The sequence below is a fragment of the Microtus oregoni genome, unplaced genomic scaffold, assembly GCF_018167655.1.
Source record: "Microtus oregoni isolate MIOR12 unplaced genomic scaffold, Mior012 000062F_ref0000492, whole genome shotgun sequence".
NCBI classification, from domain to species: domain Eukaryota; kingdom Metazoa; phylum Chordata; class Mammalia; order Rodentia; family Cricetidae; genus Microtus; species Microtus oregoni.
In genome coordinates, this window is record NW_024543872.1 from 6,990,955 (window position 1) to 7,133,962 (window position 143,008).

Genomic DNA, 143,008 nt, shown 5'->3' on the forward strand with positions numbered 1-143,008 from the left:
GCCTTCAACTCCAGTACCTGGGAGGCGGACACAGGTGGATCTCTGAGTTAGAGGCTAACATGGTCTGCATCGTGAGTTCTAGGACAGTCAAGGCTACAAAGAGAGACTCTGTCTCAAATATATATATAAAATAAGAAGGAATCTAATTTCTTAGAGACATGTGGTGGAGATGAATGGAAACCAGTTTCTGTGTCAAAGTTTCTGTGACTCTCCTGTTACAAAGTCAGCTGAATCCATAGCTCACGAGGTCCCCCTGTGAAAATCAGGACACCGGACAGGAAAGTATTGTCCCTCAAAGCTGAAATGATAACACACACGTGTTATAAGAACCTGGGAAGCTTTGGACCAGCCACTCTGTCTCCGTCACCATCCAAAACAGAGCCTTGTCCAGTGTCTAATGAGGCTGCTGTTGCTGTCCACGAAGATGAACCAAAGGGACCTCCGCTTGCTCTCTGGCAGAAGGAAACCAATTATCCACATCCTCCAGTCCTCATTATCTCCAGTGTGTAACTCAAATTAGGGGCCCGCGTGCCCAGGAGGCCAATTATCAAGCCTAACCTAAGAGGTAATGGTTAGCACATTCTGTGGGCAAGGGATACACCAAGAGAAAGAGAAACTCAGAGAGACAGGGACACATAGGTACACATATACCATCTTAGTTACTGTTGTATTGCAGTCACCACAGTGTAAGCAAGGCAACTTATAAAAGAAAACATTTAACTGGATGTCTTACTTATGGTTTCAGAGGGTGAGACCATGGCCATCATGGCAGAGAGCATGGCAGCAGGCAGGCAGGCATGGTGCTGGAACAGTAGCTGGGGCAGGGGAAGAAGAGATAACTGGGAGTGGTGTGGAAACCTCAAAGTCCACCCCCAGTGACACACCTCCTCTAACAAGGCCTCACCTCCAACCCTTCCCAAATAGCCCCACCAACTAAAGACAAACAGCCAAATATGAGCTTATGAAGGGGCATTCTCATCCAAACCACCACATACAGATAGACATGCACATAGATACACAGAGAGAGAGACCAATACTGACACATAGACACACGTTATTCCGGCTTGCTTCTCATTCGAACCAACACATACACATTCATGCACATAGATACAGAGAGATCAAGAGAGACCAATACAGACATACAGACACACAGACACACATTATTCTAGTTTGCTTTCTGTTGCTGTGATAAAACATTGACCAAAAACAACTGAGGGAGGAAGGGTTTATTTGGCTCGCAGATTCCCATGGTCCATCACTGAGGGAAGCCAAGGCAGGAACTCAAGCAGAACAGGAGCCTGGAGGCAGAGACTGAAGCCGAGACCATGGAGGATGCTGCTCACAGGCTTTCCCTCCGTGGCTTGCTCAGCTTCCCCTCTTATATGACCTGCCCAAGGGTGACACTGCCTCCTACATCGATCATTAATTGGGAAAAAATGCCCCACAGCCTTGCTTACAGGCAGTTAGGTGGCGGCATCTTATCATCGAAGATTCCCTCTTCCAAAATGACTTTAGGTTGCTCAAGTTAACCAGAAAATTAACCGGCAAACATAAATACACAGAGATACAAACACATATTCAGACACATACAGAGACCAATACAGGCAGATGTGTAAACCCTGAGAGCCACAATAATAACCAACTTGGCAAGATGTGCCCATAGAGCCACAAATGTTAGGGGGGTATAAACGATTGCTTTCTTATTGACTTTAAGGCCCGCTCCATAAGAGGAAATACATGCCTGAAACCGTAGATCTGACCAAAAACCCATAGGGCTCACAGGTCCCCAGGGGTGAGTCTACTGTTACTATTTTGCTAAATGGGCATAATCTCAAACTGCCTCCTAAGTTCCTATCCCTATACCCATAGATCAGTGTAGCTCTCAGCCCACATCACAGCTGCTCTGTGCAGCGGTTGGTGGTTAACGCAGAAGCTTATAACTGGTCAAAGTGCAGAGACTACGTCTGGCATGCTCAATCATGAACGAGACATGGACAGATCCCCACCTCACTCTAAGGTTCAGGGATTGTTCTAGAAGAGAGGGCAGAAAGACTATAAGAGATGTAAGTTGTGGGGAGACTGGGCTCAAACAGTCAGTGTCTTTTGGACGTTATGGGAGTAAGAAAACTTACCCAGAAGGTTGTGGTAAGAGAGAAGCCCCAAGGGACATGGTGAGTTTACCCAATGGTCTGAGGTATCCTGGTCTTTCACTTGCTAGCTGGACTGAAATCCCTAGGCCTGCTGGTTAGGGATGTACAGCTCTCGGAGAGTTGTTTGGGGTCTGTTGTAAAAGCCAGGTTTGAGTTCAACTCTCTATATTACTCTGTGCCAGAGACCTTTCCAAGTGGGCCTATAAAGAACTGTGGATGAGGGTAGAGACCTCCAGCTTCTGGGTAAGAAACCTTTCTGTCAAGCAGGCAGTATAGAAGCCAGAAAATCTCTTGCCCAGGAAGCTGGGAGCTGGAGGCAGCTCTGAATAGTGTGTCATTCCCCATCTCCTGAACCTGACCAAGCCCTCTAAAAACCCCCAGAACCTCCCAGGTAGACAGCATGACTCATTTTTTGCCATGCTAAGGGCCACTTCCTAAGTGGGGGAGAAAGGGAATGTATGGGAATGAAGATGAGCTTTCTAATCCCTTCCCACGCCTTTCTGAAAGATTAGGAAGCAAGAAAATGTTCTGATAACCTTGTTATGCATCTTTTTTTTTTTGACAAGGTTTTGCTCTGTAGCTCAGGCTGGTCTGCAGCTCATGATCTTCCTACCTCAACCTCCCGAGTGCTGGAGTTACAGATGTGTGCCCACTGTGCCCAGGTTCTCTGGTGCTTTTGCTTCTAGGATCTCCTTTCTAACAAACTATGTCACGAGTCAGGTCTGGTCACAGTGACCTCACCATTGCATAAGCTCCACCTTAGACCTTCCTTCTCTATCTGGGTTCAGCAGTTCACACTGTTGGTGACCCAATTCTCTTTATAGCTACTGGGAAAACCTCCTTATTGAATGCATTAATTAAATAAAATCAACCTTGGGTCAGGAGGTTGAATTGACAGGAAGTGATCATAGAGCCTCAGAGGGTATCTGGGAGAGATAGACACACTGGAAGGAGTAGGGAGGGATCTGGAGTGGCATAGTGTTTTTTTTTTGTTGTTGTTGTTTGATGGAGCAGAAGGAGGCTCCCTTTGTAAGACACCGGCAAGGAGAGAAGGCTAGCTAGCTAGTTGCTGTTCAACCTCTCTGAGCTAGAAGGTTTTCACCCCAGCCTTTCTTTGGATCTCAAGTCTTGTTTATAAATAACAGTAGCGACAGGGTCAGAGTCTGCAGGAACAGAATTCCATGCCAGGCTGCAGCCTGAGAGGCCAAGGCACTACCAGAGAAGCAGGCCAGCAACTGCAGAGTTGCAATTGCTAGCTGACATAAAAGTAGATTAAGGCGAAGCCACTGGGCCGAAGTTAAAACAACCGGGTGTAGACAGTCCCTCACGGAGACTCTGTTCCCAAGTGAGTCAAGACTGTGTCCAGGTGACAGTTAAAACTACCACTACACCAGGCAAGAGCTCTGCCAACAGAGCCTCATCCCCAACCCCTTCTAGGATTTTTTTTTTTTTTTTTTTTTTTTTTGGTTTTTCGAGACAGGGTTTCTCTGTAGCTTTGGAGCCTGACCTGGAACTAGCTCTTGTAGACCAGGCTGGCCTTGAACTCACAGAGATCCGCCTGCCTCTGCCTCTCAACCGCTGGGATTAAATGTGTGTGCCACCCTCGCCCAGCTATCTATTTTTATTTTATGTGTATAGTCACTTTGCCCGGGTGTATGTCTGTGCACACAAGCATGCAGCACCCATGGAGGCCAGAAGAGAACATCAATCTCCTAGACCTGGAATTACACATGGTGTGAGCTGCCGTGTGGGTGCTGAGAATCGATTCTAGGTCCCCTGGAAGAGCAGTCAGGGTTGCTACCCACGCTACCTCTCCAACATGGCTTGACTTTCTCCAGCCAACCTCTTTGGACTAGTTTGGATGGCTGAAATGAGTCGCTACCCATTAGCTGGAAAAGTGAGCTTTTGGCTAAAAATTTGGCTAAAAAAGAAACTGATCATTGGAACTGAATATCAAAGATGAGTTAGCTATGTGGCCACACAGAGCCAGGGTGAGAGACAGCACACATGGCCAGGGCTATCTGACTGCAGAGGTATCAAAGAGCAGGTGATTGTAAGCATCACCCTCCTGGAGTGGGGGAGAATGGGGATTTCTGAGTCCAAGGCTAACTTGAGGCAGTGTACACACAGGGTCTGGGAAGCATGGCTTGGCTTAAGTGATTCAGGGCAACTCCTCTATATTCTTGGAGCCAAGTTTAGGGTTGCTGGGTCTCCTCCATGTGTTTGAGCCATCTTTGGGTCAGGATTGCCACCCTTCAGCCCACCTCGGTGCCCCCAGCTGCAGTAAGATGCAGGTTTCCTATTCGGTGGCTTAGAGAGCTGTAGGTGACTCTCTGAGCGTCTGTTTCCTTCCAATTCTTTTTTCAATTGCAAGCCATGTCTTTTAACAATAAGATGGGAACGACACTGCAGGGTTCCAGTTCTGAGCACGGGTAGGCTTGGGCCTCCCAGAGGGACCAGACATCACATAGACTGGAAAGAGGGAATTGTACATGGTGAGAGGGTACTACCCACAGCCGGAAACCAGGAAATGGGATTTCCCTGGTCTTCATCTGAGCTGGGCAACGGGTTTGCAGATTGTTGGGCACTGCCAGAAATAAGTGGTTATAAATTTGCACTTCACGCGAGGAAAGAATCTCTGGGGACCAGAGGGAGTATGGGGGAGGGTGTGCTGAGCGGGTGTGGTAGCGCATGCCTTTAATCCCAGCACTGGGAAGGTAAAGGTAGCTGTATCTGTGAGTTCGAGAACAACCTAGTCTACAGGTCTTTTTAGGAGAGCCAGGGTTACATAGAGATACTCTGTCTCCAAAACCTCAAAACAAAAACAAAAACAAAGAGAGAGAGAGAGAGAGAGAGAGAGAGAGAGAGAGAGAGAGAGAGAGAGAAATGGGACGGGAGAAAAACAGGGAAGCTTACGGTGGTGTTTTTATACCTCTATATGCTAGTCATTAACGTCTCAGACTTTCCTTGCAACCTGATCAAACCTGATTCTAAAATCTGGCCTGCCCCCTGATGCTTAGGCCTACTCTCTGCACTGCAGCTCTGCCTCCCGCAGCCGAGACTGCTGAGGGCACCTTGGTGACCAGAGCACACACCCTGCCTACCCGTCTGCCGAGCTGCTGGTGTGTTGTGGAGACCACTCTTCAGCCCTTGGAGACCTCCACTCCTGTCCTTAGGCAATTCTTTTTTTTCTTTTTTTTAAACAGGCTGTTCTTTCCTCGTGGCCTTCAGAAAGTAGGTCAAGGTAGCTAACCTGCTTTAGGGAGAAGTGCCAGGGTTCAAGGCATCCAGCCTGGTGTCAGGACTCTTGAATTCTATTTTCAGCTTCTGAGCTGACAGCTGCGTGGCAATTCTCCCAGTAAATTCTCCCCTCTGGGTCTTGCTGAGCCTGGCTTTAAGTCTCAGGGTTTTTCCCCACCCCTGAGGCTGTCTTTTTTTTTCTCTCTCCCCTTCACCTGGGAGGTAGGATTTTAAAGCTGTCCCCTGCTCACTGCTGGTGCCTGAAGCAAGGATGAGGATGAGAACAGCTGCTGATGGAGAGATCAGAGGCTTTGGGTGGATACAACTGAGCAATGGGGCCTAGCGAAGCTCACTGTCAGGGTGCTTGAAGACAGGCCTTGGGGATATTGCCTTGATACTGGTGTCCTGGGTGTGAAGAAAAGTTTCTGGACTATACTTGACAGCTGTAGCTTGCCTTCTGCTTCTAAGTCTTCCTTCTGTGGAACAAGAGAGACTCTGGTTCTTATGGAAACTAGCAGAGGGGATCATTGGAGCTGTCACCACAAAGAGCACTGTTAAAGGGAAACCACATGGAACAGGGTGCTGTTTTGGCTAAATAATTATCTTTTCTTAGGCCTGAGCAACCCAGTCATTTTTTTTAATTTTTATTGTATGTGCATTGGTGTTTTACCTGCATGTATATCTGAGTGAGGGTGTAAATGTGAGCTGCCATGTGGGTGCTGGGAGTTGACCCCAGGTTCATCTTGACGAGCAGTCAATGCTCTTAACCACCGAGTCATCTCTCCAGCCTTGCAAGCCGGTCTTGTTTGTTTGTTTTCAAGACAAGGTTTCTCTGTAGCTTTGGAACCTGGCCTGGAACTTGCTCTATAGACCAGGCTAGCCTTGAATTCACAGAGTTCCACTGTAGTGCCCAGGTCATGGAGGTCCCAAGAAGACCACCAGAGACACAGACTCACTGAAATACAAAAGCAAGGTTTAATCTTGTAGTACAAATTGCGATAGGGACTTTGTCTCCCACACTGATGCAACAGGAGTTGGAGGAGGTGCCCCATTGTTCTTAGACGGGGTTTGTAAAGGCAAAAAACCATAAATCTATTGTTACGGACATAAGGGGTATGGGTGACTCTCTGGCTCCAGTCTAGAGGATTTTTCACTCTGCTGATATCAACCTTCAGAATCTGGACTGCAATCTAGAGAACTTCCTACTTTACTGATATCTACTTTGGAGCCTAGCACAAAATAGAGTTGATTTTGTCTCTTCATTCCCCCTTTTTCTTGTTGATTGACCCAACCATGGGGCTCTTATATAGTTAGTTCGTAGATATCTTCTGTCCTGAGGGGTCTATGGTTCTGAGAGTGCTGCACTGTAAGTTGGATGGTCCCCCGTCTTTCCAACATAAATTGGACTAGCCTATTGAGTATGCATGATCCAAAAGTCAGCGGTATCAGCAAAATTACGAAGGGTCCCATCAGAGTGGAGATGAGAGCAGTCAACCGGGGGAACTATTAAGCCAGGAGTCAAACCATCCTCTGTTGGCTTCCCTTTCTCCCTTTCTCTTTGTAAGTCCCTCCCGCACTTGGCCATGGTATCCCTTAGAAGTTCCGAATGGTCTATATAGAAACAGCATTCTTCTTCCAGGGCTGCACGCACTGCTCACTGTTGTAAAAGGATTAGGTCCAGTCCCCTTCTATTTGTAAAACCATTTCAGCCAGTGAGGAGAGGGAGTCCTGCAAGTGGGAGATTGAGGTCTCTACACATTCTATGTCAACAACTACAGCTTCTCTCAGAGCAGAGTAATGTTCTCTTTGGGACAGAAGAGAGACAGTTTCTGTCCCCAACCCTGCGAGGCTTGTCCCCAGGAGGATACTGAGTGTGAGGATGCTCGTGGGCTCCCCTTTTTATTCTAGTTAGACCAGCATCCCTGTTCCATTCTATCTAGGAGACCTTGATAGTCACGGTAAAGGAGGTGGGGTACCAGTCTGATGAGGACACAGTATCCATTGGAGTCCTTTAGAACTGTAGTGTGTGCACAAGGAGCTAACCCCGAGGAGTGTGCCCACCAGGTGTCACTGTGGGGGATAGGTACTCTGCAGCCTTTGTGAGGGTATAAATTGAATTGCAAAGAAAAACCTTGGCAGCAGGAACTTTACCTATGTAAAGCCCCTGCCCTGTTACTTGTTCCAGGGTTAGAGAGTGTGGTGAATACAAGTAACATTCATCAGACTTAGCTGCTTCTCAAATCAGGCCCTGGACAGTAATTCCCTCATAATAAGGGGGAGCTGCGTCATAACAGAGCCAACAAGAGTTGATTAGATAAGTCTTAATCAGAAGCTCCAGGAGGGGATGTTATTCTGGCACTGAAGGTTTGGTAATACCTAAAACATCCAGGGCTGGTATTTTAGGTGGAAGTGTGGTTACAGCCTGTTGTTGGGGCATGGGTCTCTTTGTGGGTGGGGGAGTAGGATTTGGATCCAGTGCCTTATTGGGGTCTATTATTGCTGGTTTTATTGGCTCTATCTTAAGCCAAATTACGAGGATGGGCGGGACATGTCCCCCATATCTATAGTATATTACACTCCAGCATAGGCCTGATGACCATCATGTGTCCTGTTTTCCCTGGTCAGTGAAAGTATTTTCATCTGGTTTAGGTCACCTGTCCTGCAGGGCTTGTCAGGCTGAGGAAGAGGGGGGCCATACAAGCTTGGTCTTACATATGTAAAAGTGACTAAGTCTGGTCTGCTTACAGCCCGTCACCATTCCCCATTAGAGGTGACACAGTCCCAACTTTTGCAGAAGGAGGATTCCAGGCCTCCCCACTGCTTCTTATTCCTACTGTGACCTGGGCACACGTAAAAACCATACCTCCTGGCCTCCACCTGCCTCTATAGACATGGTTCAGGTCACGAAAGCAGAAATCTAGGTCAGACCACCAGGTGTTCAATGGGGCTACACAGGTAGTCTGTTACAGAGATTCATATGACTCTCCATCCTCGAGAACCCAAGTCACTTTAAAAGGTACATGGGGGTTGACTTCTTTAGCAGGAGCAGAGGAAACCAGCACCAACATCAGCAGGATCAGGAATGACGCTTGAGCCGGACCTTTAGGAGTTGGTGGGGTGTTTGGATGCCTCCCAGGTCTCATCACGAGAGTCCTCTTATAGGGTGAAGGGATCTGCTGGGCGGGCATGTGAATAATGGACCCAAGAGGTGGCACCATCCACCTTGAGGGCAGTTGGTATTGTCAGGACAACCATGTAGGGCCCCTTCCATCTCTGCTCCATCTGGGTGATGCCTCCGGGTGAAAACCCAGTCTCCCGGCCTGAATCTGTGAGGGGTTGGAACAGAGGCGGCTTCATAAATCACCCTAAGCTTAGGCCATATGGTTTTATGAACTGAATGGAGCCAGAGGATGGCATTGAACAAGTCCTGATCATCTAAGTCGGTAATCAGGTCAGTTTGTAAGCTAGGAATCATGGTGGGGGAGGGTGCCCATACATAATTTCAAAAGGAGTCAGGGCCATTTGATAGGGGTATTTCTGACTCTAAAAGAGACAAAGGGAAGGAGAGTTACCCAGACAGCGCCAATCTCCAAGGCCAATTTAATCAAGGCCTCTCTACCTGCCCTGAGCTCTGGGGTCTATATGCACAATGACGTTTCCAATGGGTCCCCAGCGCAGCGGCTGGTCCCTGACTTACCTGAGGGATTCAGGCAGGGCTGTTGTCTGACCCTGTCATGACTGGGAGTCCATATATAGGCAAGATTTCTTCAATCAGCTTCTTTGCCACCACTGTGGTTGTTTCATGTTTGGTGGGAAATGCTTCGGTCCATTCCGAAACAGTCTATAAACATTAAGAGATATTTATATCCAAAATTTCCAGGTTTGATTTCAGTAAAGTCTACTTCCCAGGACATACCTGGTCGAGTTCCCTGCTGGCGGGCCCCTGGGTTGGAGGGGGTGCTCACGGCCTCTGTCAGCTGGCATGACTGGCATTGTGTCACTATCTGTTCCATAATCTGACTACCATCTTGAATTTTGACCTGGGCCCTTTGTAACAGGTCCTGCATTCTACATATCCCCAGGTGTGAGGAGCGGTGTATTTTTTTTTAAGTATCTCGTATCCCACCCATCGGTAGTTTTCCGCCGTTCCTCTATTCGCTGGATCGTGGGGAGAGTGTGTATCCAGCTAGATCTTCAGGTGTGGACTCTGTGGCAGGCCCCTGGCTCCTGGGTCAGTTAAAGCCACCCTAGCCCTGGAGGCTGAAGCCACCTCTTCTGCTGTTTTATTGGCCAGGTTGTTTCCCAGTTGTATTGTTCCAGAGCCTTTTTGGCATCTGGGCAGTGTATTATTGCCAACTTTGTGGACCCCCACAATACTTGTAGGAGATCCAGAATCTCCTGTTTGTTTTTAATAGTTTTTCCTTCTGCCATTAGCAATCCCGTCTCCTGGTAGATAACCTGTGGATGTAGGCTGTGGCAAAGGCGTACCTGCTGTCTGTATAGAAGTTTAGTTTTTTGTCTTTTCCCATCTGTAATGCCTTTGTAAGGGCTACTAACTCTGCCTTTTGTGCCGAGGTCCTGCGGTAGGGGCTCAGCCCATATTGCCTCTGTAGTCATTGTCACTGTGGCCCTGCATACCTTCGTCCGTTCTGCTGCCATCTGTGAACCAGGTGACCTCCGCATCTGGGATAGGAATGTCGTTCAGGTTGGGTCTGATGCTGTAGGCCTGAACCAGTATCCCAGAGCAATCATGTAGCCAATTTCCATCCTCATGCTGGCCCTGCTGGCCTGTGAGGCAGGGAGAGGGTTCTAGCTGGGGTACTGCCCCTATTGCCCTTTGGTGGCTTTGTTGACCCTTGATTAGCCTCAGGTTGGGACTCAGGCATGGGGTGAGGGGCAGGAGCTGTGGTTGAGGGGTATAGGGAGGAGGGCAAAAGTTCAGACTCTTCAGCCCCAACTGCCAGGAAGATCCACCCTACTTATAGCGCAGTCATGTGTGTCAGTGTGCAAGGCCAGGCTTTGCACTGGTCAGGAATCCTCTTAGGTGGTGTTCTGAGCTCGAACCCCTACCCAGCCTCTTGCTCTGCATCCAATCTTCCAGCCATAGGGCAGAAGGAGCAGCATGGATGCTCCTGGAGGGACAATGGTGCTACACTCTGATAACGTCATTGTAGGAACTGCTGGGGACATGGCTCAGGTGGTCAAGCCCTTGCTGCACTAATGTGAGGACCAGAGATCGAATCCACTGCACCCTTGTAAATGCTGGGGCAGAATGGCAGCCTTGTAATCCCAGCTCCTGGGAAGAAGAGTCAGGCATCCCTGGAGCAAGATGGTTGTCTAATGAGCAAGTTCTGGGTTCAAGTGAGAGACCCTGCCTCAATGAACAAGATGGAGAGCAACAGAAAAAGAAACCTGACATCAGCCCCTTACCCTCGCATGCATGTGCATACATGGGTATATCCCCCCAGCAGACACAACCTGCATGCACAGCCTGCATATACATGCACACCAAGGGAAAAGCGTTGCGAGTAGAAAATTCACTTTCCTCTGCCAAGCTATGTCATCACACGGAACACAAGGCACTGGAGGTACTGCTTACCTCCCCTCGTGAACCAAGGGCTGACTGAGGGCTGGTGGCTCCTTCCACTGCCCACAGCAAGAAAGACTAAAGTGCAATATGTTGCTAGGCTGAGAAAAAAAAAATCACAATTTCAAGTACCGTTTCTACTGGAGGTGTATTACCGTCACAAAATGCAGCGTGTGGTCACCATAAGTCAAGGGGTAATCTGTACTGAGATCTATGTCAGGGCTGCCCCGACACAGACCCATTGGTAAAAGCAATTTCTTTCGCTTTACTTTCTGTTCAACCCATAATGCTCTTTGAGATTTCTGTAAGGAAAGAGGAACCCATTTAAGATAGAAATCCCAGGGCTGGAGAGATGGCTCAGTGGTTAAGAGCACTGCCTGCTCTTCCAAAGGTCCTGAGTTCAATTCCCAGCAACCACATGGTGGCTCACAACCATCTGCAATGAGATCTGGTGCCCTCTTCTGGCCTGAAGGCATACCTTCAGACAGAATACTGAGAATACTGTATACATAATAAATAAATAAAATCTTAAAAAAAAAGATAGAAATCCCAATTCTGATTTTCCTGCATCCCATAGTCCCCCCCCCCCCCGTAGCTGATTTCTGTTCATCCCCTCACAGTCACCCCTGCTCTGGAGGTTGGGACTCTTGAATTCAGCACTTTGGTTTTACACCGTATCTCTTTTGTTATTTCCCCTGAGAGTTTCTTTCTTTCTTTCTTTCTTCCTTTCTTTCTTTTTTCTTTTCTTTTTTTGGTTTTCGAGACAGGATTTCTCTGTAGCTTTTGGAGCCTGTCCTAGCTCTTGTAGCTCAGAGTGCTAGGATTAAATGTGTGCACCAACCACCACCATCCAGCCCACCAACTTACAAAAGGAGGCATTCAATTTGGGGCTCCCATTTCCAGAGGGCAGCAGAATCCACAGCCATCATGGTGAGGAGTTCGACAGCAGGCAAGCAGGCACAGCTCTAGATTAGAGTTTACACCAGAACCACCAGCTTGAGGCAGAGAGCAATCCAACTGGAAGAAGCCTCAAAGCCCACCCCAGTAACACACCTCCCCCAACAAGGCCACACCCCATAATCCTCCCCAAACAGTTCCACCAACTAGAGACCAGTATGCAAATATATGAGCCTATGGGAACCATTCTCATTTAATGTCCCTTAATGATGCACTCTGAAGTTTAATATGACACAAACCCTTTCCTCCCCAAGTGCTTTTTGGTCATCTTGTTATTCACAACAACAAACTGTCTTAGAGTTTCTATTGCTGTGATAAGTCACCATAACCACCACAACTCCTTTTTTTGGGGGGGGGGGACAGGGTTTCTCTGTGTAGACCTGGCTGTGGCTGTACTGGGACTCACTTTGTAGACCAGGCTAGCCTCAAACTCACAGAGATTCACCTGCTTCTGCCTCCCAAGTGCTGGGATTTAAAGGTGTGTGCCACCACCCAGTCTCACAGCAACTCTTATAAAGGAAAACATTTAACTGGCCAGGCTTACAATTTCAGAGGCGGCGCACGCCTTTAATCCCAGCACACGGGAGGCAGAGGCAGGCGGATCTCTGTGAGTTTGAGACCAGCCTGGTCTACAGAGCTAGTTCCAGGACAGGCTCCAAAGCCACAGAGAAACCCTGTCTCAAAAAACCAAAAAAAAAAAAAAACAAAAAAAAAAACAACAAACAAACCAAACAATTTCAGAGGTTTAACTCATTGTCACTATGGCAAAAAGCATAGTGGTGTGCAGGCAGACATGGTGCTGGAGAAGGAGCTCAGAGTTCTACATCTTGATCTGCAGGCAGAAGGAGAATGCCACACTAGGCCTAGCTTGAGTATTTGAGACCTCAAAGCCCACCTCCCACGGTGACATATTTCCTCCATCAAGGCCACACCTACTTCAATAAAGCCACACCTAATCGTGTCACTCCCTATGGGCCAAGCATTCAAACACATGAGTCTGTGGGGGACTATTCCTATTTAAACCAGTACAGAAACCAAAAGAGGATGGGGGATGTATGTGTGTTGGGGGGTGTCTGGGAGAATGAAAGCAGAGAAAAATGTGGGTTTGGGGTAGAGCGAACATTTGTCTCCTTATACAGGTTCTCTCTCTCTCTCTCTCTCTCTCTCTCTTTCTCTCAGGTTTTATCCTTGTCCTTCCAAAGAAGGATGGGAAACAAATATGTGGGTGCCCACTGTGTACTGTAGGTTCCCACAGGAAGCAAGACTCGAAGAGGGTAGTACTTTGACTCACAGCGTTTGGGTATGTAGGAAACAGAACACTAATTAACTTCTCAAGGTTAAATCAACTTTTAATAAAATGAAGGTCATTACATTATCTTTCAGGCCCTTCTCTAATTTTTATGATCGGGAAACAAACGAAAATCCTCCACCAAGGGGCAAGCAGAGAAATTAAGAAATAGCTACAGAAAGACCAGGGAACTAGAAGGCAGAAACGGCTTGGGGCGTTGGCCTGAGGTTTCTGCCCCTTTGTGTCTGCTTCTCATTCTGTCAGATCAGGTGAAAGACACCAAATTCAAATCGGCTCCTGGGCACCGCTGGAGAGGATGCTGGCTGCAAAGCTCACAAATCTCAAAAATCAAGCGGACTTCCTGCAACCCTTGGGGGTTGAGAGCGGGATGTATTTCCTGCATACCTGGCCCAGGTCGCAAGCACCTGGTCAGAGAGTCTAAGGACTGATTGCGCTAGAATTTGGGGACCCACGGAAGGAGAAGGATTATAACTCAATTTCTACTCCCTGAAGCCCGAGGCTTAGTCTGAGCAGCCTGGATAGAGTTGGAGGAGGGGGTGCACCTGCAGTTTCAAGAGCCCTGCTGACCTCGGAGGGGTCCTCAGGTTGGGGAACACGTCAGCGACCTGCATAAGGGTTGAGCCAGGAGCTGGAATTCAGGTGGATAATAATAGATATACTGGGTGACCGCGGCAACCAGAATCCTGGCTCCCGGGGGCGTCAGGTTGGCAAAAGGCGCGCCCCAGGCTGGGGGCGGGGGGCAGGAATGGGGGCGGGGTTCTTGAGGCAGCCCACCAGTGGCCAAGTGAAGAGGGCGTGGCGGGACACAGCTCCGCCCCCTGCGCGCTGCCTAGCCTGCGGACCAGAACAGGAGGCGGCGGCCAACCTCGGCGCTGAATGGGCGGGTGGCGTCCTGCTCTGTCCCGCCCGCCGCCGGCCCCTCGTCAGCTGCTCCCGGCGCGCCCGGGTCGCCGCTTGAGCCCGCCGGGCTGTGAATGAAAAGCAGGCGCGGCCGTGGACTACCTGCCAGCGACGCGACGACGCCGGCCTCCCGGGAGGCGCGCTCCCCGCGGAGATGTACGGTAAGGAGGACTCGGCGCCCCGACTCGGGCCCGCAAACTTCCAGGACGCGGACCTTTGTCCCCCGGAGTGGCCCCCGGCCAAAAGCGGGAGCGCCGACTTGGTGCCAGGCTGGCTGTTTCTGTCGCCCTGTGAGCGCGCGTCTGTGCCGAGAGGACAAAGATGCCTCGGGTCGGGGGACTATCTGGTCCCCTGAGGTCTTTCGGGTCGGCGCGTGCAGGCGCTAAAGGGCGGTGGTCTGTCGCCGGGTAGAGACTCGGATGGTGGAGAGACATCCAGCTTTGGAAAAAGCGAATGTCTCGTCAGCTGAGCCGACGACAAGGAGTGTTGGTGGAGGCGATCGTGTGACAGTATTTGCAGAATTAACAAAGAGGCTTGTGCTTAGGAGTTTGATGCGCGAAACTGGTCCAGGGTAGAGGGGAGCTGCTCGCTGCCGGCCTAATGCCCGGCTCCTTGGATGTGAGAGGTGGCACTGGCGGTGCAGGAGCTGGGGAGCAAGCTGTCGCTGGAGGCTCATCTCTCCGAGCTGGATGCACTTCGCCTCTACCTAACCCGGCTGTTGGTGGGATGCAGGCTTCCCAACTTCCAGATTGGCCTTGCAGAGGGCCGAAGGGAAGAGATGTAGCCATGTAGCTTTGAGGGTGTCTCTCAATCCCATAGCTACCGTCCCCACAGATGTGTGACAGTTCCAAGACTCTCAGGGTGCACGACTCTGCTGGTTCTGCTAGCAATGTGGATGAGGAAAGCTCTCTTTGGGTCCCACTTTGCAGCTCCTAAGAGTAGAAACACTGGCGATCTGGACCAGGCTAGGAATGGGCTGACTTGCAGAGCTTACCTGGGGTATGTGTGTGTGCGTGTATTCCTATGGACACGGTCAATTAGAGCCCAGGTTTCCAGTAGTTATTCTTGGGCCAACAAAAGAATTAGAGCCGTGTTCACTCCCTCTCCTACTGCAGGGTAAGGGCTCGGGCTGCACCTGAGGGGTGAGTGATCTAGAAGAGCATGTTCCCAATTTAACCCATCTCTAAGACTGCTGGCTGCCTCTGCAAACAGACCATGCATGAGTCACAAAGTTTGTTGGCACTGAGGAAGCTGAGAGCATGCTGGAAAGGCTCAGCAGTTGGTGGGCCCCCTATTTAGAAGACAAAGACTCAACTTTTGTATGCATCTCCTTCCCTGCCCAGTTGATTACACAGCCCCACTATGATCCCCATAGAGATACCAGCAGGTGCTCATAGCGAGTATTAATTCTCTTGGGTGGACCAAGTGGGGGAGGGGCAACTTGACCAGTGGGGATGCTGAAGGAAGGTGACTGGACTTGTACATTTGCCTGCTGGGAGGATGGAAGAGCCTTATACCTCTTTTATTCTGTCCCCCCCGCCCCCCCCCCCCCCCCCCCGCACACACTTCTTTTCTGCAGAGGGAGCAGCCTAAAGCTGCAGATCACTTGAGAGAAGCATGTGACTGCAGGGGCACCTGCAGCAGGGAAGGAGTTAGGACAGGCACATTAGTATGGGCCAGAATTAGCAGCCCTGGGTCACCACAGTACAGCTAGTAATGTGGTAACTTACTTCGGGTGTCTGAGAATTGGGGTGTGGGGATTCCAGGTCTGCTACTGTTGAAAGAGCTGGCTAGAACAGAAGGAGGATCTGGGGAGCCAGCCTTAACTGCGTGCTATTTTCAGCTGCACCATGAAATCTCAATTCTCTTTAATAATGTTTTTATTTCCCCAGATACAAACAGAGCAGGGACTTTACCCTGAATGATTCATAGAAAGATTGTGATGAAGGGCTCCTCTGGGTAGTTGCCTACAGCTCAGGGAAGTCACATTAGTGCTGGGTGGAAACTGCGCCTCCCCCCCCCCCCCCCCCCCCCCCCCCCGCAAAGCCTGGAATCTGGAGTTGTCTGGGAACCTGCGTTCCAGGGGAACCTCACCTGTCTGTCCGCGTTTTGGGGTGAAAGAAAGGGGCTGTAGAGCTCTTCCCTTCTCTCCTTAGAAGCCAGTGATATAAAGGGACATGAGTAGGGTCAGAACGAGAGTGTGTGTGTGTGTGTGTGTGTGTGCTTGCACACACGTGCATGCACACGCAAGCATTCCAGAGGCAAGTTTGAGGACAATCTGGGCTACGTTGTGAGTTCCAGGTTGGCAGGGATGCACAGGGAGAGACTATCTAGAAAAGAGAAAAACAAACGATGTGAGTGGTAATGGCACGTGGACTTCCTATGGATTGGTCTTCCCCCTAATTTCCTCAGTGGCTTGTCCAGGGTGACATGGGTCGAGTAAGGTAAGGTGACACCTGGCCTCTTGACTCAGTGCTGACCCTTGTCCCCCTTTCCCTAACGTCTCAGATGAATGCATATTATAAGATGCCTCTAGGCAGTTTACAAACTGATCGACAATAAGGAGGGGCAGAACCGGAAGCTGTAGAAGAGCTTTAGATACTTTGGTGACTCAGTCACTGTGTCTTGTCCTCAGGCTGTGTTCTCGCCCCTTGCCAGCTCCAGGCAGATCTCCATTTTCACCTTGACCTTGCTAACTACGGGCCACTAAACAGCTCCTGCTCGTCCTCTTCTTCCTTTTTGAGGCAAGGGTCACACTGGGTACCCCAAGTTAGCTTTGCCTCCCGAATGGTGGCATTACTCCTGTGGCGCTACATTCAGCCTTTCGAACTGTTTTCTTGCCCGTTTCCTGACCACTGTTCACGGTTACTTTCTAAAATCGCTCTCCAAAGGGACACCGATTTCTTCCTGTAGTCTTTTTTGTTGGTTTTCTCGAGACAGAGTTTCTGTGTGTAGCCCAGGCTGTCCTGGAACTCACTCTGTAGACAAGGCCGGTCTCAAACTCAGAGATCCGCCTGCCTCTGCCCTGACGGCTGGGATTAAAGGCGTGAGCCACCGCCGCCACCCGGCCTGGTCTTGATTATATTGTGAATGTGGATTGATAAGAGCCACGGGGGAGAAAAGTACTTTGTTCTGGGAAGGGGGGCAGGTCACCAGACAAGTTCCATGCCAAAGTGGATCCCATTTTCTTTTCTTTGGCATTATATAATGAAGCTTTAACCTATTCCTCTCACCTGGGCCAGAGCCTTGAGAGCATCTCATTCTCCTACTGAGGTAGATCGAGCCTCCCGAGGAGAGTGCCTCCAGAGACGGAGGGCAGTTGGCCACAGAGAGTAAAGAGAATAGAGAGGATTTCCCCACCACACTGTGGTCTGGGCACGCTGGTGCCACTGGAGCCAAAGCTGCTCTGACTAGTTCCTCTGTATCTTTGCCTCGTACCTCCCTCCCTGCTTTGTGAGGGAGAATGGCCACTATAGGGAGAGCAGTGGTGGTGTGGCTTTCAAAATGGTGCTCAGTACATCCCACATACACTGTACAGCTGCTGTAAATGGAGCAGAGAAACTGCAGGGCCAGGCTGACTCTCCCTGAGGTGCAAAGACTTGTCTTTGCAAAGATCTGTCTGCTTGTCTGTCTGTCTGTCTGTCTGTCTCTCTCTCTCTCTCTCTCTCTCTCTCTCTCTCACACACAGCACACTGACCCCACCCCCACCCCCGCATATCTTGAGCCTCCTGCAGCTCATGGTAGCAGGCATGGCTTCAACTGTGTACCCTCCCATTCATTACCTAGATCCCCATTCTTTAGTGTCCTTTGGAAGAGCCCCTGCGGGGAGAGCCTGTCTTCTGTCTCTTGCTGCTCACAGTTCAGTTATACATGCCGTTGTGCTGTTCTTTCATATCAATTAAAAACACGAAGTTAACATCACCTTACAGAAGATCTGGAAAAGAGAGAAAGCTGAAAATCATCCCTTCACTGCTGCTCCCTCAGGTCTATCTTTTGGCCTTAGGATTAGCTCAGTGGTTGAGTGTAAGGTTTGATCCCCAGTACCACAAAACAAACAGACAAACTCAAAAGGACAAACTGCTGAGCTGAGCAGTAGTGGCGGAGCACAGCTTTAATCCCAGCACACAGAGCCAAGCCTGGTCTACAGTGTGAGTTCCAGGACAGCCTGGGATTCGGAGAGAAACCCTGTCTCAAAAAACAAAATAAAATAACAAACTACTGAACAAAACCCACCCCCCCACCCCCCGTTTCTATGTTGTAGTGTACCTGAATGCTGTGACTTTGCCCAAATCCTTGGTCCTTTCCCTTTTTCCTTTCTGGATCTCTGCTGTGTTACTCTAGGCCACCAACAGTGAAAGTACATTGAGGACCCCCCCACCCCACTTTTGACCCCAGCTCTTCCCCTCAAGTAACCTTGAACTAGAGCTTTTCTTAGCTCACTCGAGGGTGCAGACACACACACACACACACACACACACACACACACACTCGTACTCTTAAAAAAGTACACCCACCTCACCATGAAAATTAATTTAAATGAGAGCTGCCCTCATCTTCTCCTTTCCTCAATTCTTCTCTGCTTCTTAATTTTATTGTTTGTATATATGTATCATATATGTGTATATGGTGGAGGGGACACCCATGCATGCTATGGCACATGTGTGACAGTCAGGGGTAGCCTCAGGTATTGGTTCTCAACTCCCACCCTGTCTTGTTTGCCCCTTCACTGTGTATGCCTGGCTAGCTGGCCTGTGAGCTTCCAGGTCTATCCTGTCCTTGACTCCCTTCTCACTGTGAGAATGCTGGGATTACAGCTGTGTGCTGCCATGCCTGGCTTTATGTAGGCTCTGGAGATGCGAACTCAGGTCTTCCTCTTTGGATGGAAAGGAACATTTTACCCTCTGAACCATTTTCCCTATACTCCTTTGGTTCTTAATTTAAGAAAAGAGGGTTGAGTGGTGGTAGAACATGCCTTTAATTGCAGCACTGAGGAGGCAGAGGCAGGCGGATCTCTGAGTTGGAAGTCAAGTCTGGTCTACAGAGTGAGTTCCAGCACAGACAGGGCTACACAGAAAAACCTTGGTTTGAAATACCGAAGGGAAAAAAAAGAGGAGAAAAGAAAACCCAAATGAACAAAAACTTATGCCTCATAGCTTAAGAACAATGCTTATTATGTTATTCCCCAGTTCAAACAATGGAAACGTAATTTTTAAAAATGACCTATGTTTTCCTTTACTACTACTAATGATCTTTCTAGAGAATCTGAAAATATAGCTAGTTATAGCAAACGCCTTGTTCTATGATTTGTTTACATGGTTGGAACTGCTCGTTTTACATAATTTCATGTTGTTTTTCCCAAATGGCACATATGCATCCTCCCCTAGCCCCAAATAAACGAAAACTTGCCAATTGTCACTTAAAATAGATATTTGAGAGGGGGTTCTTGTAGCTCAGTGGTCCAGGATGGCACTTGGCATGCCTGAGGCTCTGCATCCAGTCTTCCATTGCTTAGCTCCCTGTTCTACACTAAAATCTACAATAGCTGAGCTATGGTGGCCCACATCTTCAGTCCCAGCACTGGGGAGGCAGAGGCAGGTAGATCTCTGTGAGTTTGAGAGCTGCCTGGTCAACAGAGAGAGTTCCAGGACAGGCTCCAAAGCTACAGAGAAACCCTGTCTCAAAAAAGCAAAGCAAACAATAATAATAATAATAATAATAAATCTTAAAGAAATAAACAGTCCATTATCATTATCTGTAGTCACCCAATACCAGAGAACTGCCTTTTAAAGTTGTTTTGGTGTATTACTGCTGAATTTTTGTACATTGTGGTGGGGAGGGGACAAATGCCAGGGCATACTTGTGGAGGTCAGAGGACAACTCTGTGGAACTGTTTTTTTTCCTTCCACTTTTACATGGCTTCTGAGGATCAAACTCTGGTAGCCAGGTTTGCCCAAGCCCTTCCCATACTGAGTCTGTTTGGCAGTCCTAGCTGCTTTGTTTTTTTTTTTTAAACTAGGTGTTAACACCCTAGCAGCCTGGAACTCTATATAGACCAGGCTGACATGGAACTCCTCCTGCTGGGATTGAAGGCGAATACCACTTGGCCCCAGGCTGATTTCTAAAAGCTGTGGTACAGTACTGTGAATGAAGAAGCACCTGCTGGCCAAAGCCTTTTCTGAACTCTGGAACTTTCCCTTGGGCCATAGTCAAGGAATGACTGTAAGTGCATGAACATTTTAGGGACTTGCTACTATTGTCAAAACTGTAGCTTTCCTTCGGGCAGTGGTGGCGCACGCCTTTAATCCCAGCACTCCAGAGGCAGAGGCAGGCGGATCTCTGGGAGTTCGAGACCAGCCTGGTCTACAGAGCTAGTTCCAGGACAGGCTCCAAAGCCACAGAGAAACCCTGTCTCGAAAACAAAACAAAACAAAACAAAACAAAAACTGTAGCTTTCCGTTTTGTGTGGGTAACACTCCTTCTGGTAGTTAACCGAGTGCCTATCTTCTGGTACCCTCAAAGGCAATAAGTATGAGGGATTAGCGGTGTGGGTATGGCTCTGGTCAATGCTGGAGGAAAAGGCTCCAGTTAATACTCAGGGCTAAGGGTGTGGCTGATAGAACCATCACTTAGCATTCCTGAGGTTTGCTTTCCTTCTTATCTTTGTTAATCTGATCAAGGTGTTCATATCATTTTTAACTTACCTTCTGTGTGTCCTCCTCTATCACGATCCACCTTGATTTTTGAAACAAGAGCCTGAAATTCATTGGCTAGGCTGCCTGCCATTGAGCTCAAGGGATCCCCTTCCATCTCTGTCTCCTGAGAGATGGGATTATAGACATGTTCTACCATACCCAGCTTTTATGTGGGTGCTGGGAACCCTAATTCAGGTCCTCATGCTTACAAACTTCACCAACTGAGCCATCTCCCTCATCCCCTAATTTGTATTTTGTTACTGACATCTCCTGTGTTTCTAAGCACTTTATGTTTCAATACATTGTAAGACTTTGAGTATTTTATTTATTAAGGATATTAACCATTGGGTTCTTATTTGCTTGATACTGTATTCTGAAAATAGACAAAAACTATCATTTATTTGTGGTATACCAGCCATGTATGATATAATATCAAAGGGGACACAAAATAATGGGGCTTGTGTGTGGGGGGAGATTGTGACTTAAGGGACCAGTGACATGGCCCAGCAGGCGAAGGTGCATGCCACCATGCCTGAAAACTTGAATTCAATGCCCAAGACCTACGTGGTGGAAGCAGAGGACCAACTTCCTCTATTTGTCCCCTGACCTCACACACACTAAACAAATATATAGGTATAGTTTCATTTCTCGCATGTTTTACAAGGATGTGCTCAGTAAATGGCACAAAGTTTCTCTAACAAGGTGGGGCGGAGCACCGTCCTGCGGTCTGCCAGCGACGTCTTGAAGTGGCGGAGACTATGTGCTGCCTGACTCCCCTTGCCTAAATTCTACAGACTGGGATTAGTATTTCTGTTTCCAGAGTGAGAAAGCCGAGGCCTAGAAAGCGGAAGGAACTTGCCATGGCCACCTGTTTTGGATGAGGCTGAGATTTGAACTTGGGTTTTCCAACTCCAAATGCCATCACACTGACCCCAGAGCATGCGAACTTTCCAGAGGATAGGGCCTTCCCTTGTGGTGCTCACTGTACCGCACTCCCCCAGACCTGAACAAGGTTTCCCAGAGGGACACACTACCGTTCTGGGGTTCCAGGCCATCTACAGACACACTCTTCTGGATGGAGTCTGTTCTTACCGTTGTTTTGCTTTGTCAGGAAGAAAGGGCTAGAGGAAGAACCTTGGAGGACTGAAGAATATGTAAGAAAGACACAAAAACAGATGTGCAGTGGTGGAGAGGACAGGCAAGAGACGGCAGGTGCTTCACAGGCAGACAGAGCAGACTGGGGCTGTCACTTTCAAGACGGTCACTGTCAGGGGGTGTTAGGATGGCAGCGACCTTAGAGAGGACTCTGATCCTGGGTGCTGTGTGCCTGTAATTCCAGTCCAGGAGGCAGAGGCAGGAAGATCAAGAGTTCAAGGTCATCCTAGTCTATGGAGCAAGTGGGAAGTCAGCCTGATCTATATGATACCCTGATTTAAAAAAAAAAAAAAAAGAGTCTAGCAGCCAGTGTTTGGCCTGAACAGAGAATAAGAGGTGCTTCTGTTTGCCTGTGAACTAGAACTTGCCCTCCACCCTCAGGTCTAGGCAGACTTGGAGCAGGCGATGTGGAGCTGGCCTGTATCCTATGTGGATCTCATGCATAGACTGTGTACCTACATCCTAGATAGGCCTGGCTGAGACCGAGGAAGGGACAAACTGAATAACGTTGTCAAGTCACAGGACTCTAGACACTTAGTTCATGTTTCTGAATAAGTCTTGGGAGGTATGCAGGGCTGTCCCACTGCCAAGCTGATCCTGGGTACTGAGATTTCAGGCAGGCATGATGCTTGCCTGGCCCAGATTTCCTCATTTATACCCTGTGTGAAGGATTATCCCCAAATTACAAGAACACTAGTGCAGACCTTGCCTTAACATCTCTTAAAATGACATCATGCCATCATCCTACCTACTCACAACCAGCGCATGAAAGAAATTTCTAGAACAAAAGCATAGAAGAAGATGCTGGGAAAATCCAGAGCTCTACCACCAAGCCTTCTTCATGCCCCCGGGGTACTTTATCCTTTATTGTTACTTTGGCCATTTACACACCACAGTGAATGTCATTTATGTCCTTACACAACAGATCTGTGGGCCTCTTGCACATACAGCCTCTGTGGGGCAAGCAGGCTCAATCGTATTCAGTTTTGTGTGCTCAGGTGGAGAACTAGGGCAAGCGGTGAGAACTCACAGGTTTGCCCTGAACCTGAAAGCCGTCGTCTGTGTCATTCATGCCCACAAACATTCCTAGCTGCCCATCGGCCCATGCTTCCAGGGAATGCGTAGCGGTGGGGCTAGGGGGTCTTGCTGAGGTCAGACATAATCCTGAAATGATAGCCATTATGTGCCGTCCCCCTAATTGCGCTTTCCCACACTGGTGATGATTGCATAGAAGAACAGACCAGTGTATAATAATCTGGCTTCCTCTTCCACTTTGAGGTTTCGGTCTTAGGAGACAGCCCTTGGTTACTTGTGAGATGTGGTCAAGGAGGCCAGGCGTTTTCGAGTGTTCCTCCTGGGTTTGTAGAGACCAGCAACAATGCCACAATCTTTCTCTTCAAATAGGAGGGTCATCTAGTGGTGTAGGGGTGGGCAAATCTTTATCTTGATTTCTGTTCCCGTCACTTAGGTATTCTATCACAAAACGAAGATGGAGAGGCCCCTCGAGGCAAAGGCAGTAAATGTGATTCTTGGTGCCTGAAAGCACACGCTGGCCAGAATGTTCCTGATAAATGCCAGGCCTGTGCACCTTCAGTCTGGGAGCTGGGGAGCATGCACTGTGTGTAATAACCGGATCTCCTGTTGACGTTGAACTCCTGAGAGTGTCGGCCCTAGCTAGCAGGTCTGAGCCCGACAGCTGGTAAAGACAGGAAACCCATCTAACTGTCCGGAAGCTACTCCTTAGGACTGCTAGAAATGGCTCCTCCAGACAGTAGTCTTGGAGAACAGAGCTGAGTGTTCTAGAAAAGCGTGGGTGGTGCCGGCCACCGGCCACACTGTCCTTCTGCTTCATCAAGGACATTTCTGGATGCGTGGGGGCGGGGAGTTGGCCATCGGAGCCGATCCAGGCTCTGTTGCTGTGTGAATTTGGGCAGGATTCTCTTCCTCCCTCAGCTTTAGTTTTTTTCCATCTGTAAAGAGGAAGAGCTGGACTGGATGGTCTCAAAGGGTTTCCAAGCTTTTACAGCTTGCGAAGTGATTGGCAAAGCTGGTTTATCCCGACTCAGACTTCTGAGGCTTGTGTGCACCCAAAGCTGGGTAGGTAGTTGGGGTGGGTGGAGGGGTATAAATGAATGGTCTTAGTGGGAACCAGTCACTTTTTGTAGCCTGGCTTGGCATTGACTTTCTCACTGGCAAGTCAGGAATAATGACCCGTTGTACCCAGTGTCTGTTCTTGGCCCTGACCAATGGGATGGTCATGCTGACCTATGTGCTGGGCCTGGTTGTCTGGGGACAGTTTTCTTGTTTTACATAACATTCAAGTCTCATCCGAACTCCTGCTGGATGGGTGATCCTCTCTACATTTGTTCCCATGTTTAAGGATAATAAGATCCTGAAAGTTAGATGTCTTGTGATGTGCAGAGTCACCCATGGATGCTTGAAAACACCATTTCCAATTGGGCTACATCAAAATTCAAAACTTTGTGCCTCTAAGGACACTCCTAAGCATGAAACCGGAGAAGGTAACAGTGGGAGAAGATCCCGGCAGGTGATACATTAGATAAAGGATAAGCTGCAGGATTTATAAGGAATGTCAAAAGCTCAATAGACAAGAAAAACCTTGATTTTAAAACAGACAAGAGACTTGACTAGGGAGAGTGGGTACAGTGCTTGCCTAGCGTGTATGAGGGCCTATGTTCAATCCCTCATCGGAAGAAAAGACAGCTTCATCAACTAAACTTGTAGACTGAGGACCCAACAGAGATCCTGGGAAGACTTCCCGGAAGACTGCTCTACAGGCTAGGGAAGGAAGTGCCGCAGCTGAGAACCGAGGCAGGAGAATGGAGAGTTAAAGGCCATATACCAACTCAAAAAAACACGTGAGGGTGAGGGCATTTTTTTCCCATGTGTGAGTAGCCAACAAACACGAAACACAACTCAAAGCAGTTGTCATATGCTGCTCGTATCTCTTAGGGCAGGTGCTACCAAAAATGCAGGAAAGAACTGGGGGCATAATTAGCTCAGCTGGTAAAATTCTTACCTGATCCTCATATGAAAAGCCAGGCCCAGGACAAGAGGATCCCTGGGGTTTTCTAGGCCAATCTGCAAGCTCCAAGCCCTACATCTTAGAAAACAAGATCTGAAGGACCCCCAGATTGGGGTGCTGCTACTGGGAAAGGGGAGCTGTGTTTTTTGTTTTTTTTTAATTTTTTTGAGAGAAAGTAGAAACTGTGTAGCCCTGGTTGTCCTGGAACTTGTTCTGTAAACCGGGCTGGCCTCAAACTCACAGAGATCAGCTTGCCTCTGCCTCCCAAGGGCTGGGATTAAAGGCACATACTACCACTGCCCAGCCGGGAAGCCGTTCTTTTACAGCAATGAAGGGGAGCTATTTGGTCTTTTTCCACAGGCCGTTCGTGTGGAGTCCATACCTGGGTGGATGGGTGCACTCATCCCTGTCTTGCTAGGGAACAACAGGAATAACGTTGACAGTATAAGTTGTTTCTCATGAGAGTGGCTATTTCTGGAAGGTGTCATGGGTTACTGGGGGTTAGGCTTTAGGTGTTTGTATAAGACATCTTAGGTTGCTAGGGTCAGGCTCCAAATGGTCAGGGTCTCGTGGGTAAATATAGTTTTGAACTTTTGGCTCTACAAACAGACGAGTGGCTGATCAAAATGTGGTGTTTAGATATGATAGGACGTCACTCAGTTCTGGAAAAAAGAGGGATGGGTTATATCTCAGTGGTAGTGTATACATAAGACACTGGGATTCAATCCCCAGTTGCAGAAAGGAACAAATAAAAAGAAGAGACCCCCAACACAGTCTACATCATGGATTAACTCTATCTAAGGACATTGCTACAAAGGGAAGTAGACATTAACAAAGGGACTGATGTTTTTACTACTAAATCCTCATTGGACTACCAGCATTGTTCAATTTATAGGGACAGAAAATGAAAGAATCCAGGGCCTGGGGAGATGGTTAAGTTCTTGCCATGGAGACTTGAAGACCTGAGTTTGGATCTCAGAAACCACATACAAAAGCGAGTGTGGTGGTGTCCTCTAGTAACCCTAGTGCTGGGATGTGAAGCCTCGCAGATCCCTGGGGGTCCAAAGTGAGAAAACATGCTTCAGAAAACCAGGTGGATGGGATGAGGGAGAATGGAGAGGAGCTGCGTGGATAGAGAGCGTGGGGAGTGTTTAGTGAGTGTCAGTTTTGTCTTATTTTGTTTTTTTCTTCTTTCTTTCTTTTTTTTATCTTTTTCTTTTCTTTTCTTTTTCTTTTTTTTTTTTTTTTTTTTTTTTTTTTTGAGACAGGGTTTCTCTGTAGCTTTGGGGCCTGTCCTGGAACTAGCTCTTGTGGCCCAGGCTGGCCTCGAACTCACAGAGATCCGCCTGCCTCTGCCTCTGGAGTGCTGGGATTAAAGGCGTGTGCCACCATCACCTGGCGTTTGTTTTTTTCAAGCAACATTTCTCTGTATAACAGTCTTGGCTGTCCTGCACTCACTTGGTAGACCAGGTTGGTCTCAAACTCACTGATATCCACCTGCCTCCGCCTCCCAAGTACTGGGATTAAAGGCGTTAGCTACCACTGTCCAGCTGTTTTATTTTGTTTTTGTTTTTAACGAAAAGCAAAGATGGACGTGGAGATGGCTGTCCAGCAGCGTGAATAGACTTAATTCCACTGAAGTGCACTTTAAAATAATTAAGATGAGAAAGTTTTATATTACCTAATTTAAATTTTAAATTTTTCTCTGTGTGTCTGGGTGTTTTGCCTGCAGTATGTATGTCTGTGCACCATGTGTGTGCAGTGCCTGCAGAAACCAGAAGAGCACATCGGATCTTCTTGAACTGGAGTTATATATGATTGTGAGCCACCATGTGGGTACTGGAGTTGAGTTTGGGTCATATTGGAAGAGCAGCTAGTGCTCTCAACCGCTGGGCCATCTCTCCAGCCCCTCTCCCGTTTGAGGCAGGGTCACGCTTGTTGCTCACACTGACCTGCAACTCCTTGGCTCCATCTGTTGACCCCACCCAACCTCCCAAGTAGCAGCTGTAGTACCCAGCTTACATAAATTTTACTACCATCTTACAAAAGTTTTGTGAGCATGTGTGTGCACGTGATGTGTATGCGCGCAATGTGTGTGTGTGTGCATGTGGCGCCGTTTTCATATCTCCTCGCTCCCTCACCACTGGCCATGCTGATGGCTTAGCAACAATCACCTATTCTTTTGGGGTGTCTATAAATTGAGGCTCAGAAACAGACATCCTCATTCATATTCTTTGGATTTTCAGACAACTCCATCCCTAATTAAGAATGCTATCAAAGTGCCATTTTTAAAGACATGAAATTTTTACCTAAATCAGGTTAAGGGTGTGTCTGCTGCTGCAAGCAGACCGAGGGAAGATGGTCAGATCTGAGGCGTACGTTAGGGCTAGGGCAGACTGCTTTCACAGCAAACACACCCTTCACCTGGGGAGTGTCTCTAGGAACTGGCTGGTATCCTGGGCAGCAGAGCTGAGGTGGTGGGAGAGGCCCACATGGCTGCTGCTGGGGAAGGAGAGCCAGGCATTCTCCAGAGAAAAGCCATGCAAATTCGGATCTTAATTTCAACTGAGCCGCTGGTCCTTGAATTATGGGTTGATTTTTGATTGGACTACTTTGCAAGGGCAGCTCTGTTAGCCTGCTCTGAAGTGAGTGTGAGTAGCAAGCCTGGAGGAAGGGGGAGGGCAGGAGGAGGAGGAGAGGGAGTCGGGAGAGAAGATGAAACTAATGCTCCACCCAGGAACGGTGATAAATACCCAGGTCCTGGCCTTGACAGAAACACTCTGGAGCTCCAGCCATGGCAAAGAGGACCGTGGATGATGTTAATTTACTTTAAATTTTTTCATAGTTTGTATAACGAGCATTTTAATATCGGGGCATAAATATAATTAAAAGTATTCTTCATCACCAACAACCTTGTGGGTAGTTATCTGGAGTCTTCTAATTATGTTTAAGAAGTAATTATGTGAGGATTCATGCACGAAAATTCTATGTGGATAGGATTCATCCTCAGCTGGATGCAGGCATTGGTTGGGAAGGTGAGCTTTTTAGGGACTGGGAGATGTCCTGTCTTTTGGGTGGTTGGTTAATTCTTCAGACTCTGCATCTTTTGCATGTTAATGATATCACAGTAAATGAGTAGGAAAACCCAGGAAAAGCAGAAACCAGGCATACAGACAATCACAAGGCTGTTCTGTAGCCCAGGCAGTGGGAGTGCGGGGAATCAGGGTCTGTGCCAGCCTGCACCATGACTTTTACCCATAGCCCAAGATGACCCTTGGCACCCTAGTCAAAGGGCTCATTGAGAGCTGTCGGCCAGAGCCCATGATACAAGGCAGCTAGCAGCCTGAGCACCAAGCACAGGAAGCCGACCCTGGAAGTTCAGTTCGTTGGCAGCTGGGAGGCTGATGGTGCTGGCAGGGTAAGTGGGCAGAGGGCCCACAAACAGGGCTGACTTGGCGGACAGTCTGCCTTGGGAACAGAGAGACTGACATGGCTGACTTTCAGGGGACCAAAAATGACAAGGCCTGGCTCTAAGAGGCCTTTAGCACCGTCTCAGCCCAAAACAGACGTGACTGAGCAGATCCAGCTTGTGGGAAAGACTGGCTTTTCCATTTCCTCCTTGGGGCTTCAATGACAGGTTCAGTCCACAGTGATGTCATTCTTCTGAGGATGCACTTAATGGACTTGCCTAACATCTTAATAATGTGCTGACTGGTGACATCTCTGCACAGACACCTGTGTGTCCATGGCTAAGAGATGAATCTTTCTCTGATGACACACTGGAATAAGTAAATCTCAGTGTCTCCCTTTCAGCCATCAGGATAAGTATAAAGACCCCCAAGAGACCCATCACTTTGGGTTTGAATTCAGCTGCTTTGTTAACATCTGGGTGTCTTTGAAAATATCTGCTTGGTGTCTTATTTTCCCCGTCTGTTAAATGGGACAACAGACCCACCTCGGTGGCCTTGGGAGGGCTAAAGAAAAAGGCATTCAAACCGCTTAAAGAGTCCCTGACACAGTGCCGTGCTGGCGAGCGGTAAATGGTGTGGAGGTTACTTAGGAGAAGCTGCTACACATCTTCCCGTCAGTCAGTCCTTTATGATGACAAGGCCCCCTCCCCGGGGGTCTGGTGATCTGCTTGAGAGGGAGAAGACACCTCGCCTCATGGAGAGCTGTCGAAGGAGCTGTTTTTCCACTCTGCGTTTTGCTACTTGCAGCATCTGTTGAGAGACTTTGTGCCTCAGTCAGGTGTAAGAGAACGTTCATGCGTATCAGTGCTGCTCCATCGAAAGTGGGTCTTTGCTCTGCTTGGGCCTCTGCTTACTTGGCATTTTTAGTAGGGCTCAACCTAGTATTTTGCCCCCTCCCCACCCCAAAATTTCGATACTTCTCATTCAGTTTAGACCACCCTCGGCCCTGACTTTACGTTTTATCTGCGCTGGGCACAATGCCTGTTTTGTGTTCTGGTGATACACACATGATGCAACAGACTCTCCGATTAGATGGTTGGAAGCCTAAATAATTGATCTCAGATTCTTGGCCTGCCTGTAAGAGTCTGTGTCTCGAATCTGTTGGTCATCTGTACAGTCAGAGCGCTTGTTCTTGTCCTCAGTCAACTTGGCAGCACGACAACAAGGCTTCCTCGGGTTTCTACATCCGTTAGCAGAGTGAGTAGCCCTGCTTTTTCTAGGCTGCCTGTTGACCACAATAGGAAACTGGGTATATTTTAGGAAAGAAGAAAACAGAGATGTGTTGTACATTCCAAATCCTGACCCCTGGCTCCCAACTTTAAACCGAATCGCCGGTGACATTGCTGACGCTCTGGTGTTTGTCTGCACTCGATGTTGGTGCCACAGGCTCTCTGAGAGTGGAGTTATTTGTGGGGATGCTTTTTACGGCACAATTCGTGTGAGCTGGAAGGAACAAATAGAGCGTTGCAATGTCTCAAGGTGTTCAGATGAATGAATCCCCACGAGAAGCTCGGATCACCTCACAGAGAGCCAGACACACACGTATGGAATTCCTTACACCTGAGCTCCCATTTGTCGTCAGTCATGGGGCTTAGGAAGCTCACAGAACACTTCCATAGATGTAACCGATAGACTGCAGATCCTGGTAAATACTGTCTATGAAGTGAGGGCTTATTAGCCATCCAATCATTGAGTAAAACACCGGCTCTTCTGTGTAATTTGATCTACACAACTCCAAGAGAAGTTAGGGGTCACAAGGCTCTAAGTTGAAGCCAGAAGGTGTTGGGCCATGTCTCAAGTCCACCCTGGCCCAGGGCAGAGAGGTTCCCGACTGTCTGTGCAGTTGACTCTTGGAAGCAACTGCAGTCCCAGGGACTCGCAGCTGGCCAGGGTGTGCAGCTTGGAGAAGCATGCCCCTCCCTGGTCTGCAGAGCTGTCGTTACACCTGGAATTTGTATGACACTTGAGTGACCTCCCTGAGCCAGCAGCCATTGCAGTGAGTGACTCTCTGCCCTCCTTTCCTAGTCGTTCTTTTTTTCCAGTTTTTCAAGACAGGGTTTCTCTGTGAAACAGTCCTGGCTACCCTGGAACTCGCTTCGTAGACCAGGCTAACCTCGAACTCACAGATATCCACCTGTCTCTGCCTCCGAGTGCTGGGATTAAAGGTGTGCACACCACTTCCCGGCTCCTGTTTGTTCTTTACTTTCTCTGTCGGAAATCCCCATGTCACTCCCTGCTAAGAGCTCTCCAGGAGATGGCCAGTGGAGGCTCGACGGCCAGGCCCCATAGAGACTTCTCCTTCCCTATTCTCACTGTCTCTTCCTCTCTGGCCATTGTTCCTTCTTGAAATTCACTTTCCCAAGTGGCTCAGTGGTTAAGAGCTTGGACTACTTTTCCAGAGGACTCAAGTTCAATTCCCAGCTCCCACTTGAGTGGCTGATAGCTCAACTCCAGCTCCAGGGGACCTGACACCTCTGGTCTCTGCTGGTACTACACCCCCACACAGACATAGACACATAATTCAAAATCATAAAAATAAATATTTAAAAAATGATTTAGCCAGGCGGTGGTGGTGTACACGTTCAGTCCTAGCACTTGGAAGGCAGGGGCAAGCAGATCTTTGAGTTCAAGGTGCCAGCCTGGCCTACAAAGTGAGTCCTAGGAGAGGCAGGGCTACGCAAAGAAACCCTGTCTCCAAAAAACAAAGGAAAAAGAAGAAAAGGCCCCTCATGTCCTCACTGTGTGTTGGTGGGCTCTGCTTCTTGTGGTCCAGCTCATCCATGTCACACACTAGGAGAGCAGAACAATGCTCTCCCGTCTGCATCTCCCGCCCTGCTCTGCTCTAATGCCTCCCATCTGCACTGGGTGGCTGTCTTGTCAACCTGTCACAAGTAGGATCACCTGGGAGGAGGGAACCTTAACTGAGAAAATGCTCCCCTTCCCCTTTCGCTTGCTCATTACTGCTGCCCCTGTCCGTGGGAAAGTCTGACGTCTGCTGGTCTGCTGACACACCTGGCTCCGACATTGCCCTTCATTCTGGCTGCTTGTGCACATGCTGTCCCTCCACGGCTACAGAACTCTTTCCTGTTTCTTTTTACCGCCATCGGTATCTAAGGCACATGTGTGGGAACAGATAAAATAACTTCCGGGTCACAGATCAGCACCTTCAACCCAAAATTTCAGTAAGAGCTGAGCTGAGCTAAAGTACAGAAAAAATTATGAGACTTTCGGTTTAACTTTAAGAGACAATGAGAGATATTAAACTTTATACTTATTTTAATTTAGATGAATGATCTATAGAACATTTTCCCTTGGGGGCAGAACACAACTAAAAACTAAAGCCCCAAATCTGAGCTGTCCGAGGGAACGTACTAGAAAGACACAAGTGTTACCTGTCTTTGCCGTTCAATATAGTATCTGCTAGCTATGCATGGCTGGTTTTTGTTTATGGTTTTTTTTTGTAGTTTAAAACATAGTTTTAAAATTTAGTCTTTAATTGATACATGAAGGCGTAGCATTATACATATAAATGGGGCACCACACAATATTTCCATTGTACACTGTATAATGTTTAAATCTGGTTAAACTACTGGTTCAATTGTTTGTCATTTGTTTTATTAAATTGTGAGTATATGTGCCTGTGCCTGCTTGTCTGTATGAGCGCCATGTGCATGCAGTGCCCTCAAAAGCCAAAAGAGGGCTTCGAGCCCCCTGGAACTGGAGTTATTGGTTTTAAGTCACCCAGTGAGGGTACTGGGAACCAAACTTGGGACCTGCGCAAGAACAGCAAGTGTTCTTAATCACTGAGTCATCTCTCCACCCCCCAAGAACTTATTGTTTCTTTATGGAGAAACTGGGAAGCAGAAACAAAAATAATTTCACTGTGTAACCCTGTCTGACCTGAAACTCACTACATAGATGAGGCTGGCCTTGAACTCACAGAGACTGCCTGCCTCTGTCTCCTCCTCTGGCTTTTTAACATATATAAACACCTAATTGTCATTGCCCTATTGCAGTACCACACACTGCAACCTCTTCTGGTCTAGCTGTAGTTTAGTACCAACTGGTCTTCCAGTCTCGTCTCGTCTCTGGCTATTGAACACACAAATGAAACTGATATACTTAAGGGGCAGAGTCTTGATTTGTTTTCTGAGACAGGATTTTTCTGGTTAACAGCTCTGGCTGTCCTGGAACTAGCTCTGTAGACCAGGCTGGCCTTGAACTCATAGAGGTCCTGCTGCCTCTGCCTCCCAAGTGCTGAGATAAAAGGCGTGCGCCACCACTAAGCTTAGCAAGATCCCTTCTCCGTGTACCACCAGTTACTCAGGGGACTGAATTGAAGGGTGAAAAATTTGAGACCAGCCTGAGAAACTTAGCAAGATCCCATCTGATAAACAGATAATAGTGAAATAAAACTTAAAAATGCAAGTGACTGCTTTCGGCCGCGGTAGCCATCTTTCAGTAACTCGTCAAAATGACAAAGGGAAAGAGGAGGGGCACTCGCTATATGTTCTCTAGGCCCTTTAGGAAACATGGAGTTGTTCCTTTGGCCACGTACATGCGAATCTACAAGAAGGGCGATATTGTAGACATCCAGGGAATGGGCACTGTTCAAAAAGGAATGCCCCATAAATGTTACCATGGCAAAACTGGAAGAGTCTACAATGTCACCCAGCATGCTGTGGGCATCATTGTAAACAAGCAAGTTAAGGGCAAGATTCTTGCCAAGAGAATTAATGTGCAGATTGAACACATCAAGCACTCGAAGAGCAGAGACAGCTTCCTGAAGCGGGTGAAGGAGAACGACCAGAAGAAAAAGGAAGCCAAAGAGAAGGGCACCTGGGTTCAGCTGAAGCGCCAGCCTGCTCCACCCAGAGAAGCACACTTCGTGAGGACTAACGGGAAGGAGCCTGAGCTGCTGGAGCCCATTCCCTACGAATTCATGGCCTGATGTACAAAAAGAAATAAAAGATCTGGACTGTAAAGGTTTTTTTCTTAAAAAAAAAAAAAAAGCAAGTGACTACCGTACTGTGGGGTGCACTCTGAGACCCCTCCCCCTTCATCAGCCGGTCACCTAGCTCCAGCCAGTAGCCAACAGTACCTTGTGGTTTGGGTCCGTATGGATCTTTCAGCATTTATAGCTTGTTTTACACACACATATTTACACACATGCCACGTTTGTTGCACACCAGTGGTGTCTATTCTGCAGCTCTCTTTTGAATTACCAGGGTATTTACAGAGCTGTCAGAGGCAACACTCAGTTCAATGTCCTTTTATCGGCTGCCGCGAGGACATTCCCTGCTTTGGTAACCTAGTCCTCTCCTGAGGAGCATTGCTCTGTTTCCAAACAAAGCCACCAAGGCCACTCCTGACCTGTGGCAAGTGAGCTGAGATAGATATGGAGTCATGGAATGTCTAGGTTTCCATATTGTGTCTTGGGTTCTCTCATCCCAGTTTCCGACCCAGGCAGGGTCAGGACCCCTGTGAGGTCAGCCCTGAGAGTCTGAGACGCCACCAAAGCGCCAGCATGTATTTTATATTAGGAAGCTGGCAGCCGTGTCCTGCCCTGGTCATTTATCACTCCTCATGCTGAGAAGCTAAAGCCTAGATTCTATCAAAGGGACGGAGATGAGGTCTGAAAATACTGAGACATCAGCAACAAATCACGATGACACACAGGACACACAGACTGCAGCCAGCCCTCCTGAAAGCTGGGCTGAGCGCGGGCTCCAGGGAGATCAGAATGCTTATTATTACCTTGTTTTATGTTGGAGACAGTGTCTTCTCATGTAGCCCAGGATGGCTCAAACTCATGGCAATCCTCCTGCCTCAGCTGCCTGCATTCTCGGATAGTAGATGTGTACCACTTCGCCTGGCTGGCTAGGGTCTTGTTTTGAAGTTAGATTTCTCAGGTTAATTCACCATACTCATTTTGGGGCACAAGCATTTTTTTTTTTTAAAAAAAGTAGTTAAAGACTCACATATTGCAAACATCTGGGTGTTGAATAAAATAAGCATCCATCATGAGCTGTGTACCAGGATCACTCTCTAAGTGCTCTACAGAGACTCGGTGCGTGATGAGGAAGCCAGCATGATCACATTGAGATGGGATGTCATTTCCAGCTTCTAAGGGACACAGGGCACTCTCTCCAGTGTTTTCAATTCTACCAACCTGCCTTCCCTGTTTGCTGGAGGCTGAACTCAGGGCCTTTTCTGTCAGCACAGTGTTCCACCACTGAGCCACACTTCCAATATCTCCTGAACTAATTTCAAAGCACACTGAAATAGACTTATTAGGGATTCCAGGTCAAGTTTTGTTTTGTTGTTTGGGGATATTTTAAGACAGGGTTTCTCTGTGTAGCCCCGGAACTTGCTCTTTAGACCAGGCAGGCCTTGAACTCAGAGATCCACCCCACTTTGCCTCCCGAGTGCTGGGATTAAAGGTGTTGCCACCACTCCTGGTTACTGAGGGCTTTTGATGATCTTAAAAACTGAACCTGAAGGCTAGGTGTGGTGGCGCACACCTGTACTCCTAGTTTGTGGGATGCTGAGTTGCAAGTTCAAGACCAACTCAGATGTCACAACAAGTCCACAACCAGACTGGGCTACCTAGAAAAACTCTCTCTCTCAATGGTAACAGTTCAACACTGGAGGAGGTGCTGATGGCCGAGCTGGATGAGGAATATAAGGGTAACCTTGCCATTTGAAATGCAGGCTCCTGCAGCCAGGACTGGGAGACACCTGCGACCATCTATCCAATAAAAACCCGAGAAAAGGAAGGATGAAAGCGTGAGCAGGACAGGGACACAGAGGCATGGATGCGGCTTCTCTTTCTCGTGGATAGGCTCTAACGGTGTGCGCACGACATTGAGACGTAGGTTCAGGAGAGGCTTAGAGGGTAAAGCACTTGTCACGCAAGCCTGATGAGCTGCTTTTGGATCCCCAGAACCCACATAAAGAGCCAGCGTCGCTGTAGCATGCTTCTGTAGTCCCAGAGCCTGGGCAGTGAGATGGGAAGCAGAAATGGGCAGATCACCTGGAAGCGCTGAGGTCACATGAGCGGAAGTAAGCTGTGCAGTGACAAAAACAAGAGAGACTCTGACTCAAAATGAAGTGGATGACAAGAACCAAGCCCTGAGAGTTGTCTTGACCTCCACACATATTCTGTGGTATGCCTGCACCAGTACTCACACACATACCATATATGTGTGTGTATGTATGTATGTATATATGTATGTGTATGTATATGTATGTATAAACACACATATAAATACACATAAATGCATGCCCAATGTCTTAAAATTCATCATAGTCTGATACCCCAGCAATCAACCTTCTTCCCTTTTGGATATCCTCTGTCCTAATTTAATAATTAGATACAGTTAAGTGTGGTACTAGTTTAGCTATGAAGTGTCCTTTTCATGTATTAAAGGCTCAATCCCCAATTGCTATTGTTCTTTTGAGAGGTTCCGGAAACTGAGGAGGTTGGCTCTAGTTGGAGGAAGTTCCTCATCGTCCCAGGCCCCTTTATGCCTGTCCCTCTCTTGCTTCTGGGTGCCCTGAAGCATGGAGCCTCTGTCACATGCTCCTGCCACCATAATGTGCTGCTTCATCAATGTCCAGGATGCACACGCCCAGGACCGGGGACTGGCCCCTCTGAAACCGTGATCCACGATAAACCGCCCCTTTCCTAAGTAGTTCTTGTTAGGTCTCTTACCTTGAGACAGCCTGATACCCTCCCCTTATCCCACACACCACCCCATGTACCCTCCCCTTATCCCACACACCACCCCCACTGGATACGTGAAACAGTAGATGGTACTGAATCTTTTTGTTTGTTTTTGTTTGCTTTGCTTTTCAAGAGAGGGTTTCTCTGTGTAACAGTCCTGACTGTCCTGGAACTCACTCTGTAGACCAGGCTGGCGTTGAACTCACTGAAATCCACCTGCCTCTGTCTCCCAAGTCCTGGGATTAAAGGCGTGCACCACAACTGGTTTTTGTTTGTTTGTTTGTTTGTTTTGTTTTGAGGGTTTTTTTTTGTTTTGGTTTCTTTTTTTTGATGGTATGGAATCTTAAGTAGCAGTGTCTTATTTCTATAAAACATACCTTGGATACATTTAGTTTATAAATTAGGCACAGTGAGCAATTATTGACAACAATTAAATAGAACAACTATAATCACATACCATGTGAGTTGCCAGCATTGCTACCTTTGCACTTGAGATCCATTATCAAATAAAAAGGCTTAGTCAAGCACAGGCCTTGCAGTAGTCAATCAGGACGTCTGCTGTGTGGTTATCTGGAGGATAGCGTATACCATGTGGATTCGCTGGCAAAGAGGTTATCCACATCCTGGCCTGGGTGGAGGGAGACCCCCATGAGATTTCATTATGCCACTTGGAATAGCATGCTATTTAGAACTTCGGAGTTTTACGTACTTCTGCAGTTTTCCTTTTAATGTCTTCGCACCAAGATGGACCTTGGGTAACAAACCTCAGAAGCTGCAGACACCCAGGGACTGTTGTATATTTTTTTATTAAACATCCGAGCCCTAGGAATTTTTCCATGGTGTCTCCTTGTCTTCAAAATAATGCCAGTGAAGTTTGCACTTAAATTATTTATTCAAACACATTTCAGCCATCTGGCTGGGTTTCACTGGGAATGCCTTTGTTGGCAGACATCACAGTGAAAGTATGTCTTGTGCCTATGTTTGGGGGAACCAGCAAAATAGATTACCAATGTTGGAAGCCTCTCTCTATTGTTTTCCCTGAAGACTCTGTGGTAATTTTCTGAACCCAACTCGCCTTGTGTCTCATGCCTGTTTCTCAAACCTCGCGAGGCACTCTGTTGATATGAGAGTATTGATATTGTCGTTCTGGGCTGTCGAGATGGCTCAGTGAGGAAAGACACTTGGTGTGTGAGCTTGGTGACCTTGGTTCGATCCATGGGACTCACGTGGTGGAAGGAGAGGACTGACTCCCACGGTTGCTCTGTCCTCCACATGCTTGCCCCTGCTCCCATGCATGCTAGAAATGAATAAAATAAATTGAAAAAGTTTAAACACACTGGATTTTTAAAGATATATATTGTCATTCCCGCATGAGTGGGATGCGTTCTAATCCAGCTCTCAGGACCAGTGTGGCTTCCAAAGCATCCATGGAAATGGAGAGTCACCATTTTGGTTGGTAACCCCAACCCTTTGGCTTCTCTTTTTCTATGCTGTTAGGCAGGGTTTCGTCCTCGGCTCCCCATCGCTTTCTTCTAGGCCTCCCTCCTGGCTCCAGCTCCTTGTAACAGCTTCCCTTCTGATCACTCTACACTTGAATCCATAGTCAGGTTTCTCTTCTGAGAGCCGAGAAGTCACCCCCTGACACACACACACACACACACACACACACACACACACACACACACACACACACACACACCATACGCTGGACTTCTTCTCCTCATTAACCCAGCAAGCAAAGCACCCCCAGTCTGCAGTCCTCACCTGTTCCCGTGGGGACCTATCCTCTCCTGAATATACAGTTCAGATGCTTGAGCCTTACTTCTGCATGTACCTTTGGACTCTTGAAATTCATCCTCAGGGAATACTCTAGGAAAATGATGAGTGGCGGTAGCGAATGCCTTTAATCCCAGCACTGGGGAGGCAGCGACAATCGAATCTCTGTGAGTTCAAGACCAACCTGGAACAGCTAGTTCCAGGACAGTCAGGGTTACACAGAGAAACCCTGTCTCAAAAATATAAAATGAATAATAAATAAATAAACGGGAACAGCTGTACAGGCCTAGTCGTTCCAACATTATTTTTTCATGCTGTTGCGTGAAGATGTAAGTAAGCTAAATGTCAAAGAATTTGAAAAAAAATGCAGTAATTCTTGTGGGTCTCCCTGGAGTTTGAAACACCCATTCAAAATGCTACTTGACAAGGGGAGGAAATGCATATAAAATGGGAAGGAGCCCACTTAATTGTGGGAGTTACGCTGCGCACCTCCTGGGGACGAGGAAGCCTGCAGAGGGCTTGAATGAGGCGGCTGTGTCACATATAGCTCTAGCCTAGTTTGGTGAGTCCTCGTTACCTTTATCACATTAAACTTTAAAATTTATTAGGAAATATAGATTGCTAGGTAGCTGTAAAGAAACATACAGCGAAGTCCCATGTGCTCTTCACACAACATCCTCTAGTGTTGATATGATGGGATAATAGGGTTCTGTATAAGGAACTTGACATTGATCATTGGTTCCGTCCACAAAAGTGATTTCAGTTTCCTCACTTATTGATAACTTATTTACTGAGTGTGTGGGAGTCTGGGTGGGTGCAAGCATACTACATAAAAATTGCCGTGGAATCAGAGGACAACCTGTGGGAGCTGCTTCTTTCCTTCCACCATGTGGGTTCTGGGGAGTGAACGCGTCACCAGGCTTGGTGGCAAGTGCCTTTACCCACTGAGCCATTTCACTAGTCCTGTGGACAACTTTTTATTGTTGTTGTTTTGTTTTTTGAGACAGGGTTTCTCTGTGTAACAGTTCTGGCTGTCCTGGAACTCACAGAAATCCACCTGCCTCTGCCTCCCGAGTACTAGAATTAAAGATGTGTGCCACCACTGCCTGGCTGTGGACAACTTTTTAAAAAAGCATTCCATCTCAGAATTTGTCTTTTTTCTACTTGAACATACTCTCTCCATACCTGCATGACATATTCTTTCTCACATTAGATCTTCCTATGAACAATTGCTCTGAAGTTTGAGAGCTAGCTTGATCTCTTTCCTTGCTTATGGGATCTTGGGCCAATAAATTAATCCTTCTGTTAATCCCAGTATGGATCTCTGTGAGTTCAAGACCATCCTGGTTAAAACAAAACAAAACAAAAAAACAAACAGCCTGGTCTACAAGAGCTAGTTCCAGGACAGGCTCCAAAGCTACAGAGAAATCCTATCTCGGAAAAAAATAAAATAAAAATTAACCCTTCTGGTTTTCCATGTGAAGAGTGGCAATAAAACCTCATGAGAATTTGGGGTTTTAATGTAAAATGTCCAAGGTAGGCACATAGAGTAATACACCCTTAGGGGCTGAAGATACGGCTCAGCAGTCAGGAGTGCGTGTTCACTCTGCTCCTGCAGAGGACCTGAGTTCAGTTCCCAGTCAGGTGGCTCACAGCAGCCTGTCACTCCAGCTCTGAAAGACCCTGTGCCCTCTGCTGGCTTCTGTGGACACCTGTGCTCATATCCAGCTGCATGCCGGTGGGGACACAGACACAGAGGCATGTGCAGAATGAGAACTAAGTTCACCCAGGACGTGTGCTTCTCTGCCCTTCCCCACACTGACCACTGCTTTTTCTCACAGTACAGTGGAATTCTCTTAGTCATGTTCAAAATCACTCTTCCCCAACACTTTCCCACCCCAGCTCCAATCTCCTCAGCAACCCGGGCTATGCATGCATAATATTTAATGTGTATGAACTGACTTTAATGTGTTTCATACTCCTTTTGAATATATTCACATTTCTATTTTTTTAATCTAGCAACAATATGAGGTATTTGCAGTAGAGACCTCAGTCTCTTCAAGTCAGCATGTTGGAGAAGAGCCTGGGTTCACCACCATCTGGAATACAAGATTACCAACTTCAGAGACTATGTAGAGATTCACTGAAAGGGAGCAGAGTAGCCAGCGCAGATGAGCTCAAACCATGCTTGTCGCTACTGCTGATGGTGGTTGGCGCCCCTTCTGTTGTTTTCACTCGGAGCTTTGCCCTTGGGCATCAGGGAACATGAGCATCACCTGGGTTTAAGATGGGCTTTCTTTTGTTTGTTTGTTTGTTTATTTGTTTATGCATACATGCATACATACGTACATACAGTATCCTGCCTGTAGGCCAGAAGAAGGCACCAGATTTTATTACAGATGGTTGTGAGCCACCATGTGGTTGCTGGGAATTGAACTTAGGACCTCTGGAAGAGCAGTCAGTGCTCTTAACCTCTGAGCCATCTCTCCAGCCCAAGATGGGCTTTCTTAATGGCTGTTTGTGCTTCACACTCTTGCTGGCTCATTTTATGTCAACTTGATACAGGTTGAAATCATCTGAGAGAAGGGAAGGAATGCCAATTAAGAAATGGCATCCCTAAAATTGGGCTGTAGGCAAGCCTATAAGGCATTTTCTTAATTACTGATTGATGGGGCCATTGTGGGTGATGACAGCTCTGGGATGGTGGTCCTGAGTTATAGAAGAAAGCAGACTGAGAAAGCCACAAGGAACGAGCCAGTAAGCAGCACCCCTCTGATGTGGGGTTCCCCTCTGTATACTGTGAATCTGTTTTATTACCATTGGTTAATAAAGAAACTGTTTTGGCCAGTGGCTTAGCAGAGTAAAGCCAGGCAGGAAATCTGAACAGAGATATATAGAGAGAGTAGGTGGAGTCAGAGAGATGCCTTGTAGCTGCCAAAGGAGAAAGACACCAGAACGCCAGAACCTTATCTGGGGTAGGCCACAGCCTCGTGGCGATACACAAATTAATAGAAATGGGTTAATTTAAGATGTAAGAGTTGTTTAGAAATGTGCCTAAGATATTGGCCAAACAGTGTTGTAATTAATATGGTTTCTGTGTGATTATTTGTGTCTGAGCGGCCAGGCAACAAGCGAGCAGTCTCCGTTTACACCCTCCACGGCCTCCGCATCAGCTTCTGCCTCCAGGTTCCCACCTGTTTGAGTTTCTGCCCTGATTTTCTTCAATGACCATCAGTGATAGTGAAGTGTAAACCAAATAAACCCTTTCCTCCCCAACTTACTCTTTTGGTCCTGGTGTTTCATCACAGCAATAGAACCCTAACTAAGATACGAGCCAACCATAAACTATAGAGGGGCAGGTTCAGTGGCTGAGGGCACTCTGTTACTCATTCAGAAGACCTGAGCTGTTCCCAGCACCCACATGGTAACTCACAACCATCCTAAATCCAATTTCAAGGGATTCCGTGCCTTCTTGTGACATCCATAAGCACCAGGATCACTTGTGGAACACATACATACATGTGAGCAGAACACTCATACACATAGAATACATACATCTTTGCATATTAAAAAATAAGATAAAGATAGAAAGCTGTAGTGGCCAATTATTTTCTGCTATTTCAATTGCTTCTATTTTGAAACCTTTCTTATAAGTTGGGAAAGAAATTGTGTGTATGCGTGCGTGCATGTATATGCGTAGGTGGAGGCCAAAGGTTGCTGCTGGGTTTGTTGTCTGGTACAGGGTCTCTCACTGAACCTGGAACTCACCAGTTGACTAGGCTGGCTAGGCAGCAAGCCCCAGGGTTATGGCTGTTTCTGCCCCTTCTACTCTGGGTTACAGACACAGAGTACCACGCTCAGCTTTTGAGTCGTTACTGTGGATCCAAATCAGTACATGTGGAACACGCTAGTGACTGTGACCTCACCCCAACCGTAGAAATGTCAATAATGTTTACTTGAAACTGAGAATGTAACTAAGTTGGTAGAGTGCTGGCCTAGCATGCATGGAGCCCATGTCATACATCATCCATAGCCACTCATATCCAGCACTGCGTAAACCATCAGCCTTGCAGAGCTGCGCATGCCTGTAACCCAAGCTCTTGGGAAGTGGAGGTAGGACCAGAAATTCAAAGCCTTCCTCAGCTACTTGGGGAGTTCAAGGCCAGCTTGGGTTAGAGACTCCGCCTATGATGGCGATGATGATGATGATGATGATGATGATGATGATGATGATGATGATGATGATGGCAGAGGGATGACTCGGCCAGGGATTAAGCACACTTACTCTTCCAGAGGACCCAGGTTTGGTCCTCAGCATCCACATTGTGGTTCATAACCTTTTGTAATTCCAATTCCTGGGGATTCAATGCCCTCTTCTGGCCTCTGAAAGCACCAGATACAGCAATACACATATGTACATACAGGCAAAACACTCATACACATAAAATAATAAATCTAAAATGGGAAGTGGCAGGACACGCCTTTAATCCCAGCACTCGCGAAGCAGAGGCAGAGGGTCTCTGAGTTTAAGATCAGCCTGGTCTACAGAGCAAGTTCCAGGACAGCCAAGGCTACACAGAAACCCTGTATTGAAAAACAAACAACAACAACAACGACAACAAAATCTAAATAATAATAATAATAGTTGTCGTAGTACTATTTGGTGGTGGTGGTGACTGATAGTGACCGAGTGTTTGTCTTGCAGCAGAAACTATGCTAATGGCGTCACTTGTTTCGTGTTAGTCTCTGCTACAGCCCTGAGAAGCAGACATCTTCAGTCCAGTTTCACAGATGCATAGGCTAAGGCACTCAAAGGCTTAGATACCGTGCTTCAGTTTGTACAGCCATCAGAGCTGGGCCTGGGGTTCGGAAACCAGTCTATCAGGCCCCGTGGAAATGGTTGAGACAAACGTTTCCTACCGACTGTGGTCCCAAGAGTCAGGCAATCGGAAGAGATTCCATTTGGTTTTATTTGTTATCTGTTTGGAAAGTGGTGCTAAAACCCTCAGGGAAAGCTCACAGGTAGTAAGGAATTGAAATCCTGACATGAAATCAATCAGATACGTTTCTTTTAAGATTCCCATTCTCAATTAAGGTGGCAATCAGATTAACCGAGACTGGCCGGGAAGCGGTGAGCATCTTGGAGGCTCTGGCGCGTGAAAGGTCAGCCTGCTCCTGCCGGCGCCTGCCAGCATCTGCCTCCCTGGAGAGAATTCAGCTGCTGCAGAATCCTTTTTTCAGGGAGATCTGTCTAGAAACCGGTTCCTTCCCCAAATTCCTTTTCACCTGCATCTTCTCTTGTTCTCCATCCAGAATCTTCCCTGGGTGAGAGACAGGTGCTGGTGCCCACCCTTGTGCCTCCCAACCGTCCACCTGTCTTGCAGCCACATGGTGCCATCAGTGTCCTTATCGCCGACCGAGCAGACCCGGGCTCTGCCTGTGTGGCTCCCTGGCTTTAATTACCCAGGGCAAATGGTCGCCTCGCTCTGAGTAATGAGAAATCGGGAACAACAGGCAATGATTAAATAAATCGGCATCTGGTCAAAAGATGGAATAATAAGCAGTCATTTAAGTTTGAGCAAAAAATAATATCTAGCGAGAAAATCACAGTATTGCTGACACAAGAAGAAAGTAAGCTTTGGCAGTAGTAGCCCGTGGAACCCAAATATCATGTCTTTTTAAAATATGTGAAAACATGGAAACAAATCTAGAACAAAAGCCCCACCATGTCAGTCATTTATCTCCAGATAATGCGATCACAGGGTTTTCATTCTTCTTTATAAATGTGTCCCTAAGAGCATGATGTCTTTTTAGATTCGAAGCAAGGGAAAGGAAGAATATGGCTCAGGTAAGTTTGTTGCCCCCACCCCCCAATCAGTGGCTTGAGTTCTCATTGCATGCTGTCCCTCTAAGGACCCAGTTCAAGTCTTGCCTCGGTGGGTGTGTTTCTACATTCATTCAGCTCAGAGATATCTTCAGTCTGACGGACCCTTGGACTCACTGGAACCCATCAACAACTCTGTGGGGGTCTCACGTCTCCAACTAAAGGATGGGGCCCGTGGTGACTGCCTGTCTTTATATGTAACTTCCTTCTCCTGGCCACACGGCCCAGCAAGTGCTGTGCAGCTGCTGGAGTCTAATCAGTGTTCACGGAACATAAGCTGGGTCCTCATGGGACGTACCACATGGGGGTGACCCGCCTTTCTCTCTGAACTTTGTCCCATTTCCTCCAATTCATCTGAAAGGGCTGTCTGTGCCATTAGCCCTGGCTTAGACTTTATTGTGAATTGTTTTGCTGGTTTTTTTTTTTCTAAATTCCATTTATTTTGGTAGGGATGACCAAGTCTAGCCCTTGTTTTTATAGGAAGATTATAGAAGAAAATAAATACGGGCTATTTTGAGCATAAAGGTTGTGTGTGTGTGTGTGTGTGTGTGTGTGTGTGAATGGGGATAATGGAACTCATGTTTTTAGGACAGAAAACAAGAGCCAAGAGGAAAGGAAGGACTTCCCTGGGTCTCACGCGGATCAAAGGCAGGTGAAGTCACAGGCATGTCAGCCTTCCTCCCTGCATGCTGCGCTCGGGATACTGTACAGAGGTCAGGGTTGCAAGACACAAGACCTGGGCAACTTACAGTTGTTCTAGAGGAAGAAAAGATGAATCACTGAAATAACAGCCTGAACTGTGTGGCTGAGTGCAAAGTGTGCACGCGCACAGATTCCAGCTGGCGGAAGAGATGGTGGCAGAGGCGTTAGGGATATAAGCAACTAGGGAGGTCTGAGCCCTGAGTCAGGGTGTTTTGTGCTGCTGGTTACCCCCTCCCCGCCAGCTCGTACCCGGCATTTCTGTCACCTCATTTGCAGCATGCTCCCCCTGTTTCTGTCAGGACGTTCTATGATGCAGTCTGTTCTCTGCCATGGCCCCGCGCCTATGAGGCAGAGAGCACAAAAATTAGCTATAGTAGAGGATAGCTGAAGGGCAGGATGCCCTCCGCCTGGAGTGGGCTTCTCTGGTTCAGTGCTAAGTGCTGGGGTTGAGTGCAGAAATGGAGCCACCCTAACTCTTCTGCTGGGAAGCAAACTAAACCAGAGTTACCTTAATGCTACATCGGAAATGGATGGAAACAAGAAGGCCGACTGATGGGATAATGTCAAGCATCCAGGAGGTTTCTAGTCAAGTGACAATACAGAATGAGCTTTGCCGGGAGGGCGGTGGCTGAAGATGCATCTCAGTTATAGCAATGAGAGAGTTAGAGAGACTCCTGGTAAAAAGACATATGCTGTGAGATCCTGGGCAGGATAATCTCTCGGATCTTCCCTCTGTCTTACGGGGTCATGACAGGTTCTACGTGAAATACTTACAAAGTCCTTGACTAGTGCTTAGCCCAAGGCAAGTGGTAAACCCTGGGGTCTGTTGGATATTAGAGATAGGCATGAGGGAGCCAGAGGCGGCGAGCAAGAGGGCGAGGAATATAGACGGGATGGACCCTTGGGTCCTGGACTACAGCTCCTATGGGCTGAGAGGAGGGAGTCACCCAGGGAGGCCTAGATTTTGAAAAGTTTGTCATGTTTAGTTTTAGGGATTTCGTTTCCATCTTCCACTTGGCACAGGCAGTTCTGTCCAAAAGAACAGATTGGTCAAGAACCCAGGATGGGAGCAGGCGGAGCCCTGGAGAAAAAGCTGCAGCAGGAAGGAGCTGGCAAGGCTGACAATGCCGGCAGGCCAGATGAGGTTGCCAGCAGCTGGGGTTGTTTGCCATCTGATCCAGAACAGCCAGCATGGGCTGGTGCCCTCACCATGGCTGCCCATCAGTGCCTGAGGAGCATTTAAAACCCCTGTCCTTCCTCAGTGGAAAAGTGTCGTCTGAGGGGAGCACTTGAGCCACTCAGAGGCCAGAAGGTGGGGGAAGGCCAGGGTATGTGGTATGGGCAGGCAGGAGAACTCTCTGACCTCTGGCTACTCATCTCCAGCATGCCTGCTTCAAAGACCTGTCCTGTAGAAGATAGGATCCCAGAGCCCTGAGCTGTGATCTGGACCAGAGTGCTGGAGGCAGTGGCCACCCTGTGGGATTCAAAGCCACGATCCTTCCCAAAATCCTACAAGGCCAATGCAGGCATGTCTGGAACTATTGCTGAGTGCCTTAGAATAGGTTCCTGTTGGCTTCAATTTAACCCCACTGGCTTGTCCTGAGTCACAATCATTGCTTCATTCAGAAAGTATGTACCTAAACCTCCAACCACCTTCACCTGTCCTGGTCCTGGGCTAGAGCAGAGACTGCCCCTGCCTTTGACAAGCTAAATTGGTGCAAAAACTAAAGGGTAACAGGGCCAAGGGAACTTCCCCCAGTTAGGCTATTTGTGGGCACCCCTCCTTGAGAAATTAACGAAGCCTCCTTCCCCCAAAAAATAGTGAGAAGAATATTCTCTTAGAGGGGATCTTCCAACGCCAGTGTCCTGAGAGCAGTCCTTGCATCAGGGCTGATGAGTCCTAGGGAAGAAGGAGGAGAGGGGAACAGGGCAGTCTGACCATACTTAGCTTTCAAATTGTTGGGTATCCCTGCAGCCTTGTAACTGGACAGTCTGTTAAAGTCTGATAATCATTTGATTTTTGAGTATCCAGAGATACTGTGTGTATCTTCCTGTTATATATATATGTACAAATATATGTATACATATATAACAGGGAAGTTGGCCAGGCCACTTTTCTTCACTTCCCTTAAAATAGGTATAAAAAATTTAGGCAGGTGAGGTCTTAGTGACAAGAAGAGTATTTAGAAAGTTGCCTTTGGTTCCTGGGGATTGCATCTGCCTGGTACAGTCTCCAGAGAGTGAGAGATGACCATGGTGGAGGGCAGTTCTCTCCTTGAAATAAAATGGACAAGAATTAAAAGGTACAATATAGGCAAGTGGCTGCGAGCTAATCTCCACCCGCTTCCGTGTGCTAACATCAAGAATCAGTGCTGTCAGAAGCAAGATTAAAGAAACACTTGACAAGCCTATTGAATTCTCGTTCCAATGAGCTGTTTTCAGTTGCATCGTATTGCTTTGTTTGGTTGTGAGTTGGGTAGGACACTCAGGGAGAGGCTTGTGAGTTGCCCAGCACCTACTTTACCTGCTTTGGCTCCGAACTGCCCCCACCCCCACCCTCACCTTACCTCCAGGTTGCCTAGGAAGTGCAGATGCTATATAGCGTCTACTGTCCAATGGCTGAGATTCCAGGAAAAAACAAAAAAAACTCTAGCTATGTGATTATAATTGTTCAGTCTCTAAAAGCAAGCAGATAAGAAGCCCGTGCAGCCCAGCCCTGGGCTGAGTGTCCTGCCGACTCCTCTACTAGGACACAGCTTTATACTAACTGTGTGATGAACTACTTTTTTTTCCCTCGAGACAGGGTTTCTCTGTAGTTTTGGTGCCTACTCTGGAACTTGCTCTGTAGACCAGTCTGGCCTCGAACTCACAGAGCTCTGCCTGCTTCTGCCTCCCGAGTGCGGGGATTATGTGCTGGGCCACCACCGCCCGGCTTGGTAAACTACTTATAACTGACAAAACTACTGTTTTGTTTCTGAGCTTTTCCTCCCTCTTACACCAGGGTGTTCATTTCATATCTCTACCTTATTTTAAACCCTGTAAAGGTTGGAAAACAAACAAAACTCCAGCACCCAACAGGGTTCAGACACCTGTGAACCAGTTTTCTCATAAACACCCCAACACCCAAATGTCTAGGAGGGTCTACAGTGAGGGATTATTCCCTTTGCCTGTCGGGCTTTAAAACAAAACCAAACCAAAAACATGTACGTTCTAAAAAGACTGCTTCTCGGACACCAGCAGCTTGTGAATTGGTTAATTAGATCTCCGAGATGGGAATTTAGTGTTCAGGGGCTGTTCATAAGATCGATCGGAGACCAGTGTTAGCCACCCGAAGGCTCCAGCGTCTGGGTTTGGAGGACCCTAAGAAAGAGGCAGAGACATAACGAGGGAATGAAGGTGACATGCTTTCTGGAAGACTGGTGGGGATCACAGGCTCTGTGCGTCTTTTCTCCATCCCCACCCGCCCCCAGCAGTTCTTTCTCCCACCCCACCCATCTCCTGTGGTGTCCCCGTGTGTCACCGTGCAGCTTCAATGACTCCACACAGGCAGATGACCCCCGGACTTCAGTCCTAGCCTGTGCTCTGGGTTTCTTGTCTGTACACGCGAACCCCACAGTCTTTCCTTACCCTCTTCCTTCTAGGAGGTACTCTCTTCTTGCTGGGCTCAGCCCTCCCTTGTCCTGTCTTGACAAGTCACTCAGCTCTGTCTGACCTTGGTCCGCAGTCTTGGGTGGCCCATCCACACAGCTCCCTGGCAGACATCCCTGTGCCATCCTGAGTGTCTCAAAGCTGTTAGCTGTGCACAGCCGTCCTCAGCCTGGTCCTGCCTGGTCTTTGTGTCTTGTCTTTTCTTCTACGATGTTGAAAAAAAAAAAAAAGAAAGATGCAGTGTCTCTTAGGTCCCCTAAGTGGGAACATTACCATGTATCTATGAGGAATTGTGGATCTGGGTTGAATTACTTACTCAAGGTCATACAGTAAGTAACCAGAAGAACTGGGGCCCAGTTCAACCCAGGCCTCTCTGACTCTTGAGCCTAAATTACTTAGCCACCACGCTGTGCTGCTTTGCAGACTCCAAGAGACGCCAGTAACTGGAGCATCAGTATTGCCTAGCCATGGGTGGGAATGTGGCATCCCGGGCATCCCATGCTCATGTGCACTCTCCTGCCTTCGGTCCTATCTCTTCGCATCCTCCCTTGCACTAGAGCTTTGAGTTTTCCTAGCTTGCTAACTATGTAACCCACTCAGCCCCAGTACAGTGGTTATGTGCTTGGTCTCTGAAGTTAGATTTGGGGGGACTAAATCCTGGTTGGCCATGTATTACCGCAGTGCAGCTCCAGGCAGGTCATTTAACCTCTTCATGACTCAGTTTACTTATTTGTAAAGCAGGGATAAATATAAGGCACATTCACCCCATGGAGTTGTTCTAGAGATTTAACAAGTTGCCATATGTTCTAGATGGACACTTGGAGAAAGTGTCCAGAAAGCTGGGCCAGACAGACGACAGTATAGCCTACAGGCTTTAAACCCTGGGCTTTGAGACCCTGAGAGGAAATGTATCCCCTTAGGAGATGTCCCGTCATAAATAATCCTGGGTGCCAACAGGACATGGCCCTAAATGCTTTCGCCTAAGAAGGAGCAAAGAGGAGAAGCCAGAAGAGTCTGGGGTAGTGGGGGCTGAGGCCACAAGGCTTCCTTGTGGGACATGGGTGGGACTCACACACCGGTTCCCTGCCACCCTGCCCCTTACTGCCTTGTACTTCTTCAAGTTCACGTCCATCCCCACGAACCCAAATCATGAAGTCTGAAGCCCATACCATGGCTGTCTTCTCCTCCTGGCTGGATGCCAACCAGACTTCACAGCCAGAGCTCCCTCACTGCTTCTCCCACTGGCCCATGCGGGTTGCTTTGTGTGGCGGAGGAATTCCCGCTACAGCAATTCATTCTTCTCTCAGTGACCCCTAATCTTCCCAGCAAACATCTGCGTCTCAAGTAGAAGGCGTGTGCAAACACAGCTCGTCTGTAATTGGCAGGTGGCGGGGGCACTAATTTTCTTCACAGGACGGACTTTGCCAAGCCCCCATGGGCTCTTCTATGATACCTCTACCCCTCCACTTTCTACCTACCCCCAACTCTCGGCACAAAGGATCTGGGACACAGCAGACGATGGTCCTGCCTGGAAGAAAGCTAAAGAGGACAGTTTCTAGATGTTTCCATTTCCTTGATCCATTAAGTTGTTTTATTCTTGATTTCTGGACACCTTTTGCTTTCCCAGCATGAAAGATCCTGAACAGGGTCATCTGGGGCTTCTCGGTGGAATAAACTTCACTTTGTAAAGCCTGCCACATTGTTCTTAGTTTTTCCATTTGGCCAGGGGACCAGGGAAGGGCTGGGGCATGGAGAACAAGACCAGCTCTTCTGTGCACTTTCAAACACCACAGACAAAAGCCTTAGAAATTCCTGTCTGTCGGTAGTTAATAATCCTGTCCATTTATCATCATGTCACGACTATTCTGCAGAGGGAGTGGTACAGGAACGGACCCTGGAGGAGAATGAGGCTCAGGAAATAGAGATTTGGGAGCCAGTGAGGGCAGGAGGAGCAGTCACCCCCACGTGGCCTTCATCTTCCCAGGACACTCATGGGCTGCAGGGGTAGATTTTATAGTCTGATCCCAGAAATTCATGGTGTGTGTGTGTGTATGTGTGCGTGCATGTGTGTATATGTGTGTGTGTGTGTTGTACGTGCGTGCACATGCGTGCGTGTGTGTGTAAATGGTAGGGTGGTGGCATATGTGTGCGTGTGTGTGTAAATGGTGGTGGCATATGTGTAGGTGTGTGTAAATGGTAGGGTGGTGGCATATGTGTATGTGTGTGCGTGTGTGTGTAAATGGTGGTGGCATATGTGTAGGTGTGTGTGCGTGTGTGTGTAAATGGTGGTGGCATATGTGTATGTGTGTGTGCGCGTGTGTGTAAATGGTGGTGGCATATGTGTAGGTGTGTGTGCGTGTGTGTGTAAATGGTGGTGGCATATGTGTAGGTGTGTGTGCGTGTGTGTGTAAATGGTGGTGGCATATGTGTATGTGTGTGCGCGTGTGTGTGTAAATGGTGGTGGCATATGTGTAGGTGTGTGTGCGTGTGTGTGTAAATGGTGGTGGCATATGTGTAGGTGTGTGTGCGTGTGTGTGTAAATGGTGGTGGCATATGTGTATGTGTGTGCGCGTGTGTGTAAATGGTGGTGGCATATGTGTAGGTGTGTGTAAATGGTAGGGTGGTGGCATATGTGTAGGTGTGTGTGCGTGTGTGTGTAAATGGTGGTGGCATATGTGTAGGTGTGTGTGCGCGTGTGTGTAAATGGTGGTGGCATATGTGTAGGTGTGTGTGCGCGTGTGTGTAAATGGTGGTGGCATATGTGTAGGTGTGTATAAATGGTAGGGTGGTGGCATATGTGTATGTGTGTGCGCGTGTGTGTGTAAATGGTGGTGGCATATGTGTAGGTGTGTGTGCGTGTGTGTGTAAATGGTGGTGGCATATGTGTAGGTGTGTGTGCGTGTGTGTGTAAATGGTGGTGGCATATGTGTAGGTGTGTGTGCGTGTGTGTGTAAATGGTGGTGGCATATGTGTATGTGTGTGTGCGCGTGTGTGTAAATGGTGGTGGCATATGTGTAGGTGTGTGTGCGTGTGTGTGTAAATGGTGGTGGCATATGTGTAGGTGTGTGTGCGTGTGTGTGTAAATGGTGGTGGCATATGTGTATGTGTGTGCGCGTGTGTGTGTAAATGGTGGTGGCATATGTGTAGGTGTGTGTGCGTGTGTGTGTAAATGGTGGTGGCATATGTGTATGTGTGTGCGCGTGTGTGTGTAAATGGTGGTGGCATATGTGTAGGTGTGTGTGCGTGTGTGTGTAAATGGTGGTGGCATATGTGTAGGTGTGTGTGCGTGTGTGTGTAAATGGTGGTGGCATATGTGTATGTGTGTGCGCGTGTGTGTGTAAATGGTGGTGGCATATGTGTAGGTGTGTGTAAATGGTAGGGTGGTGGCATATGTGTAGGTGTGTGTGCGTGTGTGTGTAAATGGTGGTGGCATATGTGTAGGTGTGTGTGCGCGTGTGTGTAAATGGTGGTGGCATATGTGTAGGTGTGTGTGCGCGTGTGTGTAAATGGTGGTGGCATATGTGTAGGTGTGTATAAATGGTAGGGTGGTGGCATATGTGTATGTGTGTGCGCGTGTGTGTGTAAATGGTGGTGGCATATGTGTAGGTGTGTGTGCGTGTGTGTGTAAATGGTGGTGGCATATGTGTAGGTGTGTGTGCGTGTGTGTGTAAATGGTGGTGGCATATGTGTAGGTGTGTGTGCGCGTGTGTGTAAATGGTGGTGGCATATGTGTAGGTGTGTGTGCGCGTGTGTGTAAATGGTGGTGGCATATGTGTAGGTGTGTGTGCGTGTGTGTGTAAATGGTGGTGGCATATGTGTAGGTGTGTGTGCGTGTGTGTGTAAATGGTGGTGGCATATGTGTAGGTGTGTGTGCGCGTGTGTGTAAATGGTGGTGGCATATGTGTAGGTGTGTGTGCGCGTGTGTGTAAATGGTGGTGGCATATGTGTAGGTGTGTATAAATGGTAGGGTGGTGGCATGGCAGCACCCGGCTTTCACATATGTTCCCACCCACTCGTGAGGTCTCACCCTCCAAGTGTTCTTCTGAGCTCTGGTTTTCTACCCTAAACACCCCACTCTGCCCAGTCCCTAAACTGAAGACAAACAAAAGACCAATGTCTTGGCGTGTGGGAATCAGTGGGAGACCTCCGCTCTGGGAAGAACAAGGCCATTGGCCCTTCAGCCCTGGTTTCTTTACTCAGAGGTCCTGGGTTCCCGGTCTCTGCAGCCTCATGAGAAGGCTTCATTCCTAGGTTTGGTTTTGCTTTTGTTTCCCCATCCCAGGTGTGTGTGGCTGCTGCGGCGCCCTTCGTCCCAGGTACAAGAGGCTGGTGGACAATATCTTCCCGGAAGATCCTGAGGTGGGTCACAGGAAGGGCTGGGTGGGCTGTTAACTGGGGAAGGCCTTTGTCCCATGGAGAATGAGGACATCTGGCTCTTCTAAAGGCTGGCTGTGCAGAAGGCTGGTAGGGATGTGTCAGGCTGTTGCTGTATGGTTGGCACATCTTTCTCACTCCTGTCTCAATTGCTCACTCTCCTGATGGAAATGTTTTCCCGTCGTTTAGTGAAGACGTGCCCTGTCTCGCGTTTGCCTCGGGAGCCCGTGTCTCTCCCCGGCTCCCTCTGGCATCTGTCAGGTGTCTGGCTGTGCATTGCACAGGAGGCCTGGCTGTGTGGCTTCCAAGCTGTCACTCTGTGTGTCACCCTGTGTTATGCATTGTGGTCTGAGGATGTCAAGAGTTGATGCATTTGCCTTGATACTTGAGAACTCCTGGCCTCCTCCGGATGGGCAGCCAGAGGTTCCCATTTCCATTATCCTCTGGAGAATTCCTTAGGAGCTGCAAAATTGCCTTCTTTATGTCTTGGTGGTGACACCTTAATTCTGAGTTACTTTTAGTGATGCCACATCCTTCACCCATACCAATATGTGTCTCTGCACGCACACGTATATACACATAGACCACCTTCTGTTGATATTTGTGTGTATGCGGTACATGTGTGTGTGCATATGTGTGCAGGTACACTTGTCTGTGCACGCGTATGTGGAGGCCAGAGATTGCCATCGTGTACCTTTATCACACTCCACCACGCTTTTTTGAGACCAGTCTCTCACTGAACCTAGAGCTTGCTGTTGTGGTTAAACTAGGAGCAGAGAGCTAGGAGCAGAGAGCCTCAGGGAGCTCCATGTTCCCATGACCACTCAGATCCCAGGAAACTTTTAGCTTACAAGAACTGTGTGAGGTTTTTTTTTTTATGGTTCTGGGGAACCTGAATTCAGACCCTCGTTCACACAGCAAGCTCTACGCTAGGAGGTTCTCCCCAGCCCCATGCTTGGAGGACGGAAGTGCCGTTTTCATCCTTTCAGTGAGCCTGATGCCCAGCACCTGTATAAGAGACACCCTGTAAACATCAGCTTAGTTGAACTGATATTTGCTCCAGACTTGCGCCTTCCCGCCATACCGGGGCCGTAGTGATGTCGAGCTGTCTGTCTTCTACAGGATGGTCTGGTGAAAACCAACATGGAGAAGCTGACCTTCTATGCCCTCTCAGCTCCAGAGAAGCTGGATCGCATCGGTGCCTACCTCTCCGAGAGGCTCATCCGAGACGTGGGGCGCCATCGCTATGGGTAAGGCATGTGAGGGGGAACAAGATGGATTTTCAGAAATTGCATTATATTTTTAGGGTAAGATAGTGTAATAACATTTCAAGAAAAAAGCTACGGGCTGAGTTATTGGATAGACTGGGAAAGACAAAACCCGAAACCAAGGAGGGTGGGTTTACATGTTCCCCTGAGGCAGGTGACCTTGGATGAGTCTGGACTTTTGGGAAGAGGGCTTGGTGGCTCTAGAGGAGTAGCCGTTTGGCATCCGTCAAGTCATTGCGTGTCCCCATAGAACTCACACAGTCGGTCTGCCTCGCGTGTGTTTATTCTCCCCAGCCCAGCTCCCCTCAAGGTCTGAGAAAGTGAGGTGGAGCCAACTGTGTGCTGAGAAGAAAGGTGGGGGTGGTTTGTTCACTAAAAAACACACCGGGGCTGGAGAGATGGCTCAGAGGTTAAGAGCACTGCCTGCTCTTCCAAAGGTCCTGAGTTCAATTCCCGGCAACCACATGGTGGCTCACAACCATCTGTAATGAGGTCTGGTGCCCTCTTCTGACCTGCAGACATACACACAGACAGAATATTGTATACATAACAAATAAATAAATATAAAAAAGCTTGTTTGCTATGAAAAAAAATAAAATAAAATAAAAAACACACTGTAGAGAAAGGTGGAATGGAGCTTAGCTGCTCGGGTGTCTGGCAGACTAGAAACCTTGACTTCAATCTCTAGTGTCGCATAAACCAGTCCCCCTGGAGCACGTCTGTGATCCTAGCACCCAGGAGGCAACGGAGCAAGGCTAGCCTCAGAAGTGTGAGCTGCGTCTCAAAACAAGACAAAAATATACTTTAGTGAAATATTTATTATTGTCTGAGAGCAAAGGACTTTGTGTGTTTAAAAGAGAGAAGAAATCTTAAAGTGATCAATACATTTAGCTGTTTAAATCTTGATGCTGATTTTTTTTTTTTTTTTGGTTTTTTTCGAGACAAGGTTTCTCTGTGGTTTTGGAGCCTGTCCTGGATTTTTTTAATTTGTTTTGTTTTTAGATTATCAAGACAGAGTTTTTCTGTGTAGCCCTGGCTGTCCTGAAACTTGCTTTGTAGACCAGGCTGGCCTTGAACTCATAGAGATCTGCCTGCCTCTACCTCCTGAGTGCTGGAATCAAAGGTGTGCGCCACCACTACTTAGCTGAAACCTTCAGATTTTTAAAACTGAACACAAAAGATATATATTAACAACAAATAAGACAAAGGATTCAGGTCGCATGTTAGTACCATCAAACAAATAGTCCTGGGGAGTCAGGAGAAGGATGGCCGGGGAAAAGATAAGATTGCAAAGGGTCCACTCAGAGAGCAGCGTCATCTGATAATGTTCAGACTCACAGTCCATGCCCAAACTACTGGGTCATCTTATCACATTTTTATAAAAGTAAAAAGGCATTTTTACACCTTCCTGGAAAGGGAACAAATTGGCTGAAATTTTCTAGGTCATGAAATATGTGTCCTTTCCTGCCCATTGCTTCCCAAGGAAACCATCTCAATGCCTCTGCCTTTTACAAGAAGATGTTTTTTGCAGCGTTTTCTGTCCACCTCAAAAAACCAAAACTCAACCAGCAGAATCTCAGGTTGCCCAGGCTGCCTTCCACCTGGCTGTGTGGCTGAGGATGGCCTGTGGTCTCCTCTTCATAGCACTGGAATACAAAGTGGGGTGCCACGCCCAGGCCACAGTGTCTCTTAGAATGATAAAACCCTAGAAATGGCCAAAGTGTCTGGCAAAAGAAAAGCTAGTAAGTTATGGTTCGTATCATTTGATAAGATACTATAATAGATAGATAGATAGATAGATAGATAGATAGATAGATAGATAGATAGATAGATAATATATCTAGATAATAAAAATAGTGTTTATAAAGATCACTATCTAATGATATTAAAAATACGAAAACTTAGGTTATAATGGCCACAAACATAGTATTTAGGGTCAAGTTAAAAAAAATATCAACAAACCTCAGTGGCTAAAAAATCAAGTCCAAATGCCACGTATCCAGAGCATTCACCCTGGGAATGGCACAGCTCGAGGACTTGGTGTTCTCTCTGTTCCCTAAACACCTGAGCATGCATTACTTCCAGAGTGGACCACAGCACAATTGTACTTGCTGCTGCCCTACCATCGTGACACAATCCACAGCCAAACAGTTCACCCCGAGAAGCCTTGGTAGTGTTACTCATGGTGCAGAGGGTTGAGTACGTGATGGGTAGCCATGATTCCTGTGGATCTAACTCTGCCCGAGTCTTTCTCTCCATTCTCCACTTCCTTCTGATCCTAAGGTTGTTTTGTTTTTCCTTATTTTGTGTGGGGGGCAAGAAATGATGGGGATGATGAAGGGAGACAGGGTCTCATGTATCCAAGGCTGGCTTTGAACTCAGTATAGCTAAGGATGAGCTTGAACTTCTAACCCTCCTGCCTTCACCTCTCCAGTGCTGGGGTCGTAGACATGCCCCACCATACCGGGTTATTGTGGTTCTGGACACCAAACCCGGGGCTTCATACATGCTAGGACAATGGAACTATATCTTCAGCCTGCTCCTGCCTTTTTCTTGGTTCAGGCTTTGAATCTGTTAGCTCAAATTACAATAGGGGATTTGTCTCCCTCTCTCAGTCTTCCTGTTTGGTCTTCCCAGGCCAATAGATATTAATTGTCATAATTATATGACATTTAAGAGTTAGACATGCTCTTCAACTCAAAGACTAAGATCATCAGTCTTTAGAATCAACTCCACAGCTGGGCAGTGGCGGCTCACACCTCTAATCCCAGCACCCGAGAGGCAGAATCTGGTGGATCTTTGTGAGTTGGAGGTCAGCCTGGTCTAAAGAATGAGTTCCAGGACAGCCAGGACTACGTAGTGAAACCCTGTCCTGAAAAACAAACAAACAAACAAAAAATCAACTCCAGGCTTCTCAACTTCTAGGGTCTTCCACCTCCCAGCCATGCCCTCCACACCTTATTACATAACCAGTACCACACATGCTGGTTGAACCGTCCTCAGGTTGAGAAACCAAGGATCATTGGTAAATGCTGGGCTTAGGAAAAGGTTTTGTGTGTACTAAGGATATGCTCTGCCCTAGCTCTGGCAAATCTTTTTTTTTTTAATTGATTTTTATTGAGCTCTACGTTTTTCTCTGCTCCCCTGCTTCTCCCCTCCCCTTCAACCCTCTCCCAAGGTTCCTATGTTCCCAATTTACTCAGGAGACCTTGTCTTTTTCTACTTCCCACTCTGGCAAATTAAACCAGGCTACCCTTTATGTGAAAACAGAATGAGAACTAATGTTTCCGTGATCATTCTCTATATGATAGAAGAAGGTTGCCACTTTATAAGAGGAGGGGCGTGCATGCTTTGCATGCTGATTGTATAAAGAGCTCTGACGTACTGGACAGCACATCCAAGCAAGCGAAAATGGCTCTACCTTAGACTGAACCAAGAGCTAATGTGCCAGTAATAGCATTAAACATTTAACACCAATTCTGCCCTGCGGACTTGGGCTCTCTGCAGTGATGTTTCTTGTGATTAAAAATGTCCATAGCTGACAGAGCCTCTTCGAATCCTTCCTCTGCTTGCGGAATTACAATTCAAAATTGGCATCATCCTGTTAAAAATAGCCTTGCGGCGTCTAGGTATTTAAAGCCTGAAGGAAGACTTTGATCATAAACATTTGGGAAAATGTCTGTTAGAATCCTTTCTCCTGGCCCTCCTGTAGCTCCCTGCCCAAGCCCCTGGTCTCGTCCTTGTCATGGGTGGAGGCCTTGGAAGAGCAACATTTTCACATCAGACAGTGAGCGGATGTGTGTCTTCCTAGCATAAGGGTGTCTGTTTACGGTTTGGTCCTATCAATGTGAACCTTGGATGTGGGTCCCCGTGAGCCCCAGAACCACCTGCTCATGACCACTGCCTTCCTGCACTGTCACCCTGTCATTGGGTACGGGGTCCTGATTCATGAGTGTCTGGCCCCAGAAAGATGTCAGCTGTGAGCGCAGAGAGGATGGCGGAATTTCAAGATGTTTGGTATAAAGGGTGGTGATAGGCAGAGGAGCAAAAGGCCAGCGTTCCTATGCTTCTCTCCTTCCACTCATTCTCTTTCCGGATCACCTCAGCGTCCCTAGAAACAGGGGGACAGGGGGAGGGAAGGACAGTTCTGAGTGAGACAGGTCCACCAAGGGCACCAGCATGGACCGCAGTGTGCAGCATGTAATATCAGACAGTGTCTGGAGTTCTGCCCCAGCCCAACACTGAGCACTGAGCATGGAGACTGAGGTGGAGCTGCTGCAGCCTCAGGACCCTGGCCCAGCATTGTTTTCTAGAAGGATCTGAAGTTGGTGGAAGAGTGGGCTAACCCCGCAGTTAGCACTGCAGACTCTGCTAGGTGAAGAGGCTGGGCCCGCTCTTCCTCATCTGGGGCCCAAACTATCGCTCTGCTCCTGGCCTTCTAAAGGACTCAGAAGGTGCTGGGCGGTGGTGGTGCATGCCTTTAATCCCAGCATTCAGGAGGCAGAGGCAGGCGGATCTCTGTGAGTTCTAAGCCAGCCTGGTCTACAGAGCAAGTTCCAGGACAGGTTCCAAAGCTACAAAGATACTCTGTCTCAGAAACAAAACAAAACAAACAAACAAACAAAAAAAGTCTCAGAAAGTTCAATTGAGAAATGGGCTGACTAAATATAAACAGAATGCCTGGAATAAGGGTCTCTGACTCCAGGTCCATCTTGTCTATCCAACTGGGTGGAGCTCCCAGCCTCCTCTGCCCACACTTCCCCTTGCGCTACAGACCTTTCCCTGAGTTCCCTGGCTACTTCTGACCTGGAACAAGGTGCCCGAGCAGAACCAGCCTCCCTCGGAACTCACAGAGAGACTTCTCATCTGGTTCGTAGGCACCAGGCACCCTAGCTATTTTTCTCTGTGGTTGTCATTCACCTCCTGTGTTGGTCTCTGAGCTTGGGTTCTTCCAGTTGTTACCTGCCCAGCGTCCTCCCCTGGCTGCCTGAGATTTCTAGTCTGGTCCAGGTCGTTTGTGTCCTGTCCTCTTCATTGTGCACGTGGGGAGCCCCCGCGGTATACTTGGCGCTGATGTTTGCTGCAGTAGCCTATACCTCCCCCACGGCCCGGCTCCACCCTAGCCCATTGCTCCAAGTACCCACACAGGCCAGTCTAGACTCAAAAACATTAAAGAGCACCAGATCTCTGACGATGGTAACTTGTCCTGGGAATCCTGTTGGTGGACAGTACCCCCAAAAGTCCCATCCTCTGTCCTGAGAGCGTAGGTCTGACACGCAGGGCACACGCGCGAAGGTGGCGATAAAATAGGACAAACACTGAGGTCATCATTAAGGAGTCCAAATTCAAGTCCATAGTTAAAAACGTGTTGTTCTAAGCACTGGGGTCAGAAATGGAGCGTTGGGGGCTGGGGAGATGGCTCAGAGGTTAAGAGCACTGGCTGCTCTTTCAGAGGTTCTGAGTTCAATTCCCAGCAACCACATGGTGGCTCACAACCATCCATAATGACATCTGGTGCCCCCGTTTGGTGTATAGGCACACATGGAGGCAGAACACTGTATTGTATACATAATAAATAAATAAATCTTTAAAAAAAAGAAAAAAGAAATGGAGCATCAAGGGCAGCATGTTCAGGGAACGAAGCCCTATATTCTTTATTTCTTTTCATTTCTATCTCAGTTCTACCGTGATTTTCACTTTATACCAGAATCTCTAGTGTTGGTCAATGCCAACTTTGTTTGTTTTTTCTAAGAAAGAAGAGGTTTTCTTTCTTTTTTATTTATCTATTTTTTTCTTATCAGATTATTCTAGACTCCACACACACACACACACACACACCCTGAAAGAACAATAATGATCTAGGATTTGGGAGGCCTTCTAGTTTCTTCTCTTGCCTCCCATCCCACCCCTTCCTTTATTAATTTCATTTAAACTCCAGGAAAAGTAAAATGTCAGTAGAAAAATGCTGGTATGACCCACAAAAAAGGGTGAAATTCTCTTTGCCTACCGTTATTTTCTAACCACGCTTGGTGACTTGACCATGTCCACGTGTCCTACAGGGAAGCCCCCCCCCCAACCCCCTTGGGCCTGCCCTCCCTGGCCTGTCCCATCTGGCAGGGGTCCCAGCCAGTTTTCTTTTCCAGCTTGGGTGACTTGAAGTCTCTGAAATGCCAGGGCTGCCGGAGGCATCTTGGCTGTGACTATGCCAGTCTATGGAAGTCAAGGTTATGGAGCGTGAGGCACGTCTGTCCTGGGTAGGAGGAATGCCGACCCAGGGCTCCCATTCACCAAATGAGTTCTGAGAGGCAATGCTGCCTTTATGTTCCGAAGCCACCACCGAGAGCTGGGGCTGTCGCTCAGGGACAGTGTGTTTAACAAGGATGTGCAAAGCCTGGGTTCCACTCTGGCCCCTCAAGAAAAAAAAAAATACGGACTTTATAGATAAAAGGATGACATGATCCATCTTTTAGAATGCCCAGAGATGACTTCCATAATCCTTAATAATTGAATTTAGTAATATTAAAGGATTTAGTATCTGGCTTAGCTCATAGAGATTACAGACATAAATTTTATAAAAGTAGAAAAAAACTTGAAGTACAGAGGCTTTTTTTTAATGACCATTTTGTACCGAAGTTAGTGCAAGGATGTTTTAAGCATCGGTGTCCAATGGCTGTTTTTAAAACCAGATTTAGGGTCTGGAGAAAGGGTTCAGTAGCTAAGAGCACTGGATGCTCTTCCAGAGGGCCCGGGTTTGATGTCCAGCACCCACAGAGCTGCTCGCAAACATTTGTAATTGCGGTTCCCAGGGATCCAACGCCTTCTTCTGGGCCTCTACAGGCACCAGACACACACACGGTACACAGACATGCATGCAGGCAAAGCACTCGTATGCAGAAAATAAATAAATCTTTAAAAATAAAAACTGTCTCCAAAGCTACAGAGAAACTCTGTCTCAGGAAAAAAAATTGTTAAAAACAAGTTTAGAAGACACCATGGATTTTGCTACTTTGTGTGGATGTACAGAGTTGCCGTGGCTCAGGCCATGTTTTTACTACATGTGTTTACTACTCAGTTTCTGCAGTTGGATGGCTGCCACAGAAGTACCGTTAGGGCCTGATGAGGTCAGGTAATCCCTCCTAATAGACCCAAACTTTTTTTAAGACCGAAGAAAATCAAGAGTTTATAGATATCCACCTCATGTTCAAAGATGGACTTGATCTGAATGGATGAGAAAGAGCTGATCTTTGGGGCTCATTCATTGTTGTATAGGTAGCACATGAGCTTGACTGGGGAACCTTAACTTGTTTCTTTTTGTTCCGAAACAGGGTTTTTCTGTGTAGTCCTGGCTGTCCTGGAACTCACTCTGTAGACCAGGCTGTTCTCAAACTCACAGAGACCCGTCTGCCTCTGCCTCCTCAGTGCTGGGTTTAAAGGTGTGTGCCGCCCGGGCCCAGCACCTCAACATTTTTAAGTCCCCCTCACAGCTCTGTGTCATCCTGATTCTCAGTTCTGGTCTGGAGTGAACACTTGTTAGAAACACGGCACAGACACTGGCAGCCCACGGAGGGAGGCATCTTCTTCCTCTGATACAGCCCTAGCCAGGTGTGGTGGTCGGAGAGAACAAGACCAAGTAAGCTATTATGCCTCCATCCTCAGGTACGTGTGTATCGCCATGGAGGCGCTGGACCAGCTGCTCATGGCCTGCCACTGCCAGAGCATCAATCTCTTCGTGGAAAGCTTCCTGAAGATGGTGGCCAAGCTGCTGGAGTCGGAGAAACCCAACCTGCAGATCCTCGGCACCAACTCGGTAAGGGGTAGGGGCGCGGTGGGTGGCATAGGTTAGAACCTCTAGGTCGGGCAGTGTCACGGCCACCCTCGACCCGCAAGGATGACTCGACCACCGGAGCTCTTCTCACTGCAGTTTATTTCAGGACTTTTTACACTTCTCTCTCTCTTCCCCTCTCTCTCTTCCTCTCTCTCTTTTCTCTCTCCTCCCCTCTCTCTCCGTTGACCTCTCTCCTCTCTCCCTTTTTCCTCTCTCTTTCTCTCTCCTTGACCTCTCTCCTCTCTCTTTCTCCTCTTTCCTTGACCTCTCTCCTCGGGCAAATCTCTCTCAGCCCTTAAGTAGGCATGGGCTGCCAACCCCGAACTGCCAGGTGGGCACTGCCCGTAGGTTCACACATATGCAGGCAGCTGATAATCATTGCGTGATCATAGCATAGGTCAGACTAAATTTAGCCATAGGAGTTGATTATACATCTCCATCAGTTGTGATTCCACGCAGCTCACTACAGGGCAGTTCTGTCATCACTTGACTTCTGATTCTAAGCCAGTGGTTCTCAACCTTCCTAAGGCTGTGGCCCTTTAATACAGTGCCTCACGTTGTGGTGACCCCCCCCCCAACCACAAGGTTATGTCATTTCTACTTCATAACTGTAATTTTGCTACTGTTATGAATCGTAATGTAAATATCTGATATACAGGCTATCTGATATGTGGCCCCCGAAGGGGGTCTCACCCACAGGTTAAGAACAGCTGCCCTAAGCATAGACTACCTCTTGTGTTTTAGTGTGTCTCCTTGTGTGAGCAAAGAGGCATTGTGTTTTTAAGTTCAGTAAAGACACTATTTACATAAGGATTTAAGAAAATACTGTGTAAGCCGGGCGATGGTGGCGCACGCCTTTAATCCCAGCACTCAGGAGGCAGAGGCAGGTGGATCTCTGTGAGTTCGAGACCAGCCTGGTCTACAGAGCTAGTTCCAGGACAGGCTCCAAAGCCACAGAGAAACCCTGTCTCGAAAAACCAAAAAAAAAAAAAAAAAAATACTGTGTAAAACTAGAACTCCCCGGAGCTGGAAAAATGGCTCAGTAGCTAAGAGCACACAGTGCTCTTACTGAGAGAACCTGTGTTTGCTTCTCAGCGCCCATCTTGGGCTGCTCACAACCACCTGTACCTCCAACTCTAGGGAGATCTGACATCTCTGGATTCCTCAGGCACCTGCACTCGTGTGCACAGAACCACACATATATGCACAGTCATTCTGTGGAGAGTGGAGCTAGGTGCCCAGGGCCCATTTGGAAGCTGAGCTCAGTTATATGTCCTTAGAGAGCAGAGCACACAGAAACCCCAGAGAAGTGGGAAGACTGGGGCAGCCGGAAATGGGCTGTGGACTTAGACCTGCCCCTCCCCAGCCGGCTGATTTCTGTGGGCTTTGGCATTTCTACCAAAATTTCCAGTGATTGAACTTGGTCTGTGTGGGCCCCCTGGCTCTGTTGTTACAGTACAGGCGGATGCTACCATGACATGTTGTGGTTTATGAGAGAAGTTGGCATGCTAAGAAGTCCCACTATTACGTGTGTCTAAATGTTCTCAAATGTTTGGCTGCTTTCTTTAATCTCTTGCCATTTGTCTTAGTCCTTCCCCTTAACTTACTTGAAGCTCCAGGTCTATAAACAACTTAGATGCAACCCCCTTTTTTTTAAATTTTTGTTTTTGTGGGTTTTTTGTCTTGTTTTTTCGAGACAGGATTTCTTTGTAGCTTTGGGGTCTTTCCTGGAACTAACTCTGTAGACCAGGCTGGCCTTGAACTCACAGAGATTGGACTGCTTCTGCCTCCTTGAGTGCTGGGATTTAAAGGCGTGCGCCACCACCACCATCCAGCAGATGCGAACATTTTATGACTTTAGTGAGTCCTTTATCTTTCTGCAGAGAGAATAGAAAAGGAAGTTGTTTTCCTTGGTGTTCCCAGCTAGATGTTTCTGCGTATTCCTTTAATTTTTTATTATGTTTATTGTTTCCTTGGTGTCTGTGTGTGGGCATGATGTTACCATTGTGAGTACATCAGAGTCAGGACCACTCACAAAAGTTAGTTCTCATTTTAACATCTTCATGTTTCCCGGGGATTGAACTCGGATCATCAGGCTTGGCAGCAAGCCCCTATCCCTACTGAACATAGCCCTATTTCTGATATTTTAACCACGCGGGCCATGGCTTTTCTCTGGCTCGATGAAAGAGTTGCTTTAACTAGAAGAAAATCTCAGTTTACTTTGCCAAGCCCAAAGTGACAGCCCTTCCCTTCCCTTCCCTTCCCTTCCCTTCCCTTCCCTCCCTTCCCTCCCTTCCCTCCCTTCCCCTCCCCTCCTTCCCTTCCCCTCCCCTTTTTTCCCCTTCCCCTTCCCTCCCCTCCCTTTCCCCTTCCCCTCCCCTCTTTTTTTTTTTTTTTTGATTTTTCGAGACAGGGTTTCTCCGTAGCTTTTGGTTCCTGTCCTGGAACTAGCTCTTGTAGACCAGGCTGGCCTCGAACTCACAGAGATCCGCCTGCCTCTGCCTCCCGAGTGCTGGGATTAAAGGCGTGCGCCACCACCGCCCGGCTTCCCCTCCCCTCTTTTCCCCTCCCCTCTTCCCCTTCCCCTCCCCATTCTTCCCTTCCCTCCCTTCCCCTCCCCTCCCTCCCTTCCCCTCCCCTTCCCTCCCTTTTTTTCCTCTCCCCTTCCCTCCCTTTTTTTCCCCTTCCCTTCCCTCCCCTCCCTTTCCCCTTCCCCTCCCCTCTTTTCCCCTCCCCTCTTCCTCTTCCCCTCCCCATTCTTCCCTTCCCTTCCCCTCCCCATTCTTCCCTTCCCTTCCCCTCCCCATTCTTCTTCCCTTCCCTCCCCATTCTTCCTCCCCTCCCCTCCCCTCCCCTCCCCTCCCCTCCCCTCCCTTCCCTTCCCTTCCCTTCCCTTCCCTTCCCTTCCCACCAGCTGACTGACAAATTACACATACTGCAGGAAAGAGTGAAGCCCTTTGTCCTGTTGCTCCGGCAACAGCTCCATGCCCTGCTGTTTTAGTTGTCTTGTTTAAGATAACTATAGTCTGGGAAAGAACATCTGAATGGAAAATAAACTAGTCATCCTGGATCCTCGGGGGCCACAGAAGCAGGTGGCCGACAGCATTTATTTTTCTCAAAGAGAATCCTAGCCCAGGACAGGTCTTTATTATCTACACAGCCTTGAAAATGCCATCTCCTCTGAATTCAACATCCCCGTGATCCAGCACCTTAGCCGGAGCCAGGTACAGGCTGCCTGTGCCGGCTGTGCTGTGGTGATGGAGATCTGCAGGTGGCAACCCTCAGGAGTTCAGCTGAACCTGCGCAGGGTGGGCTAGGATTCCTACTTGGAGGCAGCCTGTCCTGGTATTGTCCATCTGGACGCTCTGGCCAGCGTCTGTGCCAAGGAGCCCCAGAAGAGCTTTGCTTCACACCATTTTAGATTCTTAGGGACCCCGTGCCTGCCTTGCTCTGCCTTAGGACATTTAGCCCAGGAGTGTCGACATAGTCTTCTGAAGAATCTGAAGCTTTGTGAGAGCTGAGGAGCTGGAGGGAGAGGAAGGAGAGGCTGTACGTCCTTCCTTCTTTCCCCAGCATCCAGTTCCTGTGTATTATAGTCAGCAGAGCACTTTCAGCTTAGGTAAGGTTTTGCTGCCAGGAGAAGAAAAGAGAAATCAGATGTAGTAGGATGGACCTGTGGTCACAGCACGCTGGGTGCCATGGGAGGAGCTTACAAGACAAAATGGAACAACAACAATCCAAAAAAAAAAAAAAAAAGACAGGAGACAGGAGCAGAGGATGCGGAAGTCAAAACACACCAGTGGTTGTAAGAGCTGCTGTCTAGCGAGGATGGGCTTGGTGAGAAGAGGGGGTGAAACAGAAAGACTAGCAGCCCCCAGGCTGCAAGAGAAGTGAGGTCCTGCCTCTGCCCCCTCCAGCGAATTCTCTGTTGTCCTGTTCTTGGCAACTGAGCTATTCAGTGCCTTCTGTGGAAGGGGGAAGGGCTAACTCTGCTTGGAGACACTTTGTTGGTGCCAGAGTGAGCCCAGCAAGGCTCAGATTCCCTTGTCAGGCCAGGGGAGAGCTGTTTTGTGCAATGTCACTATTTGGAGTAGACACTCTCTTTGTTACCCAAGCATTTAATCACCCTCAGTTTTCCACACATTTGTGAGAGGCATTGTGAGGGCTGGTGACCCGCCCCAGCAAGCTTGGCACCTTTGTTATATAGAAAGAGCCGGGACTTGGATCCCGGACGGGTGGCCCTAGCAGAGTACTCCTGGCCTTTGAACGTCATGTCTTCAGAGTCGCCAGTTGGTTGTTATGGAGACCTTCATCATGGCTATTTCTTAGAAAAGAAAAAGAAACAAAGTTTCAAATGTATTCTTTTATGATTTCATGCATTAAATAACTAGCATTTTAATAAAAGCCATGTCCAGGGCTCGAGAGATAGCTCCATGGTTAAGAGCACTGATTGCTCTTCTAGAGGACGCACATTAGGGTCCTTATAATCTCCTATAACTTCAGCACCAGGAGGTCTGATGCCCTCTGCTGGCCTCCTCAGGCCCCTGCATCCATGAGCTTATCCCCCCCACACACAAACACATGCAAACATATAAATAAATTTTAAAAAAATCTTTATTTTTAAAAAGTGACAGGCAGGATGGGTGGCCATTCTGGCCATAGCATGCATATAAGACAAGTTCTCATTAGCTCCATTTTATAGGTGGGACAATTGAGACCAAGGAAGCTTAAGGAACTTGCCACAGGTCACCCTACTGATAATTGGTGGAGCTTGAATTTGAATGTATAGTTGGGCTGCAAACCCAACCTCAAAATACTAATAAGGGTGCCAGGTACAGTGGTATGTGTTTGTACTGCTGGCTCTTAAGAGGTAGAGGAAGGAGAACCATTAATTTCAAGCCACTTAAGCTGCAAAGTAAGACCTTGTTTTTTAAAAAGTCAAACAAATTTACACACACACACACACACACACACACAAGGCTGGGCTACGGGTCAACGGTAGAGAGAGCTTGTTTGGCGAGCAGAAGGAATAGCATTTGTTCCGTAGCACTGCAAAAAGAGGAGGAGGAGAGAAAGTCCCACTATAACATTCTGTGGTGGTTTGTGAAAAACGGCCCCTACAGGCTCACAGGAAATGGCACTATTAGGGGATGTGGCCTTGTTGGAGGAAGTGTGTCACTGGGGGCTGGGCCTTGAGGTTTCAGAAGCTCAAGCCAGGCCCAGTGTCACTTTCTTCCAGCACCATGTCTGTCAGCACGCCACCATGCTTCCCGCCATGACGATAGTGGAAGAGACCTCTGAACCTATAAGCCAACTCCAATTAAACGTTTTCCTTATTAAGAGTTACCATGGTCCACCAGGAAGTGGTGGTGAACATCCTTTTGTTTTGTTTTGTTTTGTTTTGTTTTTTGAGACAGGGTTTCTCTGTGTAGATTTGGAACCTGTTCTGGAACTTGCTCTTGAAGATCAGGCTGGCCTCGAACTCACAGAGATCTGCCTGCCTCTGCCTCCTGAGTGCTGGGATTAAAGTCATGCACCACCACCACTGCCCATCTATGGCAAACATCTTTAACCCAGCACCTGGAGGCAGAGCAGGCAGATCTTCAAGTTGGAGGCCAGCCTGGTCTACAAGGCAAGTTCCAGGGCAACCAGGGCTACACAGAGAAACCCTTTCTTGAAAAAGTAAAAACAAAAATAAACTAACAAACAAAAAAAGAGTTGCTATGGTCTTGGTATCCCTTCACAGGAATAGAAACCCTAACAAAGACAAGTTCTAACTCTGCCCTAGCCTGGTTTGGGCCCTCTAGGACATGGGTATGGCCTCATGTCTATAGCCCCCATGAAGCACCCCATATGAGACCTGAATGGAGACCCCTAGCATGTCCCATTTGATCCCTCATGTTAACCCCTGAAGGACTCAGGAGCAGCATGGAGTGGGCTAAGAGCTGCCCCCCACAGGGATACCAAAGGCCAGCACTCTCTGGCCAGGTCATATAAGTAACCGGATTACCATGCCTGAGTCACCATGTTCAGTCTCGGGGATGCTGCTCACAGAGCCTGGTGTGGAGATGGTGCCTCTGTCTTAGCTAGCCCCGATGCCAGCCTTCCTGTTAGAAAGACAGCACGTGCTCTCTGTGTGGGAGGTCGGGACTGGAGGACATTAGCACCAGTCCCTGTAGCAGCTGGAGTCCTGGAAGAACGAAGACAGAATTGTGCACCACTTGAGCCTCGTGACTGGAGCCTCCTGGGCAGTCCTGGACTTGAGAGTTGAGCACTATCTTCCAGAGATAGAGCTGTGGCAAGATCACCCATTCAACCTTCGGTCCAAAACTCCAAGTCACACCAGTTCTGTCCTTCAGAGGAGGTGGGTCAGTGACCTGTGCAGCTAGCCTTAAGCATGGCCGTAGCTGTGGGCTAGCTCACTCTGGGGCAAAGGAGTCCCCGGGCTCAGACCCCTCACAGTAGGAGGTGGAGGGGAAGGGCTTCTGGAAATGCAGGTAGCTAAGCCCTATCCCTCAATCAGCCTGGGGAGGGGAGATGGCAGAAATTGACAAGTTGTCCAGGTAGGTTTCTATGCGAATTCAGGAAACTAGAGAGATGGCTCAGGGGTCAAGGGTGCGTACTGCTATTGCTGAGGAGCCAAGTTTGATTTCCACATAGGTGGTTCACAACCGTGGGTAACTCCAGTGCCAGTGGGTGTCTAAAGCCTCTGGTCCATGAGGGCGTGTGTGTGTGTGTGTGTGTGTGTGTGTGTGTGTGTGTGTGTGTGAGTGTGTGTGTGTGTAAGAGAGAAAGCATGCTCTCACTCTCTCTCCTCTCCCCCCGCCACACCATTTACAAATTCATCTTTTTAAAAATGTGTTTTTAAAAATTCAAAGGGCAAAGTCAGAATTCCCAAATTTGAGGCCCAGCGGGACCCATTCACAAGTTAGCTAACCTAAAGTAATTCAGTCACTGGTAAAGGCCTCAGTTTCCTTTTCTTTGTAACGGGATAAGTATGGATCCTGCTGAGCTCGCTAGCTGATGGAAAACTCATCCAATAACGGGTGTGGGAGTCGGCTGAAAATGGTGTCCCTTGGGAGGTTTCTGTCCAGATCCTCAGAACCTGTCACTTTATAAGGAAACATGGCCTCTACAGCTTTGAGTAACTCAGGGGTCTGGAGATTCTGTGCTGTATTATCTGGGCTGGGTGGGGGGTTGGAGCAGTTCTGAATGCTGTCACACAGAGAGGTAGAAGATGTAACGTAGGAGAAGGCAAGGCAAGGCAAGCATAGCGGTCCTCAGAAGCACAGTGTGTAAGCACACAGACCATTTAACGTGTCTCTCAGAACACACTGACACCAACTACTCTTGCCTATGGCCTCCCCAGCAACACCCAGCCTTTTATTTGTTTGTTTGCTTGTTTATTTATTTTTTTTTCGAGACAGGATTCCTCTGTGTAGCTTTGGAGTCTGTCCTGGAACTCGCTCTGTAGACCACGCTGGCCTCAAACTCAGGCCTGCCTCTGCCTCCCGAGTGCTGGAGTTAAAGTCGTGCCCCACCACCACCCAGCTTCTTCAGGACTCTTACTTCTTGGTGCCTTTTGAATACTTGAAAGCTTGCAGATGTACATTAAAGCCAAAGCAAACAAGCTTTGGGACGCGTCTTCCTGAAGTTGGTTTTTCTGATCAAGTGGGAGAGGGCAATGCATAGAGGCCTGGGCACTTCGCAATGCAGCACTGTTTTCTGAGTGGCATGTGGAGTGCTATTTTCCTGCAGGAGAGTGGAACGTATCCATGTATCATCCCCGAGAATGCCACTCCCTGTGACCGCCGAGCTGAATCCTGCAGCAGAAGCTGGGGAAGTCCCCGAGAGTAGGTGAAAACATACATTGCATTCAAGCAGTCTTGGATTTGCATCCCCCACCCTTCTCGGCTTCCTTCCCTCTCCCAGGAAGTGGTCTGAGGAAGGCCCCTTGGGTTTTGTCCACCCTGCTGCTTCAGGTGACCTCTGCACAGGGGGTTTGGCTGTCACCACCGAACTCTTGCTCCCATCCTTCGCTCCATGCCCACACCCACCCTTGGGGACTGGGTCACTAGAGAAGCACCTGACTCTCTTTCCATTTCTCAGTGCCTTCTGGGTATGAATTTTTGTTGTGCTTTGGGTTCTGTGTGTGTGTTTGAGACAGAGTCCCATGTAGCCAAGGATAGCCTCAGCTCAGTTTGTAGTGGGGACTGTCCTTGGCCTCCTGATCCTTTAGAACTGCACTTCCCAAGTGCTAGGAATACAGGTCTGGATGACTGCACCCAGCTCCTAGTTCACACTTTTAGGGTGTTACCTTCTCTAGTCCATGCTGCCTAATCTAGGCTCTAGGCTTGAGCATATGGAGAGGACAGAGGTTAAAGTGCATCCAAACCTACATACCCCAAAGTTGATGGAGCCGAGAATAAACAAATACCATGACCGCCATGGAGTCATTTCCTGATCGTGTCGAGGTGTTCTGCATGTCCTGTCATCTCTGTGACAACCTTATATCCACTTCACAGAGAAGGGTGTTGCCAGGAGTTAGGGTCTGGGTTGGGTATTTCCAGATTCTTGCCATCTTATTTGAGAATAAAGTAAAGTACAAGACCATACAGATTGCAAAGTAGCACAGAAAATTTATTTAAAGCAGAGTAGTAGAATAGGTTAAAATTCACAGCAAGAGATCGGGGGCCCAGTGGGCTTCCTTTTTCTAAGTTTAAGAGGAGGAATTTGGAGGTGAAGTATGGGTGTTTCTCTTCTTTGGTTGACAGGCTTAAGTTGGGTAGGCCATTGCTTACTTGTACATGTTTCTTCCCATAATACAGCTGAGTTTAATCATATGCATGCTCAATAATTCATGGACACGAGATAGCTAAGCAGGGGATTCACCCTAGAAGTTCACTTGAAGGCACAGTTGTTTTACACCACCACTCAAAACCAGTCTAAGCCAGCTAGGACCATTGGCCCTGGTTCCATAAACATGAGACATTGTCAGGGGGGTGCTATTTTTAATATTTTATTATTTCCATTGTTTAAAGCAGGTATGGGGGCAGCTTGATACAGGTCCCGGTTGCTAGTTACATTATTTGAAGAGAGTGTGTGCATAGCCTAAGCCAAGGGAAATCCCAAGTAGTTAAGATACTCCTTGTGCCCGCCTTAAGGGAGTAAAGGCTCAAAGTTAAAAAGCTCCATGTGCTCCGTGGAAAAAACAAACATGAGACAGGCCAGGTGCTAGGCAGAGTGCCAGCTACTCTTCTGGACTATATAGGTCAAGCCATCATTTAAAAACCAGACTCAAAGGCCAGGCATGGTGGCACACTCCTTCACCCCAGCACTTGGAAGGTTGGCCATAGTCCAGTGGATGGCCCCATACCCATGAGCAGCAGAATTCAGACCTAGTTAGAAGACCGAAGAGTTGGGAGTGGGTGGGAAGGAAGAGGATGGATCTGGGAAGAGCTGGGGGAAGGAGAGCTGGGGGTTAATAGGATAAAATATTGTATGATATATGAAATTCTCAAAGAAAAAATTAAAACTGTAATAAATGAGGAGACTAATAGAAGCTGTTGCATCTAGGGGTTTTTGTTTGTTTGGTTGGTTTTTTTGGTTTTTTGTTTGTTTTTTCAAGACAGGATTTCTCTGTAGCTTTGGAGCCTGTCCTGGAACTAGCTCTTGTAGACCAGTCTGGCCTCGAACTCACAGAGATCCGCCTGCCTCTGCCTGCCTCCCAAGTACTAGGATTAAAGGTGTGTGCCACCACCGCCCAGCCTAAATTAGCAACTTTTAAGTAGTTAACTAGACACAGATTAACAATTAATACCAAATACTCTGAAAGTAAATCAGTTAGATACCTTGAGAAATGATAGTGTGTGTGTATTATTTTTTAAACAACAAATATTTGAGAAGTTCTATAATTTATTGTCAGTCTAAGCACTCTTTGAGACAAGGTCTTATGTAGCCCGAGCTAGCCTCAGATTTGCTCTGTAGCCGAGGATGTCTGCAGACTTCTGACCCTACTGCCTTCACCCCCTCATGCCAAGGTTTCAGACTTGTGCCGCTACCCTCAGTTTGTCCCATTCTGGGTACGGAGCTCAGGGCTCGTGCGTGCTAAGGAAGCACTCTCTCCACTGAGCTGTATCTCTAGCTATTAATCTAATCCTCTTTCAGAGTTGTTCAGGGCTACTAACCTAACATAATATTGAGCAAAATAAATTATATTCGTTTCTAGCGGTTTATTTTGTATGCATTGCTTGCTTCTCTGGGGGATGTTATTGAAATGAATTCCCTCTTTAGAACTGGAAGCGTACAATGCAATACGATCCAGCAGCAGAGGACGCTGCCAGAGATTAGCGCTAAAGCTAGCCATAGGGCAGGCCCCTGTAATCCTAACAGCTGGGAGGTAAAGGTAAGGATCAAGTTCAAGACCAATATCGGCTACGAGAGATCTTTCCCACAGAGAAAGAGAGGGTGTGGGAGGGAGTCTACCAACAAGGCAAGCTTTTGACACCCAAAATTTCAACAGTAAAATGTGATTCCAGTTTTGAAGTCCAATGCTCGGATTTGCTCTCCTGTCTCAGAATTCAGCCAAGGAGGTGCTCCATACATTGACCCAGCTCTCCTTCAGTCTCCGCATGGTGCCTAATTTGCTGTGCCCTGTGCATGCATCCCCCAGGGGTTTGTGCAGCCGTGTACAGGGGGAGCCATCATTCGCTTTCTCCTTCCTCCTCTGTCCCCCTCAACAGAAAAGGCCACAGTTCCCAGCTTTTTGTGTACAGGAAAGCTGAGTCGCCTATGAACTCAGGTCTCCCAAGTGTGCTGTTACAGGCAGGAGTTGGTCCCCAGATGCCTGGGTCTGTGGCTTTTTCCATAATAGGTGCTTGGGAATGTCCCAAGGGGCGGAGCAACTGGCCCTCATGCAAATTCTCTTCCTCTGCCCCGACAGTTTGTGAAGTTCGCCAACATTGAAGAGGACACCCCATCTTATCATCGGAGCTATGATTTCTTTGTGTCCCGATTTAGTGAAATGTGCCACTCAAGCCATGACGACTTGGAAATCAAGACCAAGTGAGTAGAGGGAGGCGACGGGCCTACGGGGCTCCCAGCAGAACCATCAAGGGGCCTTGAAGGGCTTCAGCACTGGCTGACTGGTCTGTCTTCCTTGACTCCCCTTCTGGCCTGCTGTGTCCAGGATGGGTGGGTGTTAATCAGAATGGGGCGGCTCCCGGCAGGTGGTTCTGGAGGAAAAATCTTGGGCCAGAACATAGGGCAAAATATAAGATAACGGAGGTCTCCTGAGCTGAACTTGAGGGCCAGGAGCAAAACACATAAGCGTGCATACACACAACCTCTCCACTCACAGATAGAAGTGTGCACTTGCAGGAACAGCCTGCTTAGCAGCATCTACATCCATCAACAGAGCCCAAGTCCTCACGCTGGCTTTTCCTCACTTCACCTTCTGGGTCCTCCCACCGACCCATTCTCCTGCCACACTGTATAGGACATGCAGGATACTCTTGCCTCAGGACTTCTGCACGGTCTGTGCCGTGATGGAAGCCTTCTTCCGTGGATCTCAGCTCACTGCTTCCCCTCTGCCACGGCTTTGCTCACTTTGCTCTCATCAGTGAAGCCCGCCTGAGTGTCCCCACATTCCCCCCAATCCTTCTTTATCCTGCTCTGCCCCCCCCCCCCCGTGGTTTTCACCCCCCTTTTAACAAGTTTCATCATTCCTCTCTTATGTTGCTGACTCTGTCTGCCTCTCCCCACTGGCTTCTAAGCTACAAGAGTCAAGTTGCTCATTAATGTGTTTCAAAATGCCCGTGAAGAGGAGCAGATAGAGGAGCCTTCCGAGGAGTTAGGTCCCTAGAGCTTGAACCGTGCTCCTCTTGGGGCCGCCATGGAGATGCTCAGGATGCAGAGATGCCTCAATCTCTTTCCTTACAGAATCCGAATGTCGGGCATCAAAGGCCTGCAAGGGGTCGTGAGGAAGACGGTGAATGATGAGCTGCAGGCCAACATCTGGGACCCACAGCACATGGACAAGATCGTCCCATCGCTCCTCTTCAATCTGCAGCACATAGAAGAGGCAGAGAGGTGAGTGGGGCTGGGGTTCCCGACTCTGAGCACCACCGTCACCCAGGCTCCTGGAGCTAGCTTGGGCTGGAAGGTAGAAGCCAGCTAGGAGGGCAGGAATCTTGGCTTTGTGACTTGTTCTGCAATGAGCACAAGGCTGGTTCCTCCTTGCATTTGGGTCTGGCTTCTGTCGGCCTCTGATCTCCTTCTGTCCTCAAATAAGGACGCAGGAGCAGCAATGGGTCTATGCTGCCTGGGTATGCGTGTAAGCTGGTCAGGACACAAGAGGACAAGGGACAGATTACCCTCGTGCCCCTCCGGAAGCAGCAAGCTAAGGAGGCATAAATGCCTTTCAAGGTTCCAAATGCTAAAGACTTTCCCTGGGACCTTACTGTCTCCCTTCCCGATGCTGTTGCAAACCTTAAAACATGACTGCTTGATCAGCCGTGGTCACTTAAGAGTTGCAGATACTGGAATTTAATCTCAGAACCCCCAAACATCAGACTCATTCCGTCTAGTGACCCTTACTTTCCCCTGTAGAATGGGATGGAGAGGAAAGTTCCCTCTACTGTCCCCCCACCTTGTCTTTGTGCTCAGATGCTCAGTAAAAAAAGCTCTCCTTTCGGGTCTGGGATGTTAAACTAGCAGGGGAAAGTGTGCCCCCTGGTGGTTGTTTCTGATGTAACAGCTCCCCAGTCTGGGGTTGTGGTCTTTTAGATGGGGAATTCTGTTCTGAGAAGGTACACTCTGATTTGCATGTCATTAGGCCACACCCTAGCCAATCACCCTTCGCTTCCATTTGTTTCCTTCTTTTCGCCTGTCTACTCCACTTTCCTCTTCGGTTCTTATCTCCCCTCCACCAACCCTTAGGTATATATTGACCCTTGCGGTCTGCAGGCCTCCAACAGAGGGAATCCAGCCCCCTCTGAAGTGGTCCCATGAAAATAACTCTATAGACTCCCCCAACGTTCTACTCCCACCTTCCTTACCCCGTTTAATTGCTGACAGCCATGACTATGACCTGGTGTAGCTTATCTCAAATTCCTGCTTGTCCTGAAGAGAAACCCAAAGGTATATACAGTCCTGGCTCCCCACTTTGCACCCCATCTTCTATCCACATGGCTCTGTCTCCGCAGCCGGTCTCCCTCGCCCCTCCAAGCACCGGAGAAGGAAAAGGAGAACCCAGCAGAGCTGGCTGAGAGGTGCCTGCGGGAGCTGCTGGGCCGGGCAGCCTTCGGCAACATCAAAAACGCCATTAAGCCTGTTCTTATGTGAGTTGACTGTTCCAGGTCCCCTGCCCATATCTCCTTGCCAACTGCCCCTGGTCCCCGCTGCCCCTGTGAGAGGAAAGGAGCTGTCATGCTGTGGTGAGGTGTCAGCAGACCCTGCATCACACAGCAAGGCTACCATGCAGTGGCCACCTGCTGTTTGTGGTGAGCAATAGAGGGGTCCCCAAAACTGAACGAAAGGGCCAGCTCCATCCCTTGTGTCAAGCTATACTGTAAGCCCTTCCTTGACTGAGAACTGCAAGGGGCTCTCAGGAGGTGCCCCTGGCCCTCCAAGCTCAGCAATACTCCCTGGGTCATTCTGAGTTTCCCAGTCACCCCCCCCCCCCCCCTTGTGTTCTCCCTCGCAGCCACCTGGATAACCATTCTCTTTGGGAACCCAAGGTGTTCGCCACTCGTTGCTTCAAAATCATCATGTACTCAATCCAGGTGCGGTAAGCTTCCCTGCTCCAGCTTGCACCCCTTCCCCTCCCCAGACACCGGCTGCCCACTTCCCCCGGGGCACTCCCAGGTGCGGGACAGTACACAAAGTAGGAAGCCACGTGTTCTCTGACTCCCCCCCCCCCAAAAAAAAACCCTAGCTGCCACAGATGCTGCTGTGTCACCTGACTGTGAAGGAAGGCCAGTTTAATGTTTAGTACGTCCTAGCCAAACATTTTTTTTATGAAATACAATGGAAACGAATTCCTAGACAAAAATTACATCTCGCAAAAAGACAAGCAGCCTGCACCCCCTGGTTCTCTGAGCGTTCCCGACTTCTACAGCCTTGCCTTCCTTCTGGCCCGCCCTCATCTAGGCAGCGGTGTTATCTATCAGACAGATCTTGAATTGGCACTGGGCCCCCAGCCACACTGTGCAGCACGGAGCTGAACCATGTGGCTTCTCATGGTCCTTGCCAGTAAGACCTGGGGACTGGGAGAAATGAAAGACAATATTTTGAAATGGGTTTCTGGTCCCCTTTGAAGTAAAAGGAACCAGGAAAAAAGTGCAAACGCAGATTCCCTGGGATTTGGCTCCGCGTTTGTAGGCCGGGATGGGGGTTGGGGAGTGCTGTAAGAGTGAGCGGTCTGGGTGCCACCTGCAGCGTCCACTGGCTGTGGGATGACATTTTGGTTCACCCTCCGCCTCAGGGTCCCCGCAGAGGGCTGCCAGGCCTTTGGGGTGGTTGCTTGGGGGACCATCACGTCTTCCTCCCCCACAGCCGCAGCACTCCCACCTGGTTATCCAGCAGCTCCTGAGCCACCTAGACGCCAACAGCCGCAGCGCGGCGACTGTGCGGGCAGGCATCGTGGAGGTCCTATCGGAAGCTGCGGTTATCGCCGCCACCGGCTCTGTCGGTAAGGGGGTCCAGAGCAAACGGCGAGGGGCAGGAGAGAGGGGCAGGGGCCGGACCGACTGGCTGAGTGGGCTTTAGGTATAAGGGAGAGCAGGAGGGATGCCTGTCCTGACTTGCGGGTCCCTCCCTCTTGGCGCCCAGGGCCCACGGTGCTGGAGATGTTCAACACCCTGCTGCGGCAGCTGCGGCTCAGCATCGACTACGCGCTGACCGGGAGCTACGACGGCGCTGTCAGCCTGGGCACCAAGATCATCAAGGAGCATGAGGAGCGCATGTTTCAGGAGGCGGTCATCAAGACCATCGGTGGGGAGGGTTGGGGTGGGCTGGGAGGGGCCACTGAGGCTTGGGGGCGGGCTCAGAAGTGGGACGGGCAAAGATCTGGAGGCGGGGCTAAGGGAGAAGTGCCTATGAACCAAGGCTTAGATGGTGGGTGAGGCTTGGAAAGGGGCCGAACTTTGGGGGGAGGGACGGACTCTGTGACGCTCGGAGAAGGGCGGGGCTCTGGGAAAGGACCTAAGGTGGGAGGGGTCTGGTGAGGCTGGGAGCCGAATGAGGCTCTGGGGAGAGGTTGCCAGGGCCCTAGGACATTGGCCTTTGGGACAGGACTATGCTGAGAGGAGGTACCCTGACCAAGTTTGTAGAGGGAAGAGTTCTAGGGGGAGGAGCCAGGGCACCAGGTTTCCACTTTAGCATCTGTTGTATGATCAGTTAGCGCTATCGTGTTATTTAGGAACATCGTGGGAAAGGGGGGCAGCAGCCCAGCAGCCTATGATACACGTGTCTGGCTGGTCCCTCCGCCAGGCCTTCCTGCTAAGGAAGACTATTCTTGTGTCCCGGTCCTCATTAGTCATGCCTAGTGTTTCCCCACGGTGGGGCCACTGGACGGGAGGTGGAGATTAAGGAAGAAAAGAAGGAATGAAGAAAACTGTGGAGGCTATTTGTACCCCGGATGTGGAGAAATATGAAACTCTAATTCCCATGGACTCCACTCTCAGAGGTCTCTCTGTACCTAGGCCACGAACTCTTTGGTACCGGGAGTTGGGAAACGAGCGATGAAAGCGTAGGGCTGCCCTGCACCCCAGGCCCTATCCCCCAGTAAAGGAGCCCTGACAGTGGCCACAACCTCAGTAACAAGGGAAGAACAAGTTGCATCTAGAAGAGCCCTCCAGAATCCTCCACAATCCCTTCCATCTGCCTGAGCACTGCCCCTGGGCATCAGTGAGCCTCACTCTCTGCCCACTCAACTAATACGTGCTGAGCCTGGGGGACCTCTAAATCTCTGTTCTCGTCCTAACAGGATCATTTGCCAGCACGCTGCCCACCTATCAGCGCTCGGAGGTGATCCTCTTCATCATGAGCAAAGTCCCCATACCCTCCCTGCACCACCCAGTGGAGACCGGAAGGACAGGGTTAGTCCACTCCCTTCTTTCTGGTTCCTGGTTATCCACTCTTACTTCTGTGGATCTTCTCTTGACTCAAAGACCCCTTCAGCAGTGGGGGGGGGGGGGGGTGTAATAGATCCCATGGCAATTTTTCAGGTTCCCTCCTCACTTTAGGGAAATCATGTGTCCCCAGTCTGGCTTCCTGGGTAACCTAACAAGATAAGCCCCTGGTGAGAAAATTCATCCGTGGGAGAACTAATGAGGAAAGTGGGGACGAGGGAGCACCCTATTGCCGTCCTGCTGAGAGTGCCCGTGTCTCTCCTCCACAGGGAGAATAGAAACCGGCTGACCCAGATCATGCTGCTGAAGTCTCTCCTTCAGGTGAGCGCCCCCTACAGGGAACCAAGACGGGGCAGTAATGTGTGTTACAAACTGCACAGATATGCGCGGCTGTTAAAGGTATAAGGGAGGATATGAAACCCAGCCTGAGCTCCACTGAGTTGTTCAGAGCGGGGTGGAAATGTAATGCTTTGTTGTCGTTGTTGTTGTTGTTTGAGACGGGGTTTCTCCGTCTAGCCCTGGCTGTCACTCTGTAGACCAGGCTGGCCTCAAACTCACAGCTTTCGTCCTGCCTCTGCCTCCCGAGTGCTGGAATTACGGGCGTGCCCCACCACACCCAGCTTAGTGCTTTTTTTAAATGGTGATTCTAAGTGCTACTGGTAGCTCTGTGGCTATAGCTAGCCTTGTGGGTCTTGACGTAATTCCTCCCCCTCTGACCACCCAGTGCCCTTCCCTAGGTCCTGTCCCTCTGGCTCCCCCATTTCACCATTGACGTCTCTCTCACCTTCCCACCACCACCTTCTCCTTCCCCTATGTCTTCTGTGTGTCTCTGCACCTCAGCTTCCATTGCTGGAGTCTAAGTTCTGTTACTCACAAACACCATTCCTATGACCAACTGGTTAAAATATGTAGGTTCCCCAGGGAGTGTGAGTAGTCAGCCACTCACTGTGAGATTCTAAAATCTATGTTTGTGTATGTATGTATATGAACAGAAATATGTATTTGTATGATCTATTTAGGGCCTTCCTCTGTGGCCCTGGCTGGCCTTGGACTTTACATAGCCTATGCTGACTTCATATTCAAGATCCTCCTGCCTCAACCCACTAAGTGCTGGGATTACAAGCATATGTGCACTGCCATTCCCAGCTCTGAAATTTGGTTTTGCAACAAGCTTCCTGCCCTAGCCTAAACTTCGGACATCTTACAACCAGGTTATTCTCCTCAGTGTTTCTATGTCCACCTTCAGCCATCATAAACACCAGGAGAATTTTCTGGAAATACCATTTCCAGTTTTGCTCCTTATTTCAGAGGAGATCTCAATTTCTAATGTGAACATCTAAATTTCAGGCTCTTCAGGGCAAAGTTCCCAGGGTTCCTCCTGTCTCTAGGCCAGCAATTCTCAACCTGTCAGTTGTGACCCCTTTGGGAGTTGAAGGACCCTTTCACGGAGGTCGCCTAAGACCATTGGAAAACACAGATATTTACATTATGATTCATAACAGTAGTAAAATCACAGCTATGAAGTAGCAATGAAATAATTTTGTGGTTGGGGTCATCACAGCATGAGGAACTATATTAAAAGGTCACAGCATTAAGAAGGTCAAGAGCCATTGCTCCAGACTGTTCATTGTACCAACCGGCTCCAATCTCTGTTCCCAACACACGGGTCTGTCCAGACCCCCTCACTCAATGCAAGCTTCTCTTCCCTCTTATCCTACCCTCTTCCTTTTACATGTTTGTTTGGCCGCTTTGCTTTGTTAGTACTGGGGACTGCCCCTCCACCGAGTATACCTCCGGCCCCACACAGTGTCCTCTCACGAAGTTCTTTTGTTCTTCTTCTTCCCATATCTAGTTTTCTTTTCTCCTCTTGGTCTTTGTAATTCTGCAGTTTTGCCTAGTTGGCCCTTGTTAATTTGTGCCCGGTGTCTTATGTGACAGTCTGGGGAATACTCAATGTGCCCCTTCAGAGAACATTTAACACTCTGGGCTGGGCCAGCTCTGTGGAAACCTTCCGAATCATCAGGGGTACCGTTCTGCAATATGGACTTAATAGAAAATGCCCTTTACTGCTGCTGAGCATTTGGCATCCTGTGTGATGTGGCTACCTGTGCTGACCAATTTGAGTCAGAAGGCCCCATTGTCCCAGTGCTGTGCTGACTGTCGGGTATGTGAGTGGACCCTGCCACCCAGCTGTGAGTTCCTCTGCCCTCTAAGTTCTTGTGACTCCTGATCTTAAGAAAGCATTGTAACAGAACAACTGGGCGTTCACCAGGTGTTCCCTGGCCAGCTAGGACTTGCAGATACCATGACTCTCGCCTTTCTCTGGTGCTAATCCTTACTCATTTTTAGCTCTTATTGCTCCTGCATACTGTTCTCATACACCTATATGTCAGCTGAGCTGCACGGAGTAGATTTTCCAGGTGGGTATTCAGGGGGCTCTATACAGAGGATAGACACGACACCAAATCCTGGCTGTTTCTCCATCTCATGTCTGCACAGGGAGTGACGGTGTTGCTAAGCACCGCTGTCCCGGGCTTTCTCACAGGTCTCCACAGGATTCCCGTGCAGCAACATGATGTCAGCTCTGCCTAGCAACTTCCTTGACCGCCTGCTCTCCACCGCCCTCATGGAGGATGCCGAAATCCGCCTCTTCGTTCTGGAGATTCTCATCAGTTTCATTGATCGCCATGGCAACCGCCACAAATTCTCTACCATCAGGTGAGCTCAAGATCCCTCCTCCAGTAGATGTGTGATAGGGGAGCCCCCCAGTGCGACTGTCTTCTTGGCCAGCAACGTCACACCCAGGTGGGAGGGCAGTTTGGGACAGTGAGACCCACTAGAGCCCAACCCTGGCTTTAGTCAAGGACAGCGGGAGCCAGAGCGTGGTCCTGCCTGGGCTGGGGGCTGGAGAGAGTGTGCATCAGCATAAAGTTCAAGAGAAAGAAACAGGAATGTGGGAAAATGGAGACTGGGTTAATAGCCAGGGAATAAAGCTTGGTGACATCAGGTGGCCTCAGGTTGGTCTCGGAGGGCTAACAGGCTCCTCTGTCCCTTCTTAGCACCCTCAGTGACATCTCGGTCCTGAAGCTGAAAGTGGACAAGTGCTCCCGGCAGGACACTGTCTTCATGAAGAAGGTGAGTATGACCAGAAGACACAGCGAGCCCATGGAGGTCAGGATTACTAGTCCCAGTCCTCCAGCGTCTAAGCCACTGTGTGACCACTGGTCCCAGAGCCCGCCTCCTCCCTCTTCAGTTGGCCAGAGTTGTCCGTTGTTGAGGATGGAGGTGGGGTCTGCACACAGCTATCTCCTCCCCATCCACCCCACTGACCACGGCTGTCTTCTGCCCCTGCCCCTGTCCCCAGCACTCCCAGCAGCTATACAGGCACATCTACCTAAGCTGTAAGGAGGAGACGAACATCCAGAAGCACTATGAGGCACTCTACGGCCTGCTGGCACTCATCAGCATTGAGCTGGCCAACGAGGAGGTGATGGTGGACCTCATCCGACTGGTACTGGCTGTTCAGGTAGGGCCAGATGTGGGGAGGACCAGATAAAGATCATGGGGAGGGGCCTGTCTAGCCAGGTACAGATAGGGAAACTCTGTTGTGGTGGTTGTTTTGGTGTCTGGGGACATTGTACTCTGGTTGGTCACTCCTCCATAATAACCCAAACCATGGTCTAGACTGGGAAGCCCCAGAAATGAATTAATTTGTGGCTCTTGTTTACCATTAAGATAAAGAGAATACAAGGTCACCCAGAATGACCCCTGAACCCCTCGCATTTCAAGTCTCTCATGGGGTCTGAGTGCTACCCCAAAAATTCCCAAAGGGGGCGTTCAAAAGCCCCAAGTGATCCAGTAGCAAATGTGATCATCTAAAAATCCTCTTCCTCTCAGATTTACTTGTTCAGAATTGTCTCTGATGCTTGTTCAAAGAGGCTCATTACCCAAACTGGAAAGCCAGTATCCCAAACCCGGGACCTGTTTCTTTAAGAAGCTTCCGTTGTGGTTCACAGGCAGCCAGGGTGGTACTAGGTAGGACCTGAGACTCTGAAGGTCTGCCTGGGTAGTAGTGCACTGCCATGGAAGTCGAGGTGGGTCCTTCAGACCTCAAAGGCTGCAGTCTCCGGGTCCTGAAGCCAAGCAGGCATCACATTCTTGAACTTAGTGACAGATGTCTTAGGTCAGCTTTGTGACCATGCTAGATCCTGCAGGCCAACTAGATGTTATAATTTTCTTTGTTTACCCTAAGGGGTGCAATTTGGGACATCTCTGAGCCCCAGCCTCCCAGTGATTCCAATGGCTTTTAGCATATGGACCCAGTTCAACGAGACGATGCAATCGGCTAAGTTTCAGCTTTGCTGAAGGAGATGGCGGCTGAATGGTGGGCTTAATGCTAATGAGGAGGTTTGGACAGTGGCAGTCACTACAGCTGAAACCACAGAGTGGCGAGATGAGGCTCTTGCTTCTGCCTAGTAGGGATTGATGAGTCTCCAGTCCATGGATTATCCTAGGGGCCATTCTCTCGAGCTTTTTAGGGATGACTTCTCCCTCCCAGAAGGCTATGGGACAAAGATTTAGTCTAGAAAGATGAGCCATCTCTAATAAAATTGGGGAGAGGGCAGGTGGGAGGGCGTAGATTTTAGTATGACTTGTCAGGGAAAAACTCCGAAAGCCTGTCTGTTACCACAGGACGTGGCCCAAGTCAATGAAGAGAATCTGCCTGCCTATAACCGCTGTGCGCTCTACGCTCTGGGTGCAGCCTACCTGAACCTCATCAGTCAGCTCACAACGGTGCCTGCCTTCTGCCAGCACATCCACGAGGTTGGTGTCCTCGTGATCCTGAGAACTCAGTGAGCCCCGGCGCATTAGACTTAGGCTTTGGAGGAAGTATTGAAGTAAAGCGCCTCTGTCCTCAGCCTCCTGAGTAAAGGGGTCCCTTATACCTGCTCCCTACCCACTGTCCTAAGATAGCATATGACACACACTCCTCCAACCACGTGAACGGAAGCAACTTAATAAGAGGTTGCGTAGCAAACATAAATTCCTGGGTTCAATTCCCAGACCACATAAATCTGGGTATAGTGGCATAAGCCTATAATCCCAGCACTCAAGTCTCAGTGGTAGGGAAACCTTGGCATAGCAAGTCTAAGGCCAGACTGGGCCACATGGGCCCCCCCCCCCTCCCCACCAACAAAAAGTTTTAGGAATCTGAGCAAGGTGATATAGACCTGCAATCCAGCCATCTAGGAGGCTGATGGTAAGGCCAGTCTGGGCAACACCGAAACTCTTAGGTTAAAGCCCTTGCCGGGCAAGCCTCATGGACCTGAGTTCAATCCTGCAGCTCATGAGAAATCCAAATGCAGCAGTACACACCTAAATCCCAGCACTCCTGTGGCAAAACGGGAGTCAGAGACAAAAATGAGACAGAAGCTCGTGGTCCAGCTGCAGTGGCAAAAGCAGGAGAGACCCGGCACCAACAAGGTGGCAGACAGGAGCCAACTCCCCAAACCTCCACACATAACTATGGTGTGCGCATGCCCCTGACACACACGGACACAGACACGGACATGGACATGGACATACACACGGACACACACACCAAGTAATTTAAACAGAAAAGAACTCTGTCTCAAAACAAAAAGACAAGATTTTTGTCATGAACCCTTCAGTACCACAAAAGCAAACGTAGGACTGTGAACCCCAGCCATGCCAATTGAATACTTGTGAAAATTCCTCACACTTGCTTATCAAGATCGTATCCTTTTCCTTTGCTGAAATATTTTAAAACAAACTCCAGCTCCCTCTGCATGAATGTAACCCATATATCAGTATGAGTAGTGGAAGACGATGAGCAGTGGGATCTCCCTCCGGTGCCACCATACTAGCTAATTCAATTTTGAATCTCTCTCTACCTTGGCATTCTCTAGTAGCCAATCTCATCAATCAACTCCAGTTGTTGCATAAAGGTTTTTTTAAAAACCTTCTGAAAGTGGCTGGAGAGATGGCTCAGCGATTAAGAACACTGACTGCTCTTGCAGAGGACCTGGGGTCCATTCCCAGCACTCACGTGGTAGCTTACAACTGTCTATAGCTCCAGTTTCAGGGGATCTGACACCCTCTTCTGGCCTTCACAGATACCAGACATGAACATATTTCATATACATGCATACAGGCAAAACAGTCACATACATAAGAATTTCTTCCTGACTTAAAATCTTAAGTATTTTAGGTGGACTCATGATGTGTAGGATTAACTGTAAAATTCCAGGTCTCTGCTGGCCTAAGCTGGCTTGGAGACATAAGGGTAGACGCTGTGCCATTGTACCAGAGACTTCCCAAGCGTGGTGGACTTTCACAGGCTTGGGGCTGATAAGGGCCGTCGGTCGAGAAGTCCTCTTCACTGGAAACAGTGGCTGTTGGCAAGTCACACGCTCACACCGGCACGCCAGCCATCTCTGGCTTCTTGCCACTTCAGTAACTTTCACAGCTCCTCCAGAAACACTTGCAAAGGCTACTGAGGAGATCTCAAGCTGCCACCGTCTATCAGCCGCTTTTCCCTCAGCCAGTCTCAGCACGTGGTGCCACCTGCACCCCCCTTTCTCTCACGGACTAAGAAAGAAAGCCCAGCCTCTTGGGAATGAAGTCCTCTGCACCTGGAGGACACTTGACACATGTGCGTCATCAGTGGCGACAGCTTGAGCAGCGACTCATCTCCCCGGGCAGCTCTGACGCGACTGGGGATCTGGATTCTCCCTGGAGAAGCTCTGTGTTTGCATCTCCAAGGCGGCTGCGGGTGGGGGTGGGGGGAGCGGGAGGGTACTGACGTGAGGCTGCAGCTTTCCCTAGCTCTTGCTCTGAGCCACCCGGCCCTGCTGGATCCAGCTCTCCCTCTCTCCCCGCTCTGAGCCTCCCGACCCTGCTCTAAGCCACCCGGCCCTGCCCCTCCCGGACCCAGGCTCCCTTGCTCCCGCTCTGAGCCGCCTGGCCCTGCTGGATCCAGCTCTCATCATTTGTTTCCTTCTGAACTCCAGGTGATAGAGACCAGGAAAAAAGAAGCACCATACATGCTTCCCGAAGACGTGTTTGTGGAAAGGCCCAGGTAAGGACAGTACCGGGATGCGGTCAAACACGCGAGAGTGGGCAGTATGAGGCCAGGCAAGGACAAACATCAGGGGACTTTGACCCTGGGCAGAGTTTGGCTCCCAGCGCGTTACCATACCCATTTCACAGCTGCCCTACCATCAGGCCTCAGGCGGGCCGTGGTGGACAGGGAGTGCTGTACTGCATAGGTGATCTAGACTCCAGGAGCTTTGGTCAAACCCAGGGAGGGTACATCCTAGAGGAGTCGCCCTTGACAGGATCCTGCCTTCAGACAGTGCTATGGACCAGTGTCGCTTCAGCATGAACTCAGGGGGAAGCTATTCTGAAGCAAGGTGCCCAGCAGCAGGACTTAACCTTCTAAACCATGGCCTCTCATTCGCTAACTGGAATGTTGTTAAAAAAAAAAAAAAAGTCAGATGTGGTAGCATATGCTGGGGTGGAGACATGCCGGTCTGTGAGCTCACTGGTCGGCCAGCCTAGCTTACTTGGTGAACTCAAGGCCATTGAGGCCAGTGAGAGACCCTGTCTCAAAGCAAATGTAGATGTTGCCTAAGGAGCAACACCCAACATTGACCTCTGGTCTCCTCCACACATCTGCGCACACACATATACATCCCCAAAATTAACCACAGAAAAGTGTGCTAGGGAAAGGAACATTCATGTGTGGGCACAAATGTTTGCAACTGAAGTTTTCTGCATAAAATGTAGGATAGTAGGTGTCCACGGAGGAACAGGGTCCAGGGGAACTTTCTTCTGTTTCTCTGTCATTTTGCATAGTGACTATGTTGCTATTGGGATAGTCATCCAGGGATTGTTCAAGCTGCCCACAGTTCTACTTTGCCTCTTTGTCCTTCAGGCTGTCTCAGAATCTAGATGGCGTGGTGATAGAGTTTCTCTTCCGCCAGAGTAAAATCAGCGAAGTCCTGGGGGGCAGCGGCTACAATTCGGACAGGCTCTGCCTGCCCTACATCCCTCAGCTGACAGGTATGCACTCCGGACAAGGCTTCCACCCTACCTCTGCCTTTCCTGCCACGTAAGCGGCCTAGGGTGAGGGGGTGAAGACACCTGAATCTCTTGTGGTGGCGTCTTAGATGTTATATAAGAGCTGAGAGACATACCAGAATTTACGGGGAGATCGCTATTCCGATGCTCCTCCTCCCCAGCCTGGGATCTCAGAAAGCAACTGGGCCATGAGAATAACCTGACTTGCAAAGGGTTGGTCTGTAATACTGGAAAGAGCACACATGGGTTACAGAACCAGGGACCCATTTCAAGACTTCTGTCTGTGCTACTTGCTTCCCTAAAAACATATTGGGCAAGTCTCTGAACTACGGAATTCCTGCATTAGAGGGTTGTGTGGTGTGTAGGGTAATGAAGTCAGATGCGCTTAGGGAACACTACATGTGTGGCCATTACTGGCGCTTCTAGTGGATGCAGCCAGCTTATGCTAGTTGAGATATGCTTTCTTGTCCTAGCAGCTCCTTTGTTTTCACACATGGTTGCAAAAATCTTAACCCAAAGAAGCAACCTGGCCACCCTAAGATGGGTAAAGAAGACCCACAGCAAATAGAAGCTTATGGAAGCTCCGTGTGTAGCCTAAGTTTGTATCGAGCCATTGAGGACTATATCAAGGGTGGGACCAGTGGTTTATCAAGGACTGGAAACCCCAGCTTCTGGGCTGTTCTTTTCCAGATGAAGATCGTTTATCCAAGAGGAAGAGCATTGGAGAGACCATTTCCCTTCAGGTAGAGGTGGAATCGAGGAACAGCCCAGAGAAAGAGGAGGTGAGAGTTTTGTCAGTACACAGGGTGCTAAAGTACTCCAGAGCCCTTTACAGTGCATTAAAGTATCTGCAGAAATGAGTTTCTTGAGCACATCCATTTTCTTACTGACTCTCATTATGTGTACACCATTGGTATTTCCAGCTAAGAGATTAATGTTCTTCTACCATGAAAGTATCATTTAAAAAATCACTTTAGAGGGGCTGGAGAGATGGCTCAGAGGTTAAGAGCATTGCCTGCTCTTCCAAAGGTCCTGAGTTCAGTTCCCAGCAACCACATGGTGGCTCACAACCATCTGTAAAGAGGTCTGGTGCCCTCTTCTGGCCTGTAGGCACACACACACACAGACAGAATATTGTATACATAATAAATAAATATTTAAAAAAAAAAAAAAAATCACTTTAGAAAGGCTTGCTTCATCCCCTATCATACAAATTAGGGAATTGACAGGCCTGGGCAAGTGTTGCACAAAGTAAGGAGGACCCACATCTGAGAGGGACTGGGACAGGAAGACTCATGGGGAATCTGAGGGCAGCTGTGGAGGACGCTGGATCTCTCCCCAGGTATAGAAAAGCCCTTAAAGGTTTTAAGCATCCCTCTAGGGCCAAGCCCTAAACCTGGACACTCAGAGCTGCTCTGGAACAGTCCCATGGAAGGCAGGAAGCTCTGACCCTGGCTAATTAGTCAAGCAAAGTGAGGAACTGGAAGTGGGGGCCCTCAGAGACCCTTCCAGTCATGAAAGACAGGACTGTTGACAGAGGTTTCGGTCCCATCCAGTCCCACAGCTGTTCAGTCTCAAAGAAACACACAGAGGTCTACATTAATTATAAACTGGTTGGCCTATTAGCTCAGGCTTCTTATTAATTAACTCTTACATTAACCCATAATCCTTGTCTGTGTTAGCCACGTGGCTTGGTACCTTTTATCAGCAAGGTATTCTCATCTTGCTTCCTTTGTGTCTGGGTGACAACTACAGACTGAGCCTTTCCTCTTCCTAGAATTCTCCTATTTTGGTTGCCTGGCCTATACTTCCTGCCTGGCTACCGGCCAGTGAGCATTTTATTAAACGAGTTCAAGTGACAAATCCTTACAGGGTACAAGACCATTGCCCCACAGTATAGAACTTCTAGTGTATCACAGCCTTAGAGTTAGTTGACTGCTTCCCCATGCTGCAAAGGGGACTTTCCCATCAAGTTCAGTAGTTAAGTGAAGCTAAGGAGGAGAAATGCTTACCCTCCTTACTGGTGGCCTCCTTGGACAGTCGTATTGGCTCTTTCCTTGGGTCAGCTTAGCCCAGGGGTACGCTGGTAACTGATGCAGAGCTGTGCCCTCCCTATGCTCCACTGCCTCAGCCCATGGTGCCCTGGTTCAGGATCCTGTGCCTGCTGACTGCCATCCCTGTGAGTGATGAATCAATGCTGATGTGGTCAAACCTTAATCCTAGTGCCCAGGGCTGGCCCTGCTGTGTTCATTTTCTCCTCCATGCCACCCTATACGTTTCTGCTGGTGGCACTGCTGCCAGTATCCTCCACGCCACACTCACTCATCTGTTTGCACAAGTACACTGGCGCCAAAAACCTCCCAGAGTCTGCCCTCTTCTCCACTGTGGGTGCTTGGACCTTTGGACCTATGGAGTCTTCTTCCTTGAAGCCCAGCTAGGTTCCATTTCTTCCACACACAGCTCTCTGCCTGCTCTCGTTTGGAGAACTTGCTTTTCCTTTTCCTTTACCATATCGTTCCTTAATGCCAGGAGTTTATCTGCATTGGTCTTCACTGACCATGGATGGAGAAATGGGTGAATGGATGGATAGATGGTGTGTGTGTGCGCGTGCGTGTGTATGTGTGCACGCACGTGTGTGTACAAGATGAATCCTCTATTCATCTATTAGCATGTAATTCTTTTGTTAACAAATTTGGCAGCTTCTGTTGCCCTACTGAGAGTTCTGCATGCTATTGGTGTCCATACAATATTTGCTCAATGTCTTTATCCCGTGTCTGTCCTTTCTAGTCAGATACTTACTAAATAGCAAACTAATCAAGAACTGTACTGTCCGAATTTTCACAAGCTGAGTGTGCCCACCCCATCACACTCAGATCGGGCGATCAAACACAATCATCACCCGGGAACTTGTCTGGGCCCCTCTCCCTTGAAGGAACCATTTAGCACAGTTGTGTCCCCTTGTGAGACCTTGTCCTGTTAAATAACTCTCTTCTGTCAACATTTCCCCCTTATTTTTTTGTGATGGCATGTGATTCATCATGGGTGTTACACCAAGAAGCTCATAGTCTGGTTCGAAGTTCATGGACTCTGGTCCAAACTTCATTATCTTCGGCATCTTCCCTGAGGCCATGCATACATGGAATTCCCTTCTTTGAGTTTTATTTTTTTTTTCTCCCTCTTTCATAGACTCTGCAGAAGTTGAGATCCTTTGCCTCCAGTCTTGGGACCAATGTCATCAATAGAGGCCCCATTACTGCTAACTCCCATGACTTACTGTATTAAGATTCATTACTTCAGGGTATAATTTAATATCATGAGCCTTCAAAATGTTATGAAGTTCTTGGAGTTTATTTTGGAGATTGTATTTCTCAATTGCCTCCTACATACAATTGTTTCTCTAAGGATTTTTTTTTTTTTTTAAATCATGAGATGGTTTCCTCCCATGGAGCTTGACAGGATAGTAGGGAAAAGAGAAGAGAATTCTATTCTGAGGGAATCTGGTGAGGAATTGGCCTCATTTGCTTTTTCTCCATACATGCTCTGGGAATGGGGGTGTCCTGGAGACATTGCCCTAAGAAGCAAAGGGGCTGCCTTTTCTCCCTCACCTTTCTGAACATGTCTGTCCCTTCTCCTTCAGAGAGTGCCTGCAGAGGAGATCACCTATGAGACACTGAAGAAGGCCATTGGTAAGACAGCAGCCCAGGAAACTCTGAGGAGCGGGGAGATTGGGGCTGACATGGACCTGGTGGCAGAGGCTGATGGCTTCTTGAAACTCAGCGGCCCCCAAGCTGCAGCTGGAAGTCCCCACTCCCTGAAGGGGGGGAGGTGGGACTGCCTATCACTGCGTGTCATCACTGTGTGTCACGCACCCCCTTTCCGCCTTTAATGACAACTATCTCTGAAAGTTTCCACTCTAGGGCTAGAGCCAGGTGGCTGGTTTTTGCAAATAAAACTTATTCTGTGTGAAAGATGACACAAGGGGCAAGATGCCCAGTGAGAGGCAGGAGAAGAAATTGTGTTAACGTTCGTTCAATAAGGGCCATAGACTTTTTTTTAATATTTATTTATTTACTTATTATGTATACAATATTCAGTTTGTGTGTATGCCTGCAGGCCAGAAGAGGGCACCAGACCTCATTACAGATGGTTGTGAGCCACCATGTGGTTGCTGAGAATTGAATTCAGGACCTTTGGAAGAGCAGGCAATGCTCTTAACCACTGAGCCATCTCTCCAGCCCCAGGGCCATAGACTTTTAACCCCGAGTCACCTCTTTGTAGGACTGGCTCATGAAGTGTTATTAAGAAGTTGTTTCTAACTGATGACAAATGAAGCCACTAAATGGACTTTGTGTGAAGCCTCTTCAGTATTTTGTTATTATAAATGCATTCAGCCAGGTGTGGTGGTGCACGCCTTTAATCCCAGCCCTTGGAGGCAGAGATAGCCAACGATGAGTCCTCTGTGAGTTCGAGACCAGCCTGACTATGTAGTAAGCTTTAGAACAGCTAGGATAAATGAATGAATAGATAGATAGACAGACAGACAGACAGAGTGTGCCGCCTTCCTCCTTAACCCTCTAACAGTGATCCTTATTTAACCTCCAAACTCAGTCCCTATTTTTCTTTGTTTGGTGCTAACTCTTGGGGTAGCAAGCGGTCTGTGTAAAGCCTTAAGTGAAATTTCCTCAGACTGCTCAGCTGAGGGGCTGTGCTGACTCTTACCGTCTAGCTGCCTTTTCCATTGTTAGGTCCTTTTTCTTTCTTTCTTTTTTTATTTATTTTTTCCCAAGACAAGAGTTTCTCAGTGTAGCCCTGACTGTCCTGTCACTCTGTAGACCAGGCTGGCCTCAAACTCACAGAGATCCTCCTGACTCTGCCTCCCAAGTACTGGAATTAAAGGCGTCACCACCACCGCTGAGCCTCAGGTGCTTTTTCAAACTACCCTGGCAGTACTAAGAGGGACCCAGCAGGAGTGTAGCCACGTGGGTCTTTAAAGGCTGGATGTGGGCTCTTTTAGCTGATTCTCAGAGGGTGGGGCCTCAGGGAGAAGCAGGAAGAGTCAGTCTGTGAGGACACACGGGGCGCTACACCTTCCGTGACTCTGCCCCCTTTTCATCCCAAGAGCCCACCCCATCCGTCTCCCTCGAGCTCCTTCCCCTAACTCATCCCCAAGCTCTAACCCAGTTGTCTGTGTCACAGTGGACAGCGTGGCAGTTGAGGAACAGGAGCGTGAGCGGCGACGACAGGTGGTAGAGAAATTCCAGAAGGCGCCCTTCGAGGAGATTGCAGCTCACTGTGGGGCCCGGGTGAGTAACATACCAGAGGGTGCCTTCTGACCAATCAGAAAGCAGACTTGGACCCAGGGTAGGACCGAGTTCAGATGTGAGCTCTTTGTCCTGCAGAAATTAGGGTTTTGGTTCCAGTATATAGTGCACTGCTGTTTCCCCCAGTGCCTTCCACTACATTGCTCCCCCTGAGCCCAGGGACTGGGCTTTGTATTTATCATGCACAGTCTTGGACCTTTAATCCTAGCACTTGGGAGGCAGAGGCAGGCAGATCTTTGTAAATCTGAGACCAGCCTGGTCTACATAGATAATCTCAGGCCAGCAAGAGCTACATGGTAAGACCTCAAAAAAGGTGGAGGGGGGGAGGAGGAGGAGAGACGAGGAAGAAGAAGAAGAAGAAGAAGAAGAAGAAGAAGAAGAAGAAGAAGAAGAAGAAGAAGAAGAAGTAGTAGTAGTAGTAGTCAGGGCAGGGAGTGGGGAGTAAGGGGGGGCCAGCTGGTTGTAGTGGCTCATACTTTATCTATCACTCAGAAAGTAGAGGCAGTAGATCCCTGAGTTCAAAGCCAGACTGGTTGTCATAGATAATCCAGGCTAGCCAGGGTAGATACCCTATCAACAAAACAAAAAAAATTAACATTATTATCCTTGTATATGTGTGTATGTATATGGAGGTATATAAAAAAGGGCTTTTGCTCTCTCCTTCCACCTTTATGTGGGTTCTAGGGTTTGAACTCAGGCTACCAGGCTTTTGCAGTGTGCACTTTGCCCACTGAACCCTCTCACCAGCCAGCAGGTTCTTTTAAATGAGGGTCTTGCTGTAGCATCCTGGGCTGGCCTCGAACTCACTATATAGCCCAGGCTCATACCACAGCATTCAACCATCCTGCCTCAGCCTCCTGAGTGCCAAGGTCACAGGCGTATGGCTTATATATTAAATTTATCGATATAAGATCTACATTATTTTGCAGCTGTGTAAAAACACGTATCTCCCAAGCCTGTGCTCCCTATTGTTAAGTCATTCCCACCCCACTTTGAGAGTTTGACTGCCCATTCTGTGATCTAGGAGGAAGCCCAAGTGCTGGACTCATGTCAAGAAAGAGCAACATCAGCCCCAGTCTCCTGACCCCATGCCCAAGTCTCCTGACCCCAAGCCCAACAGATCCTGTTACCCCATATTAAGGAGCAGAAGCCCACCCAAACCCTCTGGTCTTCCTAGCCCTCTGTCAGGTCCCCAGCCAGTCTGCGATGGGTGGTGGTCCCTGATCTGGATGTATAAGTTCAATAGACGGGTGCCAGGGCTCAGAGCATCTACCTGGCTACCCTCCCATGGTTGCTACTGCCAGAAACTTGGGGCAGTAGTGTCCTTTGCGCAGGTGGCCAGTGAGGTGGCAGCTTTCTTGGAGCCCAACGTTCACTTTCCTTCTATCTGTGTTTAGGCATCTCTGCTGCAGAGCAAACTCAACCAGATCTTTGAAATCACCATCCGGTAAGTGGCAGCACAGACAGGGGACCCTACCTCTGTGTCCAGCATCACAGGTCAGGGCCATTATCCTAAATCCTCTTCTCACATCTGCCTGCAGCCCTCTCTCCACCCTCAACCTCTATTCCCAGCCACCACAACATGGGCAAGAAACTGACTTAGTAAGGTCTAGAAAAGGCCAGGAGTCATGGTGTCCCAGGCAAGCACCTGTGTCACCAAAAAGCAGCTGTTCCCAACCTGTGGGTCATGACCCCATTTGGGAGTCACATATCAGATATCCTGACTATCAGGTATTTATGATTCATAACAGTAGCAAAATTACAGTCTGAAGTAGCAACAAAGTAATTTTATATTTGGGGGTCACCACAGCATGAGGAGCTGTGTTAAAGGGTCACAGCATTAAGGTTGAGAGCCACTGAAGCCTACAGGAAGCTTGGACTCAGGGAACGGCCTGAGTTTTAGAGAGGCTCGGAAAGCGACTGCCGGATTCAGTGGCACAAGGGTGGGACCCAGCCCCTGCTTCATACCTTTTTCTTCCATGTGTCCCCAGGCCTCCTCCAAGCCCTTCAGGGACCATCACTGCAGCATATGGCCAGCCACAGAACCATTCCATCCCTGTCTATGAGATGAAGTTTCCCGACCTGTGCGTGTACTGAATTCCAAGAGACGGAACTCCTCAGAGGACACCGGGAGGACCGCCCTCCTGCCCACTCTCACCGTGTGGAAACCTAACCTGGAGAGCTGAGAAAGTCACCTTGGACAGTGGCTCTTCCCGAGTTGAGCAAAGATGGAGCCTCTGGTCCTCCATGGCCCTCCTGCTCCCTTCTGGTCTTCTGTGAGGAAGATCCAGTTTCCTGCCCTCTGGGGCTAAGCATCTCATCTGTCTTCCCTTTCATATCAGCCAGGGACAGAGAATCATGAGGGTGTCTCCCTTGAGAAGCAAGAGGGGCCTGGGAAGCTTCCATTGGAAATGTGTCCATGAGGGAGTGTCAGACACCCCCAGGGGAAGGAGCCTGATGAAGACATGGATGGTCTAAGAAAGCCAGAGATGGTGCTGGGGGAAACTGAGGAAATCCTCCTCATCAGGAAGTGACGGTGTGAGATCTGGACGTGATGTGCACCCCCACCTCTTAGTCTTGGGTGTCTGGCTGAGCCTCTTCTTTACGTCCAGTTGTCTGTTTCTTTTTCTGCTATTAATGGTTGCTGAGCGCCTACAGAAGAAGCTGGGGTAGAGAGGCTGGCGGGAGAACAACAGGCTGGGACAGAGAGGGACAGCTTCTTCCCGGGCTGGGTGGCTGCGTCGGCAAAGCACAAGCGTGGCAAGCTGCACCTTCTCAGCTCCTCTGTCTGGAGGAAGCTGTGACAGATCTGCCGTTCTTTCTTCCTGCTCTTTCCCAGGTTGTTAAGTGTGTTCCCTGATACCTTTCTTCCAAATATCCCACTGTGTTTCCACATCCTCCGGGTTGAGAGACAGCTGAGCAGGCTAGCTGGTCCTAGATGACTGGAAAGTGGGGAGGAAATGCCGAGGGCCCTGAGACCTGTCCACATCACTTCCCATGGAAGATGCTTGCAGCAAGAATGTGTGTGTGTGTGTGTGTGTGTGTGTGTGTGTGTGTGTGTGTGTTGGGATTAATTGAACAAGTGGCACTTTAGGATTCAAGGAAAGAGATTTAACAGCTAGGATTGAAATGATGTTTTCCCTCTCTGGGCCAAGTCTGAGACTTTGAGGATAATTGGCCTTGTTTGTGGCCTGGGGAGAGGTGATAGAAACCCCTTTGCTTCCATTTTCCCTATGTATGTGTCTGTGTGGCTCATGTGTTCTGGGAGCACTGACCCAGGACCGGGTGGATGACCCTTTCCTGATGCCCGTCTCGCTGGGTGTCTTCATGCCTCCCAGGATGCTTCTGGCCGCACCCCAGGCCTCTTCCACTGGTAATACCCCACGGTCCAGGACAGTCCTTTTTTTCCCTTTCAAACTTCCTGTAAGTTTTCTGAGCTGTTTTCCTCTGAGGCCCAATGCTGCTTCTAGAGATTTTGCTTTTTAGGAAAAGGGAGTTGATCTGTTGACTCACAGGAATCCTTTCTAGGGTATAATTTTAGGCAGTGTGACCCAGGACCATAAAGTAGCCATTTCTGCTAAGGAGGGTGTGGGCTTCTCAGGACACTCCAGACCACAGCCCTGGATGTGATCCTGCATGGTGAAAGCCTGCTCACCTACTAGGGCAGGTGGGGACAATTTCACAGACTGGAACTCATGTGCTTCCCCATTGCACATATGTTAAATGTCACAAATGGGACCTATCTCACCCTGTCCCCATAGATTCTTCACTTCTAATGTAACTCTTTCCCATGGTCTCTGCACTGAGCTGTGGACTCATGGCTCTTGTGTGGGCTACGTGATCTCATGTCCCTGAGGATGAGGCTGTCCCTGACTTTGGAGCAATGTGGTTGTCGCTCAATCCAACTTTATAAGCATGGACTTAGGTTTCTCCTTAATATCTCTTTACTAAGAAGCCAAGTTTTTTTTTTTTTTAAAAAAAAAAGCACGAAGGCAAGTAACCCTTTAGAAACTAAGAAAATCTAAGCCTTGAGCTAAAAATGTGTCTTTCTTCACCTGCCCGCCACATTATTGTTACTATTATTATTAATAGTATTAGTATTATTTTAGTTTTTCATAACAGTTTCTCTGTAGCTTTTGAGCCTCTCCTGGAACTAGCTCTTGTAGGCCAGGCTGACCTGGAACTCACAGAGATCCACCTGCCTCTGCCTCCCGAGTGCTGGGATTAAAGGCCTGCGCCACCACCGCCCAGCTCCACCACATCTTTTATACCAGCCTTGACTTGGATAAGAGCACATCAGTTTCTTTCTTGTTCCCAAGTGACATCAGTGTCCCCCCCTGAGGTAGCTTGACCCTTGTTGTGGATTGTGAGGGCCTCTTTCTTGGAGTCTCTCTAGAGTCAGGCATCAGAACCAGAGGCCTACGCAGGCCCCACTCAATACTCTGTCAGTCAACCCAGCCTCGGAAACAGGAAAAAAGGGAACAGAGTTTCAATTCTGCAGACCCAGCTGCTCCGAGGTCCTCCCCTGAACTTCCTTTTTCTCCACACCGTGGCTGCTTAGCAGGGACGAGCTGCTTCTAGAGAGCAGGCCACATCTGTGCCCTCTTCTTAGATTTAAGTTTATATTCAGTAGGGTATTGGGTTGCCCGTTGACAAGGAATGGAATCTGATCCTGGCCAAGTCAGGAAGTCTAGATGGTGGTTACAAGAGTCTGTCACTCCATCACCAGGCAAAGCAGAGTGGGCATGCGCTGGGGGAGGGACACAGTGTGACTCGTGCCTTTCCAGCCTCTGGTGTCTGATAGCACTATCCATGCCCAGTTCTGTTCACCTTCTCTGTTGTAAACCAGGAGCAGAAGGAGCCAGCAAAGCCATTAAGGCCAACTGGTCCCCACCCCACCAGAGCACCCAGGGCTCTGGCTTCATAGGCCAGGGCCGAAGGGTGGCATCCTGCTGACGTGAGTGTGTTTTGAGGGTCAGAAGTTAATTTGGTAGATCATAAACAAGTGTAAGAAGCTGATCAATAGAAAATGCCTTCGTTCCAGAAACAGCTGCTATTTCCCCGTGCTGAGCCTGTTTCCTCTTCGATCACTAGAAATAAATGGTTTCATGACTCCTCAGTAACCTCATAAGAAAACCTAAAAACGTCCTGTGTTCGGGCCCTGAATTAGTACACAAAGCGGGGGGGGGGGGTGTCATGGGCCTGGGACCAAGGACCGTGGTCTGAGCAGCCACATCCTGTATACTGCGGGAGTAGATTCTGGAAAAGCCCTAAGGTTCCTCTGGACTCTTGGGGCAGGGGGCCCAGTGTCCTCCAGCTGCTCTTCTGTTGTCCTGGGCTGCCAGCCTGCTTCGTGGGATGCTGCTAAGAAGGGGTGCCTGGCTCTGTTTGGGAGTCTGGGGGAAGGAACACCCTAGCTGTGAGTCTGAAGGTTGTGTTTAAAAGCAGACTTGCAGGTGGGGGAGGGTTGTATCAGGGGGTGTCTGCTCTCCTTGACCTCTGGCAAGTAGATTGCACAGAAACGGGTCTTGTCCTCTGGAATCTGCGGGTAAGGTTCAAGGAAAGCTGTTGCCTCTATCTCTCTAGTGTAAAAGTCTGCTTTCTATGGCTCTGTAACCCAAGCTAGTCTAGATCTAGCCACTGCAGAAGAGGAATCATGGGAGGTCTTATTCTTGATCCTGGCTACCTGGGGGAGTGATGAGGAGAAACCGTGCGGTAAAGGAGAAAACTTCATGGTTATGTTGGCTGCCCTCTGGCACCAGCCTGGCTCCTTCAGGGAGCATAGTTTCTCCTGAGCCCAGCCCTTGCCTTCTTTTTTGGGGTGGGGTGGTGCTCAAGACAGGGTTTCTCTGTGTGACAGCCCTGGCTGTCCTGGAACTCACTCTGTAGACCAGGCTGTCCTGAGAACTCTGAGATCTGCCTACCCCTGCCTTCCGGAGTACTAGGATTGAAGGTGTAGGCTGCCACTACCTGGTTTACTTGTCCTCTGAACACTTCATGGCTGTGGATTCTGGTATATGGAATATAAAATTGAACACCCATAGATGCTCCAGCCCATCCATCTCAATGTGTCTGAGTTCTTTTAGTCCTTCATGACCTGGCTGAGTGTATATGTGCCTATGTCAATGCATGTATTTAATGTAGTTTGTAGTTGCCAACGTTGTATATATTATAGCCGACTTATTTATATGTGAGTACAGAATTGGCACCTGTGGCAGCTTCCTGTATTTTAAACTTGTTGAATCCAATTAGTTTTCCTTCCAGGGAGGCGGGGGCCAGGGGAGAACTGGTGTTGGAAGAACTATTCCAAAGTCATTCTTTAAGACATTAGCCGTGGTTTCCCAGTGGGCCTGCACAATGCCCTTTTCAAATAAATGTTAATGTTGTCACCATATGGCTGTCTGTTGAAATTCTTAAAAGGGAATGGCTGGGGTTTTTTGTTTTGTTTTAGGTAAAATTAGAATCTGAAAAAAATCAGCAGTGTGCCATTGGCATTTAACCGCCCCCACTGACCCTGGCTTTACCTGACTCTAATGAACGGTGGGGGAGGCGAGGATGTTACAGAGATGGAAACCTGAAGTGAGGATTCCCAGCAAGGGAGCATCCTCAGGAAGGCCCTGGCCATTCTTCATTCTAGCTCATTTCCCACGACCCACCTTAGGGAGAGCTTAATCAAGATATCTGTCTCCCCACACACCAGGACTTCCAGGGCTCATGGTGTTTTTGTGAACGCCTAGCAAATATAAGGGGTCATGAACAAATACACCAGGCTTTGATGTGTGTGGTCCATGGATGTCTAACCTAGCGATAGGTACACGTTCATTCCCTGTAATGGTAATGAACTGCAAAACTCTGGCCCCTGCATTGTGACGACACAGGACACAGAAGCAATATGCCTGCAGAGAAGCGGACAGCAGAGACACACACCAGGTAATTTGCCTTCCCGGCTAAACAGCATGCCCTCCAGCACAGAGGAGCCCCCAAAATGAACAGGGCCACTGGATAAGAGCAGAACTGGCCTAGTAGAGGTGGTCTTGAGCTTAGGCTTGCTTTGGAAGAGGCAAGATTCGCAAAGGTGGGCAAAGGTGGCGCTGGAGATGGGGTCCGGGCAGTGAGGAACTGAAGGGTAACAATGAGACCAACAGACACACGAAATGGGACCTTCATCCCAGGAAGTGTGAGCTAGAAGGCTTGGTGGGAGAGTGGGCATGGTTGACATGAGCTCTACATACTTTGCCCCAAAAGTTTGCAACTGTTAGGAAATTGGGAGGGAGGGATACTGTTTTGGTTGGTAAGCCAGGGACTATGAGACCAGCAAGCTTTTTAAATATTTGTTAACATAATTTGCATAGGCAAGAGAGCCGCTGGAGGCCAGTGAGTTAATGCACTAGAGTAGTGGAGGTCTTCAGGGAGAACTTGGGAATGAAGGACTGAAGTTAGACAATGGGGGAGCTGGGGAGACACAGCAAGATAGGAAACCACCTCAACACTTGAGCATCTCTCTCCACGGTGTGTACAGGAGGCACGGTCATGTGCCTTGAGTGTATGTGAACAACCAAACTGAAACTACTGTCAACTCTCAACTTTCACATTTTCCTGACAAAATAATGTCATCTCTTTTATTCTTGCCAGAGCCCTTATGCCAAGAAGGAAGGGGCAGGTGAGAACTAAACCCTGGGAGGTTTCGGGGACCTGCCTCAGGTCACACACAGAAGCCCTTCCCAATGGGGAGTGGGCCTTGGTGCCGCAGGAACGTTGGACAGAGAATCCACCCTGAGCCACCCAAACTATCTGTCCCCCCCCCACCCCCGAGTCATTTGCTGGGGCAAGTGGGTAGAGGTATGTTTTCTTTAGGTCACATAGTCGTGTCATTGGACGGCTGTGTGTTTTGACTTTATTCACGCGCGCTATATTGAAGGTCAGAGACGTCTGTGAAATCTGAAAGGTTTTATTTCCTAACTACAGACTAACTATGGAGGCTTGAGGTCGGCGGCGAGTAGCTCGCCCATGCAGGGAGGGGGCCCGGGGTGAGAAGACCCCTGCACCCTCACTGGCCCTTCTTGTGAGCATTCTTGACGATGGCGTTCTTAAAGAGTGTCACTAGGGGCGTCTGGCTCTTCTCGGAGGTCATGAAGCCGCCGTAGCGCTTGTCCTTGGGCGTGCTGCCCCAGCGGAAGCGTTCCATCCGGTAGGGCCCATCTTCCTTCTCGGCGGCGTCGGGCTCCAGGATGTGCTCCAAGCCGTCGGGGCGCTCGCCCGCCAGCTCCCTCCTGAACTCCAGGGGAAAGGCCTCTGCGGACTCGTTCTCGGCGACGTTGGGGTACACCTTCACTGGGCGCCGCTTCTTGCCCACCGGCTTGCCCCAGCGGAAGTGCTCCATGGAGTAGGAGCGCTTGCCCTCGCGCAGGCCGGGCTCAGCGCGACCATCGTCCACCGCCGCGTCATCCTCCTCCTCCTCCGCGCGCCTCTGCACCGTGCCGCTGCTGTTCCTCGGGCCGAAGCGGTCCCAGCGGAAGTGACCCATGACGTACTTCCGGGGGTTCTCGGTCAGCGGCTGCTCGTCCCCGTTGCCTGGGAACACGGGTGTCTCCGCTGAGAGGTCGAGTTTGCAGACCCGGATGCAAGCCTGTGGGAGAGCCCGAGGTGTGAGCCAGACCAGGCAGGCCCTGTGGGCACCGTCCCCCTCCCTGGTCCTGGAATTACTTCCGGCCTCGAGGCCATCGCGCCCAGCACATGGACACCTGCACGTCGGCGGGTCCCCCAGGTCCCACCGACATCCTGCACAAAGTTGTTCTTGCTCTTGCATGATTCTGCCTAGCTGGCAGCAAGCACCCCTACCGATTCCTTGCTTATCTTCCTTGGCTTTTACTATGAGGGCCTTGCTACCATGTGCACCAAAAGGGGGTGTTGTCTGCAAAGTGTGGCTCCGTTTCAGTACAGGAGGGGCATGGGACTGGAATTTGGGAGAGAATCTTTCCTGGTTATAGATGTCTGGCTTCTGGGGCCAGAATTTTCAACAATGCCTCAATCTTAACCCCAGTAATCTAGAGTTTCCTGTTTACTCCGGCCCTGCATCCACTAGGCCCTTTACTCTGTGAGTTAATCATGCATCCTCTCAATCAGAATTGAGACAAATTAGTTCGTTTTCCTGTCACCTCATTCTGACTGGGAGGAAGGTTGGAAGGTCGGGTATTTTCTACTGCCGTGAATGCAATGTTTGTGGCTCTGCACTCTGGCCCTAGAGGATTCGACCAGGGGGGCTTTATTTACCCACAGGCTGCATCCTTAAGATTTTTAGATCCTTGGAAGTTGCCGAGGAGAAAACAGAAGGATCCTACCCACTCTTCACTCTTTCCAGTTGAGGGTTTTCTACACCAGGGATTCAGAATTATAATACCGCAGAATATTAACAATGGATGATAAAAGCAATGTGATTTAAGTACCTTTCCCCCAGGACAGATAATGAAGTGGTGATGGTGGGGCTATCAGAAAGAGAAAAAAATCTGGTCAAGGTGTCAGAGGTAGGGGATAGAACCTATGACTCTGATCCTGTTTAGCACACCCTCCCCTCTTTCTGGTGAGATCTCAGAAGAGGTGATGCAATGTGTGTCTCAAAATCAAGTCTTAGGTTTTTCTGAACTGGATTCTCCCAAGTGTTCCTGAGGCCTCTGAGTCTAAAAACACACTGCCTTTATGTCTTGAGGAGGTCGCTCCCACCACCCAGCCTCAGCTGTCTATTGGTAGCAGTAACAGGCACCCGGCATTTGTGTGCACACCCTGTGGTGACCTGGAAGGAGCTCCAACCTGTCCCAGAGGGCTTTGGACTTTCTTTTTAGAAAGACTGGAAAGGAATTGGCAGGAAGCCTGCCTTCTAGACACAGCATGAGATATTTGGCACCGTTACACACACACACACACACATTCTCCCTCTGGAGATGCTGTATTTGGAAATACCTAAGTGGCAATGGCTTTGTGACTGGAAGAAAATAAAGAAATATGAAGTAAAATTGTAAGTTTTCACTTATATGTAAAGGAGGAGTTAATTTGGGAGCTAAAAGGTAAAGATATAGGATCAATTAAGGGAACAATCATGGTTAATATGGCTCTGTCTAAACTAAAATATGACAAGGGGTTTTTCACAGAAAACATAGTGGGGAGTGAGGATGATAGGGCAGAGATCATGGGCCAGACCCCTTTTTCTCTTAAGCTACCTCCTCCCTCTCCTTTGTGTAATTCCAACCTTATGGGAAAAGTTCTGTTGCTGCTCTGGGTCACTCCAATCAATGGAGATGAACTTCCCTGTCTCCACCCCTGCCTCCCAACTGCTCTTCCTTTTGAGCTGTCCTAAGCCCAAAGCCATCTTCTACCCAAACCGAAGTGGTACCCGAGGTCCACATACCAGCAGGTTGCTTTCCGTGGTGAGGTCCTGGCACTGGCTGCTCTCCAGGCACCAGCCCCACACTTCCATGGAGGTCTGAAGCAGCAAGGCCAGAAGCAGGGCCCCTGAGCGACTGTGGCAGGATCTCGGCATCTTCCAGGTGACAGGCTGAAGTTCTGTAGAGGCAAACAAGATCGGTGGGACCCCTGTGAGGAGCAGAACAATGCTGGCTGGTCACCAGGAAGAACTTCAGGCCAACACTAACAGCTCTCACTTGCTCAGTCCAAGGCTTTCTGAGGACAGGAGCAATCTCAGAAGCTGAATGATGTGCTATTGTGGGAGGGAAAAGAGAAGAGCTCGACACAGTGATGGGCAGCTCCCCAACTTCCTGTTGAAACCCTTTAAAGAAACTAAACATTAAAGATGAGGCTATTTGGGAGATCACGTGGTCCAATCCTTCATCGGAAAGATGGGAACGCTGAAGCCCAAGGAAAATCATTTGTGTTCATGATGAAGTCAAGGTGAGTTCTCCTGCGTTCCCAGGGCACCTTCTACGTTTACAGCCTGCCTGAAGCTACAGTTCGACACTTCGTATCCAATGGGTAGGAGTAACTAAGAAAAAGATAAAGGATTATTAGGACATTCCTGGTCTGGATCCTGTTCCCTAAAATCTGATGGTTTCCCATGAATGTTAGGCTTGACTACAGGCAAATAAAACCGGGCTGTTTAGCCAAGGTCTTGAGCAATCAGTCTCGTGTCCCATCCGCAGATCACCTGGTGATTGCCATTTCCCGAGGCCTGCTAACTTCAAAGAGGTTTTTTGTTGTTGCTTATTTTTGTTTTTTTAAGACAGAGTTTCTCTGTGCAGCCTCAGCTGTCCTAGAATGTGCTCGGTAGACTAGACTGGTCTTCCCGGGTGCTGAAGTAAAATAGTGTGCCTCCACTGCCCAGGCTGAAAAGATTTCTTTGTAAAGTAGATCCCAGCTCTCTTAAACTATCCTGTCTTCTAAAGCTACACACCACATACTGTTTTTTTTAATTAAAAAATATGTAAATAAAATATCTGTCGCTCCTAATGAACCTTTGCATTTTAAAATAAATGTGGCAGAAAATCTCATTTGGAGAGACATGGGCCGAGCCTTTCTTTTTTGAGATGGAGGATTTGGAAGTGAAAGTCTCCCTTCTAGAATCCCTTCATCGCCTCTGCTCCACCCCTGAGCCATTTTCAAGGACTGACTGTCCTGCAAGCTTTGAGTGTTTTGTTGTTTTTTTTTTTTTTCAAAACCACCATTAGTGGGCGCTGGCCACCATTGAGCTGTGTGGGCCACACCTCTGTCCAGAAGCAACCTTGTTAGCCTTCCTGGTGCTCAGACTTAGACAGCCAGTTACCCCAAAATGCTGAATTCCCCCAGAAAAAAAATGGTAAATAGCATGAAAACTTGTTAGTAAATAAAAATAAGATCAAACAAGACTGATAGTCCTCTCAACTAAATTTCAGTTGTCCTCAAAGCCGGATGACTGTGGAATGAGGTTTACCTTTGAAAGAATCACAGTTGAAATTTCAGGCCTTCAAAAGCCTACCCTCTTCTCCTAGCCCACCTGCTAGGAAATCCTCATCCTCCCCCCAGGAAGCTCCCAGTTAGATGGCTTCTGAAAGCAACTTGCTATGATTTTCTTATTTGTATTTCCCCCTTTTCTCACAGAGAAGCAAATGTCTTATTTATATCATTTTTTTAGAAACTAAAAGTAGTGAGGAAAATGTCAAATGTTGTGCTCCTCATAAGTAGGAGAGTGTAGGATTCCAGTCATTAAAATCCCTGGAAGATAGAAAGTCGCAATTTAGTCATTTTGACAGAACCACATTTATTCGGATCCCAGGAAAGCTCTCTGAACTCAGGAGAGCCTTATTTTACTTCTCTCCGGATGACACCGACATAACCCTCCGGAAAGCTGAGGGGCTTGTAGATGCGGTTTTCATCCATCCACACTGCATATGCCCAACTTGTATACTACCCAAAGGAAACAAGCCATAATCTGCACATGTTTCACAAACTGAGAAACACAGACGTATACTTCGTATTTTCATTTTACTTGATTCTTCCCAGTCATTCTGCGAAAACCTCCCCTGCTTTATTTATACATGGAGAATTTGGGGGACCTGTTCCTCCCTGCGCCGCCCTGTATTCCTTTTGAGGTCTTCCGAAACGGGTCAGGGTGGTTCAGAACCTTGGACAGTTCCCTTCCCAGTCTCTCTTTTCAACCGAGGCTGGATCGCGAAGGGAATGACTGCGATCCTGTAGCCACCTCGGATCCGCTAGGATACTCGGGGAATTGAGGATTTGGGGTCTGCAGCAGCAGCAACAAAAGAACTCCACTATTAGAAGCTTATTGTGACTCGGCCTTCTCTCCCACTGTCTTTTCAACATGTATTTATACTCAGTATTTATATAAGCAAGTCCGAACAATCAGGAAGAGAAACCTACGGGGGAATTCTCCCAAGATCTCCTTAGGGACCGGTCGCAGTCTAAAAGGATCCTAAGCATCCCGATACTCCATTCCTCCTTGCAGACTACGGGACCACCCCTTCCCCCGAGGGCAGTGATCCCCAGAATCGCAAAACCACCTGCCGTCTGGAGCGTTGGAGCCTGCCATCCCCTGTCCGGAGTCAGCTCCTTCTCAGAAAGTTTGAGAAGAGCTCAGGTCCGCGACAAGCCTGAGCGCCAGTCTGCATTCCCGCCCGCAGAGCATCCCAAGGCCCATGGGCAGAGCTCAGGGTAGGAAAGCTGTCCCTAGTTGTGGCAACCTTACCTATTGCGGAAAGGCAGCTCTCCGGGGACGAAAGTGTTTGGTGTCCTCTCTTGCTCACCGCTCTTTAACCTCTTTCTCCTCCTTCGCCGCCCGTTTGGTCCCTGCTGTTCTCCTCCCTCCTTTTATACTTGCGGGGCTGGGTGGGTGAGCGTTGGACGTGACCTTCCTGGCAGCGCTTCTGCAGCCCAACAGGCGAATCCTGGGCCACGCAAAGGGGGGCGGGAGGGGGACTTCCCGGTCGGGCTGAGCTCAGGGCAGATGTGCCTGGAAAACGCGGAGGCTGGCATTATCACAGACCCGCTGAAGTGCACACCTGCGGCCAGTGGTCAGGAAGAACTTAATTAAGGACCACGTTGGATCTCCACTTAGGACAGGGCAGAGGTTTAGCATCCTGGTGTGAGGTAGGCCTAGCTCTGAGGTCACGCAGATCTGGATGAAATTACATGTGTGTCCATCTGTCTTCCTGGCATTTGGGAAGTAAATATCGTAATGAGGAGTGGGTCTGTGATGCCTCAGATTTCCCCCAATGTTGGGAAAGTATGGCCTTGTGGAATCAAAACTTTCTTGTTCTCTTTTGAAAAGGGGGATGACAGGCTGTCAGGGATCACCCACCGCAGCCCAAGGCAGCTACCTCTTGAGGGGGAGGATGCAAGTGAGTTGCACAGCCTGCCGTCTCCCCAAGGAAGGACAGGTGCACTTCTGTGCCCAGACTCCAAGGGAGACTCCCAGCCTCAGACTATTAACCAGGAGGGCAAGGGAAACAGACGCCTCTGGGGTGAGAGCTGGCCAAACTGTCTGGGACTGTTGGACAGCCTTCACCGAGTGGCCAGGCTATAAGCTGTCACAGCCCAGGCCCGGAGGACAGACCTGTAGTGGCATCTACCTGAGCTACACAAATAGCAAAACAAACTTGTGAGGAGAGGTGTGGCCCACAGGAAGGAACTAGGACTCCAGTTGGGGTGCCTGTTTAACCTGCCAGCTGAAAGAACTCTATCTTACCCCCCTCCCCCATTTAGATGCCTTTTCTTTTCTTTTTTTTTTTTTTCGTTTTGACTCCAGGACTCCCTGGAAACTTCACCTTTTCTGGTTGGCAGCACTGACTTTGCATCCAAAAAATCTTTTGCTTTTGTGCATAAGAGAGCACCAAGCTCCATAACAGTAAACGAGGTGTGAGCCACCTGGTTTTGGCCTCTTTCTGAGGTTCTTATCTGATGTCTATCTTAGATCCTGGACCTCACCTACCCCCAAACACTCATACTGCATGGTGCTACTCTCTGCCTCTAGTTCCCCAAGTGTCCCCGACAAGCTAAGCGCTCTTCCTCCCTCCGTGGAGGTAACTCGAGCTCTCTCCATTATCACCCGGTTTTTATTTAAGCCCTCTTGGCCATTATTTCCACTAGGATCCTGAACTATGCTCTCTGTTCTACAGGGAACCCCGTCCCTGTCTCACTTGTTACAAGTGTATTGTGTTTGAACGAGTTCACTTCTGTCCTCTGTCCTCCCTTCCATCCACCTCTGCCCTTGCCACTGCCAGGCCCGTCAGCTCTTCTCAGTCAGATGGTGACTTTTTCTCATTTTCCTTTGCATTATTGCTGCAATTTTAGGAGGCCACTGGTGGTGGCAGCATCAGAGTCAAACCAGGAGAAATTTGGGTTGGCCCATCATCTGATTTCCTAATGATATATAGAAGAACTTGCTTTGGTCCATGTGAACTGAAAAATCGTTGAACGGACAGACATGAGAGCAAGGAAAGAGATATCTTGATTGAGGGAGCCATTATGGAGTTAGCAAGAAACCTGACTCTAGAAAAATGCCCAAGAATCCACAGGGATGAACCCAGATGAGACCCTAAGCAATAGAGGAGAGGGTGTCTGAACTGACCTTACCCTGTAGTCAGACTGATGATTATCTTAAATATCACCATAGAACCTTTGTCCAACAAGAGATGGAAACAGAGGCAGAGACCCACATCGGAGCACTGGACTGAGCTCCCAAGATCCAGTTGAAGAGTGGAAGGAGTGAGAGTATGAGCAAGGAAGTCAAGACCACGAGTGGGTCATCCACTGAGACAGTTTGCTTGAGCTAATGGGAGCTCACCAACTCCAACTGGACTTGGAGTGAACAAGCATGGGAACAACCAAACCCCTCTGAAGGGGGTTGACAGCTGGGGCAGACTGAGGGGCCACTGATAGTGACACTGGGATGTATCTCTACTGCACATACCGGCTTCATGGGATTCTATTTTCTTTGGCTGTAAACCTTGTTCAACCTAGATGTAGTAGGGAGGGCCTTGACTTCCAAGGGTGGAGTGCATGGCACTCCCTTAGAGTTGGAGGGGTTGGGGGAAGGGTCTATGGAGGGAGAGGGAGGGGACTGGGAGGAGGGGAGGAAGTAGGAATTTGAATTGGTATTTTTTTTAAGTAATAAAAAAAACCCACTGGTTGAGTTATATGATGCTTTAAAAAAAAAAGGCAGGAAAAAAGGGTAACTGGAGCTATGGCCAAAATGAGGCCACTTGATCCAATAAAGAAAGAAAAGCAGGCACTGGAGAGATGGCTCAGTGGTTAAGAACACTGACAATCTTCCACAGGACCCATGTTTCAATTCTCAGCACCCACATGGGCGATCACAACTGTCTGTAAACTCCACCTCCAGGAGATTTACACCCTCACACATGCATGCATATGCAGGCAAAACACCAATGCACATAAAAATAAATTTTTTTTAAAAAAAATCTTTAGAAAAAGAATGAAAATTAGAATAGAACCAGGGTGATGAGGCCACAGAGGACATTGTCACCACACAGACATTGAACAGGAGTGTCACCAGGAAAAGGTCACTTCTGGTTTTGTATCTTAATATCAATAGTTCCTCTCTGAAAGCCTGGAGCAGGTGCAGTTTTCCTCTTTTAGTCTAATACTGTAGTGAATTCTTTTCACACTGTTTTTTAATATATATTTATTTATTATGCATACAATATTCTGTGTGTGTGTGTGTGTGTGTGTGTGTGTGTGTGTGCATCTGCAGGACGGAAGAGGGCACCAAACTTCATTACAGATGGTTGTGAGCCACCATGTGGTTGCTGGGAATTGAACTCATGACCTTTGGAAGAGCAGGCAATGCTCTTAGCCTCTGAGCCATCTCTCCAGCCCCTCTTTTCACACTGTTGATTGCTTTTTCAGTGTTGAATGCACTGTGCTTCTGAAAAAGTCCAATTTAATGATGACGAGTAGCCCTTTTATGGCTAGCTTTTGTTTGCTTGTTTGTTTTTGTTTTTTGAGACAGGGTTTCTCTGTGAAACAGCCCTGGCTATCCTAGAACTAGCTCTGTAGACCAGGCTGGCCTCAGACTCACAGAGATCCACCTGCCTCTGCCTTCCAAGTGCTGGGATTAAAGATGTGCGCCACCACCACCCGATAAGGCTAGCATTTTAATAAGAATTTTTACATACACTTTCATGAGAGTGGCATCTAATTGTTTTTAGGTTTGTTTGGTTGTTTGTTGTAAGTTCTTGTCAAATTTTGGATTTCAAAACTACAGTCCTCACAAGAAAAGTTGAGATCTCTCTCCCTCCTGTTTCAATTCAGTCAAGGAGTGTGATATATCTTCCTTGAATGTTGGAGGTGGTACATATATGATACCATCGAGGCTTTGTTTGAACAGCTTTTATTTACAGATTCAACTGCCCATAAGACCATTCCTGTTGTCTAAATTTTTTTTGTGTCAATTTGAGTAAGATGTGGTTTTCCAGGAATTTATCCACTTCACATAAATTCCTTAAGGTTTTGGCTTAAAATGGCTTTTCTGTTGCTGCGGGACAATGCTTTTCTACACTATGACTATGCATTACTCTCCCTGGTTAGTAAAAAACTGACAGGCTTGTAGCTGGGCAGGAAGTTAGACAAGAAAGCCAAACTAAGAAATGATGGGAAGAAGGAGGGTGGAGTTAGGAGAGATGCCAGCCGGTCCAGCTGGCGTGTAAGCAAGACATGCAGAAAATGAAGTAACAAGTCATGAGACAAATGATAAAGCATAAATAGAAATATGGATTAATTTAAATGTAAGAGTTAGCTAGTAATAAGCCTGAGCTATCAGCCAAGCATTTATAATTCATGTCCACCCTTTGAGTCAGTTATTTGGAACCAGGCAGTCAGGACAGGAAATGTCCATTTACATTCTGTTCTATTTGAGGGGTCTTTTGAGCTTTGCTTGCTTGCTTGTTTGGTTGGTTTGTTTGTTTTCAAGATAGGGAACTCACTGTGTAGACCAGGCTGACCTGGTGAACCCAGGGCACCATACATGCTAGGTAATCACTAAGCCACAGCCTCAGTCTAATTTGTTTTGCTTTGTTTCGTTTTTGCTTTTTTGGGTTTTTTATTCGAGACAGGGTTTCTCTGTTGCTTTTGGTTCCTGTCCCGGAACTAGCTCTTGTAGACCAGGCTGGCCTCGAACTCACAGAGATCCGCCTGCCTCTGTTCCAAGTGCTGGGATTAAAGCTGCGCACCACCACCGCCCGGCCTAATTATAGTTTTTTTATCATGTTGACTCTGTTGACTCAGAAGTTATGCATCGTTTCCTGTCTGATATTAGTAATTTATATTTGTTCTTTCTTAGGAGTGGATCAATTTTATGGTTTTTTTTTTACAATAGTCATTTTTGGTATTGTTAATTCTATTGTTTGTGTGTTGTTCAGAAGTATTTTTTAAAATTTCTACTCTGGTTATTACCTTCTACTTTCTACATGCTTAGCTGGCTATCCTTTTAGTACTCACGTTGGATACTAAATTGATTTTACTTATATCACAGCATTCAACCTCTATTGGTTTTTTGCATGAATAGGTATGATCATAAGTAAATGTTTTTTATTTCATCTTGCAGTTCTTCAGTATGTCATTTTTTAATTACCATTTAGTTCAAAATACTTTTCTTTTTTGTTTTTGTCTTTTGTTCTGTTTTCGGAGTGTTTGGGGGTTTTTTGGTTTTGTTTTGAGACAGAGTTTACCTGTGTAACAGAACCTAGCTGTCTGAAATTCACTTTGTACACCAGGCTGGCCTTGAACTTGGAGATCCGCTTCCCTCTGCATCCTTAGTGCTGGGATTAAAGGCATGCACCACCACCCGGCACCAAAATATCTTATTTTCATCTTTGATCTATGGATTATTGAGAAATGCTCTGGTTAGCTTCCAAATCTCGGAGATTTTTCTAGTTATGCTTTGAAGCTGGTTTGTGGCCTAATTCCCTTGTAGTCAGAGAGCATGCTTCAGTCCTGAGGAAATGCTCATGGCTTACTGGGTGAACAGATGGCTCAATTTGAACAGTGTTTCATGCGTGTCCCAAAAGAATGCACCCCATGTTGCTCAGATATTCTACACTCCTTCTACACCTGGATCTGTCTGAGTTATTTGACACCCTACTAACAAGGGAAGCGAACCCCTTAAATGTCTTCTTTGTATGGAGTCATCTATTTCTCCCCTTGGCCCTAGCAGGAGAACCAAACAATTCTTTCTAGAAACCTAACAGTGACTGGAAGTGAGGTAAGAGATAGAGGTCAGTGCAGGATCAAGGATAATGCCGCTCATCAGCAGGCACAGTGCTGCATGCCTGCAATCCCAAGCACCTAGGAAGCTGAGGCAGGGGGATCAAGAGTTCCAGGCCAGTCTGAAATACACATGCGGGCGTGCACGCGAGCGCGCGCACACACACACACACACACACACACACACACACACACACACACACACACGATCCTGTCTCAAAACAAAACATAACTGAGAAGTTAGAATGTGTTTGCTGAGGGAAAAACCCAGAAGTGGAGTGTGTGTGTGTGTGTGGGGGGGTGTATTGTTGCTAATGAGAAAAGCAAGTACTCTAAGTCTTTAGCAGACCAGAGATGGAATTCAGAAAATAAAGCTGATCCTTGGACATGGCTGGGGGCAGGGCTTTCTCTGCCACAATAGAATAAAGGAGAAAGGGGAGAAAGAGGAAGAGATATAAGATACAAGTAGGCTGGTAGGATAAACCAGGAGAAAGGTGAATAAGTTTTGTATATATATCCAGTCTTTAACCTTGTGACCCGGTTTTCTTAGCCCAAGAAAACTGTCTAACAGTTATATGAAGTCTTGCAGAAAATTTAGCATATCATTTATAGCAACAATAAAATAAAAACCAAACACTAAGGCCGGGCAGTGGTGGTGCATGCCTGTAATCCAGCACTCGTGAGGCAGAGGCAGGTGGATCTCTGTGAGTTTGAGGCCAGCCTGGTCTACACAAGAGCTAGTTCCAGGACAGGCACCAAAGCTACAGAGAAACCTTGTCTTGAAAAAATAACCAAAAGAAAGAATAACAGAAAAGAATTATAGTGAAGCCATACGGTGAAATATTCTGTAACTATTTAAAATAAAAATAGGGGGCTGGAAAGATGACTTGGCATATGAGAGAACAATATACTGTCAATTGCAGGACCCAACTTAGGCAGTAACCCATGTCAGGCAGTTCATAACTGCTTATAACTCCAATTCCAGGGGATCCAGTGCTCCTGGCCTCTGTAGACATCTGTGCTCATGTGCACGTACTCACACAGAGATACACACACGTAATCAACAGCTATAGGAATAAATCTTTTTAAAAAAAATAAAAATAATCATTGTACGTTAAGTAGGGAAGTAAAAGATTATAGAAACAGGTGAAGGTGTGGATAGAAGCAGAGACAATGGTGGAAATGTCCCAAGTGTTAATGAGGGTTGCTTTGGTTATCTAGGTGAGACACAGCCCACCTGATGATAAATGGTTTGCAGCAACAGTGCTTAATGTGCTCAGAAGCTGCACTCTGAGGAGGGTTCAGCAGGGCCAGCAGGTCCCTGCTCCACCACGGGGCAGCTCGGAGCTTGAGGGCTATAGCTCCTGAAGCTGTTCATTCACAGCTCTGGTTCCTGGGCTGAGAACTCTCAACTCACTGCTTGGCCTGTGTTCCAGAACCTTCAGGGCACAGTTCTGCCTAACATGGCCCCCTAGCCCCCCATCCCCTGGGTCCTCCTCTGCATTAGTTTTCGTTTCTCTAAACAGCTTGAAGGACAGTGGACCCCTTTCCTTGCTTGTTGCCTGTGGCAGTTCATGGTTTGTCTGGCTCATCTGCCGCCTGCCATGTGTTCAGAGCTCAGAAAGTTCTCAGAGCAGGGCCTGGAGCGAGTGGAAACCCATGAGAATGCAGGCAGGAGGGCAAAGGGGTAGGTAGAGGGAGGAAAGAAGTTCCAAGGGGACTTCTGCCTGAGTCATGTGACCCCCTGCATGGTAAAGGCTCCTAGGAGTTCTACACCTGGCTACAGTCACACCAGGTGGCTGTGGGCGCAGGGCTGAGGCCACTTTCGTCATCCCAGCTTTTCACCTTTGAGGATTTAATTGGAAAAGAGATGTCACCAGGGTGTGAGAACGTTACAAAGGCAGGTGCAGAAGTAACCTCCTCACGGGAAGAAAGGGCTAGTGGGGGCTAGAGGGAGGACCAGATGGTCTAACTCTCAGCATCCCCAGTGGGGACAAGCACTAGAGTCATCTCACTGGGAGAAAAATCTTGGAGATGAGATTGCCACCCAAATGCATTTGGGAGACTAGGCTGTAGTCAGCACCAGCTCGAATCTTCAAGGTGAGAGCCCTGACCCATGGTCCCCATGGAAAAGCATGGTAGCTGCTCTGAGGGCCCCCTGACAGAAAGAGACCTCTCGTTGATGTTTGAGAGTCTCTAAATACCAGACTGGTGCTGCTGTTGGCAAGGACAAAGCAAACAACAAGTTCCTGACTATCTGGGAGAGGAGAGAAGAGAATGAAAGGCAAGGACTCCCCTCTTGTCTTAGCGCTTTCGTATAGTATGCTACCCTTGGGGACCAAGGAGCCTAGAGCAAAAGCGGCTTTCTTACCGACTTCAGGGCCATCTGAGTGTCATGATTCTGGGGAACAAAGGAAGGGAGGGAGGGAGGGAGGAAGAAGCCTGTGGATTAGGCACAGAATGTGAGATACAGGTTGTGGGTCATGGGAAGTTGGAGTGTCTTACCCAGCAGCCCAGGACCAAAGATACATCCTGGATAGGAAAAGTTAGAAAATGGCCTGGACCAGACCTTGCAATAAGCTGGATTCTGGGTGTGTGGGGCAAGGGAGCTGGCCAGCATTTAGAGTGGGGTGAGGGCACCAGAAGTGGTGGCACACCCTTAACCCCAGCAATTGAGAGGCAGAGACAGATCTGTGAGTTGGAGGCTGGTCTGGTCTATGTATCAAGTTCCAGGCCAGCCTGAGTTATACAAGACCCTTTTTTTATATTTAAAAAAAAAAAACAAGTTAAAATTTTTATACATAATCTAGAACAAAAGCCACCATTCTGAGAACTTCTTACTTCCTGAATATGGAATATACATGTTGTCACTACTATAGAGGCGGTGGAACCTAGGAGAATGGCCAATAAATGAGACAGACTAAAGTCTCATGCAGTAGCCAACTTTATTCAGAGCACCAGACAATTTATACATGAGTAAAATGTCCAGTCATAAGGGCCAGCTGAACGTGCTGGGCAAGCCACAAATGGGCAAACTGTAAGAGGCAGGCAAGCCACACATGACAAAACGTGTTTTTCCAAGGACACATATAAACAAATAAAGCCAGGTGTAATAAATCATCTGAAGTAAACTCACTCCTCCTGGCTACACCGAGGGGCCTGAAAAGACATTCCAAGAACAGTTTTGTGTTTTGAAGAAACTGAGGTCACAAGACTCTTGTTTTCTTACATTCAGAAGTCCATATATGTTAATAAAGCTCTCTCCCTATTAGGGGTCAAACCCAGGCCTCACATATACTTCCCAAGTGCTCAGCACCGAGCCCCACCCCAGGAGTCACCCCCCTTCTCTCATCACTTACAAGGATCTGCCCCAGATGAACCTGTCAGAGCTGATCACAAAGAGTCCATTCCCTTACAATGTAGAGAGAGCAGAAAGGGGCCATGCTGGGTGTAAGCCAGAGACAAGATCCCAAAAGCGTCCTTGAATGGTGCCTCTGACCATTTCTGCAGAGCCCTAGGGGGACAGATAAGCCAAGGTTGTCAGGGAGTCACAGCGTAGAAGCCAGGGTGGAAGTCAGCTTTGAAGTGAAGCAGAGGCTGGGGCTGTGAGAATGATGGGCAGCTGGCTGTGCCATCCTGGGTGTGGGAAGACCACGGGTGAATGGCATGAGAGGGGACTCGTGAGCTCTGTGACCATGAGTAGTTATTTAACCTCTCGGAGCTTCTCAGAGGCCCACCTCATGGCAGGGGAGGGTTCAAGCAGGTTGGAAGATTCCAATTGCTATTAAGATTGTCAGTGCTGGCCTTTAACTGCAACATGCTGGAAGACAGAGGCAGGGGGATCTCTTGAGTTCTACAGAGAGAGTTCCAGGACAGCCAGGGCTACACAGAGAAACAAAACAAACAAAGAGATTGTCCGTGTAGAAACACTGGGTCCATCTGTGGGACACACGATGCACGTCTGTCATCCGAGCGCTCAGGATGCTGAGGCAAGGGCCTCTAAAGATTGCGGTCAGACTTGGCACTTTAGTTAAAGGGAATCCTGGCTCCTCTGAAGGCTGCCAGGTAGAGTGGAAGAAGAAATGTGAATTTGAGCTCCATAGATGGGCTCCAAAGCCAAGAACAAGCTGGAAAAGAGGCCCCTGGTGCCTCAGATGGTCCTGGGAAAGGGGAGGGCCCACTGCCCCCTCATCCCTGCCAAAGCCCCGGGGGAGGCAATTTTTCAAGTCGTGTTTCCATCCAGCTACAGCTGGGGCCCTTTATGGAATTCATTGCGACCCCACGGGCAAAGAGAAATCAATTTGTGTGGAGAAGTGGCATGAAAGAGATTTCAATTGACCTTTGAATGGGGTTTTAATTTGCTTTATTACAGCCAAAGGGCCCTGGTGAAGAGCCCCTTGAGACGGCTTTCATCCACTAATGCATGGATTAGCACAGTAGCCCACGACAGCCTGCAAGGATTGCCTGCCCCACAGAACAGAAGGGTCCAGGCCAGAGACCCACTGCCAAGGCAAGGCCTCTTCCCTGGGATTGGCTTTCAGCACCCTGGGGCCCAAGTAGAGTCAGAGGGCAGAGAGAGAAGCAGTGAGGGACAAAGCAACCTGGGTTCTCAGTCTACCTTTTTATCCCTCCCCATCTAAACAACGGTAGGGTTCCATGACCCTTGGGTCTTTCAGGGCATGGTATTCTATGGATTAATATCAGGTCTAGGAATGGAACTTAGTGAATAAATGACAGATGCTAAATGTAGTGACTCATGCCTGGAATCCCAGCACTTGAGAGGATCAGGGTGGAAGGGTTGCTATGAGTTCAAGGCTAACCTGGGCTACACAGCAAGACATTACAGAGGGAAAAGAAAAGAATGTGTTGGGGGGGAATGGCTGGGCATATGGTCCAGTTGGCATTTCTTGCCTGGTACTCTCAGACTCCCGGGTTCAGTCCTCAGCATTGCACAAAACCAGAGGAGGTGGTGCACACCTGAAACTCTAGAGCTCTTGAGATGGGGATGGGAGGGTCGAAGAGGTCAAGGTCATCTTCAACTACGCAATGAATTCAAGGTTTTGAATTGACCTACTTGAGACCCTCTCTTGTAGGAAGGAAAGAAAGAAGGAAAATAAAATGTGGCCAATGGCCAATGGCTAATGGCCACAACAAAGCCCTCTGAGCTTTGATCAAGGAGCTAGACACTTGTCCGTCTGTCTTTCTGGTCTCCTTTGTACCTGCTCAAGTCTCCTCACGTGGGCTGGTCAACCGCCCTTTCTGCCCATTCTAAATCCCAGAGAAAGCTAGGGCTGGGAGACAGGGTGGATCTTTTGCTAAGTACCAGGACTGCTGGCAAGCCCGTCTTGTGGATGGCCGGCCAGCCAGCTCGGGTCACAGCTGTATCACTTATTTCACCACGATGGTGTGATGCGGAGGCTTCAGTGACGCAGGAAACTGCGTCAAAACAGCCGGCTCCTGTTCCCTGGCTCGGAGCGTGGGCGCGTTCTGCTGCTGAGCCTCTTGTGCTCTTTCCAAAGCTTACCTTAGTCCAAACCCTCTTTTCAAAACGAGTATTTGTTTCTGGGCAGTCAGAATGGACTTCCTGGAGGCGAGGTCTCTGCTGAAGATGTCCTGGGCCTTCCGTGGATACCAAGCTCTCCCGGATGACGTCCCTGTAACCACTTATTCCACACTGAGCTCGGGTGCCAGTGTGTCACCAGTCTGACTCAGTGCTGACCACAATGCCCCCTTTGTGGGGGCCCTCATGCATTGACTGCTGCCCTTCCTCAGGAATGCAGAGTTCTCTAGCGGGGCCTGAGTAAGGGAGATCGACGTGGTGGCCAGGAAGGACGCTGTTAATGTACATCCATTAGCGCAGCGCATCACGGGAAGAGGCATTCAAAGTGCAGACGTGCCCACCTGCTGCTGTCCCCACAATGGGGTTTGAAGTGGCCTTTTTACAGGCACTCAGCGCGGTCCCTGTCCCTGCCTCTGTCGGCTGGCGTCCTCTGCTATTTTCAAATGTACGGAGCAGCCTGGACTTGGAATCAAGCAAGCAACCCAACTGAGCCTCAGTCTGCTGTCCCAGACGAATGACGCACCGGGTCCCAGCAGAGGTAACTCAGAGTGACCTGCTCCACAACACCCCCAACAGTCCATTGCTCTGTGTGTGTGTCTCAAAACCTTGTTGGGAATTGAAAGCGAATTTCTAAACTGGCTTCCTAGACAGTTGTCCTTGGTCCTTTAGCCAACCCCCTACTTGAAAAAGCTAGGAGACTCCAAAGTCACTTTTTTGAAACATCAGTTATAGTCCTTCATGTTATAAATCAGCCCTGCTGAATCACTTTTTTTTTTCTGAATCACTTCTTATAGCTACAAGGCTTTTCATTCCAAGATAGTTAATAAGGTTAGACATGGTGGCAAATGCCTCTAGTCCCAGATTTGAACACTATTGCCACTACTTGGAAGTCAGCCTTTGCTACACAGTGAGTTCCAGACCAGCCTGTGTGATGTGATCCTGTTTCAAAAACAAAATCAGACAGGCATGATAGCCCACATCTTTAATCTCAGCATTCAGGAGGCAGAGGTGGTGGATCACTGAGGTAGGGGCTAACCTGGTCTATATAGCAAGCTCTACACCAGCCGGGGCTATATAATAAGACTCTGGCTCCAGTCGAACAAACGGAAAATAGTAAATAAGATCTTATAATTTATTTGATCTTAAAAGGAAATATTTTCAGGGCTGGAGAGATGGTTTAAAAGTTAAGAGAGGGGTGGGGGCTGGAGAGATGGCTCAAAGGTTAAGAGCCCTGGCTGCTCTTCCAGAGGTCCTGAGTTCTATTCCCAGCAATCACATGGTGGCTCACAACCATCTATAATGCATTCCAGTGCCTTCTTCTGGCCTGTAGTGCAGGCACACATAAAATAAAGGTAGAGAGCAATTGAGGGAAGCAACTGAGTGTCAAAATCTGGACATACACAGACACCCTCCTTCACACACAGGGACACACACAAACAAGTTATCATATGGCCCAATAGTTCCATTCTTGAGCATAAACTCAAAAAATTGTACAGGGAATTTTGTAAAATACATATGCTCACTGTATATTATTTATAGATGTACATAATAGCTGAAAGGCAGAAACAATCCAAGTTGTTATCTACTGATGAGTAGATAAATAACATTTGATATGCTCCTACAATAGACTATTATTTGGCAATAAAAGGAAATGAGTTGCATTGACACATTACAGGTGATTGACATATTACAGGCAAACACATGGCTAACTGGAAGCAGCCATACACAAAGGCCTATACATATTTTAGCGATTTCTTGAAACAGGGTCTCTTGTAGCCCCATCTGGTCTTGAGCTCTGTATGTAGGCAAGGGTGACTCTGATTCCTGACCCTCCTGCATTTACCTCCCAAGTACTGAGATGACAGACATGCATCCTCATACCTAGTTTATTCTTTTGATTTGAAGTGTCCAGAATTGGGCTAAACCATCCAGAAAGTAAGTAAATAGGTTGTTGAAGGGCTTGGGAGGTGCTGGGAAATGGAGAGTATTATATTATATTATATTATATTATATTATATTATATTATATTATATTATATTATATATAATGGGTATTGAGTTGAGTATCAATGGGTATTGAGGTTTTGTTTTTTTCTTTTGAGTGATGAAATATTCCTAATGCAGACATTTCTAACATAGACATTGACTGTGTCAAGATGGGCATAGTGTAATCCCAATAACTCACCTGTAATCCCAGTAACTTGAGAGGCTGGTACAAGAGGATCGGGGGTTAATCTAAGCTAACATAGAGAGAGATCCCTCGTCTCAAAGAAAAGCGTGGAGTCCCAGCACTTGGGAGGTAGAGGCAGGAAGATCAAGGAATTGAAGGTCATCCTTGGCTACCTAGTTTGAGTCCAGCCTGGGATACATGAAATCCCACCTCAAAATAAATAAATAAATAGCAAAACAAAGCAAGCGAACAAAGTTACACATACCTGGGCTCAGAGATGCATCAATGCTGCACGTTCTAGTTGCCTGTCACTGCCTCACAAACCATTCAGACTCAGTGGCATAAACTAGTAGCCAATGCTTTACCGGTTCCTGGAGATTGGGGGGGTCTTGGTTTCCAGAATCGGGAGCCCTGCTGCGGATACTGTATTTGAATGATGGAATAATTTGTAGTGTGAAGACCGGAATAAACTTGCATTTCTGTGCATGTCTGGGCTGGGTGCTTCGCAGACCAGGTTTATCTGGGTCTGTTTACTTGTGTACATACTCGGCACAGAGGCGTCGTCATGGCATGGTGGCCTCGGATAACTGTACTTACAGTATAGACCAATGGTTCTCAGCCTTCCTACCACTGGGACCCTTTAGTCCAGTTCCTCATGTTATGCTGACCCCCAACAATAACATTACTTCCTTTGCAACTTACACCTGTAATTTTGCTACTGTTATGAATCATAATGTAAATATCTGTATATTCCAATGGTTTCAGGTGACCCCTACAAATAGGTAGAGACCCCACAGGCTAAGAACCACTGGTACGGAGACCCCAGAGCTCTAAGAGCGGTGTTTCAGAAAGGTTGTAGAAGCTTGCATGGATTAGCCTGGCCTCTGATGTCACCTAGCCTCTCTTCTGTCATATTTAGTTGGTCAGTCATCAATTTTCTATATTTGTTACCTTTTCCTCATGGGAACAAAAATATTTGATAGAAGCAACTTAAGGAAAGAAAGATTGACTTTGGCTCACAGTTTCAGAGGATTTCAGGTCATCCTGACAGGGTTGCCATGGCAACAGAGGCAGATTTTATTGTTGTTAGTAGGAGCATGGGGATGCTGTCACACTATGGCAGAAACAGAGGGCGGAAACCGGAACCAGCAGCAGAGATAACCTACAAGAGCCACCTCCAGTGGCCCATTTCTGATAATGACACACATGTCTCAAAGGTTCCACAACTTCCACTCAGCAGCTGGGAACCAGGTATTGCAAACATGTAGCCCATGGGAAACGTTTTACACTCCGACCAAGATGCTCTTTACTCCCGGCCCCCATTAGCTCATGGCAGTCTCATAATGGGAAATGCATTCAGTCCAACTTCAAAAATCCCCGTAGTCCTAAGAGTCAAAATACTTTTCTGAAGCCTTAATGTCTTCTCTGAAACTCAAGGCAGTCTCTTAGCTATGGGGCCCTGTAAAATAATTTTTTTAAAGTTCCTGCTTCCAGTATACAGTGGCATAAACCTTCCTCCTCCAAGAGGAATTGGGACATAAACTGACAGTCAACAGGGAGAATCTCAAGTCTTATAACTCTGTGTCCAGACGTCCATGGTGGCAGCATCTAGGCTCCCATGGGCTGAGTAGACTGTGCTCCCCTTGCAGCCTGTAGGCCATATGGCGCCTCTGATGGGTACCGGTAGCTTTCCTCAGTAGATGGCTCACGTACTCCAAGATTCTAAAGATGCATCTTGGGGTTTCCAATGAACCTTAGGTTTCAACTTCGTGGATTGGCCTCACTACAGAGACTTCTACCCAATTGTACATTGCCTAACCTCAAAGGCTTGTCTCTACAACCTTACCAAAGCCTTCCTGCAACTCCTGTATTCTACATGTATGACTGGTCCCCAAGACAGCTTAGTGACCTGACTCCTTGGCCTTGGGGATACTCTGGCCCTTTGACAGACAGGGGCTCTGTCTTCAGCTGGATCCTAGAGGAAGAGGCAGCAGCGAGCTGGCTTCTTGGGGAGGGGCGGTCACATCTCTAGCTTCTACCCTTCTTTCAGAAGGCTTGAGGCTGTGAGAGGGGAAGTGGTTTGCTAAAAAGGCGGATCTCTCTGATGGAGCTGGAGAGGCACAGGACTGGAGAGGGCCTCCGCTCTCAGGAAAGCGCCTGCCCTGTGCATCAGCAGGCAGGAGAGCCATTAGCCATTGTGCCCATGACCTTCAGTTCACTGTGCTCCTGGAGAAGAGGATGGAAACAAAGGCCCTGGAGCCCAGTGACTCAAGGCCTGGTGGATGCTTTAGATGCTAATGACAGCAAGAGCAGGGTAGTGGATGCAAAGGGACTGGGGGCTGGAGGGACAATGAGGGAGGCCAAGGCTGGGCATTTCTAGATGTTCTCAGAGGATCTGGGACCCTTGTCTACAACCAGCCTCCTATGCTGGGCCATCTGACAGGATTAACTTCAGGCAGCAAGACACTCACGTGCCCTCTATAGTCAGAGGAGGGACAAGGGCACACAGGAGCCCCTACTCCTGAGTCTACACCGTACATGTATCCTCAGGGGTCAGCCCCGGGAGGGGGGGTGTCCTTATGCATCTCCTACCTCTATAGAATAAGACAGGACACATCAAGGAGAAGGGGCTGCCAAAGGCTCTTCTTCCAGCTGATGGAATTAGGCACCTTCAGGTCACAGGCAACCCTGTGATGTCAGGTGAAGATGTTCACACTAAGTATGTTGCTGTAGGAAACAGCCCCATGCATGCCATCATGGCACACTTACCATTTAAAAGAACATGCATCAGGATACCAGAAACTTTGAAAAACATGCATCTCGTGTGAATAACACCCATCCAGGGACTGCTTGATGCTCTTGTGTTTTCCTTTGTCTCTATTTTCCAAATTTTCTAAAATAAACACATGGTACTTTTTCATCAGTGCTTTTATAAAAAATAAAAATGTAAGGGCTGAGGCCGCAGCTTGAGGGAAGAACGTTTGTCCAGCGTGTGCAGTCCCAGATTTGATTCTCAACCCACAAGAAGCCGCAGCTTAAGGAAGAACGTTTGTCCAGCGTGTGCAGTCCCAGATTTGATTCTCAACCCACAAGAAGAAATTAAATTAGAAATACACATCAGCGAGGCTGGAGAGATGGCTCAGCAGTTAAGAACACTGACTGCTCTTCCAGAGGATCCGGGTTCAATTCCCAGCACCCACCTGGCAGCTCACAACTCTCTGTACCTCCTGTTCTAGGGGTTCCGACATCCTTACACAGACATACATGCAGGCAAAACACCAAAGTACATAAAATAAAAATAAATAAATTAATAAAAAAATAAAATACATGCAGACAAGGATGATAATCCCTACATTTGGAAGGCTGAGGCAGGAAGCAGGGGAATCCCAAGTTCAAAGCCATTCTATGCTTCATTGTAAGACCCTGTCTCAGGGGCTGGAGAGATGGCTCAGTGGTTAAGAGCATTGCCTGCTCTTCCGAAGGTCCTGAGTTCAATTCCCAGCAACCACATGGTGGCTCACAACCATCTGTAAAGAGGTCTGGCGCCCTCTTCTGGCCTTCAGGCATACAGACAGAATATTGTATACATAATAAATAAATAAATATTAAAAAAAAAAAAGACCCTGTCTCAGAAAGCAGTTAATATAGCGCTTGCCTAGCGTCCTTGTTACTTCCCCATTGCTGTGATAAAATGTCCGGACAGAATCAACTGAAGGGACTGGCAAGATGGCTCAGTAGGTGAAGGCAATTGCCACCAAGCCTGGTGGTCTGAGTTCAATCCCTAGGATCCTCATGGTGGAGGGAGAAGACCAACTTCCATATACACTCCTGCACACACACACTACGTACATGTACGTACACACATACATACACACACACATACATAAACGTAGAAAAATCAACTTAAGGAAGAAAGGTCCATTATGGCTCGACATTCAAGGGTGCAGCGAGTTGTGGTGGGGAATAAAGGCAGCAAGAACTTGAACAAGCCAGCCGCTCTCCATCTACAGCCAGAGAACAGAGAGCAAGGAATGCACGCATGCACTCTGCTGCTCAGCTCCCTTTCTCCACTCACACAGCCCAGGATTCCCTCCAGCGGACAGCGCAGCCTCCAGTGGGTAGGTCTTGCCACCTCAGTTACGCAAACCAAGATACTCCCCACAGGTGGGCTATGGTAGGTGGGATGAGAATGGTCCCCATAAACTCACATATTTGAACACTTGGTCCCCAGTTGGTAGAACCATTTGGGAAGGATTAGAAGGTGTAGATTTGTTAGAAGAGGTGTGCCATGAGGTTGGACTTTGAGTTTTCAAAAGTCCACAATATTCCGTTGAGTCTCTGCCTCGTGTTTGTGGATTGGATGCAAACTCTCGCCTACTGCCACATGCCTGCTTGTTGCAATGCTCCCCCATGACGGTCATGGACACTATTTTCTGGAACCATGAGCCCAATTAAATGCTTTCTTTTATAAGTCTCCTTGGTTGTGGTGTTTTGTCATGGCAATAGAAAAGGAATTAGAGCACAGGCCCAGATGTAGCTGGAATTTTCTTTGGGTCATCAACCAGCTCCCAAATAAAGACATGGAGACTTATGATGAACGCTCTGTTTCTGCTCAGGCTTATTTTAACTAGCTCGTATAACTTTGTTTTTGTTTTGTTGAGATAGGTTTTCTCTGTGAAACACTCCTGACTATTCTGGAACTCACTCTGTAGACCAGACTGGCCTCAAACTCACAGAGATCCACCTGCCTCTGCCTCCAAAGTGCTGAGATTAAAAGATGCCTGATTTAGCTCTTATTTAATTTAACCTGTTCTATTCATCCACATTTGCCTTGGAGCTTTTTTACCTATCTTTCATTCTCTATGTCCTACTTTCCTGCTTCCTCCATGCCATGGCCCGTGGCATCTCCCTGGCATCTCTTTTTCTTCCTTTTTCCCAGCCTTCCTCCTCCTAGTTACTCTCCCTGCCCAGAAGCCCTGCCTATACCTTCTCCCCTTGCTATTGGCCATCCAGCTGCTTCTTCTTCTTCTTCTTCTTCTCCTTCTCCTTCTCCTCCTCCTCCTCCTCCTCCTCCTCCTTCTCCTCCTCCTCCTTCTTCTTTCGAGACAGGGTTTCTCTGTGTAGTCCTGGCTGTCCTGGAACTCGCTCTGTAGACCAGGCTGACCTTGAACTCACAGAGATCCACCTGCCTCTACCTCCCGAGTGCTGGGATTAAAGGCGTTCACCACCACTGCTCAGTTCATCCAGGTTTTTGGACCAATCAGATGCCTTAGGCAAGCAAGGTAAAACAGCAACATATCTTTACATAATTAAACAAACACAACACATCTTTACATAGTTACATATTTTGCAACACCCAGAGGCCTAACTCCAGGGTGATCTAGATTTCTTCAGCTGATAATCGACACTCACTACACCTGGCAAGCACAAATCCTTGGCCTTCTTTCCAGCGTCATTTAATCAGAGCACGGTGATGCGTACCTGTAATCCCAGCACTCGGGGAGCTATGTAGAGAGTTCATGGCCAGCGCAGGCTGTGGCAGAGCCAGTCTCGCAAACAAAGAGAGTCTGCTAGATGGAGAAAGCGCTTTCTGTGCAAGCCTGGTGACCTGGGTTTGATTCCTGGAACCCACACAGAAAAGTAGACCTAGAGAGCTAGCTCAGCAGTTAAGAGCAGGTGCTGCTCATGCGGAAGCCCAGGTCCCCCTCCCAGCACCTACACAGTGGCTACCAATCATCTGTTGCTCTAGTTCCAAGAGATCCAATGCCTTTTTCTGGCCTCCACAGGCACTACCTCCATATCATGCACATCCATACAAGCAAGCAAAAACCCCATAGATATAAAATAAGTCTTTAAAAAATATTTTTAAGCTAGACATGGTGTGTGTGACAGACTTCTGGAGAGATGCAACCCACACATCTACTCATCCCAGGAAAGGAACCCACAATAGACCAAAGTAATGACTGCATCCAAGTCCTACACAGGACACTAACAGGAGTATATGGGCCAGGGATGACTCAAAGGAACAGCCACATCACCGAAAAGCCTGCCTTGGGTGACAATTTTGTTTTGTTTTGTTTCTCTATGTAGCTCTGGCTGTCCTGAAACTCACTCTGTACACTAGGCTGGCCTTGAACTCAGAGAGCCGCCTGCCTCCTGAGTACTGGTGTTAAAGGCATGTGCTGCCACACTTGGGTTGAGTGACAACTTTTGACAAGTGGAGCTCTCTGAGCTCAGCCGTGGGAGAGGTTCTTCTCTGTAACCCAGCTGCTGAGACTCCTCCCCGGCAGCTGTTTGCTCCTGCTAGAAAGCCAGGGAGGGGCCTTCAAGAATCTACCAAGTTTCTTTCTCAGACACATGACCATTCTTATACTTCCTCAGTCTTGTGGGCCTCCAGCTCCCTCCTGAAGGGGAAGTTCTAGTTCAGAGGAATCTGCTATACAAAATGGTGGCACACATCTGTAATCTCAGCGCTCCTGGTATCTACTCCAGGAAGCTACTGGTTTGAGATGAGGCACTTAACCAGAAACAAGAGAGATACCACTTTAACATGGTGATGAATGGAGCCAGTCCCCGAAAGTTGAGAGCACATGTATGTGCATGTATGTATCACTTACAATGCAGTAATAGGAGAACCAGGAGTTCAAGGTCATCCCAGATACATAGGTGTTACAAGGAGCAGAAGCCTTTGTTTGTGCAGCCGCCCGGCTAGCTTACACCCAAAATAACCACACAGAAACTGTATTAATTAAAACACTTCCTGGCCCATTAGCTCTAGTTTCTTATTGGCTAATTCTTACATCTTAATTTAACCAATTTCTATTAATCTGTGTATCGCCACGTGACTGTGGCTTACCAGCAAGATTCTAACCAGAGTCCATCTCAGGCAGGAGATCCATGGCGGTGTCTCTTGTGGCGGACCTCTCGACCGGCGATGAAGAATGACCACCACACCAGGATTCCACTCAGATCACGCTTTTACTGGAGTGCCCTTGATTGATGGGGAGCATGGAATGAGGGGGCGGGAAAACGAGGAACAGGGAGCAGGCGGGAGAGGCAGCAGGAAGCGAAGGGGCCGGGGTGCCCTAAGGCAGCCGCTTAAATAGGGAATTGGCACACGGGTAGCCCTGTGATTGGCTGCCAACAACAGCTGACACCAGACCGCATCGGGATAGGCTCAAGGATCCTCATCCTCTGCGCATGCGGGAAGCGGGGACGCGCAGCTCTCAAAGCCATAGCCAAATATGGAGTTGTTTATAACCAACAAGACAGGGTGTCGGCGCCATCTTGTAATGGCGATCCTGTCCGGCTCACTACAATTCCCCCTTATTGTTTGTAAGCAATGAGCGCAGGACTAACGTCATCCAATCTGACCCCCACCTCATGATGTGTTGGTCGATCGAGGATGGAAGATATTTTCCATGGACACACCTTCCCCTGTGCAATGGGTACTCGAGGAACCCCGGGGGTGCAAAGGCTGTGTCGCAGGAACCTACAACCACACACCTTCCCAAGTGCAATGGATCGACAGATCCCATGGGGTGCAAAGGCTGTGCAGGAGGAACCTACATCCGCACACCTACCCAAGTGCAATGGATCAATCAACAGATCCCATGGGGTGCAAAGGCTGTGCAGGATGGAAGCCCTAAGCGTCTCTTAGTGCTGACAACCATATCTGGGGGAAGGAGCCACACTCCAGGGTAGCTAAAGCCTGAGAGATTATAACCTTATCCCAATATAGCCTTATCCCTATTGGTCTGGGCTCGAAGGCAGCAAACCAACCACAGGCACAACACATAGCCACCCAGGCAGCTTGCCAAAAAACATGCCCACGCAACTGAAAGCACAGGGACGCTTTCTCTGTAATGTTACGTGCTTTTCCTAAAAGGGCCACTTTAGACTTATAACTCAAGGTTTCTATCGGTGGTAAAAATCTGGGGAAATCATGGCGAATGGGCATCGCCTTTGGGAAGGCTGACAGGCTTCTCCTTCTGTGCTCCACCTTCCCCTGGATCCACGTCATCAGGGATGTTAGCAGGAACTTTCTCCAGCGACTCAGCCTCTTCCTTAGGAACTTCCTTGATCATGCGTGTCAGCCGGCTCGGAACCCAAAGCGGAGCCTCTTGGCCCTGTGGAAAAACACATACAGCTCCCCTGGATCTTGCCACCGCAAGATCCGGTCCATACCATTTGTTATCCAATACATCTTTCCACATCACATATTCCTTTTGTTCCATCGGGCCTGCTGCATGCTTTTCAGCTGCTGCAGTACCCAACTCATTCAGGTTTAAAAAATTAAGTGTGAAGAGAGCAAGGGAGATTCTTTCCCTGGGGGAGGCGGATTCAGCTATTCCCCCTTTTTGTTTTTGTAGAATTTCTTTAATATTTTTGTTGGCTCTCTCCACAACACCTTGTCCTTGTGGATTGTATGGAAGACCCGTAATATGGGTCACTTGGAGCTGTGCGCAAAAGGCACTAAATCCATGGGAGGTATATGCCGGGCCATTGTCTGTCTTCAGGCGTAGGGGTTTTCCCCAGGCAGCCCAGGCCTCAAGGCAATGGGTTTTTACATGAGTCACCTTTTCTCCCACTAGGGGCGTGGCATGAATAATGCCAGAAAAGGTATCCACTGATACATGTAAATATTTTAATTTGCCAAAATCAGGCAGATGGGTAACATCCATTTGCCACAACGCGTTAGGTTGCAGCCCTCTAGGGTTGACCCCAACATTAGGAGGGTATAAAAAGGTCACACATGAAGAACAGGCTTTAACTATATCTCTGGCTATCTGTCTGGAAATATGAAATTTTTTTCTAAGGGTATTGGCAGGCACATGCCAAAGCTTATGAAAATCTCGTGCTAATTCTACAGGGTCCGAGACGACCAAAGCCATGGACCGGGTAAGGCAGTCAGCCAAATCATTGGCCTCAGACATGGGTCCTGGAAGCAAAGTATGTGCCCGAATATGTCCAATGAAAAAGGGATTATCCCTTTGTAAAATGCACGCTTGAATTTGACATAAAATATTGGAAACTACTTGAATTTCTAACAAAGGCGGCCACCTCCAACGAGGCAACAGCATTCACCACATATTTAGAATCTGAAAATAAATTGAAGGGTTCTGAAAATCTTTTAAAAACTTCCAGCACGGTCATACATTCCGTGACTTGTGGGGAATCAGGTCGAAAATCAAGCAAAATGGGTTCCCTACCTTGAATTACTATGGCACCTTTGCCAGTTTTGGAGCCATCAGTAAAAACAGTCAAGGCCATATTAATGGGCTTTTTAAAGGTAACCTTAGGAAAATACACTAAGTTCCTTTCCACAAAATTCAATATGGGATGTCTTGGATAATGATTATCAATAAGGTTAGGAAAAGCGCAAACCAAAACAGCCCATTCATTTACTGTAGCTGCCAATGTCTCCACCTGTCCCTTGGTATAGGGAATAATTAATTTATCTGGCATGGTTGCAAAAGATGTTAAGCAATGTTTTATCCCCAATACCGCTTGAGAAGCAACCAACTCAGGATAATATTGAATAGCTTTGGTACCTGAAGAATTACCATGGAACCACCATAAAGGGCCATCTTGCCATAGCACCCCAGTAGGGTAATGTGTAGTTTTTAAGATGCATAAGAATATGGGCAAAGCAGGATCGACTCGGCACAATTGTGCCTTAGTCATTGCTTTCTCCACCTGTTTTAAAGCCTTTTCAGCCAAGGGGGTCAAAGTTCTGTTTGAGTTAACATTTGGATCACCTTCCAAAATAGAAAACAAGGGCAACAACTTTGCCCGGGGGATGTTTAAATACCCCCTAATCCAATTAATATCCCCCAATAATTGTTGAAAATCATTAAGTGTCCTCAAATGATGGGTGCGAATGGAAATCTTTTGAGGGGTCACCCTCAAAGGGGATATAATTGCCCCCAGAAATTTTATAGCAGTAGTCTGTTGGATCTTATCAGGTGCCAAGACCAGGCCCCAACGGCGTAGAAAAATGAAAATATATCTACATCCATCTCCATGTACAAAACTTAAGTTTAAATGAGCCAAAGGCCTTAGCATATAAAAATTATGTTGAACCTCACAGAGAAAAATTTTTGAAGCACATTTTGTCACGTCTCAAACATAGCCTTAGTGGCATAAACATTTGGAGAAACCATAAATCTCCTGAACTGAGAAACTTTTGTATAACAAGGCTATATAGTGGGAAAATATCTTTACTTATCATAAACCCATTTTAAAAATATATGAAGAACTCAGGAAATTAGTTATTAAAAATTTAATCCAAAAAATTTGTTACAGACCTAAACTGAAAACTCTCAGACGAACTTAAAAATGACTGAGACACTTAGAAAATGCTCAAACATAACAACCTTTAGCCCTCAGAGAAATGTAAACCAAAACTCTTGAGATTTTATCTTAACCTTGTAAAAATGACCAAGATTAAAAATTATTGTTAACAATTTATGCTTAAGAAAATGTGGGTAAAGAAAAAACCTTATTGCTGGAAGTGTAAACTGACACAGCCATCTTTGGATCACACATATTGAAAAACCTGAATAAACCAGACTCCTCCAGCAGGAAGAGAAGAATCAAAAATCCAGGACTAGCTGCTTCAGCAACCCTGCATCAGGAACTAGCTGAAGACAAAACCAGATTGCAATCCTGATAACAATCCCGATAAACAGTGAGTTTCCTCCTTGTGATTATCAGCTTGCTGTGCTTTAGGAACTAGTTGATTACGACCTTGGGAGTGGTCCTGTGGTAGGGAGCCGTCCTCTTGCGACCATCATTGGATTTTTGGAATTTATGACCCTCCCTGAGTATAGGGCTGTGGCCTCTTTTCTTAAAAAATTTTTTTCCAGGTCACTAGGGGTCAAACTCCTCCCCCGCCAATCAAAGCCATGTGACCTCAGCAAGGACGGTCTCCGGCGAGCCATGTGGGGGCCCGTGCCATCCCTAGACCTTAGTGAGAGTCTCCCCAGCACTGGGAGTCTCCCATTAGGTCTATCTTTTAAAATTAGGCAAATATTTACCTCAAAACTTAGCAATACCCCTTTTGGGCCTAAATACATAGTTGTTTAACCACAAGAACATGTGCTCAGCCTTGCTTGGAGGTGTGGCTGAGTGGAGCAGTTGTGCCGACCTGATCCAGGCCGGTTGCTCCGGGCTAGGACAGAGGTTCAAGCTGGTGAGCCTCACCAGGGTCTTGCTGCGCTATGCCCTGAGGCCCACACTGGGAGTGGCCTAGCATTCTAGCCTGTCGGTCCTCAAGGCAGGTCCTGTGTTTGTAGCTTTGCATCTTGGAGCCACAGCTGTTCACATTCTACAAAATCTGGAGGCCTCGGTAACTCGAACCAGAAGAATATAATTCCCTTCCTTAGCATATCTTGTTTAGCAGCCAGATCTCTATCAAGCCTATCATAGGATGACACATTAAGATTGCCAGAGGCAGCTTTCTCCAGTTCTTCCTCCTCCTCAGACCGATCCAGGCCCGCAAATTCCTCGAGCGCTGGATAGAGGGGACTTCTCCCCTTCTCATTAGCCTCTCTTTTAGAGAGGTTTGTACCAGGATCCTTTTCTCTTACTTTTTTTCTTTCAGGCCTTTCCAAGTTTCCTCCCTTTGAATCTGAATCTGAAAAACTGTTCTTGTGTTTAATGCGGGCCTTCCGCCCCTCTCTCGGAACGTCAACTTTGTTCCCCGCCCTGAGGTTGCGGCCGGACTTACGGCAGTGCAACCAGAGACAGCAGGCCAGTATAAACATCACAAACGCCACGAACACGAGACCAAACACCCAAGAACCCACTCCCACAAACAGCATACTTGGGGAGACTGAAATTAGCATACTGGGAGAAACTTACCGACGTCGCCACTCCGCGTGTTGAGTTCAGAATCCTCTTCGGCCCTTCGCCTGGCGACCGAAGTTCCCGGGTTTCGGCACCAGCTGTGGCGGACCTCTCGACCGGCGATGAAGAATGACCACCACACCAGGATTCCACTCAGATCACGCTTTTACTGGAGTGCCCTTGATTGATGGGGAGCATGGAATGAGGGGGCGGGAAAACGAGGAACAGGGAGCAGGCGGGAGAGGCAGCAGGAAGCGAAGGGGCCGGGGTGCCCTAAGGCAGCCGCTTAAATAGGGAATTGGCACACGGGTAGCCCTGTGATTGGCTGCCAACAACAGCTGACACCAGACCGCATCGGGATAGGCTCAAGGATCCTCATCCTCTGCGCATGCGGGAAGCGGGGACGCGCAGCTCTCAAAGCCATAGCCAAATATGGAGTTGTTTATAACCAACAAGACAGGGTGTCGGCGCCATCTTGTAATGGCGATCCTGTCCGGCTCACTACAGTCTCTCTCACTTTCCCCTTCTTCCCTGCAGTCAGTTCTGTCTTCTCCACCTACCTAAGTCCTGCTCTATCAGGCCCAAAGATGTTTCTTTATTCATTAGCCAATGAAAACAACATACAAACAGAAGGACCTCCTACACCACATAGGCAACTTGGATTAACCTGAGCCTCTGTTTCAAAACAACAACAAAAGATTCAGCTTGACTTTGTTGTGCCCAGTCCATGGGTGTTGAAGGAGCAGTGGGCTGCTTCCTTCCGCCCAGCTCCTGGCCGCCTGGCTCCTGGCCGCCTGGCTAGCTTATGCCCCGAAATAACAACACACAAAGTGTATTCTTTTAAACACTGCCTGGCCCATTATATCTAGCCTCTTCTTGGCTAACTCTCACATCTCAACTAACCCATTTCTAATAATCTGTGTAGCACCATGAGGCAGTAGCTTACCAGGAAGGATTCTAGCCTATGTCCATCTTGGGCCGGAGCTTCATCGTGTCTGTGTCCAGAGAGAAGAGGCATGGCGTCTGTCTCACTTCCCTTCTTCCCAGCATTCTATTCTGTCTACTCCACCTACCTAATTTTCTGACCTATCAGACCAAGCAGTTTTCTTTATTGATTAACCAATGAAACAACAGATTGACAAATGACCTTCCCACATCACATGGGGACCCTAAAAGACCACCAGGGAGACCAACTCACCAAAATGCAAAAGCAAGGTTTATTATCATGCATGTGTACAAGCCGGCAGAGACCTCGTCTACACAGCAGCAAGAAGAGGTACCCAACGCTTCTAAAGAGCACTATTTAAAGGCAAAACCCAGAAAAGTTACATTAGCAGGGTTTGGGGTGATGGGCTCAATCCTTATTGGCTGACATTTGTCTAGGGGTATCCTGGTGGAAAGCGATGGGTGTGTGATGGCAGGTGATCCTATGTGCAACAGTTGGAATATTAGGAATTTCCTTTGGGTGGTCTGTTCCTGGGTAGTGCCTGGGTAGTCTCAGTTTATGATCTTTTCTACAATCAGATATTGCCTTAGGGAAAACTGCTGAGATTCAGGCCTCTATTAAGCTTATCGTGGCTGCGTCCTACATATCCCCCTTCATAAGTACCGATGACAGGACCCAGTCATGGGTCCTGCTTGCCCATGGGTTTAAGGAGGTATTATTGGGACCTAAGAACCATTAGCTAACAGATTTTTCCAGGTCAGTGGCCAACCTACCAGGCCCTGTAGCTCTGATCTTTTGAGTACAACCAAATTGTAATTATAATCCTGGATGTCCTCTTTGGTTCTGTGGTTCTGCATAAAGAACCAAAGTGTCTTTTTTATTGTAGGACCATTTTAGTTAATAAATCCATTCATTGACATCTCTGGGCCTATTTTTCTGGTATATCAATGGGCACTATAGGTAGTCAGTTTGTCCCCCATGCCAGGAAGTTCCCCCTTGTCTCAGCCTTTCAACCTATTCTGGGCAGGGAGCATGGGACAATGTGTTCCTTTCTGCAACTACTTCAAGCTGACATTGGGCATTGTCATCAGGGCCCGAGAAGGCTGAAAGGCTAGCCAAAGGTAAGGCAGGAACTCAGAAGCATCTGTTGAAGAGAGAGGGAGCAGTCACATCACCTGGACTGGTCCACATCAGCCTTCAGGAAGTCCAGGGCTCACAGCCTATCAGAGCAGGTTGTCATCAGCAACTGGTGCTTAGATGCATCTTCCAGCCAAGTGGAACCCTATTGAGATAAGTGTAAACTAGGAACAGGAGTTAAAATTTATGTACTTAAAGAAAAATAATACATTTGAAACTTTTAGGCCCATATTGAAAGCCTTATCACAGAAAGAAAAAGAAAAAAGCAGGTAACAGGTATCTGTAAACAGAAGGAATAGACACATACCTTTGAGTCCTAGCAAAAACTACAGATTTTGGTTAGAGGAATGTGTATTGTTCTGCTGTCCAGGGAGCCAGGTATGGTTGGACAGAGAAGTCTTTGTCTTGATGAGAACCACCTTTAAATTCATATTTAAATGATAACCAGAATAAACCTAAAATTTTGAGCTTCTTACCCAAACAGTAAGTAGTCATTGCTCTATCAGAACTATACCATAGAAGGGGAAAGAATCAGAAACATTTTCCATATCTTAACCTGTATTTACATCTTAAATCACTTTTTAGGCCCTCAAAACTATGAACTTTTATCTCCTCAGACCTTTATATATCTTATTTTTTAAATCAAGAGACCTAGTAGTTTTAGAAAAAGTAAGACATAGATAGATAGATAGATAGATAGATAGATAGATAGATAGATAGATAGATTACAAACTGGCTATAGCTTTGTGAAAGGATCTGGATACCTTTTGCTGCTAAACTGACATTATAGCAGGCCTAGCCATCAATGCTATCAGAGATCCCAGAAGGATAAATAAATTATACTTGAGCAGCTTCTGAATCTATGAAAAATGACAGGGACCAAAGTCCATATACAGTTAGCCATACCCAGGTCTCCATAGCACTGGAGGCAGAAGTATCCAGAACAGCAGTCTTACAGTCTTAGCCAGGCCCATATGGTGATTTTTTTTCCTGTGGAAAAGGGACATGGAAAAGACTGACCTTATTTTGTCTAGGCAAAAGTGGTGCAATCAATTCTCCCATGTCCTGCTGTTTGTCCACAGTCTGGACCGGGTCCTGGCAGCAGGGGTTGCACTGGGGCATTGGCAGTGCCTTAGGGGTTATGGCCTTCCCTCCCTCCCTTCCTTCCTTCCTTCCTTCCTTCCTTCCTTCCTTTCTTTTTAATGGTTTTTCGAGACAAGGTTTCTCCGTAGCTTTTGGTTCCTGTCCTGGAACTAGCTCTTGTAGACCAGGATGGCCTCTAACTCACAGAGATTCGCCTGCCTCTGCCTCCCGAGTGTTGGGGTTAAAGGCGTGCGCCACCACCGCCCTGTGAGCTATGACTTTTGCATCCTACAGAAGACAATGAGAAGCCGGGCGGAGGTGGCACACACCTTTAATCCCTGCCCTCAGAAAGCAAAGGCAGATGGAGTTCTGAGTTTGAGGTCAGCCTGGTCTACAGAGCTAGTTCCAGGACTGCCAGGGCAACACAGAGAAACCCTGTCTCGAAAAACAAAGCAAAGACATGAAGAGAAACTAGGTCAGAGTCTAGGAAATCATTTCCCATCGCTTAGCTGTGCAGAGGGTTCAGTGTGCCATTTCTCATAGCTGTCTTACCAGCTGAAGACACCAAGGCTTTGGTTGCAGGACCTGGAGAAACCGTGTTGTATTTGACCTGAAGATTTTCCTCTTGGGAGCTAGCTCTCACTGTACCAGAAAGTGCTATACAGGCTGCTGAGGGAGAAAAATCTTCAATATGGTGGAGTTTCCACTGCTCTAGGGCAGTGGGACCTGGGAGAACAGAGCCAATAAATGAGTCAGACAAGTCTCACACGGTAACCACTTTATCCAGAGCATCAGACAATTTGTGCTTTGAGGGTTATGAGGAGTCACATGGGTAAAGTGTCTGACCACAAGGGTACACCTCACATGGCAAAAACGTGTTTCCCAAAGAGGCAAGTAAACAAATAGCAACAGCCATTTGTAATGAATCATCTGAAGCACACGCGCGCCTCTCTGCTATACCTGGGAGGGTCACGGAAGCGCAATCCAAGAACAGTTCTGTGGTTTCGAAGGAACTGGGCTCACAAGACTCTTGTTTTGTTTCCTTACAAGGACTTAGAATCTCCCTTACACAACTCCATCCTTGGACCGTGTTCTGACAGTGAACCCTGAATGCTCCAGACCGCCAGGCAGGATGTGGCCACTGGTTTACCAGCGGTGTGACCATGATAGAGGTAACCAACCAATTTCTGAGTGAATCTGAGGCCTGCTCCACCGGAGGGAATTCATGCCTGGTCTAAAGTCAAGGCTGGGGGGGGGGGTGTGTCCTAGGGGAAAATCTCATACTATTGTTTAGTTAAATGAACATGTTGTCATCATGTCAACATGCCTTCTAAATATCTACATTTCTGCCTATAAATTAGTGCTTACTCAGCCTTGGCCAAAGCAGGTTTTTTGTTGTTGTTGTTTTTGTTTTTTTGGGTTTCGAGACAGGATTTCTCTATGTAGTCCTAGCTGTCCTTGAACTTGCTCTATAGACCGTGCTGGCCTCCAACTCACAGAGATCACCTGCCTCTGCCTCCTGAGTGCTGGGATTAAAGGTGTGTGCCACCACTGCCCGGCTCAAAGCAGCTTCTCAATGAAGTGAATGGTGGTTAACAAAGAGATTCATAACTGATCAAAGTACTGATCAAAGAGATTGTAAACTCTCAGCTCTGCGTGGAACATCTATATTCACTGCCCCAGTGCTCAGGGAACATCACAGAAGAAGGGGAAGAACGGATACAAGAGCTGGAGGCTGGGGAGGAATGCTGTGAACACTGTCTTTGGCAATGACACGGCCCTTATCCTCAAGAACCCACAGCAACCATTGTTCCCCGCACAGATCACACCTACCAACATCCCAGCAGGGATGGGGAGGAATGCCCAAGGCTCCGCCCTCAGCTAAGGATTTATTCACACCTGCTGGTTGTTGTGGGAGGGAGGTTATTTGCTTTGCCAGGTTTGATGAATTGAACTTGGTGGGTCAGGAGGCTGGAGAGATGCTCAGTGGGTAAGAGCATTTGCTGGTCTTGCAAAAGACCCAGATTCGGTTCCCAGCACCCACACTGCAGCTCCTCATTATATATATATATATATATATATATATATATATATATATATATATATATATATATTATGTATACAATATTCTGTCTGTGTGTATGCCTGCAGGCCAGAAGAGGGCACCAGACCCCATTAAAGATGGTTGTGAGCCACCATGTGGTTGCTGGAATTGAACTCAGGGCCTTTGGAAGAGCAGGCAATGCTCTTAAGCTCTGAGCCATCTCTCCAGCCCCCAGCTCCTCATTCTTAACTCTAGTTCTGAGGAATTTGGTGCCTTCTTCCAGCCTGTGCACACACAGAGACTCACAAGCACACACACTGCACATGCATACATGTAGGCAAAGCACTCATACCCATACAATTAATCTTAAAAAAAATAAAAAGATTAATGGCTCAGGTCATTAATCCCAGCACTTGGGAAGCAGAGGCAGACAGAGCTCTGAGAGTTTGAGGCCAGACTGGACTACGAAGCTAGTTCCAGGACAGCCAGGGCTACACAGAGAGAAATGTTGTCTCAAAACTAACTAAATAAATAAATAAATGTAAAAAGAGGACATGGAGAGGAGGGGAACATGTTGAGGAGTCTGGGGAGAGAAGGAGACAAGGGTTGGTATGGTGTGTCACTGGCCCTGGCTGGTACATTTTGGTCCTCTAAGAAAAACACAAACTCAGGGCTGGAGAGATGGCTCAGAGGTTAAGAGCACTAGCTGCTCTTCCCAAGGTCTGAGCTCAATTTCCAGCACCCACATGGTGGCTCACAACCATCTGTAATGAGATCTGGTGCCCTCTTCTGGCCTGCAGGCATGCATGCAGGCAGAACACTGTATACATAATACATATATCTTTAAAAAGAAAGAAAGGAGGGAAGGAAGGAAGGAAGGAAAGAAGAAAGGAAAGACAAGCTCCTATCTCCAACTCTAGCATTCAGAGGCAGACACAGGTCACTGTTGTGGGGTATGCTGTTGGATGAAAATGGCCCCCAGAGGCTCACAAAGAACAGCATTATTTGAAAGGATTAGGACATAAGGCCTTGTTGGAGTGGGTCTGGGCTTATTGGAGGAAATATGGCACAGGTGTGGGCTTTGAAGTTTCAGACACGCTCAAGAGAGGCCCAGTGTCTCGCTTGCTCTCTTCCTGCTGCCTGGTGATCTGGCTGTAGAACACTCAAGCCACCTCTCTGGCACCATGTGCCTACCTGCATGCCACCATGCTTCCCGTCATGACAATAATGGACTCAACCTCTAAACTGTAAGCCAGCCCCAGTTAAATGCTTTCCTTTATGAGTTACTTTAGCTAGGTAGTAGTGGTGCTTGCCTTTAATCCCAGCACTCGGGAGGCAGATGCAGGCGGACCTCTCTGAGTTCAAGGCCAGCCTGGTCTACAGAGTAACTTCCAGGTCAGCCAGGGTTACACAGAGAAAACCCATCTCAAGAAACAAACAAACAAACAAACAAAAAAAGTTGCTGTGGTCACATGGTCTTTTCACAGCAGTAAATACATGAGGTATCCACCAGAGAAGACTGTGTGGAAACGGGTTTGAGCCAGTAGAAAGTCTTTATTAGCTGCCTGGCAACTACACTGGGTGTTAGGATCCCAGGACTAAACCTTTCTCAGGCTGAGCTTTTGAGCACAAAAACAATATTCCAGGTTGATGCACTACGGTTAACAAGAAGGGTTAGCCAGGAGCAGAGCTACTGAAGCCAAACAGCAAGGTTAGTACATTCAGAGCTGTTCCCAGAACCACAGCCCACAGACTGATCATTTAAGTCTTTGCTTTCATTTCAGCAAGAGATGCTGTCTGTGTGCTGTGTTTTATGGCCCAAATAGTATACCCATCATGGATCCAGTTATGCTAAGTTCCGGGTCCTGTTAAAATCACCACAAATTTGAGGTCAAATTGGTCTACCTCGGTGGTTCTCAATCTTCCTGATATCGTGACCCTTTAATATAGTTCTTCATGTTGTGGTGACCCCTGACCATAAAATTATTTCATTGCTACTTCATAACTAAGTTTGCTACTATTATGAATTCTAAAGTAAATACCTGAATGGAGGTGGGAAGACACACCCTTAACCCAAATCTCCTGAGGTGGGAAGACCCACCTCTAATCTGAGTAAATATCTAATGTAAATAAAGATCCCCAAAGGGGTCTTGACATTCAAGTTGAGAAACATTGGTCTAGGGCTTGAGAGATGGCTCAGTGGTTAAGAGCACTGTCTGCTCTTCCAGAGGTCCTGAGTTCAATTCCCAGCAACCACATAGTGGCTCCAAACCATCTGTAATGAGATCTGGCGCCCTCCTCTGGCGTGTGGGTATACATGGAGGCAGAAAGTTGTATATATAATAAATAAATATATCAAAAAAAAAACATTGGTCTACATAGTAAATTTCAGGCCATCTAGAGTTAAAGGAGATTAATAAAACCCACAGAAAGCTTGGTGTGGAGAAGCTTGCCTGTGACCCTGGCACTCAGAGTTGAGACGGGAAGATCAGGGGTTCAAGGCCAATCTTAGCTACGTGGCGAAGTATCAAAATGCAAAGGGTTGGGGACTGAGACAACGGCTCAGCCAGTAAGGTGCTTGTCACACAGCATGAGGACCTAAGTTCAGTCCCTAGCACCCAGGTAGAATGCTGGGTACACAGTGATGCCACATTCCAGAGCTGGGGAGGCAGAAACAGGAGGATAGCTGTATTAGTCCAGGTTCTCTACTGTAACAGAAGTTATAGAGTGATCTCTCTATATAGAAAGGGAACGTATTAGAATGACTTAAAGGTTTGGTCCAGCTAATCCACCAATGGCTGCCTATGAACGGAAGGTCCAAGAAACTTGCAGTTGTTCCATCATGAGGCTGGATGTCTCAGCTGGTCTTCGGTACATGCCAGAATGCACAAGAATTAGGTTCTAATGCCAGCAATGGAATGGACTCACTAACAAGTCAGAAGAAAGCAGGCGAAGAGCTAAACTTCCTTCTTCTACATCCTTACATAGGCTTTCCAGCAGAAGGCGTGACCCAGACTAGAGGCGGGTCTTCCCACCTCAGAGATGCAGACTAGAAGCGATTCTTCCCACTTCGGATTGAGCAGAAATCCCTCACAGGTGAGCCCCGGTTTCAGATATAGTCAAGCTGACAACCAGAAGAAGCCATTACAGTCCCTTTGGCCTCTGGCCAGTCGGTGAAGCCTAATTGTCAAGTTCCAGGTCCCCTGTGTCAGACAAGGAGCAGGTGTCAGGTGCTGGGAATGTTCTGGAAACAACAGGTTTTGCCTCGAGAAGCTTATGTTCCAATGACTGAACTTGACAGACAAGAAAATAAATAACCAAATAAATGAACAGTTGCAACGTATCATAAGTGCCATGGGAGGAAAAAAAGTACAATTTTCAAGAGTCTCTAACATGATGCAGTACTGGAAAACTATCAGGATTATGCTAACAATAATAAGCATTTCGGGGAATGAAACAGGCAATTAGGTGCTCTGGGAAGAGCAAAAGCTGTGTGGAAAGGAATATAATCAGTGTGGGAATTTGTCTTTGCGGTGAACAATATTTACATAGTCATAATGATTTAACTAAATGTAAAATGTCAGTTTGGAGGTAACAGATTGCCCAATTACCTAATGGGAGGGTCCAGAAAAGTCAGTAGAGGGGTAAAATGCATAAAGTAAATTTGTAAAAATTGCAAACTAAGTGTTGTGATACAAGCCTATAGTCCCAGCACTGGGGAGGCAGAGTCAGGGGGGATGGTACACCAGTCTGTCCTACTGAGATTAGTGAGCCCCTATCTCTAAACAAAACAACAATAACAATTGCAACTGTAGCACATTATTTAGAGAAACTGAGCTAGAGACTAACAAATGCCCTTGGAAATGATTCCCTCCAGCAAAAAGCCCGAGGTGGTAGAGGGGGCAGTCACAGGGGTTTGGCGGGGAGTAGGGAAACTTGCTTTGCATTCATTGTTTCTGCCTGATTACTGCCACTTTGTCACCAGGCCCTATCCCAGACACTAGAAACTCAGAAGTAAATGTAACAACTGAAACAGCCAACACTCAAATCCACACGATGTTGTAGAGTGGTAAATATTGCATACAAAAGCAGGCGAGCAGGACCGGCTTAGAGACAGGCCAGTTCAGTGGATAAAGGTGCTCGCCCCTAAGCCCAGCAGCTGAAGTTCAACCCCAGAACTCATATTGTGGAAGGAGAGAGCTGATGCCTCAAAACACATGCCAAGGCTCCTTCACCGCATGCATGTATAATATACATATACATTATACATATATACACATATACATATGCACATACACGTATACACATACACACTTACATATACACATATACATATATACCTATACGTATACATATACATATGCACATACACGTATACACATACACACTTACATATACACATATACATATATACATATACGTATACATATACATATGCACATACACGTATACATATACACATACACATATACATGCATACATAAATGTAATCTTTCGAAAAAAGAGATAGATAGGATGGGGAGAATTTTTGTTTATGTTTTTTTTAAGATTTATTTATTTTATTTTATGTGTATGAATGTTTCGCCTGCTTATATGTCTGTGCACCATGTGTGTGCCAGGTGCCCTCAGCAGTTAGAAGAGGATGTTGGGTCCCCTGGAACTGGCCTTACAGATGGTTGTTAGCTACCACGTGAGCACTGTGGACTGGGTCTGTCGTCCTGCAAGAGCATTGAGTGCTTAACCAGGCAGCCATCTCTCCAGCTCCTGGTTTCAATTGTTTTTTTTTTTTTTGAGACAGTCTCATACAGTCCAGGTTGACCGTGACTCCTTAGGTGACCAGAGATCGCCTTGAACCTCTGATCCTCCTGTCTTCATCTCCCAAGTGCTAGGATTACATGGCTGTCCCCACTGTGATGGGTTCACATTGTGCTGGGTATGAACCTGGGTTTTGTGCTGGGTCTAAAGCCAGGGTTTTGAGACAGCCAGACAAGCAAGCACCCTAGCAACTAAGCTACACCCCAGCTCCTTCATTCTTCCTCATATCTGAATAAAACTCCGCTGCACAGCATATTTTATTCATATATCTGAGCTCTTCCTCATTCCGCCCTTACGAGCGTTCATGCTGAGGTTTCTGTGTAAATGTTAATTGGTTCTCTTGGGTTCATGCCCAGAAGTGCAATAGCTCATGTGATGACTCTAAGCTTACTTTTTTCCCCTCAGAAGGGTTTTAAACAGTTTAAATTCTTAATTATTGTGTGTATGACTGTGCCTGAGTGTCGAGAGCAGAGGGGTCATATATGCCCAGGAGTGGGGATCACAGGTAGTTGTGAGACTCCTGACCTGGAGATGAGACGTGTGCTGAGCTCTCTCTTCAGTGCCCTCGCCTCCTTCTCCTCTTTTCATGCTCTTAAAATGTAGCCCTGGCTGACCTAGAACTCACTATGTAGACCAGGCTGTCCTCAAACTCACAGAGATCTGCCTGGCTCTGCCTCCCAAAGGTTAGGGCTAGCAGTGTATGCAGCTGTGCCTGCTGTTAGTTGTTGTGGCTGTTGTTCTCCTCTTCTATATTTTATTGTAGGTAGCTGGGCAGTGGTGGCACACACCTTTAATCCCAGCACTCCGGAGACAGAGGCAGACCGATCTCTGTGAGTTCGAGGCCAGCCTGGTCTACAAGAGCTAGTTCCAGGACAGGCTCCGAAGCTACAGAGAAACCCTGTCTATATATATATATATATACATATATATATATATATATATATATATATATATATGTATATATATATATATGACAATATTTGCATGTACACACACACACATGAATTCCCCTTAAAGCCTATTGCTCAGTGTTGGAGAGATGCCTCAGTGGTTAAGAGCATTTACTGCTCTTGTACAGGACCTGATTTTGGCTCCCAACACCCATATCAGGTGGCTTCATGCAACCATCTGTGTAACTCCAGTTCCAGGGGATCCAACACCCTCTGGCCTCCTCAATCACCTGCACATACACAGTGCATATAAACGTATACAGGCGCACACACACCCATGCATATAAACAAGCCTTCTGTTCTTCGTTGTGATTCCTGTATATAAATCTGCCTGCGATGCTGTGGGCTGCATCCTGGAGCAGGAAGCAGAGGACGACAGTGCAAGGTCGCTTAATAGTCCCTCACATCAGCATCGCACACAAGCATGAGTCTCGGCCAGTGTCTATTTCTGATCTGGGTGCTGAGGGAGAGGATCAAGGAGCTGCCGCCTCGGAGACCTGCAGAAGCAAGGCCAAGCATGGGTTGTGAGTGTGGCATTGCCAAGCTGGCCTGCTGACTGGTACAGCCTGTGGCCAGAGGCACTAGCATATCTCTGCTGCAACCCAGGGACTGTGGGAACAGAGTGGGGGCAAGAAGCTAAAGACGGCACAGCAGCCAAAGCCAAGTGCACAGCGGAGCAAGCCCTCATTCTAGCGTCCGTGGAGTCGCTCAGGAGTCACTGCCTATCTTCAGATCTGGAATTCGACATCCTGTGGGCATTTCTGGCTTCAAACTCCATGGTTCCTGGCAGGAAACAGGGACTCTCTGTGACTCCAGATGGCTTTTCCTGTGGAGATTTTTGTTTCTAGTGGGGGTGGGGGAGGGCCTTCCTCGTGCTCTGGAAGGGATTGGGAGGTTCTGATTTCCACAGATTTGAAGCAAAGCAGCTCAGTTCAACAGAGCAAACACTGAGTGTCCTGGGTACTGAGTCACCTTTCTCTTTCACGGGGATAGTTGCATAGTTGCGGGAGATTCCTGTTCAGGCTTCCAACCTCGGCGGCCCTTTCTCCACACACTGAGCAGAAAGACCAAGAGGCACTGCTATCCCTAATGGCCCAGGGGACCCCTGGATTCTTCCACCTCTGCAGGTTCTTCGCCCCATCCCCTCCCTCCCCTCCACAGGAACACTCCGCTGCCACATGGCCTCCGTAGTCTGGCCTAGCTTCTCCCCCAGTTGCCACGGCTGTTTTGTTTTCATGAGCTCTGCATTTCAGTCCAGAGTTCTGGGGACCTAGTCCAGGCTCTGTGCATGCTAGCCAAGCCCTCTCCCGTTTGGCCATAACTCTAGCCTTCCCGTTAGTCTTTCTTGGTTAACTTCCTTGAAGCCTTTGTTCAAAGTCAACCTCATGAGAGACTTCCCTGACCTTAGTATAAAATAGCACCCCAGGGGGTTGGGGCGACAGTGCAGAACTGTGTTTGCCGTGCCAGTGTGAGTTTAGAGCCCTAGGCTCCCGCGCGTAACAGCTGTATGTGGCAGACAGTGCGAGCCTCTGTCCCCTTACTCGGGTGAGAGAGCGACAGGTTGATCTCTGGAGGTTCCTGGCCAGACAACCTAGCCAAATTGCTGGGTTCCAGTTTCAATGAGAGACCCTATCTCGATCAAGTAGAGAATAATGGAAAAAGACTCCTGACATCTCGACTCTGGACTCCTCATGCATGCGCATGCATGTCTGAACACACACACACACACACACACACACACTCACGCAAACCCTATTAGAACACCTAGCCTTTCTCTCAGTTCCTTTGCCCTAATTTATTTTCTTCAGAGCCCTCGTTACATGTTTATTTACCTCTCATCCATCCATCCATACACACACACAGAGACACAAACACACCCCAAACCATGAGCTTCATGGCAGAAAGGACGGTTGCTCTAGGTTGGTTCAGATCCGGCAGCCTAGGCCTCCTCTGGGAGAAGCTCCTCTGCACCAGTCCTGAGGTTAGCAAAGACGAAGGCGCTCTTCTGCAGCCGTCTGGAGGTTAGCAAAGCCTAAAGCGTGCGCTAGAGAGGAGATGCGGCTTTTCCACTAAGGTCTCCGATAAAGCTCTTAAACAGGGTTTGGTGCTCAGGGAACCGTGAGTTCAGAGAGGGCATTTGGCCCAGGGTCGAGCTGGGCTCATCACACAAGACGCAGAAAGGCACGCTTGCTGCTCGGGTCCCCAAGTCCCGGAGCTGCGGTTTGAGTGAGGGGAAACAGGCTGATTCTTATCTCCTTGAAGATCTCAGACAGGTTCCACAGGCCCGAAGCTGTTTGGAACTCAAGCAGGCCATTACAATCCCCCACAGTAGATCAACCCTGCCCCCTGGTGGCCATACAGGGCAAAGCCTCCTCTGGACTCAGGCAAAAGAACCTAGCTTTCTCGTGGACATACTAGAAGACATAACATGTGAGATTTGGGAAAAAAGAATCACA

The 143,008-nt window shown here is 48.1% G+C and overlaps 2 protein-coding genes across 4 annotated transcripts; one reads left to right on the top strand and one right to left on the bottom strand.

Annotated features, from left to right (window-relative positions):
- Positions 1 to 14,064: 14,064 nt before the first annotated feature.
- On the top strand, positions 14,065 to 97,664 carry LOC121439651 (protein EFR3 homolog B). Of its 3 annotated transcripts, none has more exons than XM_041640210.1 (23): positions 14,157 to 14,304; positions 52,528 to 52,604; positions 53,742 to 53,869; positions 61,544 to 61,694; positions 72,655 to 72,776; positions 73,653 to 73,802; positions 74,918 to 75,052; positions 75,418 to 75,496; positions 76,269 to 76,404; positions 76,545 to 76,706; positions 77,701 to 77,812; positions 78,115 to 78,166; positions 80,391 to 80,563; positions 80,905 to 80,980; positions 81,210 to 81,371; positions 82,538 to 82,669; positions 84,880 to 84,947; positions 85,806 to 85,933; positions 86,642 to 86,733; positions 89,589 to 89,637; positions 91,148 to 91,254; positions 92,670 to 92,719; positions 93,264 to 97,664. In XM_041640210.1, exons 1-23 carry the CDS (start codon positions 14,298 to 14,300, stop codon positions 93,367 to 93,369), a joined length of 2,454 nt encoding a protein of 817 aa, XP_041496144.1. In that variant the 5' UTR covers positions 14,157 to 14,297; the 3' UTR covers positions 93,370 to 97,664. The 3 variants fall into 3 exon arrangements, with proteins under 3 accessions (XP_041496146.1, XP_041496144.1, XP_041496145.1); XM_041640211.1 differs by having other exon boundaries at positions 76,299 to 76,404; XM_041640212.1 differs by lacking the exons at positions 52,528 to 52,604; positions 53,742 to 53,869; positions 61,544 to 61,694 and having other exon boundaries at positions 14,065 to 14,304.
- Positions 97,665 to 99,204: 1,540 nt separating this feature from the next.
- On the bottom strand, positions 99,205 to 101,803 carry LOC121439734 (pro-opiomelanocortin-like). The gene is made up of 2 exons (XM_041640340.1): positions 101,672 to 101,803; positions 99,205 to 99,898 (listed from the first exon to the last, which is right to left on the bottom strand). Exons 1-2 carry the CDS (start codon positions 101,801 to 101,803, stop codon positions 99,320 to 99,322), a joined length of 711 nt encoding a protein of 236 aa, XP_041496274.1. The 3' UTR covers positions 99,205 to 99,319.
- Positions 101,804 to 143,008: the final 41,205 nt, after the last annotated feature.

What these genes read in the sequence shown, in the direction of transcription:
- LOC121439734 (XM_041640340.1), bottom strand. Translation starts at nt 101,803, where the DNA reads ATGCCGAGATCCTGCCACAGTCGCTCAGGGGCCCTGCTTCTGGCCTTG. An exon ending in CCACGGAAAGCAACCTGCTG is followed by an intron (nt 99,899 to 101,671) that starts GTATGTGGACCT and finishes GCTCTCCCACAG; the next exon opens with GCTTGCATCCGGGTCTGCAA.
- LOC121439651 (XM_041640210.1), top strand. An exon ending in GTGGGGCGCCATCGCTATGG is followed by an intron (nt 53,870 to 61,543) that starts GTAAGGCATGTG and finishes CTCCATCCTCAG; the next exon opens with GTACGTGTGTATCGCCATGG. An exon ending in GTGGAGACCGGAAGGACAGG is followed by an intron (nt 77,813 to 78,114) that starts GTTAGTCCACTC and finishes TCTCCTCCACAG; the next exon opens with GGAGAATAGAAACCGGCTGA.